The 117,718-nt window shown below is 45.7% G+C and overlaps 2 protein-coding genes and 1 pseudogene across 6 annotated transcripts in view; all 3 read left to right on the top strand.

The window, feature by feature from the left end:
• The first annotated feature begins 13,588 nt into the window (after nt 1–13,588).
• Nucleotides 13,589–90,556, top strand: CORO1C (coronin 1C). Of its 2 annotated transcripts, none has more exons than XM_040250943.1 (11): nt 13,589–13,732; nt 39,327–39,526; nt 62,303–62,425; nt 76,212–76,341; nt 79,959–80,140; nt 81,870–81,989; nt 82,865–82,969; nt 84,340–84,485; nt 86,672–86,729; nt 86,831–87,076; nt 88,158–90,556. In XM_040250943.1, exons 1-11 carry the CDS (start codon nt 13,630–13,632, stop codon nt 88,275–88,277), a joined length of 1,533 nt encoding a protein of 510 aa, XP_040106877.1. In that variant the 5' UTR covers nt 13,589–13,629; the 3' UTR covers nt 88,278–90,556. The 2 variants fall into 2 exon arrangements, with proteins under 2 accessions (XP_040106877.1, XP_040106878.1); XM_040250944.1 differs by lacking the exon at nt 13,589–13,732 and adding an exon at nt 14,009–14,152.
• On the top strand, nt 22,674–23,307 carry LOC120871621 (annotated as a pseudogene).
• Nucleotides 90,557–102,995: 12,439 nt separating the features above from the next.
• Nucleotides 102,996–117,718, top strand: part of SELPLG (selectin P ligand) — a 16,643-nt gene continuing 1,920 nt past the window's right edge. Inside the window, exons 1-3 of one of the 4 annotated variants that reach the window (XM_040250945.1) lie at nt 102,996–103,151; nt 104,662–104,739; nt 117,196–117,718. The exon at nt 117,196–117,718 is cut by the window's right edge and continues 1,920 nt beyond it. In XM_040250945.1, coding sequence (XP_040106879.1) covers nt 104,730–104,739; nt 117,196–117,718 — 533 coding nt within the window. In that variant the 5' untranslated portion in view covers nt 102,996–103,151; nt 104,662–104,729. The remainder of the gene's footprint in view (nt 103,152–104,661; nt 104,740–117,195) is intronic. The other 3 variants (XM_040250948.1, XM_040250946.1, XM_040250947.1) reach the window with 3 other exon arrangements.

Here is a 117,718-nt window from a genome sequence, read left to right on the forward strand (position 1 = left end):
CCCGAGTCCGGCACCGTTCCCGAGTCCGGCACCGTTCCCGAGTCCGGTGTCCCGTGGGTCTGAAAGTGAAAGTTGCTCAGTCATGCCTGACTCTTTGCGACCCCATGGACTGTCCATGGCATTCTCCAGGCCAGAATACTGGAGGGGGTAGCCTTTCCCTTCTCCAGGGGATCTTCCCAACCCAGGGATCGAACCCAGGTCTCCCACATTGCAGGCGGATTCTGTACCAGCTGAGCCACAAGGGAAGCCCTTCTTTCACTGGGACTGCCCCATTTTAATCCTGAGGACCACTCACTATGCTCACGTTTTGGGCCATACACTTTGCTAAGCCTTTAGATGTGATCTCGTTGCACCTCACAGCACCCGTGAGAGATAGACTCTCTTCAGCGTGTGTGCATGCGTGCTCAGTCGTGTGAAAATGCTGACACCCCACCAACTGTAGTCCGCCAGGCGCCTCTGTCCATGGGGATTCTCCAGGCAAGAATACTGAAGCGGGTTGCCATGCCCTCCTCCAGGGGATCTTCCTGACCCAGGGATCAAACCCACGTCTCCTGCATTGGCAGGCGGATTCTTTACCACTGATCCACCGGGAAAGCCCATGTAGACCCTCTTACTCTGCCCTTTTTAAGGAGAGGCAAGGGAGGCACAGAGAGACAAAGCAACCTGCCTGAGGCCACTCAGCATGTCTTTGGCAGAGACAGAAATCAAAATGAGGTCCATTTGCTGCCAAAACCTGTGCTCATGTGCCAAACCGCTTCATCTCTTTTCAGATTACAGCAGGAAGGCTTCTTCTTTTTCCCTCTCACCTGTGGTTTGCTGACTGAGGCAGAGGAAGAGTTGGCATCCAGCTCTCTCAGGCTCTCATTCTCTTCTCCCTTAGGGATGGAATTCTCCCAGGCTCTGGGGGTAGGACTCAGTTTTATCTGCAGGGAGACTGCAGCAGTCTGGCTGGACAAACCCATGTTTGCAACCACTAAAAGCTTTTTGAGATCTGGAAGCCGTAGGGAAATAGGGACAGATGGAGCCATAGATTTCTTCCAGAAATTGTCTCATTTTCTTTGCAACCTCTGATAATTACTGTGTTGAAGGTGGGGGTAGCGGGGAAGGTCAGGAAAATGCCTGATCATTTTCCACTGGACTCGTGGAGGGAGAGGGAGTAAGGGACAAACGTCTGTTGGTAATTAACAGGAGAAGGCATCTCCCGTGGCCCTTCCAGCCCTGGATACTGGAGAGAACCCTCAGTGTCTTAATCAGTGTAGGTGACAGAGAAGATTGGAGAAGTGGATGAGAGCTGACCCCTGACATTGAGCTGGGCAGTCCGCTTCTTGGGATCAAAGCCTATAGCAGGCTGCTAAGCCTCTGGAAAGATAGCCTGGTTAAGAGGGTGTTTCAGCCATACAGGTGCTCAGAAGCTGAAGTGCTCGGTTTCATTTCCCTGGGGGTGTTGAGGAGAAAGAACCTAGCAGGATGGATTTGTCAGTGAAGAGCTGTCCTCCTTCCTACTTCATTCAGTCCCACATCGGGACACTCTGAACCTCAGTTTCCTACCTATGCAACTCAGTCCCATGCCCACCTGCAGAAATAGCCATTGCTCAAAGTGAGATAACGTCCTCCCAGTTCCTGTCTGGGTATCTGTGCTGAAGCCAACTCAGCCTATCTTAATGTAGAAGGACACATAGATTGTTTACAATTGCTCACTATTGTAAACAATGCTGTGATAAACAACTCTGTGCCTAAAATCCTTTGTAGCACCTGCCGTCTTTCCTTACCTGGTTCTCAGAAATGGCAACCTACCTCCAAGGGGGCCCCCCCAGCCATCTATAGCTCCTAATAGTCCCAGCCTTTATGTCACCTTCCATACTGAATTATGCTGACCTGAGTGGACAGTGTGACTTTCTTTTTCACATTTTTATTTAATCTATTTGGCTGCACTGGGTCTTAGTTGCTGCACTGGGTCTTAGTTGCAACACGTGGGATCTTAGTTTTGGCTTGTGAGATCTAGTTCCCTGACCAGGAATCAAACCCAGGCCCCCTGCATTGGGAGGGAGGAGTCTTAGCCACTGGACCACCAGGGAAGTCCTGACATCATGTGACTTTCAAGGCTAAGTTATAAAAAGCACTGCAGCCTCTGTCTTGGTTTCTTGAATCTCTCAGTCTGGGGAAGCCAACCACCATGTCCTGAGGGCAACTCAGTCAGACCTGAGGAGGAACTGAGGCTTCACACCAACAGTCCCCCTGTTTGTCAGCCATGCATGTGGACCAATTTGGAAATGGAAGTGGGGTCTCAGGCAAGCCTTCCACTGACTGCAGCCCTGGCTTTCACCCGACTTCAAATTCATGAGAAGCCCTGAGCCAGAACCAGGCAGTGGAAGCTTCTTCCAGATCTCCAGTCCACCAGACATGATAAATGATATTTCAGTTTTAAGCCAAACTGTTTTGGGTGATTTGTTTCACAGCCATAGGTAAATAATATGCTGAACCGAAGACCAGAGCATTCTTTAGACACATGATGGAGAGTGCCATTTTTTTTTCTTTCCTTTTTATATTGCCAGATTGTCAGCACTGACTTTGACATGTAATTGACCTGATGATTGAAAGTGGCCTCTTGATAGGAGGTCCCATTAGCTCTGGAGAGGCAGAGTATATTGGAAAGCCCCATATGTGCCCAAAGCTTCCCAGGTGGCGCTAGTGGTAAAGAACCCGCCTGCCAATGCAGGAGAATCAAGAGAGGCTGGTTTGATCCCTGGGTCAGGAAGATTCCCTGGAGGAGAAAGTGGCAACCCACTCCAGTATTCTTGCCTGGAGAATCCCCATAGACAAAGGAGCCTGGTGGGCTTCAGTCCGTGGGGTCACAAAGAGTCAGACACGACTGAAATGACTGAACACGCACACACATATGCAGGTGATCAACAGCCCTTTCCAGGCTGTTCCCATATGCAGATTGGTTTTTGATTTGTGGCCTTGAGCCCTTCCAGGAAAAGATGTTCACAACTTGCTTCTGTGCCCAGCTAAACCTTCTAATAGCCTGAGTTGCACAGCAGAGAAAGCCCAGGCTGTTGTCAGTTAATTGCTCCTTGCTTTCTCTGGATTCTCAAAAGCTTTTGAAAGTGTCAAAGATAAAAACATCTGGCTCACGAGGACTGTTTTACCAGAGAACATACAACTCGAATAAGGGTTATCATGAGCAAAGCAGCTTCCATGTCTCTGACTCGTGCTCTGAAGATTCCCCACGTGATGTACAGACCTGGGGAACCTGTCTGAGCACTTGGAGAAATACCATGGGCTCCATTCATTCGATCATTAATATGCTCAGTAAATATTTATTCAGCATCTCAGACACTGTTGAGACGATTCAGAGGCATGTAAGTCATGGTTTTTGTGCTTGAAGTCATTCACAGAGGCAGCAAATGGTGTAAAAAGTCCATAGTTGTAACTGTGTATTGGGTTCAAATCCCAGCTAACCTGTCTAACAAACTGTGTGACCCTGGACTGGTTTCTGCCCTTCTCTGAGCTTCAGTTGCCTCTTCTAAAAGGAAAAGATGATAGTAGTATCTGTTTGCAATGGTTTGAGGTTTACATGAGATATGCCTATGAAACAATTGGTTCTGGACCTAGAACTTGGCATGAATTAACAAGTACTGAGTTTCTTACGGTTGGTAGTAAAAGGTCCCACAGGGCCTCGAATGAGCTCACATCAGGAAACACGACAGACTGATATACGTATATTTTTAATTTTATTGAAGTATAGTTGATTTGCAATGTTGTGTTAATTTTTGCAGTATAGTAGAGCCATTTGGTTATACATCTATATATAATAGGTATTCTTTTTCATATTCTTTTCCATTATGGCTTATCACAGGATATTGAATATAGTTCCCTGTGCTATACAGTAGGACCTTGTTGTTCATCCATCCTATATATAATAGTTTGCATCTCCTAATCCCAAACTCTTTATTCATCCCTCCCACTGCCCCGTGGCAACCACAAATCTGTTCCCCGGATCTGTGAGTCTGTTTCTAACGAGTACTGACTTCGTTACTGTTGGTAATACAGTAATACAATGCCTCAAATGAACCCACATCACAAAACAAGACAGATTCCTATTTGAATCCCAACTGTGTGACTGCACACATATGTCTGCAGCAGTCGGAGCCTCTATTCTTGATCTGTTGCTGCTGCTAAGTCGCTTCAGTCATGTCCGACTCTGCGCGACCCCATAGATGGCAGCCCACCAGGCTCCCTCGTCCCTGGGATTCTCCAGGCAAGAACACTGGAGTGGGTTGCCATTTCCTTCTCCAATGCACGAAAGGGAAAAGTGAAAGTGAAGTCGCTCAGTCGTGTCTGACCCTCAGCGACCCCATGGACTGCAGCCTTCCAGGCTCCTCTGTCCATGGGATTTTCCAGGCTACTGGAGTGGGGTGCCATTGCCTTCTCCAATTCTTGATCTGTAGACTAGGTCTAATCAATGTACCTTCCCAGCTTTTTGTGCAGATTAAATAAGACAGTGTCTACCTATGGACACTCAGCACACAGACCTGTATTGTACAGTAGCTATTTCTGTAGCTACTGTAGCTATGATCAGAAAAGCAAATTATTGCAATGCAGTTTTATAATTGCTGTAACCAGGTCTTTCCCATGGTTCTTGAGGACTGGGCGTGGATTTCTGAGGAACCATTCTGTAACTCATTTGTGTAGCTAGGAACTGACAGAGCAAGTCCTCACTTGACTCTGGGGCTGGAACTCTGGCTGCAGAGGCAGGACCCTGGGTGGCGGGCAGATGGTCCTGGAACTTCCAGGAATGATGGAGCTGTCACGAGTTTGTCAGACCATGGTCCACGATTCTGCTCACCATCAACTAGCTAAGTGAAATTAATCAATGCAGTCACGTCTTTGAGCCTCAGTGTCTTCATCTGTGAAGTCGTGTTAATGACGACCGTTGGCATGCACTGAGCGCCAGCTACGTGCTGGACCTTGTTTTCAGTGTTTATATTCATTAACTCACTTGATCTTCATAACAGCCCTACGAAGCAGCTGCTAGTATCACATTCCCATTTTACAGATGGGGAAGGCGTGGCACAGGGAGGTTGGCTCTTTCACTGGTAAGTGGCCTGGCCAGGATTTAAACCCAGGCAGCCTGAGTCCTCAGTCAGCGTTGTTTTAACTCTGTGTGTGCATGTGTGCTCAGTTGCCAAGTTGTGTCCAGCTCTTTGTGACCCCATTGACTGTAGCCCGCCAGGCTCCTCCATCCATGGCAAGAATAATGGAATGGGGTGCCATTCCCTTCTCCAGGGGATCTTCCCCACCCAGGGATTGAAACTGCATCTCTTGCGTCTCCTGCCTTGGCAGGCATATTCTTTACCACTGTGCTACCCTTTTAACTCTACAGCTTTATTTTTTTAAAATAATATTTAATATAATGTCTATATTCCAGCTACTTCTCACACTATCAGGCTTCCCTGTTAGCTCAGCTGGTAAAGAATCCACCTGCAATGCAGGAGACCCTGGTTTGATTCCTGGGTTGGGAAGATCCGCTGGAGAAGGGATAGGCTGCCCACTCCAGTATTCTTGGGCTTCCCTGGTGGCACAAACGGTAAAGAATCTGCCTGCAATGCAGGAGACCTGCACTGGAGAAGGGAAAGGCTACCCACTCCAGTATTCTGGCCTGCAGAATCCATGGGGTCTCGAAGAGTCAGACATGACTGAGCGACTTTCATTTCATGGGGTTTAGGGAAGGATAAACTGGAGAAGGGAATAGCTACCCACTCCAGTATTATTGCCTGAAGAATTCCATAGGCAGAGAAGCCTGGCCGGCTACCATCCATGGGGTCACAAAGAGTCGGACACGACTGAGCAACTAACCAAGTACTATTGCCAGGCACCGTTCTAGGCCCCGGGAATACATCAGCTGGAAGAATTTCTGCATCCTGCAGACACAGAGGAAGAACTCCCTGACCCCCACATCACACGGTTCCTTCCTGCTACTAGCAGTTTGGGAGGCAAAATTGTGTCTCAGAGGATTTGTTCTCCCATCTCAGCCTCCCTTTGGGAAAAGCCATTTTTCTTGCCTCTTCCTTGGGGAAGAGAGATGATCCTCCATCCAGCTCTTCTGCTGGGAAAGGTAGCTGCTGATGGGGACTAACATCAAAACCTGTACAGAAAAAGGGAACAAATCCAAACCACTTGCCAGGGGCTTCCATGGCATTGAGAACCACAGCCTGGTATGATGTCCCTCTGCGTGTTCAGGGAGTTCTGATTCTGTACGAGAGCACAGCACCCATTAAGTTCCAAATGCAGCCCTGAGACAACAGTGTTTGGGTACAGGGTGTGGGGAGAGAAGAGTGCAGGTGCTGAGTTAGGAAAATATTTTTATTTTAGCTGCACCATGTTGTATGGCACGTGGGATCTTAGTTCCCCGACCAGGGAGTGAATCTCATCCTTGCCAGTGAAAGCACTGGACCCAACCAGGTCCCAACCAGGACCCATGGTCCCTGGTCCCAATCATTGGACTGCCCACGAATTCCTGCAACATGATTCTTGTTTTGTTTCTGACTGCACCTCGCAGCATGTGGGATCTTAGTTCCCCGGCCAGGGATCGAACCTGCATATCCTGCATTGGAAGTGTGGAATCTTAACCACTGCACCACCCAGGGAAGTCCCCTTCCTTCAACACGATTCCTGATTCTGCAAGATAGAGTCATAATCTCAGGTTTCCTGCTGAGCAGAAGCCTCAGTTTCTTCTTCTGTAAAATGGGTGAATAATGGGCCCTATCTCCTAGGTAGGATTGCTATGAGGATTAAATGAGACCTTTCCTGTAAATCCCCTGGCCCAGACAGACTTAATAAGGTTCTGTGTTGGCTTCCCTGACAGTAAAGAATCCACCTGCAATATGGGAGATCTGGGTTTGATCCCTAGGTTGGGAAGATCCCCTGGAGGAGGGCATGGCAACCCTTTCCAGTATTCTTGCCTGGAGAATCCCCCTGGACAGAAGATCCTGGTGGGCTACAGTCCATGGGGTTGCCAAGAGTCAGACAACGCCTGAGCGACTAAGCACAGCACAGTACATGTTTGACTCAGGGTTTCTCAATCTCACCACTCCTGACTCCTGGGACCTGAGCCTTTTTTGTTGTGGGCTGGGATGGGGTCTGTCCTGTGCACTGCAGGATATCAAGCAGCATCTCTGATCTATACACACTAGATGCCAGTAGTGCCCTCCTAGCTGTGACGACCAAAAATGTCTCCAGACAATGCCAGATGTCCCTGGGGAGGAAGTGAGGAGCAAAACTGCCCCGAGCCTGGTTGAAAACCTCTGGTCTAAGCCTTTCTTGTTGCTATTATGAACCTTAGTTTCCTTCTCATGTGAGGCTGAGGCACCTGATTTGCAGGGGGAGCCAGGTTGAGCTTTGGAAGCTGCAGCTCTGGCTGTTGCAGACTGCCTGGGCAGTTTGCAAGGTTTGTAATAAACCTCAATCTCAGTAATGAGATTGCACGGATGAGTGATTTTTTTTTTTTTGACCAAAATTCATGTTTATATTTTGGAAACTCTTTACAGGAGCATTGTCTGGAGAAATTGTTCCAGCTGGGGTTCTGCTGAGGTTGTCAGAGGGTGACACTGGGCTTGGAGTCTGGAGAGAACACCTTGAATTTATAGAATTTCTCCTTTCCCTTTAAAAAGGTAATGTTTTTCAAAATTTATATCATTGAATGAACTTTGCAAAAGAAGTAGAAAACTCAAAACAGGAAGTGTAAAATGGAAACTAACCCATAACTGGGATCCTGTCACTCAGAGATAATTTCTATTGTAGTGTGTGTAAAGAAAATTACCAGCCAGTATCACTGATGAGCGTAGATGCAAAAATACTATTACAAACTGTGTGTTTTATAAAGACAGGACATACTGTTTTCTGACCTGCCTTTTTCATCTAACAGCGGCTGGAACATTTTTATGTATCATTAAACAACAAATATTCTTCCATAAAATTTTTTTATTTTTCCTGCTTAAAAACCTGTGGCTCCTGGCAGCCTGGAAATAGTCAGGATTCACAGGGGGAAAAGGATGAAGCCGCACTCCTTAACTCATGTTGTCCAGGTGTTACCTGGACACATGGAGGCAGAGACCATGGACCCCATGAAAGGAGAGGGCAGTGGTTGGGTTCTGGGAAGTCATTTTTGCCTCCAGGGTGAGGCGCAGACATTTCTGGCTGCTATGTATCGTCTCCAGTGCCTATCCCTGTCTGTCTGTCTGATCGTGTCCCTCATTCATAGCCTTCTGTCCAGTTCCTACCCTGGAGTGTATTGATATTAATCCATCTCGTCTCACTGTTACCCTGGAGGGCTGTTTCCCTAGCAGACAGTGGTGTGATAAGCATTCTTCCGCATAAACAGTTAATCCTCATTATTTGTGGACTCTATATTTTCAAATTCAGCTCCTCATTAAAATTGTGACCCCCCACAAAACCATACTCGCTGTCCTTTATTAGTCATTCGTGGGCATGTGCGCATACAGAGTGGAGAAAAATTTGAGTTACTCGATGCACAGGTTGCCAGCTGAGGTTGAAGGAGGTAAAGCTCTGTCTTCTTGTTTCAGTTCGTACTGTAAACAAGTATCCTTTCCCTATAAATCGAGTACCACATTTTTAGCATTTGTGTGTTTTGGCATGATTTTGCTACTTATAATGGCACCCAAGTATAGTGATAAAGTGCTGTTTAGAGTAACTAAGGACAAGAAGGCTGTACGGTGCCTTATAGAGAAAATACATGTGGTAGTTTCATTCAGGCATGAGCTGTGCTGTTACTGGCTGTCAGTTCAATGTTGGTGAATCAACTCCGTGTGTGTGTGTACGCTCAGTTGCTCAGTCGTGTCCAGCTCTTTGAGACTCCATGGACTGTAGCCCGCCAGGGACCTTTGTCCATGGAATTTCCCGGGCAAGGAGTGGGTTGTCATTTCCTTCTCCAGGGATTCTTTCCAACTTAGGGATCAAACCCGCATCTCCTGCATTGGCAGGCAGGTTCTTTACCACTGCACCACCTGGGAAGTCGAATCAACTACACACACGCACACGCACACACATGCACACACTCACATATATATTTCAACAATGTACATGTTAAATAAGTATCTTCAAACAGAAGCACACATAAAACCATGTTATATATTGATTGGTTGGCGAACATGTGACCAGAAGCCTGTAGGAACCTAATATTATATTTTTCCCAGAAGCAATGATTCAATATCCACTCATGTAGTGTGTGTGCTGACTTTATAGAATATATCTCTTGAGTAATGAGAGTTGATTGTGATTTTGCATGTCACCATGATTATTGCCTTAGGTTAAATTTCTGAGAGTGGAATTACTGAGCCCACATGGAATGCCTCTACTGAGGTCTTTTCAGTTTGTATCAGTTAGTTCTTACTGCGTAACAAACCTGTTTCCACCTCTGTAAAACATTGATTTTTAAAAAGCCGTTTTACTTCCTGTCAACTTATGAGGAGTCAAAGAGTTAGTGTCTGGTGAGTTGGTGAACTCTGGGCCTGGTGAGCAGTATATGCTTAATAAGTACAAGCTCCATCATAGCATTTACTTGTATTGAAGATCTGTAGCAGGTACACTCACAAACATAATCATAGGTTGTTATTTGTCCCCATTGAAGAGATAAGGAAGCTGAAGCCCAGGGAGGTAACACGACTTGTCCAAGATGTCAGAGCCAGGAAATGGCATGACCAGTCATTACATCAGAGTTTCTACCGTCAGCTCAGTCCAATAGGGCTGTTGTGCATGGACTCATTATGATGGTTTAAGACTGAACCCACAGTATCTCTGAGGTCTGCCTGTACCATATGACTGAGCAATTAAATTCCTGGACATTTTTCCAGGAGAAATGAGGACCTGTGTTCACACAAAAACCTGTACATGAATGTGTATAGTGTTCATAGCAGCTTTATTCATAACAAATGAGCCCAAACAGGAAATAGCCCAGATCTTCTTCAGTGGATAAAGGGTTAAGCAAATTCTGCTTTCTATGGAATATTACTTAGTCATAATAAGGGACAAAAGAAAAACGAAAAACTAACAACAAAAAGTAATAAGGAACAAACGTAACAGTCTCAGTGTATCTCCAGAGAGTTATACTGAGTGAAAAAAAGCCAGCCCCCTAGGGTTGCACAATATATTAATTCATTTGCCATTCTTTAAAAAAAATATATTTATGTACTTTTTCGCTGCACTGGGTCTTTCATTGCTGTGAGTGGGTTTTCTCTAATTGCAGCAAGGGGGGCTACTCTTCATTGTGGTGCACAGCTTTTTCATTGCAATGACATGTCTTGTTGCAGAGCATGGGCTCTAGGGCCCAGAGGCTCAGTAGCTGTGGGACATGGGCTTAGTTGCCCCTCAGCATATGGGATCTTCCTGGACCAAGGATCAAAGCTGGGTTCCTTGCATGGACAGGTGTGTTCTTAATCAGGGGAACACCAGGGAAGTCCCATTTGTCATTCTTAAAATCTTAAAATTCTTAAGATTATAGAAACTGAGAACAGATGAGCCGTTGCCTGAGGTTAGGAGGGAATGGGGGCAGGAGGGAAGTGGGGGTGGCCGTAAAGGGCAACGTCAGGGGTCTTCCTGGTGGTGGAAATATTCTGTATCTTGTATCAAGATATAAATATCCAGAGTGTGAGATTATACTCCAGTTTTGCAAGATGTTACCACCGGGGGAGGGCTTCCCAGGTGGTGCTAGTGGTTAAAGAACCTACCTGCCAGTGCAGGAGATGTAAGAGACACTGGTTTGATCCCTGGGTCAGAAAGATCCTCTGGAGGAGGAAATAGTAACCCCCTCCAGTAGTCTTGCCTGGAGAATCCCATGGACTCAGGACCCTGGCAGGGTAGAGTCCATGGGTTGCAAAGAATTGGACACAACTGAAGCAACTTAGCAAAGCACACACCATTGGGGTAAAAAGCACATGATCTCTTTGTATTATTTCTTATATTCACATGTGTACCTACAATTATCTCAAAATCAAACATTTAAATTAAGAAAGGCATTCCAGACTATTATATATAGAATGGATAAGCAATAAGATCTACTGTATAGCACAGGGAACTATATTCAATGTCCTGTTATAAACCCTAATGGAAAAGAGTATGAAAAAGAATGTATATGCATATATAACTGAATCACTATGCAGTAGAAATTAACACATTATAAATCAACTATACTTCAGTAAAATAAATTTTTGAAAAAGACATCCTATCCGTTGCCAATCAATGATTCCTAGTTCTATTTTGCAGAAGGAAGGACTCCAAGCAGTGAGAATCAAAACTGATCAATGGAGGGTGAATTTTAATATTCCCCAAGTTTTGTCCCCTTCTGTCACTCAAGCAGGGGTCTTGCCTACTGAGATTATTCCAGTAATCTGAGATTACTTCTAGTCTTTCATTTAATTAATAGTTTTATCATTTGTTAATGCTTCCATAGGGTTAATCCAGCTCAGCTTCCATGTTGCCCTGGCAACCTAAGACTAAGGTCCCCATTTGCTACTAAGAGAAACTAGAAAAAAAGATTTTCTTAGGAGCTTCTGAATGCAGGTCTCACAGTTCTTTCTTCCTCATACATGAGCTGGCATGTGTATCATGTAGCATATGGGACCATTCTTCTTTTTCCTGATCACTGAATTCATCTTCATCTAGCATCTATCTTTTCAGGCTACTTCAGAAATCGCCAGCTTTTGAGACCAGAAGACACAAATCAGGCATCTTACCTGCACCTAAATCTCTCCATCTGGGGCCAACCTGGGCAGACCCAAGGTTTCCTTTCGGACCCATGAAGAGGTTGCTATGGATTCAAGAACAATAGGATGATATTTTTTTTCCCTCAAAGAGTTATGCAATTTTCCAGCTGCTTCTGGAAGTAGCAGCTCTCCACTGAGCACATTTGGGTCAGGTGTGGGGTGAGGTGGGGATGTGGCATAGCTTCTGGCTTTGGTTGCTTTCTGTGCAAGAATCATCTTCTTCACCCTAAGGATAAAACTGGAAGACAAATGCCTTGGGATCCTTCTCAGTATATTTCATGGTTGTGGTATGGTGGTGTCATCTGTGGGGAATTGATGTCCTGGGAAATTTTGCTTTAATTTTATCATTTATAGAACTGGGAGATGGGAATCAACACATTTTAAATAACTTCTGCATGCCAGGCACTATGCCGGATGCTTTGCCATGCCTTAATTCATTGAATCTAAACACCTGAATCTTCAAAACCATTCCCTGAAGTAAGCACTTGGATGAATCCCCCTATATAAAGGAGGAGAGCTGGGTGCAGAGAGGGGAAGTGACTTGCCCGAGGTCACACAACTGGTAAGAAGTGGAGCCTGGATTTAGAGCCAAGTCTGTCAGCATCTAAAGTCCATGTTTCTCTATTCTGTTATGCTGCCAGAGAGGCATTTTAATGTTTAGCGTAATGACTAACTGAGGGCTTATGCCAAGTCAGTCTCTTTGATAAGTGTATTACTAACTGGGACCTCATGGAATCCTTCCTAAGGTGCGTCTATTATCTATCTCTATTTCACTGAGGCTTAGGTGGGCCAGTGGTTAAGGCTGTGGGTCCAATGTAGGGGGTGCTGGTTTGATCCCTGGGGAACTAAGATTCCATGTGTTGGATGGTGCAGCCCGGCCCCTCCCTTCCCCAAACCCTGAGGCTTAGAGAGGAAACATAATTTGCTTTGATAGCTGTTTTGGTTCAGGTGGACCCTGCTTTACATAACACACACTTCTGTGGCTGATGCTGAAAATGAAAAATTCCTCATTGTTAACTGCAAAGGTGTTTTGCTTTGGGAAGTAAATAGCCTACCCCATCAGAAGATCTGCTTTGTCAGTCCAGTTTACAAGGCCTGAAGATTAGCTTCCCCAAATCTTGACATTTCAGAGCTTGGTATTTGAGAAAGGGACTTTGGCTATCAAGAGGACAGCTTCACGCTACAGATCAGGAAATTCAGGTCCGGAGAGATGAAGGCAACTGCCCCAGGACACACAGTCTGACGGCAGCAGAGATGGACTCGAAGCTCCGCGCTCTGACTTTTTTAGGCCTGGGTCGCCCAGTTATTAAGTGAGGGACTTCGGCCAGGAAAAGAGAGGGAGGGACGCTGTAATCCTTCATTTCTCCACCTGCGAAATTGGGTCAAGATAGGCCCTCCTGTGTAGTGGTGGCGGATACGCGGGTGTGGGAGTCCAGGGGCCGCCAGCTTGTGCTAGCAAAGTGACAAGGTGTAGTGGAATGAAGATCTCAGCCTCAGGAGTTCCCAGAAGCGGTGGGAGGGTGTGCTGGCTGCAGAGGCGGAGCTTCGGGAGCCAGAGGCGGGGATTCGAGGGTTCTGGGCGGAGCTTGAGATTTAAAACAGTTAGATAGGCCCTGGGCGGGAATTCAGTCGCGTCCGACTCTTTGCGACCCGATGGGCCGCACCACGCCAGGCCTCCCTGTCCATCACCAACTCCCGGGCGGGAATTGCGATGCCACAAATGAGGGTTGTTCGCCCGTGGGCGGGGCTTCTAGAAGTTGGGACTGGGTTTGTGACGCAGAAGGGACAGTTCTGAAGGGATGGGAGGGGAGCTGGGCTTAAGGACCCAAGAAGCCGGCGAAGGGTTCGGATGGGGCAGTGGGCGGAGCTTAGAGGAGCTGATGTTCCGGTTTTAAGGGACTCTGGGGGGATTTTTGAGGAGCCAGGGAATGTGGCTCGGCCGAACCAAGCAGGTCAGTGGGCGGGCTCTAAGGTCGCCGCTCCCTGTTCTGAGGGGGCAGTGGGCGTGGCTCTCCGGTCACTTCGAGGGCTAGTGGGCGGTGCTTGCGCTTGGGCACCGCCTTCTTCCGAGGCCTACCTGCATCCCTCGGCACGACCAGAGGAGGCGCTAGGGAGAGTGAGGCGTGGAACGCGCGGTGGGAAGCGGGCTTCCCTTCCCGGAAGTGGGCGTGGCGTGCCGCAGCGCGGCGGCCCTGGTTGGGCGCGGCACGGCGAGGGGCGGGGCCTGCGTGCGGCGGCGGGGGCGGTGGCGGCTGTCCGCGCCCCTCCCCCGCGCAGCGCTCAGTGCCAGGCGGGAGGCGGTAGCGGTTGGAGGCTTTGCCGGGCTTTGCGGTGGGGACTTCGGCAGCGGCGCCTCAGGCACCTCGGCCCTGGTGAGCTGCGCGCGCCCGGCAGGGCCGCTTGGGAGCAAGCGAGGCGGGTGGACGGATCTGTCCTCTCAGCATGTGCGGGCGCCGGCTGACAGGAGCCGGCGGGGCGTAGGGCAGGGCCCGGTGGAGCAGACAGGGTTGGGTGGGCGCGCGCGGCGCGGGTCCCTGGGTCGGGGGCCCGCCCTGGCCGGTGTGCAAGGGGCAGGGGTCGGGGCTGCTTTGGGAGACTTGGGGTCCGGCGGGGCGGGGAGTTGAGGATCGAATCGCTCGGCCTGAGGAGAGTAAACCCAGGTCGCCTGTGGGGAAGAGGCTGCTCAGGGGAGACTTTTAGGGGTCCGGAACCCTCCTGGACGGGTGAGGAGCCGCGTGAGAATGGGGCTACCCCGGGAAGGATTGTAGGGGTCAGGGCTCCGCCGGGTTGGGTGGGGTCTTGGGTGGGGTGGGGCTGCGAGAGGCCAGGGCGCTGAGCCCGGGGGCGCCAGGCCTGGGGGCGGGGCTTGAGGCGCCCTGGGGAGCGAGGGGGGGGGCGGGTGCCAGGGTCCGGGCTCGCGTGGGGTCTGGGGGAGCTGGGTTCTGCTTGGGAGAGGTGAGGGTGGCGGTCTGGCCTCGGGGTGCCTGCTTTGGGGTGAGAGGCCGGCACTGGACCCTGAAGAGCTGGGTTAGGGGTCGGGAAGGGCGGGGCAGGGCTGGGGCTGGAGCGATGTGGGTGGGGGCGGTTTGAGAGGAGGCTGAGCCGGGCGGTGGGAGCCGAGATCTGGGACTGGCGGGGGAGGGGCGAGGGGGCAGGTTGGGAGAGGAAGAATGGGGCAGGAAGGCGGCAGGGTCGGGGGCCTGGAGCGTCCGTGTGCGCGGGGTGATTCAGAGCTAGGCTCGGGTGAGAGCGGAGCAGCTGGCGAGGGACGCAGTTAAGACGGAGCGCGGTGCAGGTGGGGCTCTGCTGCGCCTAAATGACTGAGGATGAGCTCAGATGTAGAGGCTGGAAATACGGGAACCGAGCCCTCCCGCCTGTCCACACAGGCGCGCACACTCTGCCCTCCGTCTCTCGAATGGTATGAATGTGTTGGGGGCAAGTGGCCGGCTGCGGGGAGAGCGGAGAAGAAAGGGGCTTCCTCTTGCAGGAGAGGCGCTGGCCCTCCCGTCCTTTTTTGGGAGTGTTCAAAGGGTTTTGATGGCTGGAAAAGGAAACGTAGGATTTACTGCATCGCGGTTTAGAATCACATCCTATATTTGGCTTTAATGTAGGCTGTCCTTGTTTTGTGGTGTCTGAAGTCCTTGCTCTACATGTTGCAAACGTGGGATTCAGGGTAAGAAGCAAATTGCAAGTCGCTCATCTTCCCCAGGGGAGCAAGATACAGAGGCCTTTCTTTCCTATAAGACATTTAAGCAGAATTGAATATAGTGCGCGTTTGTAAACTGGTTCTGGGGAACGAATATATTTACTTTTGGAAATGGTTACAACAAAATAGCAGGCCCTCTCACTTAAGCCTTCCTGCCCAGGGTTCCATCCTCAAGCAGCACTTAGGGCTGGTAGTCACTCTATAATAATACATTTCATTGTCCTTATCTGGCAGAACTCTCTCCTGACACCAGCCTGCTAGAATAGACAGAAACATGATTAAGTATAAGCAGTTGCTTTGTACCCTCTGCTGTTCAATTGTGAAGGCAAATAGATATCTGTTTATAGGACTGCACTTTCTGCACTGTCTGTAAAACTGAAGACATGGGAAGACTCTATTTTGGACTTGATCCTATGTATTTCAGAAAATTAATTTAAAGGAAACTTTTTTTTTTTTTTTCTTTTGTCTTGGAGGTACATTTCAGACTCACAGTACCATGTTTGGATATGAAGCCTAATAGTAACTCTTGGGTCTGGGAGTTTGCATAAATAAATAGGAGGAGAAAGTGAAATAAAACTGGGAATTGTGTTGTATATTAGGCCTCCAGGTGCCATGTTCTGTGGTAGATGTTTGTTGTGTGTGTTGGGGATTGAAGAAAGAATGGTATAAAGGTTGGGTACACACCTTTTTGACAAATCAGGAATGTGCCCTGTCTGTGTTTGTTTTCAGTTATTTATGGACGGTACATTAAAACCTGATGGATTCTGATGGACACATACTAATGAGAGATCACTGCACAAAGTATTACATTTTTCATGATCATTTGTTTCTTTGCATGCAGATTGTGCTAATCAAAAGTTATGTCTATTACTTTATATATAGTTTGGGATCAGATTCAGGGTTGACAGACAGGACTTTTGATGTGTATGCTGCTTCATTATTTTTTTTTAAAAATTAAGGTGTAATTGACATGTAACATTGTTTCATGTGTACAGCATAATGATTTGATATTTGTATACACTGAAATGATCACAATAAACCTAGTTACCATTTGTCACCATACAAAGTTACATTTCTTTTTTCTTTGTGATGAGAACTGTTAAGATTTAGTCTCTTGACAGCTTTCAAATATGCGCTAGGTTATTGACTGTAGTCACTGTGTTGACTGTAAAATCCCATGACTTACACATGTTTTTACTAGAAGTTTGTACTTCTTGACTCCATTCACCCCTGACATATAGCCTTTTTAAATACTTGGATTTTTTTATTTACGTTTTATGCTTACCACAGCTGTCCCTGCTGAGATTCACTCCACCCATGAAGAGAGTCACTCAGATACCTACGAAATGGAATGTACAAAAGGAGAAGCGATCAGTTCTTAGTTATGTCACTGGGGGTGTGGAAATTCATTTCTGTAAGATGGCAGATTATTTCTTAATACTTTGTTTTGTTGCAAACAGTGTTTTAAAAATATTATATTAACCAAGTTGTTTTACCTTTGATTTCTTTTTCAGAGGTGGAACAATAAAAAATTTTGGGTGCTATTTTCAGATGCAGGGTACAAATCCAGGTTTGTTTTCCTTTGGATTCATCCTGTTCCTGAGTTATAAGAACTCTTTTCTGACACGTGTATGTCTTTTTAAACATAAGATGCCTTTTCTCTATTAAAACATGGAAATACTCATGAATATTTTAATATGACCTAGTACCCAGAATGTTAAGTAATAGAATCTCTCTGGGTTTTCATTGCCCTAGTTCAGATCCTTTAAAATGAGTGAACAGGATTCTACACTCCTTTTGAGAGCTTATTTTGTATTTCAGTGGCACATAATGCAATCCTTTTTGTTTTATAACTACTTTATGGAGCTATAATTCACATATCATACAATTCACCCATTTAAAGTGTAGAATCCACTGATTTTTGGTATATCCACAGAGTTGGACAGTCATCATAACAATTTTAGAATATTTTCATCGACCCAAAAGAAACCCTGTACCCATTAACAGTCTTACCCCCATCCCTCAATTCTTCTCCCTCCCCTGCTCTAGACAAGTACATATCTACTTTTTGTCTCTATGGATTTCCCTTGTTTTGGACAGTTTCTATAAGTAGAATCACACAATATGTGGTCTTCTGTGGCTTTTATTAAGCATAGTGTGTGGAAGGTTTTTCTCTGCTGCAGCATGTGTAAGTACTTCATTCTTTTTCTAATAGTTGAAAAATACTCTGTTCCGTTGTTTATCCATTCATCAGTTGATGGACATTTGGGTGTTTCTCCTTTTTGACTATTATGAATAATGCTTCTGTGAACATTTGTGTCCAAGTTTCTGTATGGACATATGTTTTTCTTTCTCTTGGGAATTACTGGGTCATATTGGTGACTCTGTGTTAACTGTTAGAGGAACTGCCAAAGCAGTTGCACCATTTTACAGTCCCACCCACAGCGTATAAAGGTTTCGGTTTTTCTGCATCTTTGGCAACATTTGTTGTCCTCTGACTGTTTGATACTAGGCGTCCTAGTGGGTGTGAAGTGGTATCTCATTGTGGTTTTGATTTGCATTTCCCTCCTGTCCTTTGGGATCCGTGAAACCTTCCTTAGTCCTCGCAGGCAGACATTGTTCCTGTCCTCATACCTCGGACATTCATCACTCCCATCTGCTACAAGGAACTGTATCTGAACTTGAGCTCACAGTCTGAAAGGCGCCTTCCTATAGAAGGCAGAATGTGAGAGAGAAATGGACATGGAAGGCAGATCGAGATTCGCTTGCTCACAGCACGGTCTCTAGTGCTGAATGATTATTTTTATTGAAGTTAACTGGAAAGATCCTGAGGTCAGTGGGTTTGTTTCTCTGGTTATTATTTACACCTTTGTTGTCTATGTCAAAATAACAAAGTACAGAGGTAATTCCTCTCTGCCTTTCTGGCAGAGTCCAGCTCTTACCAAAAAATTGCTCAGATGTAAACTGAGTGTTTGAAACATTTTCCTGAGGGCAGAATATTCTCATCCAGGCTCTTTCCCCCTGATAAACAGTGATGACTGGCTCACAGCCTTCTCAGCAGGGCAGATGGCCAGGGAGCACATTTGGTTGGTATGATTTAGCCACACCAAGCACAGGCAGGCCTACCCTGATGGTGTTGAGTCAGTCAGTCAGGGCTGGAACTGCTCGTGTGCACCCCTGATGCTGGGTGAAAATTGACTTTTAAAGGCGCATACTGCCTTCCTTTTCACTTGCTCTTGCTTCTCTCAGAGCATCCGATTAACGCTTTAATTAAAAATACTCCAATTAGTATCTTCCTAAGAATTAGAAAAAAACCAGTTGGCCATTTGAGGTTATGTTTTCTTTTTTGTGTGGTCACTGAAGTGATTGGAGTGGAGTGAGGTAAATTTCTAGGACTTCCTTGGTGGTCCAGTGGTTAAGAATCTGCCTTGCAGTGCAGAGGTCATGGGTTTGATCCCTGGTTGGGAAACTATTAATAAGATCCCACACGCTGAGGGGCAGCTAAGCTGAGGTGCCTCGACTACTGAGCCTGTGCTCCACAACTAGAGAGTCTGGAGCGGATCCCTCATGACGCAACAAAGATCCCGTGTGCTACAACTAAGACCTGACGCAGCCAGATAGATAAACAAATGCTTTAAAAAAATAATAATAAATTTCAGATTTGTTCTTTGTCTCAACAGGCTCAATGAGCTGTCTGTTCTTACATTGTTTCTCGCTCTGGGAGTTTTGTCTTTAGAGAAATTGAAGTAACGAATAATGCAGACCTTCAGAGCCAGACTGAGGGGATTTCGCTCTCTACTCCTGTTTTTAATAGCTGCAATTTTGTCAATTACCTGACCTCCTTGAGCCTTAGTTTCCTCTTCTGTGATACGGAGATGCTAACAGTACCTTGCTAGGTTTTGAGTAGACTCTGAATAAATTTGTGTTCCCTCTGTCTTCACTCTTGAATGTCTATTAATGAATGGAATTGGGGAGAATCAATGAGGGGAAGTTTAATAACATTTTATTTTTGATGTTAAGCTATTAGTGTATGGAGTCTCACTCTTACCTCTGCATTTTAGACTTCATATCCAACTTGAATCACTGGAGAGGAAAAAAGTGTTTAATTTTAGGATAGGAAGGTAGTGTTAAAAATGAGACAGTTTTTGGCCATCCATCTGAATTGGAACTGTCTGTTCAGACGAGCTTCTCTTATGCAGGCCTTAGACTTGTATTCAGTCTGTGTATTTTAAGGAAAAAGGCTTAGCTACTGGCAAAAAGATTGGTCTTTTTAGGATTTGGAAGGAGATTGTGCTGCAGTGTGTGAGATGCTCACGGGATGGAGTACGATGTGAGTGGCAGTGTTGTGATCAAGTGTAGCGTTCTGTGTGGGAATAGAGCCTCCGTTGTCTCATGGGATGTTAAATTAGGCCTGTCATTTGAATCTTACATTAATGACAAAAATCATTCCTTCGGTTTGCCATAGTCAAGAGAAATCAAATTAATGCGGAGGTTGGGGGTGAAGGTGTACTCTAACTGGAAGTAGAAACGCTTGTGTTTTGCATGACTGAAGGTGGGAATTTCAAAATACATATTTTTCCCCCTTTGGTCATGCAATTATCTACATTTTAAAAAATTATGAATAATAGATCATAGTTTTAGCTCTGGTAGGTCACTGTCTTTTGACAAATGTATCATTTTAGTGGGTTTGGGAGATTATTTCTCAGGCCCAGAGGTCCTCAACTTGATGCCCGTGAGGTTCAGCTTGGTCCGCCCAGCTGCCTGGGCTCCAGCTCCCTGGTGACTCTGAATCACAGCTTGAGCGGAAAGTACCTCGCTGGCTTGTTCCTCATCTGACGACCAGGGGACTGTGGTCACAGGCGTTTGAGAGACTTGCCAAGATCAGGAACTTGACTGTCCCTCCCTTCTGCCTCCACCTCCTTTCATGGATGGCGTAAGTTCATTTTTGTAATTGGTGGTGTTGATTTATACTATAGTGTGGATTTTTTTTTTTTAACAGTGTGAACCCCGATGGGCTTTCCTTAATTTTTAGTCCTTGACACAATGCAGCAATTCCCTCTTAAGCTTCCACTATGGTCTTTTGCCAGACTTACACACTGAGCCCACTCACTGTCATTCACTTCACTTCATCATCCAGATTGGTAGTTAGCACCAATTTCTTTTTTCCGCTTCTCATCTTCAGATTGTACATGTATTAAACTAGGAAACTTGGTCCAGATTTTCAGGGTTTCTTTTTAGATGTAGTTTGGGGAAACTTGAAAATACTTGGACTCTCTCGGATAACCTTTGGTAGACGTCCTAGTTTTCATGTAAAGCTCCTTGACCATATTTTATTGACCCCTTTTTGTATCCTCAATCTTGTAATCTGACCATTATAGTATGTAGTTATGGTAAGGATTTATCTTGGGTGTTTCAAAGACCAATTAATATTGCAAAGGTCAGCCCCATTAGGCCATCCATACATGAAAAGGCTCATTTTGACAGGAACAAGATCTGACGGGTATTGGAACTACAGACAGGTGTAGTGAAAACCCCATAGGGCTGGCAGAAGTTGATCATTGCTTCCCGGTGTGGTCATTATGTTTCTGGGGAACCAAGGTAGCCTGGGAACCTGGGCAGGTGGCCATTTGGTGGAAGAGCCTTTTTTGCCCCATTGTGAACTCATAGCTGTCCCATGTTCTGACAATTGCTGAGGTCTTCATCCTGTATGAACAAAGCCACAGTTTTTTCAGTTTTGTAAATGGCCGTAAACACACGTGGGAAAGAAAGTGTTGGGAGAATGAAGCCTTTGGGGGTGTATTTTCCACTCTTGACATTATCAGGTTCTTGACAAAATTCACAGGCTCCCCTTCTGTAGGATGAATGTTTACTCACCATTATTTGCTTACTGCACATGAAAGATACTTAAATTCCTTTTCATAATGGTCAAGCATTCTTTTCTAGTTAAAGACTCTAATTCCTTTCATTCTTAGGAACTTAAAGAATTGAGGCCGATTTATTAATATAAGAACTCAAGCGCTGCCTGAGCGGTGACTGAGAAACCCATGTAAACTTGAGCTTTCATCTCCGTTAAGCAGAAGGATTTATTAGGAGACTAGTCACTTTACAAGCTAGATGGTAAATTAATTTTGCGGTTAGTAGTGTCTTTAGTTTAACATTTCCATCCTAGTTTTTCTTGGCAAGCAGGCGAGAGGCCAGAGCCAAGTGTTGGCCATAGCTCTTTGGGGTGATACTGAATAAGATGCGTGTTGTCCCCTTAGGCTCCCTGTCTTTTGTGTGAACCACTGTTGCTTTACAGTGTTACAGAGGAAAAGGGAAACTGGAAGTTTGTTTGTTTCTTTATTTTAACCCTGCGATGTCCTTGATCTTATGCGGTATAGAGCTATCTTGCATGCCCTGGGCTGAATTACAATGTCAAGTGGAACAAGTGATACGTCTTACCTGCAAAGGATAGTTGTGAGTCACGTGGTTCCCTGACCCTGAACGGTTCAGCTGCAGCTTCTGTTCTGGAGGCAGCGTGTCCATTCAGTCCCCAACCCAGGACTGGGTTGCATTCCCAGTCTAACTCAGTTATTTGGAAACGAGAAGACATTTTGGGAGTATAGATTCAGTGTTCTAGCAGTGGGTAAGTTCCCAGCCTAGACTGAAGAAATCTGTTTAAGTCACAGCACAACTTTTTAAAGTGTTAGTGATGATAGCTGAATTCCGGGCCTTGGGAGCTGGGACTCGAGTAAGGAAGGAACCCAGCTCTCCCCGGTGCCCAGCCCATGCCTGTCTGTGCAGGGACATCCTGCAGCCTCAGGCCACAGCAGCCCTCCAAGTTCAGCTTGCTTCTCTCTTGACTTGAAGCTTCCACTCCCCTGTTCAACTGATCTCCTTTAAATAGTAGTGGCAAAGCAGGTGGTTCAAATGTGTTTCTACTAACTAATGTGCTTGTGGAGGGCCACAGTTCTTACGAGACTACCACTGTTAGTCGGTGTGAGAACAACTGTGGCCTTAATTGTCTTAGCTTATTTCGTTCATGTCTCTTGCCCCTCTTAGAGATCCAGTATTACTATTTTTACAAAGGAGATTCCTTACTGATAAACATCATCTCTGTGAAATGTTGGCCTGTAGTCAGTGTAACAGAGTTTCAAGGGAAAGGTTGAGGGAATTTGAGCGGGCTCAGGCAGAGCCCATGTAGGAGGCAACCCTGGTTCCTGGAATTGGGAAGAAGCCTTGTCTGCTTTGGAAAGTTTCCTTCTGGAGAGCAGATGATGACATACTCTCCCACATCCACAAGACCTGGGAGGTGGTGGACCGGCTGTGTCTGGAGGTGGAGGGGAATATGGTCAGTAGGACAGAGAGTAACACCGCCGACTGGCTTGTTGGTGGCTATGCCTCTGCTGAAGTCCCCAAGGGCAAAGGTGCTGAAAGCACAGTAATCACTGGTGTTGATATTGTCTGAACCATCACTTGCAGGAAACCAGCTTCACAAAAGAAGCCTACAAAAAGTACATCAAAGATGATATAAAGTCAGTCAAAGGGAAACTTGAAGAACAGAGACCAGAAAGAGTAAAACCTTTGATGATAGGGGCTGCAGAACACATCAGGCACATCCTTGCTAATTTACTGTCAGTTCTTTTATTGAGGAAAGCATGAATCCAGATGGCAGGGCTGCTCTGCTGGCCTGCCGTGAGCACGGTGTGGCCCGCGCATGGTTACTTTAGGGACGGCTTAGAGATGGAGTACGTTACTGCACTCGGCAGTCACTTTGGGTCTGCCACCTGTCGTCATGACTGGCTGGCTGCTGCTTCTCACCCACACAGCACCAGGGCCTAGACACATGGGACTGATGGCAACTCAAGCTCTCCATTTGTTCTCAACGGTGGTTTGTTAGCGCAAAGGCATTGCTTTTAAGAAAACATGTCATGTATGTTGTCTAAAAATAAAATGCATTTAAACTCAAGAAAAAGAAAAATTCCTCATTTGAAAACAGTGAATCTGCTCAGCTTTTTTTCAAAACACTCATGATCCTTTTTTTTTTTCTCTCTCTTTTCATTTGGGAACCACAGCTTGAAAGGGTTTTAAGTTTTAGCAGTGACTTGGTTTCTGGAATCTTGGAGTAGTGGTAGATCAGGTCAGGGTAATAATGGCTTTAAGTTGGGGTGACTTGTGCTGGCCAGAGCTGTGTGCTAGTCTCCACCTGTATTTCTAATCCTTTATAAACTCTTATCACAAAGCCCCTTCTTTCCTCAAACAAAGGGAAATACTTGATCTTTCCTTTTTGTTATTACCTCTTTAAAGGGTTTGGATTGTCTGGTTTTTAAAAACATCTTCAACATTTTATGAAACTAAGTATAATAAGGATTAGGGACTTGATTTTCCTGGTGCAGGTAGAAAAGGCTTCACAAAGTGTTAATGGCAGGCTTAATGTTTTGATTTACTTTTAAAATGTGTAATAGTTGTAAAAATACATTACAAGCTTCCTCTAGCCCCCAAGTATACAATTCTTGATGCTGAATTCTCTGTGTGGGGCCTGAGCCCTTTGGGGGTTGAAAGGACAGGGCGGTGGAGAGTCAGTGTCTCTGGGACACTGGGTTGAGGCCCTGCCCTTGGGTTTACGAAATAGCACTGGGCTGACTCAGGGCAGGTGTAACAGGGGAAGAGTAATGTTGACGGATAAGGCAGATGACCCAGATTGTCCAAGGTCATGAGAACAGAATACACGTTTATACAGTGCATTTGAGTAAAATGGAAGTATGGTTTAGCTATGGAGTTATAAAGGTAGATGGAAATGTAAGTTATGGGTACTGATTTCTGTGCTAATAGTAATTACATTTTGAGCTAAACGAGTAGAAAGTTTAAAACAAGTAAGTGTGGAATTATTATTTTCCAGTTTGTGAAAGTGAACACTGGCACCACTATATGCCATGTTCCTCGAAGGCAGAGAAGTCTCACGTTTTTTGTGCCTTCATTGCCCAGTCCACTGCCGTGTGCCTGGCATACAGTAGATGTTCAGTAAATGCCAGTCAAATAATTGAACTTCAGTTTTGCATGTTATACTTGTGCTAGGGATTGTTAGTCTTCCTGTTTTGCTAGAAGATGAAAGGAATAGAGGAAGTTTTCTGTGGTGTAGAAGGACTGCTGATTGTAAACATTTGCTGGTTAAATTATCTTATGATAAGCTAGTCATCATTTTCATTTAAAGTCTGCTGTAGCATATATATACACATTTACTTACTGAAACATGTTTTATCTGTGAAGCAAATTTTGGAGTTCTAGTTATTTAAAGCATGAATTCTGATGAACTAATTTATTGAGTAAATTGAAAGTACTGGTAGCATGGAGTTCTTAGGGCTTTGATTTGTGGTTTGGTTAGCAACTTTGGGGCTTCCCAGGTGGCGCTAGTGGTAAAGAACCTGCCTGCGAGTGCAGGAGACACAAGAAGTACCGGTTCGATCCCTGGGTTGGGAAGATCTCCTGGAGTAGGAAATGGCACTCCACTCCAGTATTCTTGCAACTCTGACTTTAGAAAGAATCTGAAGAAACGTCCTAGTGGAAGTGTGCCTTTGGCTGGAGAGTTTTTGTCAAAACAGGTATGGAAAGAAACCTGATGTATACCAAGGTGAGGGTTTATAGTTCAGGTAGCCCTAGAAAAAATGGAGTTTCCTCTTCTTGTCTTTCTCCTTCTGTCCAGTTTCCTGTCCTTTAATATACTTGCTGTAAAGTGCCCATAGTGGGCACTGCAGGGCCCCCAGGCCAGCCCCAGGGAGTCACAGGGCAGGTCTCAGCTCATTTCAGTGGCTCCTAGATCTCCAAGAATTTAATGTGCTTGGGTTCATTTCACTTGAAAAATTGACAAGAACCAAGTACATTAAGGTAGGGTGAATTGGGCACCCTTCCAGCTGTTGAATCATTTAGGAGTTCATTTGTGCAGTTTTAAAATTTGAAAATCCGTAGGGTTTGGTTTATATCCTGTTATAACATGTGATCACAAAAAAAGAATCATTTTGTAGCTGCATTTTTGTGTGTGTTAGTTTGGCCATTTTTAGAGGTTCCTGCAAACTATACATGTAAGTTTGTTATAAATGTTGTTTTTTAGACAAGTACTGTTAGGGGGTGGGACACCTCTGATCTTTCTGCTGGCCTTCTACTCAAAATGCTTAAAGGATTCTTCCTGCTTTCATTTGAGGCATCTGAAAATTCTCTTTTAGTTACTATTATGTAGTCCAATTAATTTAACATAAAGGATTAAGGGCTATGATTTTCTTTTCAAATCGTTATCCAGTTTGGAGGGAAATTGGATTTGGAATGGATGAGGTTACAGTTTTACCAGCTAAGGCTGGTAAAAGCTTCTAGTAATAGAGAATTCACTCCCAAAATACTTAGCCCAAATGAAAGCTCATTTTGCTTCTGAAAGTGAGCTTTATTTGTCTCCACTTCCCTGAAGGTATTTCCATTTTATTAGTAAAAGAAGATGTGTGACATTTCCCACTTAAAGAACTGAGACCTTCTAAAGGTATTGAGTGGAGGCAATGGCACCCCACTCCAGTACTCTTGCCTGGAAAAGCCCATGGACGGAGGAGCCTGGTAGGCTGCAGTCCATGGGGTCGCTAAGAGTTGGACACGGATGAGCGACTTCACTTTCACTTTTCACTTTCATGCATTGGAGAAGGAAATGGCAAGCCACTCCAGTGTTCTTGCCTGGAGAATCCCAGGGACGGGGCAGCCTGGTGCGATGCTGTCTATGGGGTCGCACAGAGTCGGACACGACTGAAGCGACTTAGCAAAGTATTTATTTGATAGTAATTACATTTTCCCTAGTGATGTTGCATTTTACAGTTTCTTGATTGTACACACTGATATTCTGAGTTTTTTGTGTTTCCCCCCCTTTAGAAGAGAGGTGTGCTGATGAGGAAGTAGTTTGTAATTTTACCAAAAAGGATTAGACAAAATGATCTGTCCAAAGGTGCAGTAAGACTTCAAGAGGTACAGGCATGCTCACGCTCAGTTGCTCAGTTGTGTCCGATTCTCTGCGACTGCATGGGCCGTAGCCCACCAGGCTCCTCTGACTATGGAATTTTCCAGGCAGGGATACTAGAGTGGGTTGCCATTTCCTTATCACACTTCACAGATAGAGTCTTTTCACAAAGTGGAAGGTTTGTGGAAGCCTTGCATCCAGAGAGTCTGTCAGCACCGTTTCCCAGTAGCGTTTGCCCACTTCACGCGTGTGTTCACAGTCTGGTGATTCTTGCAGTGGTTCAGACTTCATTATTGTACTTGGTATGGCGCTCTGTGATCAGTGCTCTTTGATGGTCCACTGATGTTTTGGAGCACCATGAACCACGCCCATGTAAGTGGTGAACTTAATCAGGGGGTTTTCTAACTGCTCCACTACCTGGCTGCCCCCTTGTCCCTCTCTCCTTGAGCCTCCCTATTCCCTGAGACACAGCAGTGTTGAAAGTAGGCCAGTTCATGACCTTGCAGTGGCTTCTAAGTGTTCATGTGAAAGGAAGAGTGTTAGGTCTCTCACTTTAAATCAAAAGTTAGAAATAATAAGCTCAGTGAGGGAGGCTAACAGACTTCTTGGACCAGTTAAGTTGTGAATGCAAAGGAAAAGTTCTTGAAGGTCCCTGGTGAACCTGGAATGATAAAAGAAAGCAAAGCAGTCTTATTGCTGATATGCAGACAGTTTTGGTCGTCTGGAGAGAATACCAAACCAGCCACAGCATTCCCTTAAGCCAAAGCCTAATCTCGAGCAAGGCTCTAACTCTCTTCAGTTCTGTGAAGGCTTGAAGTGAAGAAACTGCAGAAGAAAAATGTGAAGCTAGCAGAGGTTTCTTCATGAAGTTTAAGGAAAGAAACTGTCACTGTAACATCAGAGTGCAAGGTGAGGCAGCAAGGGCTGATGTAGAAGCTGGAGCAAGTTATCCCGAAGATCTAGCTCAGATTATTAATGAAGGTGACCACACTAGACAACAGATTTTCAACACAGATGAAGTATTCTTCTAACGGAAGAAGATGCCACCTCGGACTTTCATAGCAAGAGAGGAGAAGTCAGTGCCTCGCTTCAAAGCTTCAAAGGACAGGCTGACTCCCAGTGGCTAATGCAGCTTGTGACCTAAGGTGAAGACAGTGCTCATTTACCATCCTGAATATCCTAGGGCCCTTAAGAATCACTCTAAATCTACTCTGCCTGTGCTCTATAAATGGAACAACAAAGCCTGGATGACAGCACAGCTGTTTACAACGTGGTTTCCTGAATATTTTAAGCCTACTGTTGAGACCAAGTGTGCAGAAAAACAATCCTTTCAAAATATTACTGCTTGTTGCCGACATACTTGGTCACTCCAGAGCTCTGGTGGAGAGGTAGAATAAGGTGAATGTTGTTTTCCTGCCTGCCAACACAGCTTCAGCTCTCTAGCCCATGGATCAAGGGGTAGTTTCGACTTTCAGATCCTACTATTGAAGACATAACGTTTTTGTAAGGCTATAGCTCTGATGGATTGTGGCAAAGTCAATTGAGAACTTTCTGGAAAGGACTCATCATTCTAGATACCACTTAGATCATTCATGATTCATGGGAAGAGGTCAGAATACCAACATTAACAAGAGTTTGGAAGAAGTTAATTCCAGTCGTCATGGATGACTTCAGTGGAGGAAGTAACTGCAGCTGCGATGGACATAGCAGGAGACCTAGGACTGGAGCCCCGAGGTGGGCGTGGATTCCCGCCGCCTCCTGGTCAGACTCAGGGGGACGAAGAGCGGCTTCTCACGGGGGAGCAAAGAAAGTGGTTTCTTGAGGTGGATTCTGTTCCTGGTAAAGATGTGAAGACTGTTGATATGACAACAAAGGTTTTATTTAGAATATTACATAAATTTAGATGATAAGGCAGCAGCCGAGTTTGAGAGGATTGAGCCCAGTTTTGAAAAAAGTTCTGTCGTGGGTAAGATGCTGTCAAACAGCTTTGCATGCTGCAGAGAAATCTTTTGTGAAAGGAAGAATCAATTGATGTGGCAGGCTGTTGTCTTAAGAAATTGCTATAGCCACCCAACCTTTCGCAGCTACCACCCTGATCTGTCAGCCCTCAACCAAAAAGGATTATCACTCACTGAAGGCTCAGATGATAGCTGGTTTTTCAAAAAAGCAATTAGGTATTTTTAAGTAAAGATGTATACATTGTTTTCAGACATTATGCTGTTGTGCGCTCAATAGACTATGTGCTCGCTAAGTCGCTTCAGTCATGTCTGACTCTGTGACCCTGTGGACTGTGGCCTGCCAGGCTCCTTTGTCCTATGGATAACGTGAATGGAACTTTTATATGGACTGGGAAACCCGAAAATTCTTGTGACTCACTTTACTTTGAGATGTGCTTTGTTGCAGTGGTTTGAACCTGAACCTGCATTATCTTTGAGCTGTGTACGCCTGTGCACTTGCCTGTCTCTATAAAATGGCTGAAAATTCTGGAAACAGGGAGATTTTTTTATTTTAAACAGTGTTAGTTTTGTTTTCAAATAGCTTGTTCAGTATGTTTACCTTCAAGCTCTGGGGCACCTCTGTGGGCAAACTACCTTAATTTTAAAGCCACAGATTGTTACTAATCTGAAAAGTCACGTAAGTAATTTAAATATTTTCCCTAGCTTTTGCTATTCTCAGATACCCTGCCTATAAAGAGAAGCCTCTTGGGAACTCCTCCTAAAAGGTGGTTCCTCACCCTGAATTGACTCCGCCCCATGTACTCTGCGTCCCAGCAGCACAGTGACTTTGGTGTGAATATTCGAGGGCAGTGTCTCCTCCTGGAGACTGTCAGCTCCATGAGAGCCTGGCCCGTCGTCTTCGCATCATGCCAGGCACATGGGCAGAGCTCAGTAAATAGTCGGTGAATAAATGCGTGATGAATGACTGGGATTAAAGGCCTCTTCAGCATTCACGGTCAAGCATGTGTGTTAGGAGGATAACCCTATGGGTGCTGGTACTCCATTCTCCTTGAATTGTGTGTGTTTTATGGGGGGATGTAGATTGCCTCCCAGTGAAAGAAATGTTCCGTATAGACTTGTAGGCTTTAGATTAATACATTTAATAGTGATTGTATTAATAATAGCACCATAGAAATTATTTTAGTTCTCCCACTTTTAGATGAAGAAACAACCAACCACAGAACTGAATTGATTTAGTGGTTAGGTGACTGTGTCAGGATAAGTTTATCTTGCATCCAGGCCAGAGTTATTCCTACTCTACCTCCCTTGAACCAGGGTCAGGAGTGTGTTTATTTGATCACTGCTTGCCCAGGGTATATGGTATTAAAAAGGGAAGACGGCAGTTCTTCAGTTGAAGGAGATTAGTGTGTTTTTTTGACATTGCTACTTTTTCCTATGGCTAGCCTTATGAGGGTCTTCATAAAAATGCCTTTAAAAACCCACAGAAAGATCTGGGAGTCCGATAATTTCATTTCCTGCTCTAAGTATATTGCTAAAGAATTATTAAAATTTTATTCCAAGAGAAACTCCATCTCAGTAGTGCATACAGACTTAGCAAGTTTGAACAGTCATACACAATGTGCTTTCCCCCAGCTGTTGATAAGGAAAGTAGGTCAACAGTATAGAAAGAGCATTTCAAAACACATTCGTCATTAATTTTTAAGTGAGATTGCTGGGCCAGTCATGTTGGTAAAGGTTCTGCAATTGGGATGAGCACTCTTGGGATTAATTTGGCTCTTTGAAGAGGGAGGCAGAACCAAGCTTCCGAGCCTGGTCTCCTGTGGGGCACTTTAGGGAGATGCTTCAGCTCAGAGGATTTTATTTGGTTCCATTGTGTTGTCTGGGCAGGCGGCGCCTGTCTCTTCGGTGGGGGATTCTTCAGCGATCCTTTCTTAAAACTCCAGGGAAGCATGGCGTGGTGTGTTTATGAAAATGCTAGTGATAGCGAAAACCTGGGAGATGCAGGGCCTGTAAACATGTCACCCTTATATGTGACCTGGGGGAGACCTGCCCTTCCTTTGATAAAGTAATAAAAAAAAATTCTGTCATCGAAGAGCTAGAGATGGCCCTCGCAACCTTTTTAAAGTTCTTGATTTAGTAACTAAAATTCATGGCATGTCATTCTTCTTCATTTTAAGGGAGTTCCAGCACAGACCTCTTTGGGTGATGAAGGGTCTTTCTTTAAGACAAGCATGCGAGAGCTGCAGTGGGATTTTGAGGTTTTGTATTTGGGATCTTTTTCTGTCGCTCTTTTGCTGTTCACGTCTTGCTTGTTTCTTTTTGAAAAGTTGCAGCCTTATGGAGTGTGTTGAGAGTGAATTGAGAGATGTCTGCAGCCTGCCTCGTGGTGATTTGGCGCAGGTCGATAGCTTGTTTGGGCTCTTGTCACTGCATCTTTTGCTGTCACTCTGCGCCGCACTTCCTACTCTGTGGCATCGGGGAGCGCCTGTACTGATTATCATCTTAGGAACTCTCTGTAACTCTTTCCTATGAGTACAAAGTTATAAACTGTAAAAGTAGGAGTTCTCTTCTTAGAAAGCTTTAAAAAGAGTAAACCTGTTCTGTTCTTGGTACCTCACCTTTTAGAAAGTATTCTTTTTTAAAGAATAATTTATCTTATTTTCAGCTGTGCTAGATCTTGGTTGCTGTGCAGGTTTTTCTCTAGTTGGGGCACGTGGGGGCTCTCTCTAGTTATGGAACATGGGCTTCTCACCGCGGTGGCTTCTCTTGTTGTGGATCACGGGCCCTAGGCTCGTGGCTTCAGTAGTTGAGGCGCTCGGGCTTAGCTGCCCCAAGGCATGTGGGATCCTCCAGGATCAGGGATTGAACCCATGTCTCCTGCAACAGAGCAGCTCCCAGGGAAGCCCAGAAATTATTCTTGACATGTAGATCTCCAGCTTTTTATACATGCCCGGCTCTTCTCTTGGACAGTTGAGCACAGAGTCCCTTGTCTTAAACCTAAGGGTTTTCAATCAGAAGCAAAGATGGGTTTCCTTCGGCATACCTAATGTGCTCTGTCGTTTGTCTCAGTGTATTTGAATGCAAACAGCCAGCTTCTGTAGTTTATAAAGTGTGAGCCAAGTGTCATTTCCTATTTAAAAATGGCACCAGCAGGCCAAGTGGAACTGTGAACTGTGGAGGCACCACATGAAGGAGTGCTGAGAGGCGTTGCTGGCTGACGTGGGAAACCCAAACTGTATGTGTGTGTGGAGTTTATCACTGAAAAAGTATGAAAGTTGAGAGGGTGAGAAGTTGAACTGCCCTGTACTTTGTGGTTTGAGGTCATCCTTTTTCTCTCTGAAGTCCTTTATCTTTAGGGAAGTCACGCAGTGTCTCTGGACTAAAAATGAAGGGCCTGGAGCTGATGACCCTTTTTACTCCAGGCTTCTTCTGTGGGGCCCGGTCTGGATACTTCTTGGTAAATCTTACTTGCATTTCTTTGTATTTTCTTTCCAAGAAGCATTTAAAAACCAAAATGTAGGATTCTTGGGTCAAAGCAAAGTGCACTTATTGTCGGTATGCCTCATTTCTGGCATTTTACCTAGAACCTGAGTGGATAAGGGGATATCAGTGTTTGGAAAGCTATAATGAGTGAATTTTCATCCATTACTTTTGCCATTTTTTTAAAGTCTTTTATTGAATTTGTTACGATATTGCCTGTTTTATGTTTTTTGGCAAAGAGGCCTGTGGGATCTTAGCTCTCAGACCAGAGATGGAACCCACAGCCCTTGCATTGGAAGGCAAAGTCCCAACCACTGGACCGCCAGGGAAGCCCTGTCACCATTCTTGGTGTCATGATGAATTGAACCAACATCAAGGCTGTTCCATAGTTGCAGTCAGTTGTCTTAAGTGGTCAGCAGTTTTTCTAAAAAAAAAAAAAAAATTTCCAACGTCTCTGGAGTGCAAACTTTCACCCTTAGCTGCTGTGTGTGAGGACTGTTGTATGTCTGTCTGACTTTCTGCTGTGCTTTATATAAAGCAGACTGTTGCATGTGGTCTTTTTTTTCTTCCTTTGTAAAACAGCTTCTATTAAAGTAAGTAAATTAGGCTTTTTTTTTTTTTTTTTGAGGATCTCATAAATGGATCTATTAAGGGATTGGATGCAATAAAAGTAATTTGTTAGGTGAACTCTTCAAGTATCACTGGTGGGTTTGGTTTAAGGAGATTCAAAAAAGCCAAGCCATCTCATATCCAAAGGTGATGAATCTTGAATTTTTGTATTTAATCAGAGTACCTCCTGTATTTGCTTTTGGTGTCTGCTGTCTTATGAATATACATCCTACATAGGCCTGCATAATACCTTTATAACTTCTCACAAAGACTTTTTAACTGTTGGCGCTGCCATTTAAATAGCGGATTTGGGGACCCTTGTTTCCTCCTCTGCTGTCCTGCTTGCCACTTTCTATTAAATAACATGTCTGATCTCTCCCCACATCTAAAAGGGCCAGAAAAACAGCAGCTCAGAGGGAACGTGTCCTTTCCCTGTTGGGACACTCTGGAGTCTTCCTGTGGTTGCTGCTGCTCAGCCTCCTGAGCCCTTGAGTGATCTGGACTCTGGAATGGTCTCAGCACATGTGCCGAGCAGGATTTTGCTGCTAGTAGGGGTTTTCCTGTATGTGTTCCTAGCAGGATGTGCTTCCTTTCATACACACCATAGAAGTGCATCTGCTGGAATCTTTAAAACAGATAACTTCTCAATAAACAGGAAAATGTCAAAATTGTGGTCCCTTTTTTATGAGATTGATGGAAGCAGAGAGAATGGAGAAAAAATGTAGTAACATTTACTCAGGTGTTTGAGTGTGTTTTATTTGGTGCCATTACAGTATTATAAACACCCTGTTTTGTCTACGTTTCCCCCTGTAAACACCCAACACATTTCTTTTATGGCCTTTGAAATAAATTTTCTCTGTTAACTTGACTAGGCATTACCGCAAGAAGCACGCCTTTACACTCTCGACGTGGTCGATGATGATCAGCTGATTGTGAGATGGAAGTTTTCTTCTGAGAATGATTTTTAGCAAACTTTGCTCTGATGCCTATAATATAGGTCCTTAAAACATGGACCTTATTTTTCACAGTTTGTTCTTGGTTAAAATGTTTATCCAACATGTAAAGAAAATTTTAATAATTTTTTGTTTCCTTAGCTGAACTGTTAAGTATTGTGGGCATTAATAGTCAGCTTGTAGATTTTCTTTCTTTTTTTAGGGTCTTTCTTTACAGACCAGCTTTCTTTCTTTCTGGCTGTGCTGGCCTTGGTTGCTGCGCTCCGGCTCTCTGGTTGCGGGCAGTGGGGGCGCTTTCGGTGGCAGCTCCTGTGCTTCTCTTTGTGGTGGCTTCTCCTGTTGCGGCTCCCAGGCTCTAGCACACTGGGCTTCAGCAGTTGAGGCGCATGGGCTTAGTTGCCCCCAGCATGTGGGGGTCTTACCAGAGCAGGAATCAAAAACCCGTGTCCCCAGCATTGGCAGGTGGATTCTTAACCACTGGACCATCAGGGAAGCCCTAGATTTTCTTCATGAAGCTGAAAACAAGAACATATTATCTACTGATTAGAAATTTGTGCGGGAATGTAAATTGGTGTAATCACTATGGAAGATGGTATGGAGGTTCCTCAAAAAGGTAAAAGTCGAACTACCATATGATCCAGCAATTCTGCTTCTGAGTATTTATCCAGAGGAAACTAAATCATTGTCTTGAAAAGGTATCTGTGCCCCTGTGTTCATTGCAATATTATTTACAATAGCCAAGATAATGGAAACAACGCAGATATCTGACAGATAAATGGATGAGAAAGTGTAGTATTGTGGAATATTATTCAGCCATTAAAAAGAAGGAAATTCTGCCATTTGTGACAAGATGGATGGATCTTGAGGGCATTATTCTAAGTGAAGTAAATCAGAGAAAGACAAATACTCTTTATCACTTACATGCTGAATCTTAAAAACCAAAGCCAACACAAAACCCAAACTCTCTAGGAAAATAGCACATTTGGTGGTTGCCAGAGGTGGTGGGTTAGATGGGTGGGTGAAATGGGTGAAGGGGTCTAAAGGTACAAACATCTGGTTATAATATAAATAAGTCCTAAAATATAGCCTGTCGACTATAAAAAGGATAAATGAATTAAAAAGAGGCTTGCCATGATGGCTGCTAAACAGTCAAAGACTTAACTTTTAATCTGCTTGCTTGGCTTTCAATACCATCTAGAAACTTGGGCAGAGGAGATGTGTCTGTGAGAGTGTTTTATAGTTGAACCTGTGCTCTCAGCCTGTTCTTACAGTCTTTGTCTTTCAGAGATTCATCAGTTTTTATTATAATGAAAATCATTCTAGAACAGTCCCAGTTGTACTGGAAATTTGGGCAGAATGATCAATTGCTTATTATAAGGCCTTGCATAAGGTTCATAATTCCCAACATTTTGTGGAAATTAAAAACCTCATTGCATTTTTTCTATCTAAAGTCAGTTTATTTTGAAATTTGTAAACATTGATTTGCTTAATGATTGCTACATTGTCTCCCTCTTTATTACCAGAGGCTCCTTAGTTACTGTGATCATTGGAAACAAAAGGCCCTATGCAGTTCAAAGAACTTGACTTGAAAGACTAATGGGCAGGCAACCTCTCCAAGATTGAACTCTGATAAGATATTTGAAACTGAGTGTATTCTATCCTTGGACTTTGTGTCTGTGTATTTGTTCAGGATTGTTTCATCTATTCTTTTTAATATAACTGAAAATTAAATTTACTTATAAAATGCCTTCATTTGAGGGATGCTTTAGTTGTGTAATTTGGGATATGATATTTAATAAAAAGAACACCTAAGTTTGATGGTATGACATTTTGGAAATTTATAGCTGAACATTTAAAAAATTGGTGAAACACTAATGTGATTTGATACTATTGGCTTCTTTCTCAAGAAGAGGTTTGTTTTTCTGTAGTAAACACCATGCTGACGTGGGAGAATATAAAATTTTGTAAAGATTCGTTGATAACTGATGCTAGCTCATTAATGTGAAATCATACTTTTGGCTCATAAATTGGCAGAAATTGACTTTGTTTTTTTCCCTTGGGATAGGGAAACCTATTAGCAGGCTCTGAAATAACAGTTGCAGACATTTATCGGACAGTGCTTACTATGCTTCAGATTCTATGCTAGGAACATTGCATATTTTAAAAAAACGTTTTTATTGAGAGATAATTCACATAGCAGACAGCTCACCCTACTTAAAGTATACAGTTCAATGGTTTTTAATATTCACAAATATGTACAATATGTACAGCTGTCACTACAAATCGTAGAATATTTTCATCACTTCAGAAAGAAAGGCTGTACTCTTTAGCTATAACCTCCTGTTCTGTGATACCCCTTCCTCCCCGACAGGCAATCACTAATTTGCTTTCTGTGTCCATGGGTTCGCCTATTCTGGGCCTTTGTGTGAATAGGAATCATAATATGTAAGCTTTTGTAATTGGCTTCTTAGCATAATAAGGTTTATTTAAGTTGTAGCATGTATTAGTATTTTTTTAAATTGCCAAATAGTATCCCTTTGTGTGGATATATGCCATTTTGTTTGTCCATTCATTGTCCAGTAGGTATATTGAGCATTTGGATTGTTTTCACCCTTTGGCTGTTGTGAATGTGCTGCTCTTAAAATTCTTGTACAAGTATTTGTCTGACTACCTGTTTTTAGTTCTTTGGGGTAAGTTCCTAGTTGTGGAATTTCAGGGTCATAGCATAACTCTTGAATCATTTCAGAACTGCCAGACTGCCCTCACAAGCAGCTGCGCTGTTTTACATTCCCACTGCCTGTGTCTGAGGGTTCAGATTTCTCTGCGTCCTCATTGACACTTATTCTCTGGCCTGATTCTAGCCATCCTGGTGGGCGTGAAGTGGTATTTCAATGTGATTTTGATTTACATTTCCCCAGTGACCAAAAATATCCAGCATCTTTTCTTGTGTTTATTGGACATTTCTTTTTTGGAAAGACCTATTCAAATCCTTTGCTCATTTTGAAATTAGATTATTTGTTTTTTTTATTAGTGAATTGTAAGAACTCTTTATACTAGAGACAAGTGCGTTATCAGATATATTATTTCCAAAAATTTTCTCCCATTCTATGAGTTGTCTTTTTACTTTCTTGATGATGACTTTGAAGCACAAAGGTTTTTAGTTTCAACGCAGTCCATTTTGTATACTTTTTATTTTTGTTGCTTGTGTTTTTGGTGTCATATCTAAGAATCCTTTGCCAGATCCAAGGTCATGAAGATTTACTCCTGTTTTCTTCTAAGGGTTTTAAAATTTTAGCTCTTAGAGTTATATCTTTGATCTATTTTGAGTTAATTATTTTATATTATGTGAGGTCAGGGTCCAGCCTTTTTTTTTAAATCATGCGTTTATTATGAAAATATAACACATTTACAGAAGACTTGGAAAATACAGAACAAAGTTACATATAGTTCCGCTTCCAGCTTCTTTTGTGTCTGTTCTGCGGTCTCAGCACCATTTGTTGAAAAAAAGAGGCTTATTCCCCACATTGAATCATGTTGAAATCAGTTGATCAAAGATGTAGGAAGAACTTTCAGTTCTATTCCATTAACTTATATGTCTGTCCTTGTTCTGATTTTGTCAGAGGAGCAGAGCTGGGTGTCTGGCTGCTCCTAACTAGGCTGTCGGTCAGTTTTCCCTGCAGGCCCCCCCCCCCCCCCCCCCCACCGGCCCCCAACATCAGTTTCCCTTCTGAGCGCTGGGCCTGGCATCCTTCTGTGAGCTGCTCCTCCGAGAGCTCTGCTGCGGGGAGAGCGCTCACTTCTGCCAGCTCCGCGGGCTCGACAGCATTCCTCTTGCACAGGCTCGTGGTCCCGTTTGCTCTCTGTAGGCTCCTTTCCAGTGTCTTTGCTTCTCTTTTGGCGTTTATACCTGTGTTTATTCCTTTACTGTCATTTTATTAGGATTTCAGGAAGGAGTAGAGAGAAATGCCATTCGTGAATTTCTTTTGTAAATTACCTTGTCCTGTAGTTCATGTGATTTCCCTTTGGGATTTTCATGTTTGAAATCTGTAAAATCGTTACTTAAGCGGGATCAACTCTTTGGCACACAGCGCAGGTCTCCCTTCCTCTGTGTTAACTGCACTTCTGAAATGCCTGCTGGACGGCTATGGCAGGGGTTCCGGCTTCTGCGGCTTGTGGAGGTGGTCAGGGAGGGAAGTGGACCCTGAGACCGGCTGACTGTACATCGGTTTTTGTATGGACGTGCTTTTCTTTAGGTTTCACCACCTTGTGGAAGCTGTCTAGTCTTCTCCAGCTTGAGATGAATTCATTCTGTTGCATGGATGGAGGGCCCTGGCCAAGTGGGAGGAAATAATTTACCGTCTCCTCACCGAGGGTTTTCGGCATCTGCTCTTCCTGGTCAGCTGGGAAGGTCTGGCAGCAGCTGCTGTGAGGAACACGGGTGCTCAGCAGCCTGCCAAGGCTTTGTTGCCTCAGCCCAGCCACATGCCCTGGGCTTCTGCACTTAGCAGTGGGCCCAGAGCCATGAGGAAGGGAATTCAAGGGTGGGGGCTGGTGGTAATTAGCGGCCGCCCCACATGTGTCCCATTTGGCATGCGTGGACAGGTATTATTTGCCCTCCTCTGTCCTTGGGGACAGGGGGACCAGCGTTCAGCTGAGTTGTGAAGGTTTGCCTGTGTTCCATCGTCACTTGCGTTTTCCGGGGGCTCCTTCCTCCCTGGCCAGCACGAATGGAATGTCCTGTGTTAGCGGACAGGAAAACGGCACTGCGGTGCAGCCCAGGAGGCCTCAGTCAGGCGGGGCCTGCTGCTCCTCCAGCCTGACCGCTTTCAGTGTTGGACAACCCAGTGGAATTTGGGGTCTGAAATGACCCCCGAGGAAGCCCGGGAACACTGGCTTGGTGTCCCTTCCTGTCCCCAGGTCCTCTGGGCTCCTTGGGAAGTGGCTGTGCTGAGTGGTCAGCTCTGACATACTGGTTTCCTTTCCCCTCCCTGAGTTTTTCTTTCCCTCTGCTCACGGCTGCTTACGCGATGACCCCAGGCCTTTCTCCATCAGCAGCTTCGTAGCCCGGCCCCTTTCTGCCTGATCAATCTGCTGTGCTAGCGGCACCCCTCTTGTCATCCAATTCATCTCCACTTTTCATGAAAACTTTTGCCTTGCTTTTTCTCTTCCTCAACCTGGTTTTGGTCCCATGATAGCAGAAGTAATCAGACTCCAGGTAACAGCGCCAGAGATGTGGTTCTCAGTTGCTCTGATTGTTCTGCTTGTGTTGGAAGCCTCTTGAAGGCAAGGGCGGTTTATTTGTGAATTCTCCATTGCTCGTAGCTGGTCTTGTGGAAACACTCGTGAGCAGACACTGCTCTCAGATGGCAGAGTGCTGATGTCTGGGGAAAATGCTTAAAAATGGAAAAATTACCTTGGCAGACTGAGGAAAAAGCCACAGTATCATAATTTGGGGGAGGAGGGGATTCCTCAGCTTCAAATCAACCAAATGACTTCACTTTGGAGTTTTTCTTATCTATAAAGGGGTGGGGATCATAGTGGATTGTCTTTCCAGTCCCACCCAGCCCTGAAAGGCTGATTTCCTTCATTCTTTACCTTGATCTTTCTCTTAAAACTAATGAGCTGTTTCTGGATCTCGAATTGGGAGTTTTTCATTTCTTTGTAATTTTTTCCCTGACGCATTTTGCAGTTTTCTCTGAGTACGTGCTGCTAAAGGAAATTTGGATTTGCCATTTGGCCACCATTTAGGAGAGCAGACAGAATGCTATACTGTTCTGTTCTGTTTTTTTTTTTTTCCCCTGACTTGGAGCTCTTCATTTGTAAAAGTAAATTTTCTCTCAGGGGCATGATTTTAACTTACTTTTTGTCCTCCCACAGACACGATGAGGCGAGTGGTACGACAGAGCAAGTTTCGGCATGTATTTGGACAAGCAGTGAAAAATGACCAGTGTTACGACGACATCCGGGTTTCTCGAGTGACCTGGGACAGTTCCTTTTGCGCTGTCAATCCCAGATTCGTTGCCATAATCATAGAAGCGAGTGGGGGAGGAGCGTTCCTTGTACTCCCTTTGCACAAGGTAAGTCATCTGACTTTCCATCCTGTGAGATGACACCCTCCAGTAATCTCTGTTTAGCCTGTAATGGATTGATTTTGGAGATGGATAGTTCACTGAGCATTGTGTGATTTCTGGGACCATTAGACTCTGATGTAATTGAGGTTAAGTTCCACACGCTTTACTAACCACATCAGTTTTTCTCTGACAGAGAATCATTAAACAGAATGGTGAACTCTGTTCTGGACGTGCTCTCTATGGATAGGAAAGATTCTTACAGTGATGCCGTGAGCGTCGAGAGGCACAGGGACTTAATGATTTGGTTAGTAATCATCCGCTTGCCTTAAAAGATTCCCAAAGTGCAACTTTAAAAGCAGTAATGTTTTTAAATGGGCAGAAATTGTAAAAGATATATAAGAAACTCGTGTGTATGTGTGAGTGATCATGAGGACTGAGACTTCTTGGTTTTGTTTTGTTTTTGAATGGTAAGTGCGATGAGAGCCCGAGAAAATGTCCCCAGACAATGCAAATTCCAAGTCTGTGCAGTAGTAAGTTTCAGCATAGGATCTAAACAGCGTTCACAAGTGGTGGAAATAAAGGCTCTCCTCAAAGTGGTTCCACGTGATTTTCAGCCTTGCTGGGCTTCCTGGTTCTCCCTTCTCCTGACTTTATCCTTCCAGAGAACCCTCTCCAATATGCGGGAGCAGATAGGCGGTTTGTAACTTTCTGACCGTTCTTGAAAATTGTAGATGAGGTCTGTGCGAGCTTTAACAGGAAATCCCAGAATTGCAAATAATGGGGGGGTGCACAGGCGGGAAACACTGAAGGGAGAGCCTGGAAAGAGTCATTTTCTGATTAGCTTTTGGGAGGAAAATAGGTTTGGTGAGTCCTGAGCCCTCGTGATAAGGACGCAGAGGCTGGGTCACGTCACAGCTGTTTCCACTCTGCTGGGAACAGTGGGTCTCCCTGAGCCCAAGCCATGCCCGTTAGGGGCGTGTCTCCTCATGATGGGCCGTGTGATTCTGAAATGGTTATGGTCCGTAAATTTCTGTCAAAGTTTCTTTCCCATTGTATTTTGCTGTTTTTTTCTTAGGAAGACTTTTGCTGGGAAAGCTTCCAGTTTTTTTTGACTTTTCATTCTCTCAAATGCTCGTGACTAAACTTGTTTTATTTTAGCATCTGATCTGCACCTCGGTGACTGGATTGATGTGGTATTATACAACAGAATCATCTCACTACAGAAACAGGACATGGATGCCTTTGGGGAACAAATCTGATATATGTCTCCAAATGTACTTTCTTGTTGGCAAAGTTGTCTATCATTTTTTAAAGAAGACTCTTTTCGTTAAATTGAGATTAAATTTTGTACTCAGATACTTTCACTTTTGTGGAGAAAATGTCTGCTTTGGTGGTGAATAATTCATTCATTTCAGTTCAGCCGCTCAGTCGTGTCTTCCTCTTTGCGACCCCATCGACTGCAGCACATCAGGCTTCCCAGTCCATCACCAACTCCCGGAGCTTGCTCAAACTTGTGTCCATTGAAGTTGGTGATGCCATCCGACCATCTCATCCTCTGTCATCCCCTTCTCCTTCTGCCTTCAGTCTTTCCCAGCAGAATAATACATTACACTGTTACAACTGTACTTATCTGATTTTGGAATGGGATTTGGAATCTGATGCCAATAGTGCATTTGATTGCCACGACTTTTTAGTTGATTTGTCTACCAAGAGCAAGGAGCACTTGAAAACTTGACTTTCAGTGGTGTCTTAATGGTGGCTAGCTGAGAAGACACCTCAGCTTGTTAACCAAGATCAGGCTCTGAGGCACCGCGATCTCTTTTGAGTTCAAGAGGATAAATTTAAGACTTTTGGGTTTTTTTTTTTTTTTTTTTTTTGCTTCAAAGAAATGGAACAAGCCAATTAAGAAACCCAAAATCAACTTCCAAGTGGCTAATCTTCCCCTGAGTTCAGACAGTTCTCTTCAAGTCCCACATCCACAGAAGGCTTTGTGAGTCCACTTTAGCTTTCACCAACCATGGGAAGCTTAGGGTTCTGCTTATGCCGTGTAAGGGAGACTCGTGTGCAGGTCCAAAGCCAGCTGGATCCGGTGCTTTGGTTTTTAACATGAAGTGGTCAATAAGTAGATTTTAGCATTTTGTTCTTTAAGCAACTGTGTAGGAATTAGGATAGAATAAGTTGCTTCAGAAATTATCATGTTTGAGCAAAGTGGTGGTTTTGGAGGCGCCTCCAGGGCCGGTCTTTCCCAGGCTTGTAATAGCATTCTGTATGGCTTTGCTCCTTAAATATTAATTTGTGTTGCAGGAGGTGACATTGGCATGAACTAATAAGCCCAGTGACACCCGTTGGAAATAAAGCCAGTACTTGGGGCTATCCCATTTTATGATCAGTGGGTTCACACATACTCTGGGGTCTTTGTGTATTAAAGCATGTGTGTTGCGCCCTTAGGATCATTGTGGTGTTGAGGAAGGAACATGGGCCCAGGAGGCAGGAGCCAGGCGCTCAGTGCTGGCTCGGTCACTGGCTTCTGGTGGGGCCTGGATTCCTCACTCTGTCCTTCTCTCCCATTTCTCTGTCTGGAACATGAAAGGCTCTGTATTATATGAAAGCGCTTTTCTGCTTTGGCAGTTCCAGATGATCTCGGAAGTATTTCCTGTCTCCCGTGGCACTCAATGTTAATATGCTTTCTCATTTTGCTTCCCAGAAGTCAGCAAGGGAAATGCTGTTGTTCCTTTTTTCCCTCCTTAGTGCCAACACGTAACTTTGCGAAGTAGATGCCTGTTTACTCCTGGTTGCTTTTCCACCAAAGACAAGGCTGAGCCAAGCAAAGAAAAGTAATCCTTGGCCCCTGTAGACAGTCCTGTGTCTCAGGAGCTCTTGAAAGGCTCTGCTAGGATGGCAGGGCCTAGCCCAAAGCCCTGGAGTGTCAGGTAACACTCCCCTTTCTTTTCTTCCTAAGACCCTGTCCCTTAACTACTTACTACCTGTGCTTTTAGAAAATAGAACTCTGTTCCACATTGTCAGGAAACCTACATTTCTGCAGGCTTTGTAGGGCCAACTGCCCCCGGATATCTGTTTCCTTTTAATTTTGGGTTAATAGTGTATATTTGAATGAGGATCATAAGTTTCACGGGTTCACAGTGATAGTCCATTGTTAGATGTGCACAGTTGGTTAGATGTGCATGTGATCAGTTGGTCTGATCGGCTGTAATCTCTGTCCTCCAGGAGTGCTGTGTCTACCTTTTGTTGTGGTCAGTTTCCTGCCACCCTCCCCCCAACCCCGTAGATTGCTGGTACTGAGATGTTTGTCTCCCCTTTAGAAGTGCAGCCTTGAAGGAGGAAAACACTCAGGACCCTGAGTGCATGTTGAACCCTTGATCCTGAACAGGATTCTGCCCTGGAAAAGAGATCCTGCGACTTCAGTGTCTTGGCAACTTTGAAACAGTTTTATAATGAGGTGCTGCTTTTGTTTAAAGGGAAGGGAAAACCAAATTCCCACATGTAATATGAAGTGATGCCTGAAATGAAGATTGCAGGAAACGATGCTCTGGGTGTGTGTTGGACTCCTGTGTGTGCGGATGGCAGTCTAGGATTTCTCCAAACACGAACCTAAGGAGATGCGTATGCTTTTAAATAACTATCTCAGAGATTTCTGGTAATGTGTGTCGCCCCCTGCTCCCCACCCGCCACGTCCTCCCCCCATGACCTCTGCCGCTGCAGTTTTTACCCCTGGTTATAGTCAGCCAGGCTGGTTTTGGTGGTGCTTTGGGGGTTTTCTGTCCATATTAATATTGAATATGTGTGTATTGATCTTAAGATGTATTGTGACTCTTTCTGAAAGGCTCCCCATTTTAAAACATGGTCCCTGTGAGTTTCTCTTCAAAGTTAGTGTCAACAGTAAATAGGACTTATTGTAGCCTCATGAGGCTTGTGGTTAGAGTCTAGGAGAATCATGGTCTCTGTCGTCCAGGACTTTAAAAATGGAAAGAGTATTAGAGACAAATACATTGATGTGTACACAGCAAGAGGTAAGCTTAGGAATGAATATGTTTATTTAAGTGTATTGGTTTATTAGGTTTTTATCCAGAAGATTTTATAGGATTTTAAGGGGTCACTGCCGGGGAAATGTGGAAAGTGCTGAGCCCCAAGGTGGGGCAGTTTAGATCAGCACGCATGATTCAGGGTTTCTTCCATAATGGTTCCGTCAAGCTGCGGCATGCTGTCCTCTCATGACTTCTCAAGGTGTGGCCTAGTACGTTTTCTTGTTCTTTGGTCTTTCAGAGGATGAATAATAGCATTCTTGCCGAACAGAAGTTGGCTCTGTGGTTTTGGCCGTGGGGGTTTTTTCCCCACAACTGCACAAGCTGCCATGTCAGAAGCATAAAAGTTTTGGCCCCCTGTGCGCTCTACCACGTGGGCCTGAGCAAGCCTTCCTAGGAGCCACACTCATGCCGTGGGACTGAGGTATTCCCTTCCCTGTTGTGAGCTGCTGTGTCTTACATGAGCACAGCAGTGTTTGTGGGTAGGTGTGTGCATGCACGTGTGTACACACATACGCTAAAGCTGCCGATCACAGAGAACCTGGAAACCCTAACCTAGATAGGGGTTGAGGAAGTTGGTCAGACTTCTTTGCTCACGATCTCTTATCCACTTGGGTGTAGGATGCAGAGTGGAGGGCTCTTGTCTTCCTTCCTTCCTTGACGGTTCTTACTTGGGAGGATTGGTGGGGTTGCTGGTTTCTTCTTCCCAGCAATTGCCTTGGAGAGCAGGTGTGCTCTTGGCCATGCCAGGCTGGACGTGGCTCAGTCTTTGCTAACCTTCTGGGCCTCTGTCTCCTCTCTCCTCTTGCTCCTCTGGTGTAGCTGTGTGCTGCCTTCTTATACATCGTTATGTTTCTCCCATATATTTTATGGGAATCTTTGGGATATTGCTTTATTTATGTCCGTGAACTATCTTTCCAACTCATTTGTAGCCCTTTACAACTAAAGTTTTGTGAAAGAATTCGGCCCTACAGAAATCATCTCAGTGAATATATTCTTAGTTCTCTCAAGGAATGGACATTGCTAAGCCTTGTAGATGCATAGGAAAGAAATTAATCCACTACATAAGTAGCTGCCTTAGGGCGTTAGGACTTAATTCTTCCATGAACTCAGGTTGGCAAGGGCTGCCTTAGAGTACTTTTCTGTCATGTTTATTGAAGAAGAAATTTATTGAGGAAGAGATCTTGATTCATTGTAGTCAGTATTCTAAGTGCTGTTGCTTGATATTTAGTATCCAGCTCAGAGTTTACCTCTGATTCACTGAGAGTGGAAATCACACTTTGGATTTCCTTAGCTGCTGTCTCAGGCTGCATCCTCACATTGTCAGGTAATTATACTTTTAGCCAGCTAACAGATAAAGGGAGGGTGATGGGGATGGTGTGTAAGCTGAATGGCTGTCTGTGCGGCAGGGCTCTCCATCGTCTCACCTTACCCACTGTGGCAGCAGCCTCCAGAGTGGCCGCCAGTGGTCCTCACCTCCTCGTGTCACGCCGTCAGGCGGTTTCCTCCCACATTAAATGGAAGTGACCTTTGTCGCCGCTAGGATTTGGAGGGATCGGAGTGTGGCTTCCGAGACTAGGTCTTAAAAGCATATTGACTTCCACTTTGTTTCTTTTGGAGCTGCCATGTTGTAAAGACCCTCAGTTAGCTTTATGGAGAGGTCCTTGGGACCGCCTGCCAGTGGCCAGCACTGACTTACCAACCTCGTGAATGTGCCATCTTGAAGGTGGATCCCTGTAGCCCTGGCTGACACCTTGACTTATGAAAACCCTTATGAAAACCAGCTGGAACCACCCAGATAAGCTGCTTTTGCACTCCTGACCCCACAGAAACTTTGTGAGATGAGAAATATTTATTGTTTTAAGTAGCTAAATTTTAGGATGACTCATTAAGCAGTCCAAGACACTTGGCCAGCAAGATCAAACCAGACAGTTCTAAAGGAAATCAACCCAGAATATTCATTGGAAGGACAGATGCTGAAACTGAAGCTCCAATACCTTGGCCACTTAATATGAAGAGCCAACTCATTGGAAAAGACCTAATGCTTGGAAAGATTGAGGGCAGGAGGAGAAGGGAGCTGCAGAGGATGAGATGGTTGGATGGCATTGTCGACTCAATGGACATGAGTTTGAGCAAACTCTGGGAGGTAGTGAAGGACAGGGAAGCCTGACATGCTGCAGTCCATGGGGTCGCAAAGACTTGGACACAACCGAGTGACTGAGCAACAACAATTGAGCAGTAGTGATAACTAAAACACTGTACAGTTGACACTTGAACAACTAGGGTTACAGACACAGACCCCAAGGCAGTTGAAAGTACACATTTAAGGTTACAGCTGGTCCTCTGTATTCATGGTTCTGCATCTGTGGATTCAACCAACTGTGGATCTTGTAGTGCATATTCATTGAAAAAAATTTTCATCCTAAGTGGACCTGCCTAGTTTAAACCCATGTTGTTCAAGGATCAGCTGTATTCTCAGAATATGATGCTTACTTGACTCATAATGTTAGATCACACAATGGGTAAATAAATAACTCAAGATAGTCCTTTGCGTGCATGCTCAGTCACTTTAGTTGTGTCTGATCCTTTGTGACTCTATGGCCTGTAGCCTGCCAGGCTTCTCTGTCCATGGGGTTTCTCCAAGCAGGAATAGTGGTGGGGGTTGCCATGCTCTCCTCCGGGGATCTTCCCAACCCAGCCATCGAACCCATGTCTCTTACGAGGCTCAAAGGCCTTTTGGGTAATTTTAGATACTCTTCCCACCTCTCCTTTAAAAAAAAATCTATGTAGATAAAAACATATAGATAGATAGGAGTCTTTAATAAATCTTAAGTAAATATTGAGGGATTGTGTACAGTAGCAAGAGAAGTTTATGTTAGATGGCAAGATACTTTTATCCTATGTTCTGTGATTTTGTCACAACCTAAAAATGTGTTATAAGGTTATAGTCTGCCTTAGGTGTAGCTTCAGATTATGTTATTAATTTGGGGGGAAAACTGTAATGTTAACATAGATGGTGGGACTAAAGGTGATTTTTATTTTCTTCTTTATAATTATCTGTACTTCTTTCAAAATGTTTTATAATGAATTTATTATATGTAAATATTATTTTTAAAAAGCATTATCATTAATATTACCAAAGTGTATACGAAGAGCTAATTGTTGTTTAAACTTTAATGAAAGCTAAATCAGTACTTTAGAAAAATTACATTAATTCATTCACATGCTTATTTATGAGACATTTGAGCACCTGCTCTGCCAGAACATGTGTTGGATTCTTGCTCTTAAAAAGGTTTTGCCAACAGTTGACACTGATCCCTGCAATGGGGAGATATGTTTGTGCCTAAAGGGCTCCTGACACAGCTATGGGAAATGAGTTCTCACCGAGCCTCAGAAGTCAAGGAAGATGTCACAGAGAATATGTATAGTCTGTGAAAATAAAGTCTTCCAGGATAGAATACTGAAGTTGGGTTTCTCCTGAGCGTGGGAGCCAGAGGTAAAACAGAAGAGGAGCCCAGCCAACTCACTAAACTCATGAGTGAGAAGAGGGGCCTGTCCCCAGGAGGGCAGAGAATCAGGGAGAGCCCTGTCCCTCCTCCCTGCATTGGGAGGACCTTTTCTAATGTTGGAGAAATGGAATGTTTGATTAGGGGAGAATTAGGAGGAGCTGTAGAACAGCCTTTTGGTAGAAAAGTCTCACACTTTTGGGCCATTTTTTCCTTCACTTCCAGTGTAAATAGTGCAGAAGTGGTATTTTCCTTCACTGTTATATGGAGGAAAACCAGAGTAAGCATTGCTCTGCATTTTAGGATTATTGTCAAAACTGGATCCATATAGCATCTTTGCACTGTTTCAGCTTCAGAAAGTGGTGGTGACTTCATGTCATATTCACGACATCAAGAATGTGCTTGGCAGGTCCCATTCATACATCATGTCTTAGTTTTTGCGTACAGCAGGGTTGCTGTCATACACCTGTTCTAGAGTTGCAAAAATTGAAACTCAGACCAAGTGACTGCCCAGAGCTCTGAGTTCTTCCATGGATTAGAACTTTGAGTCTCTATTTGATTTGTACATGTATATTTTTGATTAACATTTATTTTTTCCACTGAGGGTGAAAGATTAAAAAAAAATAGAAACCATGGCCTAATTGACACTTAATCCTTTGCATTCTTTCTCTGGGGTTGGAAGGCTTAATAACAAAAAACACTAGCCTGTCAGGGCTCCGATTCTGGCAGCTTGAGAATTGTCTTGAGGTTTGGAAAGTGCTTGTTCTCCACCGTGCTTTGCGCGCAGACAGCGGCTGTGATGGAGTCGCAGCAGCTCACATCATTGAAGGCTTCCTTTAAGTGCCAGGCGTCGTGCTGATAAGTGCCTTCTTTCATGGACTAGTTCAAAAGGAACGGCAGTCTCCCGATGGCGCTTTTCTGTGTGACCCTCAGTCACTGCCAGCACCTGCTGGATTTGCATTGGCTCCGACTCCCCCTGACTGTACGCCGCTGACAGGCAATTTCCATTCCCACAAATAGCGGTGCCCCGTTTTGGAGAGGGCTGGCGATGCCGGTAGCCCTTTGTACAGATGTGGACGTTTGGCACAGGGTAGCTTTGGTATGACGGGCCAGAGCATTTACGCAGGGCCAGTGTCCTGATGTGTCCTGGGATGCCCGTTCACTGCCTCCTGAAGTAGATGCTGCCTGCTGCCCTGAGCACCTTAACTGTCGATGGTATGGACAACTGTGAAGGGCCAGGGGGTGGGGGCCGGCGGTGGCGGTGGTGGCAGCGGCAGCGGGCACCAGGTGCAGAACAATGACTTCCAAACTGTGTCCCGAGCTGCCGGCCCCAGGAGCGCCGCATGGCCTCATTACCACATGAAGCGCCGCAGAAGGACGTTTGCATTTTCTCCCAGTGACTGTTGGGGGGCCAGGGGGGACACCCTCCTCACCCCCAGTTATTAACAATGGAGCACAAAGTCCTGGCAAAAGGAACCTCACCGTGTACCCGGGGGCTATTTTTGATTACAGCGAGTGGCTGTGTCTCAGAGTATGCCCCTACCCCGCCCCTCATCCTCCGCCCTCCCCTGGAGATGAGCAGGCAGCCTGTCCTTTGTGCGTTTCCTTGGCTGGCCTCTGGCGCTGCTGCAGTTCACTGATATGTCCACAGCAGCCGGCCCGCAGGCCTGACAGGCTCTGACAGTGGTTTTTACCATATATGGCCATCAGAGCTCTGGGGCTGTCAGCCGGCCAGCATCGTTTCCTTCCTTTGCTTTGATTGGCTGCGCAGCGGGCTTGGAGAATGGTGGGATCTGGGAGTCTGTGGTGAGGGGAAGCCACTGAGTCAAGTGCAAAGAACGTTTAACTCTTTCCTGGTTTTCTGGAACATGTGAGCCCGGGCTGAGCACACAGGCAGTGCTGCTGGCAGAAGACTCTGTGTATAAACGTGACGATGACCCCATGTCGGGCAGGCAGCGAGGAGCAGGTTTCTACATACCAATTACGCTACTGAAATAGACTTCAGGTGCCGTAGACACATTCCTGCCATCCCCGCTTATCCAGAAGCCTCTTTGTAACCATATGTAGTAGACGTTCTGCTCTCGCCAAGTTGAATTCCGCGCTAACTGGGGGTGGGACCTGAGCTGAGTGCAGGCTGAGCCGGAGGGCAGTGATGAGCACGTGTTGGCCTTCTCAGAGGAGCAGGGACTTGGGTTTCCTTTCTGGCTGAGCTATAAGTCGGGAGTAAATGATACAGGCTACTGAATTGGGTCTCTGCTCTGGTGCTCTTTCTTGTTTACAACCACTGCAAGATGTCAGCTGCCTTGGCCACGCAGCCCAAAGCATTTGCCGAAAGAAAGAAAAAAAAAAAGACTGTGATATTTTTCTGGTTTTCATCCCCACTTCAAGGAAGGGTGGGTTTCTGCTCTAAGGTCTGTGGGTAAACCAGTGCAGAGCTGGGATTGGAAGGGGTGGTTCTGGGGCTTTTCCTCATTCATGGAGGGTCCTGTGGGAGGAACCCCCAGACCGGGAGATGACACTCAGGACAGGGGTTCGGCAACCAGTTCTTCTCCTTTCTGAGTGGGTGTTGAATACTTTGTTTTAGTTTCCTGTAGTTGCTCTTACATTGATAGTTCTTTTGCTCTCCAGCTTTTCCTTTCAAGCTGAACTGTGTTTTGACTCATTTCTACCTCGTCATGGGTTCCTAGTTTTTCTTTGTTCTCAGACCAGAGGTGGTATATGGAATTATTTGTCTGCAGTGATGAGGTTTTTGCTTTATAAATTTTCTGTTAAGTCAAGAAGTTAAGAGCTAGAGCCTCTCCATTTGCTGTTGTATAGGCGTAGCTGAGCCAGGAAATGCCAACTCTTCCACCTTTCTGCTTTCTGATAATAAAATATCCATAGTTTTACAGTAACTGCCCCCAGATTCTTCATGGACTTTTAAAATGGTCTCCTCTCTCTTCAACCCAGTTTTTAAAGAGGACCTGCAGTGCCAGAATGGTTTGCTTGGCATTTTCACTTGTGCCCATAGAGACTGTTCCTTTTTGCTCACAGGCAAGGTGAGGGCTCCTACACCATGCCTGGCGGCTGTGATGGCCGGCTTACTTTCCAGTGCCTGGTAACCCAATCTGTGTGTGCTCTTCCTGAGCCCCTCCTCTCAGCTCCACTTAAGGTTAGCGTTTCTGGTTCCCTTAAGGTAAAACCTCCTCAGAATGTTCCATTCCTGGGCCATGAAGGAGCTGTCCCTCTTGGTGACTGCCTGTCTGCCGGCCCTGTGTCGTGTGCATTGGTCTTCCCAGTCAGCTGCTGGGCGCCCAGCCTTGCCCTGTGGACCACTCTCCCCTGCACCACGCCCTGCCCCCACACCAGTCACTGTAGCTCCTTCCTGTGGAGGAGCAGGGCCTGAAGAGATTTCAATAGAACGCATATCCACATAAATAATACTGCTCGAAGAAAAAGGAAGTTGAAAAAAAAAAGAAAAACCCACTTCAATAGTTACCCTTTTTGGACTCCTTTGAACTCTGCACAGTGTGAATGGAGGCCTTATGCCCAGGCTCTGCAAACTTTTCATTTGCGTCCGAGCACATGTTTGACTTACCATTCTCCTTGCAGAGAATGAGTTTTGAGGGAATTATTCCAAGGCTGGTGGTGAGAGATGATCCGTGCCTCTGAAAAGATCTTCTGATGTATCAACAGTATGATAGTTACTGAACTTTGGACACGTCAAGTGATTTTGATCAGCATTTTTCCCTAAAATGAAAACCTGTATGAATATAAAGTAGGGATGAACAGTTTGGAAAAATCTTTGTTCCTTGAGCCAGAATATGGGGGGAAGCTGTTTGGGCCTTACATCTGAGAATGGTGTAACCAGTCTGGATAATAAACTCAGATTATCATAATGGATTATAAAATGGTTGAATTATAAGAGGACTGCAGATGAGAAGTTTGGAGGGAAGTCGTGGGAGCTGCCTGTACTGGACTGACTGAGGGAGACTGCCGAGGAAGCAGGAAGAACCCACCGCCCCGGAACAGCTTGCATGTCTGACTGAATCCAGAGTGTAGACTAGGACATAGTGTGTGGAATACCCTCAGCATCTTAAAAGGGAATATCTGATTTGAATGATGGAACTAACATGTGTCACTTTTTGACACCATGGGAGTTTTGTTCTGTTTTTTTTTTAAACTTTACAGAAACATGTTGGTTGTTAGGAAGAATAAGCCTGCCAGGTAAAGTGTTGTCTGGCTTTTACCAAAAGTCGCTTTTAGAAGTAACCAGTGATTATTAGATTGAGCCTCCTTGGCACCAGTTTGGTAGCATCTTCAATTTAACATTGAGCAAGCTAATGTGTGGATTGAAAGCAGTTACCATGTCAGGCGGTCCGTCTTAAATGTAGAAACAGTCATCCTAAATGATTAATGCAAGTTCTTATGGAAGCGTTCCAAAGTTGTATTTTGAGACTTTGGGAGGGTGAAATGTCTGCACCTGTAAAATACACTATTAGCTTCCTTGAAAAGACATCCCAGAGTGAAACTCCTTCGTAGAAACATCTGTGACAAGATTTTTGTATGTGTATGTTTTGTATGTATCAAAAGTGCTTTGATTGCATGGTAGTGTCTTCAGTGAAGGTGATGCGTGCACTTCCTAAACATGGATTCTTTTTTGAAAGGAGATATGACAGGTAAGGTCGGGAAGATTCTCTGGAGAAGGGAATGGCAGTCCATTCCAGTATTCTTGCCTGGGGAATCCCACGAACGGAGGAGCCTGGCAGGCTACAGACCGTGGGGTTGCAAAGAGTTGGACATGACTGAGCAACTAACACTCCACTCTATGACACATAAGTAAGACACACTGTTAGATGTAAGTGGAAGCAGTTGTGGTTTCCTATTCAAGCTAATGGGAAGTACCTTGGCAATTAGAAATATTTTGAAGTTATGTTGAACTTTCTATGCCTAAGGAGGAATGTTTTTGCCAGCTTATTTAAAATTGCAAGCATTCCTTCCTAGAGCAGTTTAACAAAGATATATTTACTAATGCTTAAATTTTGATTTTTCACCACCCCGCCAAAAGAGACAAGAAAGCGTATGGGAGGAAAGTGTTCCCAAACTCCGTGGGTTTAGTGAAGCATCAGTCTCTAGGAGCTGTGCTGAGGCTTGTAGCCACTTTGAAATATTTGAGGACTTTTCCCAAACCCAGAGTAAAAGACAGCGCCAGTGTCCTGGTGGTTCTCAGCTACCAGGAGTGCTGGCTGGAACCTGTCGGAACCGTCAGCCTCAGCCTGGGCCGCCACGTGGAAACTGCTGTCCCAGCTGTCCCTGGTGCCAGCCGCACACGCACTTGGGAGCGACATTTTACCCGGGGCTCATGTTCCTGGGTCTCTGGCAGGCCACTGAGTCCTTTAGGTAAGAATAGTCTGTAAGCCAGTGGTCTGACCTGTTTCACTGATACGTCCCACAAGTGTAGGCGTGGGGTCTGAGCCAGAGCCTTTGGGAACCTTGGTGTTGGTCATTTTCTCCACTTGAGTTGACTTGCTAGTGATTCTCATCACTTGGAGTTTTAGCTGGAGAGGTACAATAGAAGTTGTTCTATGGCATGTGATGGGGATAACTAGTAAATAATCAGTATATTTAAACAATTATTCAAAGCAGGAAATTTATATCTGACTGGCTAGTCTCAGCTAAGCTCTGAATTCCATGCTAGCAAAGTAGTAATATTCTAGATGATGTAAGTGAGGTGACGCATCCTTAAACAGTGGACTGATTTGTTAGGAAATGAAATTATTCTATTTATAAGCCTTGGGAAATTGATGAGTAGTTCTTAAATCACTGTTTAGCCAGAGACGATACTTTAAAAGCAGTTATTAAGTTCTTGTCAGTCTTCCTTCCATCCTCTGCATTCATTTAAATTTGCTGCTTAGATGTGCAGGTAAGCCATGTTGTCACCATGACTTGTAGTCATATCTTTCTGAATGGCCCTTCACAATCTAGAATTAGACATGGATTCCTCAGTTTATTCACTGGATGATAAATGAGGATGTATCATGATTATGAATGAGAAGTGCATTCTCATTAGGTCCCGGCGCAGAAGGACTTTCTTAAATGATATACCCTCATCTTTACCATATAAGGCCATTATTGTATGGTTTCCTTCGGTTTCCAGGGACTTGAGCTCTCAGCAGTTTGTAATTGCCCAGCTCCGCCCTTTTAAAGATACATACTCATGGTTGAAATATGTTGTTGTGCTTTGGGTTTGATTTTTTTGCGGGTAAGAAACTATTTGGATGTGCAAGCCCTTGGAATCAAGGGCTGATGCTTGACTGTGTGTGGAGAGCATCCTGCGTGTGAAACCATCAGTGCACATTGAAAACAGCAGTGTTTCTCTCACGTTCAGCCTTGTGTTCCTTTATCGCTACCAGACATTGAGTCGATTCCCTTCCTGCCGTGCTGCAGAAGGATGTGACTTTCCCTGCTTTATTTGTTATAAGGATTTAGGGCGATGTATAACCAGAGGAAGCAGCTGTTTGCAGGGTATCATTTTTGATTAACTTTGGGTTTCTGATGACCAGCTCCCAATAATTTCCACTTTACTCTCATGCCTTTTTCACAACCTCATGGCATAGTGGAAATTGTCTTTCCCTGTAGAAACCTTGTAGGATTGTCAGTGATATTTTCGATCTGTGCTTCTTGGCTTTCTCTGTTGCTATTTCTTTATCTAGAAAATGGGAATAATAGAGTTGCTATATCATGCAGGTAGTTGTGATAATGCAGATAAAAGACCTTCATACAGTTCTTAGCATGTAATGTAAGTCTTCTGAAAGCACTAGTGATTTTTATTACTGATTTTTTTAATAGAAAGGAGGGAAATAAGTGGCACTTGTCCTTTAAATGACATCCAAGTCCCTGTGAAAATGTTGGGTCCTTTAGTACTTCTATGCTGTAGACTTGGAGCTGAGTTGAGAATGCAGAAATGCTTCTTACTATTCTCAGGTACCTTACTTAACTGAAGAATACTGGTAAGTAGCTATTAGCTTTTGGCCAGGGTTGTGTAATTTTAACCTAAAAAAGAAAAGTCATTTAGTAAGCTTCTGGGTATATAAGAACAGTTAGTTCCCTGGTGGCTCAGCCAGTAAAGAGTTAGCCTGCAATGCAGGAGATCTGGGTTCAGTCCCTGGGTCAGGAAGATCCCCTGGAGGAGGGCATGGCAACCCACTCTAGTATTCTTGCCTGGAGAATCCCCATGGACAGAGGAGCCTGGTGGGCTACAGTTCATGGGATTGCAAAGAGTTGGATAGGACTGAGCAGTTGAGCACGCACAGCACAGCGTTAATGTACTTCCAGATTCCCCTCAAGATTGCTGTATACCTAAGCAAAAGCTCTTCATAGCCCAGATTGAAAAAAATTATTTGGTGTCCTTAGCTTTTGAGAGCTTAGTGACTGTCCTCTACCATTAAGAATGCCACAAGTGGTTTGCTAGGGAGAGCCCCCGAATGCAGAGACCCTGAGATCAAATAAAACAATTCAGGTAGAAAAATTTTCTAAAGTTAAACATTTTTAAAAAATGTAAATTAGTAGCAATGCATTAGTGTTTCTCAACTTTATTATATTTTAATTATTTTTAAAACTAGGAAACAAGTCATACATAATAGAACACTCCTGTGCTCACCCACAAGATTAAACAGATGTTAAAATTTTGCCATGTTTGTTTCATCTCTGTTTTTGAAAAACAGTAAAGCATAACAGATGTAGCTAAAACACCATTCCCCTTTTCATCTTTTTTTCTTCCCCAGAGGAATCATCTTCTCGAAGTTGCTGTGTATCATATGTTTGTACTTTTATTACATGTGCTGCTGCTGCATCGCTTCAGTCGTGTCCGACTCTGTACGACCCCATAGACGGCAGCCCACCAGGCTCCCCCGTCCCTGGGATTCTCCAGGAAAGAACACTGGAGTGGGTTGCCATGTACATATACCTATAACACAGACTATTATTTTCTATATGTTAAACTTTTATGTAAGTGATGCTTACTTATTCTTATACCAAAAGACAGTTAAATCGCTTCTGCTTTTTTCACTATTTCCAACAGTGCTGCCATGAATACCCTTCTTGTGCGAAATATGGGACAGACCATGTAGAAGTGGTATTGCTGAGGGGTGGGCATCTTCCACTCCAGTTGTTTCCAGGCTGCTCTCAAAGGAATTGTAGCAGGATACTCTCCTGGGTGCAGTTTTTATGAGTTCCCCTTTCCCAACATCTTTGCTAGCACTTGTATTTAGATTTCTAAATTCTTGCCAGTTTTAATAGGGGTCAAATATTATTACCTTATTTTATTTTATTTTAATATTATCAATTTTATTTAATGGTGATTCACTACATATCAATCACTCTACTAGGTGACAAACTTTTTTTTTTTTTTTTTTTACTTTACAATACTGTATTGGTTTTGCCATACATTGACATGAATCCGCCACGGGTGTACATTGAGTTCCCAATCCTGAACCCCCCTTCCACCACCCTCCCCATGTCACCTCTCTGGGTCATCCCAGTGAACCAGCCCCAAGCATCCTGTTTCCTGTATCGAACCTAGACTGGTGATTAATTTCTTACATGATAGTATACATGTTTCAATGCCATTCTCCCAAATCATCCCACCCTCTCCCTCTTCTACAGAGTCCAAAAGTCTGTTCTATACATCTGTGTCTCTTTTGGCTGTCTCACATACAGGGTTATCATTACCATCTTTCTAAATTCCATATATATGTGTTAGTATACTGTATTGGTGTTTTTCTTTCTGGCTTACTTCACTCTGTATAATCGGCTCCAGTTTCATCCACCTCATTAGAACTGATTCAAATGTATTCTTTTTAATGGCTGAGTAATACTCCATTGTGTATATGTACCACAGCTTTCTTATCCATTCGTCTGCTGATGGACATCTAGGTTGCTTCCATGTCCTGGCTATTATAAACAGTGCTGCGATGAACATTGGGGTACATGTGTCTCTTTTAATTCTGGTTTCCTCAGTGTGTATGCCCAGCAGTGGGATTGCTGGGTCATAAGGCAGTTCTATTTCCAGTTTTTTAAGGAATCTCCACACTGTTCTCCATAGTGGCTGTACTAGTTTGCATTCCCACCAACAGTGTAAGAGGGTTCCCTTTTCTCCACACCCTCTCCAGCATTTATTGCTTGTAGACTTTTGGATCACAGCCATTCTGACTGGTGTGAAATGGTACCTCATTGTGGTCTTGATTTGCATTTCTCTGATAATGAGTGATGTTGAGCATCTTTTCATGTGTTTGTTAGCCATCCGTATGTCTTCTTTGGAGAGATGTCTATTTAGTTCTTTGGCCCATTTTTTGATTGGGTCATTTATTTTTCTGGAATTGAGCTGCATAAGTTGTTTGTATATTTTTGAGATTAGTTGTTTGTCAGTTGCTTCATTTGCTATTATTTTCTCCCATTCCGAAGGCTGTCTTTTCACCTTGCTTATAGTTTCCTTTGTTGTGCAGAAGCTTTTAATTTTAATTAAATCCCATTTGTTTATTTTTGCTTTTATTTCCAGTGTTCTGGGAGGTGGATCATAGAGGATCCTGCTGTGATTTATGTCGGAGAGTATTTTGCCTATGTTCTCCTCTAGGAGTTTTACAGTTTCTGGTCTTACGTTTAGATCTTTAATCCATTTTGAGTTTATTTTTTGTGAATGGTGTTAGAAAGTGTTCTAGTTTCATTCTTTTACAAGTGGTTGACCAGTTTTCCCAGCACCACTTGTTAAAGAGGTTGTCTTTAATCCATTGTATATTCTTGCCTCCTTTGTCGAAGATAAGGTGTCCATAGGTGTGTGGATTTATCTCTGAGCTTTCTATTTTGTTCCATTGATCTATATTTCTGTCTTTGTGCCAGTACCATACTGTCTTGATGACTGTGGCTTTGTAGTAGAGCCTGAAGTCAGGCAGGTTGATTCCTCCAGTTCCATTCTTCTTTCTCAAGATTGCTTTGGCTCTTCGATGTTTTCTGTATTTCCATACAAATTGTGAAATTATTTGTTCTAGCTCTGTGAAAAATATCGCTGGTAGCTTGATAGGGATTGCATTGAATCTGTAGATTGCTTTGGGTAGTATACTCATTTTCACTATATTGATTCTTTTGATCCATGAACATGGTATATTTCTCCATCTATTAGTGTCCTCCTTGATTTCTTTCATCAGTGTTTTATAGTTTTCTATATATAGATCTTTAGTTTCTTTAGGTAGATATATTCCTAAGTATTTTATTCTTTTCGTTGCAATGGTGAATGGAATTGTTTCCTTAATTTCTTTTTCTACTTTCTCATTATTAGTGTATAGGAATGCAAGTGATTTCTATGTGTTGATTTTATATCCTGCAACTTTACTATATTCATTGATTAGCCCTAGTAATTTTCTGGTGGAGTCTTTAGGGTTTTCTATGTAGATGATCATGTCGTCTGCAAACAGTGAGAGTTTTACTTCTTCTTTTCCAGTTTGGATTCCTTTTATTTCTTTTTCTACTCTGATTGCTGTGGCCAAAACTTCCAGAACCATGTTGAATAGTAGCGGTGAAACTGGGCACTCTTGTCTTGTTCCTGACTTTAGGGGAAGTACTTTCAATTTCTCACCATTGAGGATAATGTTTGCTGTGGGTTTGTCATATATAGCTTTTATTATGTTGAGGTATGTTCCTTCTATTCCTGCTTTCTGGAGAGTTTTTATCATAAATGGATGTTGAATTTTGTCAAAGGCTTTCCCTGCATCTATTGAGATAATCATATGGCTTTTATTTTTCAGTTTGTTAATGTGGTGAATTACATTGACTGATTTGCGGATATTGAAGAATCCTTGCATCCCTGGGATAAAGCCCACTTGGTCATGGTGTATGATCTTTTTAATGTGTTGTTGGATTCTGATTGCTAGAATTTTGTTAAGGATTTTTGCATCTATGTTCATCAGTGATATTGGCCTGTGGTTTTCTTTTTTTGTGGCATCTTTGTCTGGTTTTGGTATTAGGGTGATGGTGGCCTCATAAAATGAGTTTGGAAGTTTACCTTCCTCTGCAATTTTCTGGAAGAGTTTGAGTAGGATAGGTGTTAGCTCTTCTCTAAATTTTTGGTAGAATTCAGCTGTGAAGCCGTCTGGGCCTGGGCTTTATTACCTTATTTTAATTTGTAGTCCCCTGATTACCAGTGAGATGGAGTGCTTTCCATACATCTGTTGGCTTTTCAGGCTTCTTTCCCTGTGGATCCTTGTTCCTGTCATTTGCCCCTTATTCTATTAAAGTGTTGTTGATTTTGTCAGATACACATTTTATGTATACATGCATATAATAGTGTACAAATACAGATGTAAATATTAATCTCCCATTCTGCAACATATCTTTTTACTTATGTTTTTTGTGAACAACCCACACTGCTGAATTTAGTTTACATTTCTCCCCCATTATGAGGGATATTTGCATCAATATTTATGTCCTGTAGGTTTCCTTCATGTCAGGTGGTACATTCCGTAGGTTATGGGTTCAGCAGTGTGCCTTGATTTTCCGTTCTCTGGGAATGTTGGTTGGATAAAACTCATCTGTACAGCCATCCAGGTCTGTTACATTTGGAGTTTACTGACTGGTTTTGAGTGGGCAGTGATATGTGGAGTTTACAGAGCTGGTTCTTTTAGGGTTCTGGGTCTGTCTAGGTTTCCTGTTTATGGAAAAACTTTTGATACATCACATATTTTCTAGGAGATGGCTTATTTTGTCTGGAATTTTAAGATTTGTTTTAGCTATATTCCACAAGTTTTGATATGGCATGTATTTACTGACCAGTTTTAACCTTTTTCTTACACTTTCACTTTTCTTTTTTTAACCTATTTCTATTGGCTATTGGCCAGTTTTGATTTTCTATGTGAATTATTGAGTAATTCAGATGCATTGGAGATTTTTGGTTTATATTTTTCTGTTAATTTTTAATTCTATTGCATTGTACTCAGAACATGCACTTTAGGATATTGAAGATTATTGGATGTTGAGATTTACTTTGTGGTATCCTAATTGGTTATGTTAAAAATAAATATTTAATGTGTGTTTGGAAACGATGTTAATATGTGCCTTGTCTTACCTCTGTTGCAGATACTCATAATTACTACTGTTCTCTACAGTCAGTGCTCATTTACACTGATCACATTTACCAGTTTTTTTGCTCACTGCTTGATTTGGGATCCCAGCTTTTTCTTTTGGTTAACTTTTATTTCCTGAAATAAGCCCTTGAACTTAATTCTTTGAAATTATCTTTGAAATAAGTCCAAGAACTTAATTCTTTGCATAAGAATCTTTAAATGCTAAGTTTTCGGTATCTTTTTGTTTAAAATGTCCTGTTTTTTTGGCCATCCATCACTTTTGAATGACAGTTTATCTGGGTACAGAATGCACAGGTGGTTGTTTTTCTTAGCATTTCCAAGATATTTTCCCCACATCTTTGTTTCTGTACTTGCTTTTGAGAAGTCTGCCCACAGTTGACCTAGTCACGCTCTCTCCAAGTAATTTGTCTTTTCTCTCTGGCTGCTTTTGTTTGAGATTTTGTCTTTGTTTTCGGTGTTTTGGAATTGCACTAGGATGTGAATAAATGTGGATTTGTTTTTAGTTGTTCTCCTTGGGACTTGTGCCTCTTCAATCTGAAGACTTCACCTTCAGTTAAACCGGAAAAATCCTCAGCTTTCATCTCTTCAGTTTTTGCCTTTCCTGCATCCCCTCCTTCTGCAGCGGGTGTTGCAATGTGTATCAGATCCCACCTTGGGGTTCATGTCTCAGAATGTTTTAAATTACAAAATATCACACATTCAAGAGAGTAACTACTATATAGTTTAAATAATGATAATAATGCATAATATGATGATAATAATATTAGAAAACAAACACGAGTGAGTTCACCGCCAGCACCTTGAGCAGTAGACTGTTACCTGGGGCAGGAGCTCCGGGGAGGAGTACTCACAGGGAGAGTCAGGTTGAAAACTCCTGGCTGAGGTGCTTGGTGACAGTTCCTTCTTTATGGAAGGGTGTGGTCAGGGATGTTGATAGAGTGGGTTCCAGCGGTTGAATTCTGGCAACATTGCTGGGACAGTACCACGTGCTTTCCCTTGATTTTGTCAGTCAGTTTTCACATCAGTTCTGGAAGATAGAACTCTCGGGTTCTCGTTTTACAGGTGAGGAACTGAGGCTTGGCCAGGGCCCCCAGCCCAGGCACCTGTTCCCTGACTTTTGCTGCTCTGTGGCCCGTCAGTGACCCACATGGCTTCTCATATATGACCCAGGTTCTCTATGATACTGATTCAGGAGACCCACACTCTGGGCTGAATTAGTTTTGCAAGAGAAAGGGGCAGTGTGTGGAAAAAACCCAGGCTTCAGGTCTGTAGGCTGGTCCATCTTCACCCCTCAGCTGAGAACTCAGCTTTCTCAGCAGAAAACCCTCCCAGAGACTAAGCCAATGCCTCTGGTTGAGCGTCCTCCTGCATCCGTGCCGCTGGGCCTCCTGCTGCCGCACATCTTGTGCTGTGCTGTAACTGGAGCTCCAGATGGACTCCACGCTCGGCCAGGCCAGGCCTCCCTGCTCACCTCTGTCTCCAACACTCAGCTCAGTGTCTGGCCCAAAGTGCACAGATAACAATTTGTAACTCATAATGATGGAGTAAGTTAATATGTTATGCAGGAAAAACTAGTAATAAGTACCAGTTTTTCATTGAATGTTTACTGTATTCCAGTACTGTAATTTTTTATAGATGTTATATAGATCATTGTAATGCTGGGCTATGATTTACCTCATTTCTCATTTCCTCTTCATGGTACTCCTCCTAGGTAAGTATTATTACTACTCATTTCACAGGTGATGAGCTGAAGCTTAGAGAAATTATTTGTCTGAGATCATATGCTATTTAACCAAGAGAGCCTGGGTTTGAACCCATATCTCTCTGACTCTGAGCCTGTGATCTCTGCTTTAGCACACTGCTTCCCTGGAGATTTCCGTAGTCAGTGAAGAAATCCAAATTTACTGATCTTAAACATTTTCCAAAAAGCCTGCTCCTGTGTTGTGACACTTGGCCGTAACAGGAGAGGTTGGTTTTACACTGTGGTGATCCCTTTCTGTCCACCTGTGTTTAGCACATGTAGAAGGACCTCAGAAAGGACTGGCACTAACCTTTTAAAAAGGAGCTAGCTTTTATACACCTGTTGTTGTAAGAGCATTTGTCTTGGTTAACACAGAATTGGTCCAATAAGCCACACTGGCTTGTTAGGTTCAGGTGTGTAACATGAGCACCTTGCGATGGTAGCATGACCAATCTTAGAAGTTGTGTTCTTAATGAGATGTGGGTCGGGGTAGTGCCTGGGTGCTGAAGTGGCAAATTAGAAGGCCCAGTGGCGTTTCTTCTGTTGATTGAAGACAGCAGAGACCTTGGCACATCCTATGTCCTTCAGCCCCTGAGCACTGGTGAAAGCTTTTCTTTGTATTACCTTCACTTGCTTGCTCACAGTGCCATCTACTTCCAGAGCTGTTAATTTGTATATATTCAAGGGTATTAGCTTATTATATTAAAGGTTATATTTTACACTTTGAGTAATACTAGGTTTTTTTTTTTCTAAACAGTAGAAACACCTATAATTTACAATTCAGCTATTTGTTAGAATTGTGTTTTGGTAAAAAGAGTTTTTCTTTTTTGCTGTGTCTCTTTATGCCATTGATTAATTAAATCTCTGGTTCTGGAAATGTAGCTCCTTTGTTTGATAGAGCGTCCTCAGTAGTAACTCGGAGAAGGCAATGGCACCCCGCTCCAGTACTCTTGCTGGAAAATCCCATGGATGGAGGAGCCTGGAAGGCTGCAGTTCATGGGGTCTCGAAGAGTCAGACACGACTGAGCGACTTCACTTTCACTTTTCACTTTCATGCATTGGAGAAGGAAATGGCAACCCACTCCAGTGTTCTTGCCTGGAGAATCCCAGGGACGGGGCGGGGGAGCCTAGTGGGCTGCCGTCTATGGGGTCGCACAGTCAGACACGACTGAAGTGACTTAGTAGCAGCAGCAGCAGCAGTAACTATTTCTAGAAATGCAAGTTGACAGTTCTTATTGGTTGACGTTGGCTGATCTGAATGAACATGGTCATTGGTGGAGTGCTGAGTTAAGGGTAGAGGTAATAAAGGAAAAATGGATCTGAGAAAACATACAGACTCTGTGGCCTTGATGATACCTGATAGGTATGTTTCTCTCTCCTTTCAGACTGGTCGAATTGACAAATCCTACCCCACAGTATGTGGCCACACAGGACCAGTGCTGGACATAGACTGGTGCCCACACAACGACCAGGTCATTGCCAGCGGCTCGGAGGACTGCACTGTTATGGTAAGTCCCCGTGGCAGGGTGGGCACGCAGGCCAATGAGGAGGTTTGAAATGCAGAAAATCGTGGTAGCTTTGATTGTCCATTGTGTTATGTAAGAATTTAGCAACATCAAAGTTTACCTTTGATAAACCATTTTACAAGCCCTTATATCAAGGAGTTGTACTCTGTTGTCTTTTTTTTCTTCTTTTGCATAAGAGAGAGAGAGAGAGAGTGTGTGTGTGTGTGTGTGTGTTCTTCCTTGTTAACAGTTGACACATCTGCATGGTTGGGAAGATTTTAGAAAAGATAAAGTGACTTTCAAATATTTCCATGAATGCCATTGGACAGCATAACCTTCCTCCCCACCAAAAAGGCAGAGAAAATTGTTAGCATGAATTGCATATTCCAGTGAAATATGATGCCAGAGGTTATACAGATAAAGGGGACATGAAACAGATACTGAGAGATAGTAATGAGTTTTTTGCAAGTGCTTATTTCCAAGCTAATGTTTGTGGACCCTGATTAAGAAAGTCCTTTCTCTGCAAACATCCAACTTGAAAGATTTTTAAAGTAAGTTCTTTATGTGCCCTAGGTTCTGAAAGTAGGTTATGTGTGAAACCAGGCTTTGGTGGAAGGAAGGAGTACTTTTGAAAGTGAAGCTTCTTGTTCTTGATTATGTTCTTCTTAGCCTTCAAATGTAATTTTGGGTTTGGATGCATTTTTAACCCTATCCCAACATCTACTGGAAAGGTTGAGCCTGAGTGCGGAAGGGGAGTCCTGAAGTCAGGTCTGGATGGGAGCAGGTCTTTCCTAAGGCAGCCTCTCACTTGGCAATGGAGAGCTGCAAGAACCGTGCTCGGGTAGCTCCCTCTTGGGTTTCTGTGCACTGAACCAGACCTAGAAACATTGTTTGGAAGGCTTTGTTAATTATAATTATTTTACATAAACACAAACTAATTCCTGAACTGTGCCATTTAAACATTTACCAGTTTTTCTCATGGACTTTTGGCTGAGGATAATTCCTCCTGTGATCTCATGATTTTGGCAGCCAAAGCATATTAAAGAAATATGCTGCTATTAAAAGGAATTGTTCCATTTAACATGCCTTGCTAAACTGATCATTTGAATGGCTGCAGATACATTTTGCTAAGGTAGAGGAACAGTGTTCCGACCCAATGCCAAATCTTAATCTAAGAAACCTTAACCTTTCTTAGAGAAGGGTGTTTGACCCATCTCTCCTCATCTCCAGCATTATTGGTCATGTTACCCTTTAAAAAACAAACAAACAAACCACCTTTGTGTTATAAAACACGCTAAACAGTTAAGTGAAAAAGTGAATTGAGAGATTTATGACAGAGTGAACATCCTGTGGCCACCACCCAGGTCAAGAAGTGGGGTTCTCCCAGCCCTCTCAGACTCTTCCTGTGCCCACCCCCATCCTGAGCCACCCCTCCCTCCACACGTAACCAGTAAATTCACCTCCTTGCCTCTCTTTGTGGTTTTAATCATGTAAACATGCATCTCTGGATGATGCTGGAGCTCAGTCTTCCAAGTTTTAAGAGCTTGATAGGTCTTTTAAGTCTTTCCTAGTCTACAGGAGGAGATCCTCCTCCATCCTTTCCTTGTTGGAGACGCCTGACCTTCGACCTGAAGCTTCCAGCAGTCTAGATTCTGCTGATTGCACCCTCATGGTCCAGTTCAACCTGCTTCTCTGTCCTTCAGATTCTCTGCAAGTTGGCAGCTGCATCCTGGAGTGTGATTAGATTTAGATTCCAGCCCTTTGACAAGCCTAGAGCTCCAGCTCTGGTTTCCCTCAAGGCATGAGGTCTCAAGATGCCTGTTTTTTGTTTTTTCTCTTTTTTAAAATTTGCATAGTTACTGGATATCAGTTGTTTTCAGTTTTCAGCTGGTAAAAGTTGTAAGCTAGTCCTCCCTCTTATCTATTTAGTTACTCAGGAGTACACTTCATACAGGAAAGCAGGGTAAACATTTGATTCTTTCCTTTTATTTACCAAGTTTTCAAGATAATGAATTGGTTCTCAGTCTTCCTCAGAAGGTGACCAACTAGTTTTTCCTTTGGAGGTTTTCTTCCCCTTTCATTTCATATGGAACTTATGGATTTGAACTTATTTCACAGGTTTTGATCCATTACAGTTCTTCTTTCAAGCTCAGCTCATTCAGTCTTTGCTAATGGGAACCTGTCTGCAGTTCCCGAGTCCTTTTGACATGACCCTGCTTGTTTCTATTGCTTCCTTACTCTTTGGTATGTCGAAGTGTCCAAGGCCCATCCTGGACATCTCTAGCCCCACACCTCGAATCGGCCTTTCTCTCAGAAGCTCTGGTTTCTTTGAATGGAAAATGGAATTTCTCGGTCACCGTCTGGGTGCTTAGGGATGCTCATTGTTACTGTGTTGATCATTGTTCATAAGACCGTGTGGTAAATTTGTTCAGAATATACATATATATTTAAAGATATGATACCTTGTGACTTAGTTTTAATCTTTCTAGTTCAAAGTCAGGACTATAGAGTTTTTATCTGACTTCTTTAATAATACATCTCTGTCTCCTTTCTTTCACACCCAGAATCCTGGTTTTCAGGGAGTCAAGATGAATTAAAATATTCTAATTTATCTCATTTGCTGTTTCACGGTATACATACAGTAGTCTAACACTAAAAATACCAATAGTGTCACCACTGTCCTGATTGCTGAAAGCAGTTTAAAGAAAAGTCATTTAGATCATCTGACACTCCTCCTCTGGTAGATTGTGGACCCCAGTTCTCTGGAAACCAACCTGAAGGGCTCCCTGCTGGGATGGGCTGGATCCATACTGAGGAGCAGTTCCACGGGACGGAGTCAACTAGAAAAGGCTCGTGGGAACACGTGCTCTAAGCTCTTCTATATTGACAGCAGCTTGTTGTGACCTTTATCAGTTCAGTTCAGTCACTCAGTCGTGTCCGACTCTTTGCGACCCCATGAATCGCAGCACAGCAGGCCTCCCTGTCCACCAATTCCCGGAGGTCACTCAAACTCATGTCCATCCAGTCAGTGATGCCATCCAGCCATCTCATCCTCGGTCATCCCCTTCTCCTGCCCCCAGTCCCTCCCAGCATCAGGGTCTTTTCTAGCGAGTCAACTCTTCGCATGAGGTGGCCAAAATATTGGAGTTTCAGCTTTAGCATCAGTCTTTCCAATGAACACCCAAGACTGATCTCCTTTAGGATGGACTGGTTGGATCTCCTTGCAGTCCAAGGGACTCTCAAAAGTCTTCTCTAACACCACAGTTCAAAAGCATCAATTCTTTGGCACTCAGCTTTCTTCACAGTCCAACTCTCACATCCATACATGACCACTGAAAAAAACCATAGCCTTGACTAGACGGACCTTAGTAGGCAAAGTAATGTCTCTGCTTTTAAATGTACTATCTAGGTTGGTCATAACCTTCCTTCCAAGGAGTAAGCGTCTTTTAATTTCATGGCTGCAGTCACCATCTGCAGTGATTTTGGAGCCCCCAAAATAAAGTCTGACACTGTTTCCACTGTTTCACCATCTATTTCCCATGAAGTGATGGGACCAGGTGCCATGATCTTCGTTTTCTGACCTTTATACTTGAAGGTAAATTTTTCTGGATATAAAATCCTTGGCTCGCAGCATTTCCTTGAGTATTTAAATATCTTATTTTGGCATAAAGTGTTGCTATAAAAAACCAGATGATGGTGTAATTTTCTTTTCCTTATAGAGTATGTTCTTTTTGCCTAGATGTTCATAAGATTTTTGTTTTTTTCTTAAAATGTAGTAAATTTTGCTAGACTAGTTTCGGTTATTCTGAGTTGGTGTTTCTGAGTATGTGATGTGCTCTCTCAGTGTAGCTTCAGGTCTTCTGTTTTTTTTTTTTCTTCCCTCCAGGAAAGTTTTCTTGACTTAGAAGTCTTCAAAGTTTGTTCTTTTGCTTTGGTTTTTTCCTTCAGGGACTCCTGTTATCCAAGTGCTTTATCGTCTTTCTTTGATGTTTGATATTATCTATCTAGCTTTGATATTTATCGGTTTATCTCCAAACCTTTCTTCTTCTTCTTTTTTTAGCATTTACAAAGATGTTTAATAGCACTCCTGTCTATTAAAGAAAACACAAAGTTCAAATGCCCAACAGTAATTATGTTTAACACTTGGTATATACATTTGGATAAAGAGAAACGCTGCTGAGTAGACATTGGATTTAAATAAAGGTGTTGTAGGTATAATTCATTACAATTTATATTCTGAATAAATTAGAAAAAAAAGGCTGAAAAAGACAGTAGAGGTTTATTTTTCATTATTCTTTCATTTGGACCCAAACACACCACGCCCCTGCCCCACCAAGAGCTTATTACTTGCTGCCATTAAAACATAATGATGACTCTCCACCAGGCAGTTACAGCACAGAACCAGCCCCTGGTTCAGTGGAAGCAGTGTTTGGGTCTACAGTTTATATCCTAACTTCGCCCCAGCTTGAGGAGCACAGACTCGTGCCTTTGGTCACTTGAGACTTTTTTAAAAAGCACCAACTGATGGTGTTAGCTGATTTGGACCTGAAATGCCACTGTCCACCAGAGAAGAGGCTCTCATTAGATTCCAAATCTGTTATTTATTTTTCAGAAATCAAAACAAGAAGAAACTTATGAGAACAAGGCCATCCTAGGAATGTTCATAAAACTTCTCTTCAGCTTGTGACTGATATATGAAATTACAGATAAATAAATATCCCCTCCCCAACCAGGTGTGAGGCTTAACCAGCAGCTTCAGAGGCCTGGTCTATCTATCGTGTTCAGAAAGAAACTTTGCCTTAAAAGGTCAGACCAATAACACTGCAGCCTCAGCAGCCTCTGCAAAGAGCCCTTGCCAGCCACCAGCAGTCGGACACAACAGTGTCCAGCAGCAGTCCCCAGACCTCCGTCCCCAGAGTTTCACAGGCAGGATCCATGTGAGGGGAGCAGCCCATACTGCTGGAGGATGGCCCAATACTCCCCAGGGCACAACCGGGCAAAGGATGCCAGACTTTCCGGGCACAGGCAAGTCGACCACAGTTGAGCCTAGTCAACCTCAGGGCTCTGGTTGTCCCCAGTTGGTCTCCAGTCAATCACCAGGGACAGACAAGGCCAGAGGCCTTGAAATTCCTCGACATTCAGAGAGCTGGCCTGAGGGCTGACGTTGGCGCTGGTGAAAGCAAGTGGTCCCCCAAATGCCTGGGCTGAGTCGGGCCTGAAAGGTGTGGTCAGGAACCCGGATGCCTACAAGAGGAGTGGAGAGATTCAGATCCTCCGAGGGTTCCATCCCAGGGTCACTGGACCTGGTGGCAGCGGGTGGCTCAGGAGCCCCTCAGGTGCACGCACACGGCAAGCCCTGCACACGTCAGCCACACTGGGGTCTGCGGGCTTTGGCCCCCTGCATGGGCATACCAGAGACATCCCTCTTACTCATTTCTTGTAGGCTAAAATTTTTCTGCTTTTTACCTTTTATTTCTTTGGGGTTGTTATTTGTGTCTGTTTGCTCTTAGTTTCTTTGTTAGCCTTTGTTTCTAAAGTACTTTTACTTTGAGATCTAATTTTTTCTTGATTTCCACCACCTTGTTCTTGAATTTTTCAAGTTCAGACTTATAACGTTTCCTGTCTTGTTCTCTTAATAATGTCTTTTGAAGCGTGTGTGATAGTATTTAAATCGTTTTTTGGCGCGGATCTTGTTAGTGTTCTGTATTGTCTGTCGGGGTACTATTCTGTACCTTATTCTCTTTTTTCTTGTAGTAGTTTTGGAGACTTTATTTATTTATTTATTTTTGCTCTCTCTTATTTTTATGTGAATTTAGTTTTTCCAAAGCTTTTGAAAGCTGGCTTGCTTTATAAAGCTATTCAAACTTTGCAGAGCGCCCTCTTCTGTCGCTTTCAGGTAGTGCTGAGAAACACCGTGGCTTGCTGTGTATTTCCTGACCTGCTTTTAATTTGACCTTTCTGATTCCTTTGTCCATCTTACTTCGGTCCTGCCCAGCTTTGCTTCCATTTCTTGGAATTGCCTCTCAGTGTGGGCCTGTCTCAGAAGGGAGTCCTCTCTGTCTGGCTTCTAGAATATTGGGGTCTACCTTTCTCAGCTCCTTCAGACCTTTGCTGTTTCAGGCCCCTGTTCTCGTCCACTGTTGGGGAAGGCAGAGCCCCTCCTGTTTCCTTTGTGGTCTCGTAATGGCCTGCTCTGCTCAGGTCTGCGGGGGCCCCGTTGCTGCCCCATGTGTTTTTCACACAGAGGCCGACAGCACACGGGTCGTGTGGCTGTTGGTGATTTTCCTCCACCCGCTTGAATCTGGGTTGTCGCCTTGTTTTCTGTAAATGTGGTCCCTGTGTTTTGTTTTGTCATCTGAGTGCTCTGTGTTTTTCTGCAGGGACTTGGGGAGATCTGCCGCTGACACCACCGTCTTCCCAGAATCCTCCTGTGTTGCCCTTTTATTTGTTTTGCCAGAGTGAGCATTCTGTAAATTTGGGATAAATCTTCCTCCAGCTTTTTTTTAGTCCCTTAAGTATGGGGCTGGTATTTTAATCGCTTAATTTGCTTCAAATCATTTGATATTATTGGGCTAATTACAAAATGCTTTAATAATTCAGCAGTTGAAAAAAAAGTTTTTAAGAAGTATTTGATCTTCTACCCCACCTGCTTCTTAATACCTCATTTTCCACTTGTTCTGAAGATAACACCATACACTAGATCAAATAATTTCAAACAGCAGCTTTTATTAATTAAAAAAAGAAGAAGAGAAGTTGGCTCTAGTTTCCTCCTGGTGATAGCCCAGGAGCTGCAAATACTATCAGGGCCCAGCTCTTGTAGAGAAAAGATGCTGAGAAAGTCCCAGGCCACGTATATATATTTACCTATGCTCTCAGCCTTAGCTACCTTACTTGTTTCAAAAACTAAATTAAATAAATAAACACACAAATACGCCAATTGAGAGGGTCAAGGAAAGTATAAATATGTAATGAGTTATTTTTCTTATAGTGAGTTTTGATGTATACTTACAGTGGATTCATGGCAGTAAGACTATCTTCAGCAGATAATTCAGTAGAAAAAAATACAACAAAACCAGTTTACCAAGTGAACAGTAAATGATTAAATTAGTTTTAAAAACTCCTTTTTTGTATTTATGGTATAATTCTATGATGTCCTCTGCATTTAAGTGGTGGTTAATTCTTTGTGTGAGCATTGATTCTGTGACAGTGATGCTAGTGTTGATTGCAGTTTTAGAGAAGGAATGCCAGCCCTATGGTACATCCCTTCATCATTTAGAGATGGCTTCCTGAAGCCACCTGAAGGTAAATTTCACAGGCCTAGTTTGCCCTTGATGTGCTGCTCGTTCTTGTCTTCTCATGTTTTGGCCACTCCACTTGGCATGTGGTGTGGGGTCTTAGCTCTCTGACCAGGGATCGACGCCGTGTTCCCTGCAGTGGCAGCGGGCAGTCTTAACCACTGGACCTCCAGGTGTACACCTCCTGGTGTGCTGCTTCTTGAAGTGATGTTTTGTACAAGCAAATAGCAATGATATAAACCCTGCTCCGGGAAACTATACTCTGCTCCTAGGTTTTCCAGATGTTTTGATACTGTGAGTTCTTTTCTCTAACAAAATCTCCTCACAGAGAGTTGGAAAGATTGCAGTTGTTGAGTATTTTATTTGGGAAAATTTTAGCTCCAAGAAAATAACAACACCTTATATAATACAAATAGCAACCAAGGTAGGTTTAGTGAATGGTGTCGATTCAACACTGTCCCTTATCTGCAAACACAGATGCAAAAGACCAGCTCTCCAGACAGTGGGGCCACCTGGTTGGCTCTTCCAGAGTCTGGGAGAAGGGATGTTCCTGCAGGAGGAGCACTCTTACTTGGCCTCACCTGGAGGTTCTGATGGTCCCAGATAAGGCTTGAATGGCCCCTGTTCCCTTTTCCCGAATCAGTCTTAACGCTCCTGTGGACATCAACAGTGATCAGCTCCCTAGTTTAGCCAGTTTTGCGTCCGTTGTAAATTTTCCTATTGTGGGCTTTGCCTTGAAATAAAGACGGAAGTGACGTGGTTGGTGATGAGAGCACATTCCCCAGGGTCCAACCCCTCTCAGTCATTCAGCAGGACTTGTTATTTCTATTCTGCCCAGATTGCATCTGGGCCGTTGGCCAAGTGGCTATTCCTTGGCACATTGGAACCCCACTCTCAGTTCTTGATTTTCTCAAGACCAGCGTTGTTCTCAGTGTCATGGTTTGTGAGGGGTGTCCTGCCCACGGGGGTGGTTGGACGACGGCTTCTGCGGCTGCGGGGGGGGGGTTGCTGCTCTGCAGCGGCTGCAGTCTCAGCCTCTCCCTGTCCCTTCAGATCAGCGCTTTCCTTCATTCTGCCTTCGGAGTTGATTTCTTCTGCGTTTAAAAAACGCGGCCTTTGTGGGGAATCCTCCTTTTTGTGGCCATAACTGCAGTAGCTGGCCCGGTAGCAAGTTCACGACGGGTAATTAAAGCAGGGAAGTGGGGTCTGGAAACATTTTCTGTTTGCTTTAAATTTGCACTGTGTTTGAGAGATAAAACCGTCAAACAGATACACTTTAAAATGACTGCTTTGAGAGAAATCCACTTTTCTTAATTTTCCTCACTTTTTTCCTGTTAGAACTGTTCTCTGGACCTCTCTTTTTTCATATTCAGAAATTCACGTGGGAAAAGGAGCCCAGAGATACAGTCATTCCTGAACAGGGGCTTAAAGTTGTTTTTTTCCAGAACCATGTTGGCTTTTCACCCACTGATTCACTTTTTCATCTGGAAGCCCTAAAGACTGATGGCATTTTTTTCCCCCTTTCTTTCAAAACGAAACAAGATAAAACATTGCCTTAGTAATGTATCATCCACACAGAAAATGCCAGGAATACACAGTATTATTTTAAAAAATAAGAAAAAAGCCAAGAGGTGAGGGGATAGCTTGTAGTGGTTGCCAGGCTGCAGAGGGTTCAGCAGAGGGTGTCTGAGGCCTCTCTTCCTCGCTGCTCCCCGAGTATGTGTCTGGAAGAGCGAGTGGTATCAGAGTCCTTGCCGAGGCCACAGAGCACAGAGCAGCTAGCGGACCAGCCTGGGGGTGAGAGCTGATCTTCTTTGTGCTGATTGGCCTGGCATGAACTAGAGCTTTCACACATGTGATAGCTTGGACATAAATTAGGCAGTTAGGTACAGGGCTGAATTAATTTGAAGACAAATTAATTTCATTGCCAAGAATCCTGCTGTTCAGACTTAAAATTACGTATTGGGGTCATAGGGGTCACAGCTCCAACAAGAAAAATAATCATGAACATAGATCCTTTTTCTTTGCCAGGCACTGTTTTAAGCCTTCATGTGGTGATTATATTTAATCACTGTTAACAGCACAGTGAGGCAGGAGTGTGTCCCATTTTACCACTCAGGAAACCCAGGCCCAAGAGAGGTGACAGTTTAGTCAAAGGTCACTCCGTTTGCAGTAGTTCACCTTTGGGTGGTGCTTAGGGGTGCAGAATGTTTCGACGTGTTGACCTTTCCAGTTACCCTGAGAGGGCAGAGCTGCTGCTGTCCCTTGAATCGAACAAGGAAATTGAGGCTCCCGGAAGTGAAGCCCCTTTTTCATGCTGATGTGGCCAGTTAGCGTCCCAGCTCTGGCGGAGACCTGGTCTCTGACATCTTGGCCAGCATCCACACCAGGCTGCATCCCAGGTCGTGCGCAGGAAAACTAAACGTAGACTGAATGGGACTCCTGCGACCTCTCCAGTCCAAACTGCAGGGAGCCCAGCAAAGGGCAGAGAGCCACGTGCCAGCGGGCCTGTGAACCAGCTCAGCGGGCACCACGCAGGGCTGTGTCCACTTCGTGTGGAAGGACCTGTAGGTGTGCCAGGCCTTTCCCGAGTCCACCTTCCTCCCTGCAGATGCTGGAGGGCTGCTGCCTGCGTCTACTCACACCGGAGCTTCCCCGCACAGTCACTGTCCCCTCCTGCTGGACTCTCCTGCCAGGGTTGTCTGCTTACTCTGCTGTCTCCCAGCCCCTCAGCCAGCCTCTTTGGAGCATCTACTCTTTAGAAAATTGCTCTCTACAGCTGTTTTCTTTTAAAACTAGATCCTTGATTTCCTTCCTTCCGTCTCCCCTTCCTTCTTTCCTGCTTCCGCCTGTCACCTAACTCCTATTCATCCTTAGAGGTGTCTCCTCAGGGAACCTTCCTGGATGTACCAGACTCAGGTGGCAGGAAGGCAACCTCATGACACTTAATTTCACTCCACGTAGCTTACACCTGTGTCGCGTTGGTAATGTAGACTCTGGTTTCCTAGTGAAAAAGAGAAGTAATAACTACAGCTAACACCCAGAGCCTTAGGCCAGGCATTGTTCTGAGGGCTTTAGATTCATGTTGTTGCATTGGTCTCCGGACAACCCCAGTGAGAGCAAATTCCTTATTATTCCCATTTTATAGGCGAGGAAGCTTGAGGTCCAAATAGGTTAGGTGGATGTCCCTAAGGTCATACAGCTGATATGTAGAAGAATTAGGATATTCCTCACCCCTGCACTGTACTGGGGGCACTGACTGTGTGTCAGGCACTGTTCCAGGACTTTCTCACGGCACTAAATGAAGTCTGACTCTTCCCTGTGCGGAGCCCTTTGACCATCAGCGTAAGAGGCCTGGGCTGGAGTGGAAGCAAGATCTGTTTGGCTCCTGAGCCCATGCTCCAGCTTTCTGCTTGACTTTGCTGTCTTTGACTTTCGGTCTCATAGGCTGACCACTCTGCTTTGTCAAGACTATAAACCTCTTGAGAGCAAGATCTAAGTTTCGTTGTCCTCCTCCTCGTTGCCTGGTAATGGGCCTGTGTTATGGTGGCTGTTCAAGGAAAGTGCTCTTGAGTGAGAGACTGAGGTAGTGTGATGGGTTAGGTGTCTGCGTGAAATGCATAAGCCTTGTTGATGGAACCATGGGTCTGCCAAAAGTTAGATAAAGAAGGGACAAAGAATTTCCTCATTTTAAAAAGTATATAATATTATGCTCCATCACTAAAATCTCCTTGCCATCCAAAGAAAAAATGGAGGAAGAAATTTGAGAAAGAAGAGATGAAGTCCCGTTATGAGCTCTCATGTTTAAGACAGGAAATGCTGATTATATCCAAAGCCACCCATCACTCCACGCCTCATTAGGGATTTAGAAAATGCACTATTTAATCGGGGTCAGTCAGGCACTGAAGGTTTTACGATCCTTGTGGGAAAACCCGGCAGCCCGTGGTCACAGTGCCACCTGGAGACAGCATGTGGAATTACATGCTTTCTGTCCCAAGCCTGGTCAGAATTCATTTTGCAAAATGCATTTCCTGTTGAGTCATTGAAGTCACACTTCCTAATTGTTTCTCTGCCGACTTCGTGCTTTGATTAAATCAGTACTTGTTTTCTGTTCAAAATTTCTGTCCTGCTTTACTTTCAAATAGCCAAGTTCAATGTGGAGCTATTTTACTGATCATAAACCCTTGAATAAAAACAGGGGAAAGCAAACAGGTAAAAGTAGAGGGTAGCAGACACCCACACTCCAAGAGAGGGGGCCACAGGCCAGAGTCTGTTCTGCTCGGAGGAGAGAAGCCTGGTCTGGGTGATGGGTGGGAAGGAGCAAGGTCGGTCCTCCTTGCCTTCCCATGCTGGTTCACATCTGCCTTAAAACCCGCTGAATGGTGGAGCATTCAGGGGAAATTAGGTGGTTTTCTTAAGCCCTCAGAAGTCAGGTTTATGAATAATCCCATAATTCACGACTTTCCTACAGTCCTTAGACTGGCACCCTTTTTGTTCTGATTCTTTGCAGGACAACAGAACTGAGCTGAACCTTAACCACTCCTAATCCAGACTCTGCCTCCACTAAGCAATTGAAAACAGACAGTTGTTTGTCTCCTCCTTAAAAATCCCCAACAAAGGAAAATTCTGTTTCTCACTTGTTCCACTGTTGAGCATGATTTTTTCCACTGGCAAGTTCTAAATTTGTTACGAACTAGTTGCATAAACTCTTTTATGGTAGAAGATTTACTTAATCTGCATACAGAAGAAAATAATTGTTTTAATCTTTAATCTTTTCAAAAGTTTAAATGTTATTTAATATCTGGTTTTAACAGCTTTATTGAGATTTAATTTACATATAGCTCACCCATTTAAAGCGTACAATTCAGTGGTCTTTAGTATATTCACAGATATGTGCCACTTATCACCACAGACAATTTTAGAATGTTTTCACCACCTCAGAAAGAAACCCCATGTTCTGAGCTGTTGCACACGCACACACACCCCCCCAGCACTAAGCAACCACTAGTGTACTTTCTGCCTCTGCAGATTTTCCTTTCTGGACGTCTCATATGCATGAATCCTACGATATGTGGGCTGTCATCACTGGCGTCTTTTACTTAACCTAACACTGGCAAGCTTCCTCCACACTGTAGCCTCTGTCAGTGCAGGCATGCTCAGCTGTGTCCGACTCTGCAGTCCCATGGACTGAATCCTGGCAGGTTCCTCTGTCCAGGGACTCTTCCCCACCCAGGGACCAAACCTGCATTGACAGGCGAATTCTTTACCACTGAACTCACAGGGAAGCTCAGTGTGTCAGAACTTCATCCTTTCTTTGGTCATATATTCCTTTTTGTTTCACATTTCTTGTATTCATTTGTCAGTTGCTGGACATTTGGGTTGTTTCCGCCGTTTGGCTGTGATGAATAATAATAGGTGTATGGTGCAAAACATGTATTTTCCTTTCTCTTGGGTAGATACCTAGAAGTGGAATTGCTGGATCATAGAGTGACTTTGTGCTTGATCTTTTGATGAATTTCTAAACTGTTGCCCAAAGCGGCTACACTATTTTTCATTCTAGCCAGCAGTGTATCAGGGCTCTGAATTCTCTACATCCTCCCCAATACTTGTTGGTATCTGTCTTTTTAATCACAAACTTCTAGTGGGTATGAAGTGATATGTTATTGTGGTTTTGATTTGTGTTTCCCTGGTGGCTGATAATGTTGAACAGCTCTTCATGTGCTTTTTTGCCATTTGTGTATTTTCCTTGAAGAAATATCTAGATTTCTTGCTTGTTTAAAAAAATGGGATTATTTTTCTTTTCTTATTGCGTTCTTTATATGGTCTAGAAAAAGTCGTTTTTCAGATATATGACACAAATTATTTTCTCTCATTCTGTGGGTTGTCTTGTCCCTTTCTTGACAGTATCCTTTGAAACACAAAAGTTTTTAATTTTGATGAAGTCCAATTAAGGTTTTTCTTTTGTAAGAACATTTCTTCAGTATGTGTTACAAAACTATTAGGTATCTTTTTATTTTCCCAATGTAAAATTATAGAAAATATGATGCTTGAAAAACTATGCTGCTGCCCAAGAACCTCTGGTGGATAGAGTTTGCTCTCCCCTCAAGACCATGGGCTTACCTAGGGGTTTTCACCCCAGTGCTTCTTTTTGTGGGTGCTTGCTTCAGTCATTTTTTATTTTTCTTTCAATTTTTTGGTATGGTTCTAACTGGAGAGTTTTTAACTTAACAGTGAATATAAAATAAAATCTCCACTAATAGTAAGTAAAAGCCAGAGAGGTCTAACATTTTTAGAGCTTATGGATATTTTGTTCTTTGTTATCCTACTCCATTTGAAAAACAGCTATTCATGTTTCACCGCATTCTACCTTTCACCCGGAGACCACCGTGCGTTCTGTTTACGCACAGTGAGGCTTCCCACAGGATGGTCACAGTAAATGTGATGACAAAAGCCAACCACTTTCATGTGGATCACCTTTCTTCCTCTTCCAACAGGTATGGCAGATTCCAGAAAACGGACTCACCCTTTCCCTGACCGAGCCCGTGGTCATCTTAGAAGGCCACTCAAAGAGGGTTGGCATCGTAGCCTGGCACCCGACGGCCCGCAACGTGCTTCTCAGCGCAGGTAGGAGCTGAGCGGCCTCTGCTTTCCTCTCCCCCTCACTCCCCACAGCCCCGTGTCGGGGGAGCAACAGACACGCTCCAACTGTGCTGGCAGCTGTGAAATCAGAAGAACCCAGGGTGGGGTTCAGGTGTCCCCCAACCCACGTGCGCCCGTGTGTGTGTGTGTGTGTGTGTGTGTGTGTGTGTGTGTCTGTTAAGGCCACTTGGGCAGATCCAGTGGAAGCTGTGGACTTCTTGTCTAGAAGCAGGAACGGACACGTACTTACTTAGTGGGTCTAGCACTTTGTGATGCTAGCGAATCTCAGCAGTCACCGTTCCCGCTGGGGCTCCCACCGCCCTCTGTTGTAGTTACTCCTGATGTGGTAGAAGGAGCCCAAGTAGGAGTCAGGAGCTCTGGTACTGCTGCCAATGTTGGGGTGATCTTGTTAGCTTAATATGTTCTTTCCTTTTAAAAATACTTCCATGTTTCTCCTTGTAGTCCATGTATATTATAGAGAAGATATATAAACAAAAAGGAGAAAATAAAAATCACTTATAACCCCATCACCCAGAGGAAACATCATTATTACCCCATTTTGATGTTTCCAGAAGATATTTCTGTGTGCATAAATGATTTTACGCACAAAGAAGGGTTCAGACTCTTTCACATGACCTGCTGCACTTGCTGGTACACTGTGGTCCTTTTCATACATACTGTGTAATATTTTTAATGACTCCATTAATAGTCCATTGTCTGGATACCTCTGTTTATTTAGTTAGTCCTCTGTTTTTAGACATGAGGTTGTTTCTGCCTTTTCACTGTTAAACAGCACTGCCGTGAATCTTGGGACCGAGTCCTAGTTGTTCCCTACTGCTTTCCCACTTGTATAGTTTCCAAGTTTCATCTTAAAGAAATCTTTTTCTTTGTTCAGAAATATGATCGTTTATCTACTATCATAGAAGCAACACAAAGGACAGGAAGGAGCTTTGTTGGGTGATGGAAATGTTCTAGATCTCGACTGTGATAGTGGCTAGATGAGTATATATGTCTGTCAAAAATTAACCAATGTATACTTAAAATGAGTGCCTTGTATGCAAACTATACCTTAAAAAAATTGGCTTATTAAAAATGCAGTGCTAATGTTAGTGGTAGAACTTTAAAGTCTTTCACTTTACCAGTAAAAAGGAGGGGAGAAGTCCAGTTTTTAACTAGGAATGAAAGGTATTTGTAATATAGTATGTTAATTTAAAAATCTAATGCCTGGTGCCTACTGAAACCAAGAACTACTTAAAAAAAAAAAAAACATTCTGTTTTTTTAAGTCACAATTGACTATAACTGGGAACCCTTCCAGTGTTTTACTCAGAACCTCAGTCTGATAAGGAGAAAGAACAATTCCAAAGGTGGAATTCCATCATGGAAAATACCCTACTGCCTGCCTCATCGAGGTCAGACCTAGGGTATCATCGGCAGACCAAGCCCAATCTCCCTTGTACAGCTGAGGAGAATAGTTGATTGCAGCGCTGTGTATATTTTAAGACTATATGATCCATCCACAGTGGCTGGAGTTACTTATTTGCCTGTGATGAAGGAGGAAGAGGATGGGTCAAGTCTCCATCCCAGAATTTAGTTCCAACTCTTCATACTGTTGTGCAGCTTTTTCACCCATTTCCTGCTTCTAAAGAGATGGGAATAGCAGACCACCTGACCTGCCTCTTGAGAAATCTGTATGCAGGTCAGGAAGCAACAGTTAGAACTGGACATGGAGCAACAGACTGGTTCCAAATAGGAAAAGGAGTGCGTCAAGGCTGTATATTGTCACCCTGCTTATTTAACTTATATGCAGAGTACATCATGAGAAACACTGGGCTGGAGGAAGCACCAGCTGGAATCAAGATTGCCGGGAGAAATATCAATAACCTCAGATATGCAGATGACACCACTGTTATGGCAGAAAGTGAAGAGGAGGTAAAAAGCCTCTTGATGAAAGTGAAAGAGGAGAGTGAAAAGTTGGCTTAAAGCTCAACATTCAGAAAACGAAGATCATGGCATCCGCTCCCATCACTTCATGGCAAATAGATGGGGAAACAGTGAAAACAGTGGCTGACTTTATTTTGGGGGGCTCCAAAATCACCGCAGATGGTGATTACAGCCATGAAATTAAAAGACGCTTACTCCTTGGAAGGAAAATTATGACCAACCTAGACAGCATATTAAAAAGCAGAGACATTACTTTGTCAAAAAGGTCCATCTAATCAAGGCTATGGTTTTTCCAGTAGTCATGTATGGATGTGAGAGTTGGACTATAAAGAAAGCTGAGCATCAAAGAATTGATGCTTTCGAACTGTGGTGTTGGAGAAGACTCTTTTTTTTTTTTTTGAGAAGACTCTTGAGAGTCCCTTGGACTGCAAGGAGATCCAGCCAGTCCATCCTAAAGGAGATCAGTCCTGGATGTTCATTGGAAGGACTGATGTTGAAGCTGAAACTCCAGTATTATGGCCACCTGATGAGAAGAGCTGACTCATTTGAAAAGACCCTGATGCTGGGAAAGATTGAGGGCAGGGGGAGAAGGGAACGACAGAGGATGAGATGGTTGGATGGCATCACCGACTCAATGGACATGAGTTTGGGTAGACTCTGGGAGTTGGTGATGGACAGGGAGGCCTGGCGTGCTGTGATTCATGGGGTCTCCAAGAGTCGGACACGACTGAGTGACTGAACTGACTGAACCCTTAGGTAACTTAGCTGTCCTGGTTATCAGTAGCTAATTTTTCTAAGTGTTTGCAGAATTGGCTTATTGACAAGAGTTTTGCCTTCAGGATGTCCATCCTTTATGTTGCTTCCTCCTTGTGCTAATGTCCTGGAAGCAGCAAGTGGTGCTCCTTTTTAAAGGGGCTTCGAGGACTGGGGGCTGACCATGGAGGGAAGATGGGTTGATGAGCTGGGGGGCTGTGGCTCAGTTGACCTGTGGCCTCTTCGGGGATCACGTTCTGAATTTATGTGCCTATTTAATGGCAGTTTGTGCTTCTCAAACCAGGCCAGTCTTGGCCTATTTTTCTTTCCTTTTTGAAGATAAAAATCTGCCATGAGCAGATGGCTGGGCATTTCCGTTCACTTACTGTAATTTACATGCGTTGGTCCAAGACCGTGTCTTACAGCACCATTGATTGCAGTAACCTCCTACCCAGTCTTTGTCTTGAGCCTCCTAAACCGTCATTTAAACCCTTTATTTTTAGTTTCTCCGGAAAAGAAAGAAGCTATATTCGTTCTGATGCATGTTTTACTAGAAAAGGAAACTTACAGTCACTCAGGGTCCACCAGCCCAGTTAACTCTGTTTTGAAAAAAATAGGATTTTATTTTCTTGCAGTTCTTTGTTTTTGTTTGCTTGGTGTTCTTGTTTGTTTCACATGAACCCAGACTTAACAAGCTGTATTTTTCCTTTACCATGTTTCTTTTACACAAATCTCTTTTTTCTATGGTCATTTCAGGTTTTGACTCCCGGCAAGTGGGGCTTCTTATAATTAGCATCTTCATTTCAGTGCATATGTGTATTTTTCCTCCCTGTGCTTATGGTTTTCACAGATGTGTTGTTGTGCAGGCGTTTCTCATCCCTGAGGGTGTGGTTCTGCTTGCTTGCAGGCTGTGATAATGCCATCATCATCTGGAACGTGGGGACGGGGGAAGCCCTGATAAACTTGGACGACATGCATTCAGACATGATTTACAATGTCAGCTGGAACCGGAACGGTAGTCTGATCTGCACAGCCTCCAAAGACAAGAAAGTGAGAGTAATCGATCCGAGGAAACAGGAGATTGTTGCTGTAAGTATTCTTAGGGCAACAGCTACTGTATTTATAGTGCTCCAGTGGGTGAGAGCTTTTTGCTTTTTAACACAGACCAGAGAGGCTGGGCTGCCAGTCCGTGGACCCTTGCTGTGTACAGAGACCCAGCTGTGAATCAGAAAAGGCTTGTCCGGGCTTCTGTCTCCCAGTCGCCCTTCTCTTCAGAGCTGTGCATATGCAGCTTTTACCCAAGCCTTCCTGGTAAGACTTCCTTGGTGGCTCAGAGGGTAAAGCGTCTGCCTGCAGTGTGGGAGACCTGGGTTCAATCCCTGGGTCGGGAAGATCTCCTGGAGAAGGAAATGGCAACCCACTCCAGTATTCTTGCCTGGAAAGTTCCATGGACGGAGGAGCCTGGTAGGCTACAGTCCATGGGGTCGCAAAGAGTAGGACACAACTGAGCAACTTCAATTTCTTTTTTTCACTTTCTCCCTCTCAGTTGGCAACCTTTTCTCACAGAGAGACAATTTTTTTAAATCAGTTTGCTTAAGAATTTGCAAGTCTGGGGCTTCCCTGGTGGCTCAGTGGTGAAGAATCCACCTGCCAGTGCAGGAGACATGGGCTCAATCCTGGATCTGGGAAGAGCCACATGCTGTGCGTCAGCTAAGCCCATACACGACAACTGTGGAGCCCGTACTCTAGAGCCTGAGACCGCAGTGTTGAAGCCCGAGCACCCAGGAGCCCGGGCTCCTCAACAAGAGAAGCGCTGCAGTGAGAAGCCTGCACAGCACAACTAGAGTAGCCTCCCCTCACCACAAGCAGGGAAAGCCCACACGCAACAAAAGAGACCCAGCACGACCAAAAATAATAAGTAAGAAAAATTAAGTTGATGATACAATATCACCCTTAAAAAAAAGACTTGGCAAGTCTAGATCAGCTAACCCACAGAGTTTTAACCGCATGCTGGCCTAGGGCCACAGGTAGCTCAGTGGATTCCCTCCGCTGCTCCTCAGCTGGTTGTTAAAGGGCCTGATAACACTGAGCGTTCTTCCCTCAGCAGAGCCTCCTTTGTCCTGCCCTCTGAGCTGGGCCTCCGCAAAGTCACACATTATGACAAAGATGGACAGGCAGGCCTTCAGTCACTTCTCCCCTACGCTGTGCCCGGTCACAGCCCTTCTCTGAGAAGGTAGCTCTTGCCCAGCATTGCTTTTTATGAGTCAGGCGACAGGCGTGGCCAGTGCTTATCAAGGCCCTGTGCGTGTGGTTTCTCTACTAGAACCTTGCATAGGGCAGAGCTGGTGGGCTCCCACTGAACAGATGAGGCCAAGAAAGGGGTTAACCAGACTCGACTTTCTGTCCCATGAAACTGCTGGACGCCATAGCGTATATCCACCTTTAGGTTATTACCGTACTTTTGAGAAACAAATGTTTGGCAGAGCCCTTTCACGTGTTTTTGCGGAGGCTGGACTGGAGTTGGTGGCAGGGGCTGGTGGAGGGCTGAGGCCTTTCAGTCCAGGCCTGGCGTGCTTGCTCGCTCTCCAGCCGAGGGGCCTCGGCCAGATCCCTCGGTGTCTCTGCTTCCTCCTCCTTCAGGGAGGGGAGGTGGTCAGCACTGACGTGGGCATGTCACACACAGGTGCGCACACACAGTCACACATTTGATGTGAGTGGCATGTGGGGTGTAGCTGGGTTCACTGAGGCCCCACTCTCCCTCACTTTTCCTTCCTGCAGTCTGCCTGTGTATAAAGTGCCTCTTTGCTTTCTCACCCAGGAGAAGGAGAAAGCACATGAAGGAGCCCGACCCATGAGAGCCATCTTCCTGGCTGACGGCAATGTCTTCACCACTGGCTTCAGTCGCATGAGCGAGCGGCAGCTGGCTCTCTGGAACCCGGTACGTGCCGTCGCGGCCCTGCCACCCCTTCACAGCCTCGAGCCTTTCCTTTTCTGAGCGCGCCTCGAGGTAGGTCAGTAGATGGTAGGGTTCTTGATGTCATGCTGAACTCCCGCTCATCTTAATTTGGATGTGACGTTCTCATCCTCACTGGAGACTTACTGCTGAGTGTGTTTTAAAAATGCATTCTTGATGCTCCCAAGGAGTCCATGTTTACTGTTGTTTTTCGAAAGAATGCGTGAAGAGTCCACTGTCTCAGACTTGGGAAGTAAGTTCTAAACTTAGTTAAGATGTTTTCTAAAGAGCGTGATCAAATGTCTAAATCAAAGTAGTCCTGCTTGGGAAAATGTTCCTGACAGCACAAGTGGGGAAAGTACTGGACTGCATGTAGGGTGTGCCCCTACTCTGTGTGTGCTCGTGTGCTGCAGGAAGTAGGCCAAAGCAGTCGTTGCCCCGCGCTGGACCGTGGGGTTATGGCGTATGCAATGAGTTTGTATTTTTCTTGTACCTTTTAACTTTCTAAAGAACATGAGCTTTTTTTTTAATAAGAAAAAAGTACTTTAAAAAGAAAGTAGTCACAGAAGAGGAGGACTCTCTTGTCTCTCATGGGATCACACTGATGGGTGCATTAATTATGCAGTCAGAGTCAACATACTTTAGTGAGCTGGACCTCATATAGTATTCTTACTGGTAATTACACATATGAATATTACATGTGTGTTGTTTAAACTTTCATTATTTTAGGGAAATGGCTAACTTAGAGATGAAAGAATGTACCATCTTATGAAAATTCATCTTTTTAAATGTGTGTGTATGTACGTGTGTTTGTGTGTGTATACATATATGTGTGTGTATATATATACTTTTTCTTCCAGAAAAATATGGAGGAACCAATTGCCCTTCATGAAATGGACACTAGCAATGGGGTTTTGCTACCTTTCTACGACCCCGACACTAGTATCATTTACTTATGTGGCAAGGTAAGCAGTAATTTTCCTGTTTAATCTTAATTTTAATCCTGTAAGAAGAAAAGTTTATCCTTCAGAGCTTTAGTAGATGGGCAATTGTATAGAGCACTTTGTAGATACGAGCTTTTGACGGCCTCCGAGACTCTCCAGAGGGTTCTCACTGCTGGAGTTCTGTTAAGAGCCAGATCTTGGATTATGTGGCCCAACTCAAGTGTCAGAAGGTGACAGTCATTACAGGAAGACCCCACATGAAACTCGGAACCCCTTTCTGCTGCCTGATGATCTCTGCCTAACTAAGTGTTGGTAGCTTTATCTTCATTACTGTTACATCATTTTAGAAAGTGGTGACCTCAGCATCCCTTTTTTTTTTTTTTGTAGGTTCAGTAATCATAAAGAACTTTTGTAGTTGAACTAATTGAATTAATAAAAATAAATCTGTTGATGTGTTCCCTTCCCCAAACCTGTCAGATAGTCCCTCGCTGGGTGAAGCTGGGGGTGTCTTATTATTACTTCTGGTTCACAACTGATGGAGTGAGCTGCAGACCTGCTTGACATTTTTATAGGTCAGTTACTTAGAAACTGAGATCTTGTCTGTTTCCTTGAAAGTCCTACTTGCGATGTTAACAGCATCCATAGACCACATCGTCAGCCAGATGTTACTAGCACTGGGTGGAAAGTTATTGTGAGTATGTAGAAAGCAGTGTGTGATTAGCTTGTCTTCATTGCTTTAGATAGTTACGTCATTGAAACAGATGGAGATCACGGGAAAGGAGAGGAGGGTGGAGCACTGCCCAGCTCTTTATCACTTCTTCCACAGACCTCTTCTCTCCTCTCTGCCAGGCAGGACTGCCTTCATTCTCAGTTTCATGTAACTGCATGATAGTTATTTATACTCAGGCTAGTGTACTCAGGTCTTCAAAAAACTCTGGACCATCTACGCAAAATGATCACAGAACCTGACAGATTGCAGTGAGATAGCATTCCAATCTGAAGTTAAAGGGTGCTCGCTGAAACTAATGTTTCTTCACTAGGGAAATCTTACTTCTTCTCCTGTTGTCTAGTGTTAGTGCCCTCAGACCCTGTGCCATGAAGGAATGTTAAAATCATTCCTTTGGGCGATGAACCTTTCCTCCCCGACTGCCTTGGTCTCAGATGCAGCGCAGGACAGTCAGAGCCCTCAAGAAGAGGCCGTTTGGAGGGCATGCAAGCCTTGCATGAGCGAGGGCTTGTCCTGCCAGAAAGCGAAACCATCTGAGGCCAAGCCTCGTAAGGGGAGGAAAAGGTCAGCACTGTAGCGGAGTCCCAGTCAGCGCTGAGTTCAGGGAGGAGTCAGACCCCCACCTAAACCAAGTGTTTTGGCTCACGTCTCCTGTTTCTCGTAGGGCGACAGCAGTATCCGCTACTTCGAGATCACGGACGAGTCCCCTTATGTCCACTACCTCAATACGTTCAGCAGCAAGGAGCCGCAGAGGGGGATGGGCTACATGCCTAAGAGGGGACTTGATGTCAACAAATGTGAGATTGCCAGGTAAAAGAACTGGTCTTGGAGAGCATTTAGAAGGCTTACGCCGTCCGTGTTGTGTGAGAGCTACTGATTCTGCTGTGCCCAGTCTTTCTACCTGTGTGTGTGCGCAGTAGAATCGTAGAACTAGTGTCTCATTTCCTTCTTAGAAACATGGGATTTGAGAGCAAGAAGGAACCATTCAAAATCATTTACTCCAACTGTGCCCTCCCCATCCTCCAGATTATAAACTTGAAACACAGCAGTCAGTGGCTTCGCTGGGGTGACCCACACCCTGATTCAGTGACATCTTTGTCTCCTGTCTGCAGGCTGCAGCTCGGCCAGTGCCCCTGGCAGGCAACCAGGGAGCCTGTCCCCAGGGTGGAACTGAGGGGTGACCTGCCAGGTTCCTAACCGGCTCATGGACCCCATGGATCTGAAACTAGAGAAGCAGAGATCCATAGCGGGCGTTAGGTTAGTTGGCTTAGGAAGCTCATCTGTGTTGTGTAACATCTGCCTCTCTCTACTACTCTGTGGAGTTTTTAAAAATGCATATCCCATGATGCTAGTGACTTTCCTAAGGGGCAGGCTTTTTCCTCAGTACTAACCGACTGCTGGCCATTTTAAACAACAAAATAACTAGTACAACATTATCAAGCATATGATCATGCCACACATCTTTATAACACTGCGTTTACATGGACATTTTTCTAAGTGTGCTAAGCTGGCCACACAGATAACTGATACATCTGTAAAAATAAAAGAAATTTTTATGAGCCCATTTTTATATAATCACTGCAGGGTTTTGTTTTTTTTAATACTTCAACTCTATAGCTAGAATAATGAAGCTGTCACAAATACTTCTAAATTGCGGTTTAAAGTAATCGAAATGTGGTTCAAGGACTTCCCCGGTGGCCCAGGGGTTAAAACTCTGTGCTTCCACTGCAGGAGCCACGAGTTCAGTCCCTGGCCAGGGAGGCAGGCATGCTGTACAGGGCAGCCAGAGGCAAAACATGGTTCAAAACAGGCTGAATCTGGACTTTAAAATTACAGTCAGGATTTGGGAACGGGTTTACGCTACTGTCATCTAAAAGGTTGAAGATACCATAGTCAGCCCTTGGAATTTGCATGTTCTGAATCTGTGGGTTGAAAATACTGAGGGGAAAAAGTTCCAGAGTTTCAGAAAGCAAAACTTGAATCTGCGGCATGTGGGACACGATTTACTTAGCATTTGCGCCGTGTTCACAACTGTTTACCTAGCATTTACATCATCCTAGGTGTCATAAGTCCTCTAGGATGATTTAGACTGTAAAGCACTGCACCATTTTGTGTAAAGGACTTGAGAGCAATGGATTCCCGTGTTTTGGGGCGTCCTGGACCCGTCCCCCGCGGATACTGAGGAGCGACCGTTTAAGTGGGTCAGTCAGGACACCTCTTGTTTACTGTTGCTGGGGTGTTGGCTGCGTGTGGGGCACTGTGTTAGCCACATGGCCCAGGTCTCCTTTCCACACTGTGAGGTGGGTGCGAGTGTACCCCCTTCATGAATGAGGAGCTCAAGCCGGCTGAGATGGCCACAAGCCCCGGGCTGGGGGTGGAGCTGGCCATCCAGCTCAGGCCCGTCTTCCCACCACTGAGCTGACTGCACGGGTTTGGGGCTTGGTGTTCCTACTCTTCTCACGCTCTGAATAATTCCAGATTTTTCTTGAGTGTTACCCCTGATGTGGTTTGCTCAGATGCCAACATTTAATTCCTAGGATTATTTTCATTTCCTTTTTAAAAACCCTGTTTATACTTAATGAATGTTCAGCCACCTCATGTTGGCGGAAGACCTGGCATCCAGGTCACAGAGACCCTCAGAGTGGTGGGTGTCCATTGTCTCCTGGCTGTTGCCTCGGTGGTTTCCTCACAGGCGGTTCCTCATTGGTGATGTTGACCGTTTCCCCACAGCTCGTCGGCCCCCTATAAGTGGCACTTGACTGTCACCGTAGCTGTATGGCCTCTGCCCCTGGTTCACGGCCCTGTCCGCCGTTCCCCGGCGTAGCTCCTCCCACTTCCCCTAACTCCTCTGTGGTTGGGAACGCTGAATTCTCCCTGCTCACCAGGATTCGTCAGATGAGGCGATGGGCAAATGCAGCATGTACAAGAAAGCTTACTAAGCCTGTTACTTGGCCTGTTTCACTTAATACAACTTTGCCTTTATCTCTCTTTTGAAGATTCTTCAAACTTCACGAGAGAAAGTGTGAGCCTATCATCATGACTGTCCCCAGAAAGGTAAGTGCCCAGTTGTCTGGGTGACCTGTGTTTAAAAAGAGCTTTAAGCATCCCACAGCTTTCTTCCTCACCTGTGAGTCTCTCGTCTGTGCCTCCTGTAGTCTGACCTTTTCCAAGATGACTTGTACCCTGACACGGCAGGGCCCGAGGCGGCCCTGGAGGCGGAAGAGTGGTTCGAGGGGAGGAACGCCGATCCGCTCCTCATCTCCCTGAAGCACGGGTACATCCCTGGGAAGAACAGGGACCTCAAGGTGGTCAAGAAGAACATTCTGGACAGCAAGCCCACGGCGAACAAGAAGTGCGACCTGATCAGCATCCCCAAGAAGACCGCAGATGCAGCCAGTGGGGTAAGGCCCGCCGGGCCTGGGGGGTGGGCTGGCCCGGCCTGGTCCTCCCAGAAGCTCCTGCCAGCCCTGGGCATCTGTGGGTACTGTCCCCACCGGACAGGCAGGGCTCAGCTGTGATAACAGGCACTGTCTGTGGGAACTGCCTTGACCACATGGCATTTGTGGGTTTGATTCTTTTAGTTCTTTTTTTTCATGATGACTGGGATAGAGGTCAGCCTGCTGCTGATGCTGGGGAGAGGAGGTCCCGGAAGGAAGGAGGTCCCGGACGGAAGGAGTGGTCAGAGTGTAGCAGTTGCTGGGTGTTCGAGTGATGGAAGGATCTGGAGTGAGTGGGACTTAGAGGCTGAGATGACCCTGGGTGTCTTAGCAAGAGTCATGTCAGGGAGCAGAGGCTGGCAGTGAAGACCCGTGTGGCCCTGGGGAGGGCAGAGGCGAGCCAGGGAGGGGTGGGGGTGGGGCGTCGGAAGGCTGTGGAAGGGAGTTCTGGGGGCCAGGAGGGCCGGGTGTTGTTGATGACGAGAGGAGTGGTAAGCAGAGGACAGGTGCCCTCAGGCTGTGGCCGGGGAGGCTGCTTGAGGCACCATGACTTTGGAGACAGCAGGGTTTCCTCCTGAAGAATCAGCTCCACGAAGGTGAAGCTCAGGCTCTTAGAGGAGCCACAGGGCAGGAGATGCAGTTCCCAGGAAGGACCTTCCGCAGGGGCTGATGGGTGCTCCGCAGCCTCTGGAAGGCCACCCTCGCCCTGGCCACAGAGAGGGGGTTCCTGCTTGAGGAGGGCGACGGGTGTCTAGAATGTGGGGCAGCCTTTCAGGCTTGCCCTGTCAGTTTCTTCCGACAGCTTAACTGTATCCCAAGAGTCCATCCAGGCAGGTGCACAGGTGAGGGGCCAGGAGTCGTGTTGCACAGTTGCTCTTTTGTGGGGTCAGGGGAATAAGCCGGCGCTCATTGCGTTCCTATGAGGCCCAGCCTGCGACCTGCTACTTCCAAGTAGAACGTCCTGTTTGCGCCCCGTACGTGCTACCTGTGCTGAACTTCGCTGCCTTAGTCACCCTCTTCTCTCCCCCCTTTTTTGTTTCCTTAGCAAAATGAAGCCAAGTTGGATGAGATTTTAAAAGAGATCAAATCTATAAAAGACACAATCTGCAATCAAGACGAGCGTATTTCCAAGTTAGAACAGCAGATGGCGAAGATAGCAGCTTGAAGGTCCACCCCACCCCCCGAGATGGGAGCAGGAAGGCGTGGTCCCTGGGAGGGCGAAGGGAGGCACTGCCTTTGGAGACATTCCATTTCAGATCTGTCGACCAGCGACAGGCCACGTTCCAGTAAGAACTCAATTCGTCTCCCAAATTTGCTGAAACAAAATGTGATTTAAAAGCTGAGCTTTTTACCAGAAAACTTTTTTTGATGTTTTAAGTGTTATGTGACTTGTGAACTTCTAAAAGACAAAAGCGCTACTTTGAAAATCCCAGATATTCTGAATTTTAGAAACCCAACCAATTCTGATTCAGTGTCCTGCCCAAGTACCTTTTCTTTCCTTTCTTTCTTTTTTTTTTTTTTACAAATAGGGACCAATGCCACATTGCTTTTTGTATTTCCTTTTTTTTTTTAATGTTGCCAAAACCAAAAGTAGCTTTTTATTTCTTTATATTTTGCTACTTTACAGTATTTGTGTGTGGGTTTTTTTTTTTCTTTAATTTGAAAGGGACAGCACTGTGTATGTTTATAAACTAAATGAAGATAAGATATTATTTTGTATAAACATTCATCTGAGAACAGAGCCGTAGCCACACGGTGCTGACTTCTCTGCAGCACAAACCTGGTCATCTTAATGACTGTACAAAAGGAAGACTTGAAAAATCACGTGGATTTGTATTCCCACCCTTCCCCTCCCATTGAGTCTTCTGATCAAAAAAAAAAAAAAAGGCTCATATTGAATCATTTTCTTTCTCTTTTCTAAAAATTGGGTGGTTGTACCAGAATGGAATTTTGCTTCTTGGTTATCCTGTGCTTCAGATGATTATAATCTAACCTAAACTAGCATGTGTTTCTGCGGTTTTGTTACACACCTAGAATCTATTGCCTTCATCCCTTTTGATGTCATATTTCAGGTTTTGGTCAATACTTGACAAGGGTGTCCAGGACAAGGAGCCACACATGCTGTGGAGTGTTTCTTCTTGTCAATTTCAGCAGCTTACCCAAGGTTAGACAGGACACAGACCAGGGAACCCGGGGAGAGTGTTCGCCCCACGTGTCGCCCTGCGTGATCCTCTGCCTTCCCGCCTGTCCTGCGCTGGGCAGCTTCCCACCTCCACCCCCAGCCAGCATCCCTGCAGCTGCTGCCCGTCCTTTCTCCCTTCTTCTGCAAGTAGCTCTCCCTCTCAGGGCTCCCCTCCTCTTGCGTTTCGGTCCTAACTGCATTCTGATAAGCTGCGGCCAGAGGGTGCTGTTGAATACCGAGACTGAGAAGGGCCAAGAAGGAAGCAGACATCTGCTGTAGCTTTGATGGTGTCGTTTGTCCCTGTGCGCCCTCTACACAAACTCACCGCGCCCCCTGCAGCGGCTCCACAGCTGGGTCCAAACCCAGAGGCTGCCTAGTCCCGGGCCAGAAATTGAGCTTCCAGGCCTGCCCCGCTCCTGGGTTAGCAGAACCCCTCTCCATTTCCATTTTCTCAGAGCACATGCCTGAGAAAAAAAAAGGTGTAAGGAGCCCTTTTAGAAGAGCTGAGTGATGGAATAGGAATCGTGCCATGCCTTTGGGACCACGGTGGGGACGCTTGGGTGTGTGCCTGCCGGTGTGGGGCCGGGCCGAGACTGGCTGGAATAGTTTGTGAGCAGGGGACCAGGCTGAAGCAGAGTGTGGCGTCGGTGGGGTGGGACACGTGTCCAAGCTGTCCATGTGTTCACGTAGAAAAGGTACCATGTTCTTAGCCAACCCTGGGATTGCTGTCTCCACAGTTTCAGGGTATTTGAATGTTTGGTGTGGTTTTGTGTGTACGTGTGTGCTTTAAATACTCAAGTGGATAATGAGACATAAAGAAAACAATAATTACAGTGGTTTATATTCAAGCTTGTATGTGTTTCTTTATCAACACAATTGCTGAAGACCTTCATTATTAAGATTCAGAAATGTTCTAAGGTTCTGATACCCAATTAATTAAGTGAGCAAAATTGTTGTTGGTGGTGAAACACCGTCGGGAATATGGTTTGGAGAGACAAGGAGGCAGGAGCCGGTTATTCTGACCTGAGTGTGTAGCTTATGGCTTATTTAATGAACGGATTCCCCACCAGGCTCAGAGTTGGTGTTTGATGCTCTGTGGGTTATTTTTCTTGTTTTGTCTTTTTTCTTTTTTTAAATCCGAGCTATCCGAGAGAAGACCCAGTGAATTACTCCTAGATCGGCTCTTATAGAGCAGCCATCGTATTCTGTTGAAACACTTGCTTCCATTTTAAAAGATAAAAGAAAAAAAATTGATTACAAAATAGTGTCCGTGTTTATTTCACATGTCCGCTGTCTTTGAGGCAGCGAGTGCCTTGCTGCCTGACACAGTGTCTCTGGCTCAGTGGAACCTCCCTGCCTTTCTCAGAGGGTAAGTATGGGGCATGTATGAGTGGGCCCCCTGGCTCTGGAGGTGGAGTGATGTTCAGAACCCATCTCCAGCCTTCCCCAGGGGTGGATCTGGGGCAGACTGCCTAGTCTTGCTGAGCCCCTTATTGTGAAGGAGGGACGAGAGTTCAGGGGAAATATAAGCTGTGTCTGGTCACCCAAGGAGCCCTCTGCACAGCCACCACAGTTCCTGTGACAAGCTGATTCCCTGGGAATCAGGGCTTAGAAAAGCATCTCTTTATTGTAGAAGCCCAGTACCCTTGGTTTGACTGTGATTTTTATTCCAACAAAAGGTTTTCAAGGTCATTTGAATTTCGTGGCCCTCTCTTAGCACCCCTTTCTACACTGAAAGCATTATCTCATGACGTTTCAGCGATCATAGCAAAGAATTCTCACTGTTTGGTTTCTCTAAATGTCTGTGACTACGATGACCCATTGGCACGAAGCCTCCCCTCCTCAAATTCCCTCTCCCAAAGTTGCTGTAGTCTGTGGGGAGAACAGAGGCTAGGGCCGTGGTCTGCACGTCCGTCTGTATCTGCAGGAAGTGGAAGTCGGCCGCGTCCGTCTGCAGCGCCTCAGCGCCCCCGGTCAGGGTGCAGACTCGTGGTGCATGGTGTTTACGACTGACTGGTTTTCTCCCCTTGGCTGCCTCGCTTCATTGCCAGAAGACCAGGCTGTTAGCCCCAGACAGTCAGCCAGGCCCCGTCAGGGAGAGCTTCTGGTTTCGAAAGGCTACTTCCCTTGCCGCTGTTCTCGGCGTTCTGTGTCCAGAGGAACTTCTGTTGGTGCTTCAGACTCTCTTAACCCTCAGTGGCCCTTTTCTTTCCTCCAGCACATCCCCAGGTCCTCAAGCCATCATGGAGTCACAGACAGGAGTCATGGTCAAGGATGCCCACCTTTCCTTCTGTGGATGGGCTGAAAAGTTTTTCCTCCACTCCTGGAGAGAGTGTATGTAAATTGGTACCATTGCCGAGCATCGGTGGATAGGGTATATCAGAAGCTTTAAATGTTTTCACCTCTGGAAATTCTATCCCAAGGAGGCTAGCGGGAGGCATGTTTGGGAATTAGAGGAGTAGGAATTAGTTGAGCAGCTTGGGTTCATTATTAACCACCCCAGAAGAGGTTGTTTTTGACAAACCCTCTTAAGGATATGGGGGCTTCCCTGGTAGCTCAGCTGGTAGAGAATCTGCCTGCAATGTAGGAGACCCCAGTTTGATTCCTGGGACGGAAGGTCCTGGAGAAGGGTATGGCTACTCACTCCAATATTCTTGCCTAGAGAATCCAATGGACAGAGAGCCTGGTGGGCTACAATCCATGGGGTCACAAAGAGTTGGACACGACTGAGTGACTAAGCACACAGCTTCGGGATACGTGTATATGTAACGAATATCTATATGTAGGATAAAGACCACAAATGTTGCTATGTAGGGTAGCAGTTGTGGGTAATTTTTCATTAACTGGATTTTTTTCCCTGAATTTCTCAATTTCCTATAAATGTCTTAATTCCCAGGAAGAAGTTAATAATGTATGAGTGATAAATTAATACTCATTAGGGCAGGAGGCATTGTCACTCAGTGATGGGACATTAAAGTCGCACTGGGCAGGGACTCCTTAGGGCCTCCCAGCAACACCAGTGTCCATGCTTCACGGGGTCAGTAGTTAAAAGGAAACTTTTTTGAAAATTGGATGATTGCTTTACAATGTTATGTTGGTTTCTGCTGTTTAACCATGCAAACCAGTCATAACTATAGATACAGATGTAAATATACTGGAGTGGGTAGCCATTTCCTTCTCCAGGGCATGTTCGTGACCCAGGGATCGAACCTGGGTCTCCTGCATTGAGAATACAGACAGACTGTTTTCTGTCTGAGCCAACAGGGAAGCCCAGATAGAGGTCTATATATATTCCTTCCCTCGTGAGCCTCCCTCCGCACATCCCACCCTCCAGGTCATCACAGAGCACCAGGCTGCTCTGCCAGGGCAGTGCAGCGATTTCCCACCGGCTGTCTATCACGCACGGTAAGTATGTGTATGCCAGTATCACTCTCAACTCCTCCTCCCCCTCTCCTCCCCCCACCATGTCCGTGAGATCCTTCTCTATGTCTGGGTCTCAGGAAACTTTTCTCTTTTCAAATTTAGAAGGAAAAATAAGTCCCTTCTTATCTAGACTTAAGAATGGGTAAAAGATTTTAAATCTTAAAGCAATAGAATGAATCACAGAGGAAAAGGCAGATTGGCTGCATAAAAAGCAAATTATATATTCAATACTTGGCATAAAAAATGAAGGCCATGGAAAGTGGGAAATATGTTTTCAACCAACACGATATGGGGTGACATATTTTAATGTGCTTAATCTCAGTCCCAGCTGCCACCTCTGTCTGAACAGGGATGGTTCCACCTCCCTGGTGGGGCATGTCGAATTTTATTAATAAGTCCAAGAGGGTTTTGATGTGCAGGTAAGCAACAGTCTTCGTCCCATCCCCTGGAATTTTGTCCACCACCTACTGGTTTAACACAGACCTAGAAGTGGAAGGGGTTTGTTAGGAGACGCTAGTCAGAGAACACTTGATTGAAGTTTCTGAAAGAGAAAAGTAGAAAGAGAAATTACTCCGGATATAAAGACCTTTGGGGGTCAGGTTGCTGCCAAGTTTGGTAGCTGGGTTGCAACGCTGAGGAAGCTGAGTTGAGAGAAGCTGGTGGGCTCTGTGAGATTCAGTGTAGTTTCATGTTACTGCATGGAAATGAAAATGAGAAAGCTGATTTTCAGAGCCTGAGTTCATGAATGGAGGGTGGCAAGTGCTAGGGGGAAGAACCCAGCTCCCCTGAGTGGAGAGCAGTGCTTGGAGCTGGGGTCAGACCAGATGTTAATCCATTGAAGCAGTCAGCTCAGGAGATAGAAAAGCAAGTGGACAGATTGTTACCAAAACCACTAGGTGCTGAGGGTTGGTTTTTTTTTTTTTTTAATGGAGGCTTCCTCATGGTGATCTGAAAGACTCAATATTTTTGGAAAATATGACATGGTGGGTTTGGAGCAGCACTGGGGAGAAATGATTCAGACAAAGGCCTGCAGACAGTTTCGGGTGTAGGAAAAGCTTTGGGTTGAAAGAGGCGAGGGGGGTCATCTGTGTCTGAAAGGGGAAGAGCAAGTAACTGGTCTGGTGTCGAGTGCTGTGTGCGAGAGCTTTAAACACCAAGTACCATCCCAAATTCATGGCCGCCTAGTCTGGGGGGTACAGACAGATCACAGTGTGAAGGGGTCACACACAGGGTCCTGGGGGGCCCTTAGGTGCTGCAGCAGCTCAGGGTGGGGCGGGGAGCAGGGCAGTCTTCACCTTCTTTACAGCCCTGCTGTCTTCTCATTACTCATTTCTAAACCACCCCTCCCCACCATGGTTCCATTCATCTTGGCATTCACTGAGGAAATACTTATTTTTATAGTGAGAGATTTTTAAAGGGCCTCTAGAAAAATTGGAGTAGAGCTAGTAACCAAGCGGCCCAGCCAGGAAAGGTTGCTTAGTGCCCTGTGGGTCAAGAAGTCAATCTTCAGAGTTTTAGCAACAAAATCCCAGCTCTGGGGCTCTAGTGATGAGGCCTGAGAGCTGGGAAGTTGCCCCATAGATAACAGGAAGTTGCTGCAGATTCATTTCTGTGCCAAGATGCTATTTGGATTCTAAAAGGTAAGACAAAGCACTTCCTGGTCAACACATTGCCATCCTCAACTGCAGTTTTCCAAAGTGATAAGCCAGTTCTTACAGCCTGGCCAGCTTCTACCAGGGCAGTAGATTAAAATGTCCCAAAAGACCGCAAGGTAGATATCCTCATGTAGGCCCTGAGCACCTGATTTCTTACCCCTCTTACAGGGCGACCAGCCATTTGAACAGCGTTGTAACTGGTTCCTCTACCTCTAACCCTACCCGCCTCTTCCCTTTTTTGCTTCCAGAGTGACATTTCTCAGAATAGAGTCTGTCAAGGTCTCTGGGGGAGACACAAATGGTTCCCCTCTTGCCTCCAGCTCTTCAGCCCCCCTGTATGAGAGCCCCTTTGACTCACCCCCGCCTCCCTCCCACCCACCCCACCTGGCTCCTGTCTCCTCTCTCACAGCCCATAAATCACTCATGTCAGCTCCAGCTTGAAAATAACGTCCATTTTCCAGCTACTTCTCACACCGCCACTGTAACCCTGGTAAATCATGCCCCCTTCCTCTCTGAAATGAACTGACCTGTATTATGTTTTCCCAAGAAACAGAACTAACGAGACGTGTTCATATATGTATATAGTGAGAGGTTTATCAACAATGGGCTCACATGATTGCAGAGGCCAAAATCCCCATATCTCCAGTCAGCTGACTGGAGACCCAGTGTTTCAGTTTTGAGTCCAAAGGCAGCAAAACAGTGCTCAAAGTCAGGCAAGGAGTTCGGTCTTACTCAGCCTTTTCTATTCTAGTCTGATCTTCAACTGATTGGATGAGGCCCACCCACACTGGGGAGGGCAATCTGCTTTCCTCAGTCCACCGATTGAAATGTGCGTCTTACCCGGAAACACCTGCACAGACACACCCAGGATAACACCTGACCAAATATCTAGGTACCCTGTGACCCAGTCAAGCTGACACACAAAAATTAACCATCATGTCTTCCTCACCAAGCTTCCTGTTGTCCCCCACTTTAGTCTGTTCTTGGCACTGCAGCCAGAGTAACCTTTTAAGATATTAAGGCAGGGTTGGGTAAACAAAAGCCCACAGGCCATATCCTGCCTGTTGGAAGTTTCTGTGTAATCCACAAACTAAGAAGTGGTTGTGGTTTTTTGTTGTTGTCTTTGTTTTTTGCATTTTTAAATGGCTGTAAGAAAACAGCAAACACACAGAAAAGAACAGTGAAAAGTAAAAATTGTATCAAATTCAAGTTTTAGTGTCCCTAAATTTTATTGGAACATGACCACACCCATTTGAGCAGTATCTGTGGCTGTTTTCACTGTACAGCCTCAGAGTTGAGTAGGTACTAGGAGACCCCTTGGCCACAAAGCCTGAAATTTGCAATCCGGCCCTTTTAGGAAAAGTAGCCTGACTCCTGTTTGTAGGCTCCAAACCTTCCACGGCTTTTCATCCCACTCAGAATAAAAGGCTGGAAGATCCTCAAGGCTGGCCCTTGGCTTCCTGACCTCCTCTCTCCTAAAGTTCTGTTTGTCAGAGGCCTCCTACCTCTGAGTTTCCACCTGTGCTATGCTCTCAGGACCACCCATCCTTCCCCCACCCCCAGTATTTGCAGAGCTCCTAACACCACCAGCTCTATCAACTCTTTAAGTTTCTGTCTCTCCCAAATGGAATGAGGACAGGACCGGTACTTGACGCCGGTATCTCTAGAATCTGGCCATATGCTGTTAATAAACATTTGTTGAATAAGTGAATTGAAAATACAGACATTACGGAGATGAAGGTGCCTAGTGGAATATCTGGGCAACAGTACTTTGCTTCCAGAATATGACCTTCCCCTGACCACAGTCCACCCCAGGCTGGACCAATGAACCCGCCACCTTCAGTGGCAGCAAGTCCTTTATGAAGGAGGTAGATTTGGGGTTCGGGGAGCAAGCAGGTGGGGCAGAGGTGCAGTGATGGAGAAAGCATCCTGGTTCCCTTCTGCTCCCTGAGTCCATGCCTGAGATCCAGCTTTTTGAAACACCCTAGGAATCCTACTGCTGCCTAAGCCAGTTTGAGGTAAGTTTGTCTGCAACCAAGACTGCTTCTTCATATGGCTCTGTCTCCCCCATTAGAGCCCCTTGAGTTCTGAGGTCCAGAGTTCATCTTCGTACCTTTAGTGCCAAGGAAGGCCCAGGGCTTGGGGTGGCTTGTTGGAGGCACTGATTTCTTCAACTGCTATGTTCCTTGGAAAAATCACTGAGTCTGGAGCACCTTTTTAAGATTTGATTGCCATCTGGCCTTCCAGTCTGGGACCAGCCCCTGTGCCAGCCACTGTCCACCCTAAGCTGATCCAGTGAGCCCTAGAGAGTCCCTCTTCACTCTGAAGGACTGGCTTACTCTGTAGGCTTCCATCGAAAGTAGCCAGCTCCTGGGGCTGCCCGGAGATGGAGCCAGAATCAGGCTGAAGGTCAACTCCCCAAAGTTCTGTTCTCATTGAGAAGGGGAATTGTTGCAGGAAGAGACCCCTTCCAGGGCCCAAGGGTCAGCTCTTGTCTAGCACTCGGTAGTGAATTGTCCTAGGAGACACAGGTGCTGATGAAGAGACTTTATTGGGAAGGGGTTCCGGCTCCCCGGGTGGAGAGCAGCAGGGTAAGGGAACATGGGAGAACGGCTCTACTAGGTAGCTGACAGTCTCAGGTTTTATGGTGATGGGGTTAGTTTCTGGGTTGTCTCTGGCCAATCATTCTGACTCAGGGTCCTTCTTGGTGGCAAAAGGACCACGGAGATGTGGTCCTTCTTGGTGTGGACCTAGAAGCCAAGGTGGATTCCAGCAAGGATGCTGGGAGGTTCATAGGAAATATAGACTGGCATCTCCTCTCTCCTCTTCACCCTTCCCGAATTCTCACTGGTGGTGGCTTGGTAGTTCTCTGTTCATTACCGGAACCTCCTGTTGTAAGATAACTCATGCAAGTGGTTACTATCAGGCCAGGCCAGGGTGGGCAGTTTCCGTCAGTGTTTCCCCTAACAATGATGCCCTGGCTCTGGTGGGCCTTAAATTGGCCATTTTCCCCTTCAGACATTCAAATCAGCAAATGGCATTCTGTGAACCCTCCTTTGTGTCCACGAGGGTGTTGGGGAAAGGGGAAGGGAAGGACAGGCATTTGGGTGTAGTCCCCTCTGCCTCTCCAGGGCAGGACCTTTTATTACAATATCTCTGTTCTCTATTTTAGGAGACCTTTGTTTTCACTTGAACCAAGGGTCCCATGGCAGGTAAATTTGAAAACTGCTGCGTCTCCAGCTGTGCCATGCTCAGTCCCTCAGCCGTGTCTGACTCTGCGACCCCGTGGACAGTAGCCTGCCAGAGCTCCTCTGTCCATGGGATTCTCCAGGCAAGAATACTGGAGTGGGTTGCCATTTCCTATTCCAGGGGATCTTCCCGACCCAGGGATTGAACCTGCATCTCTTAATATCTCCTGCACTGGCAGGCAGGTTCTTTACCACTAGTGCCACCTGGGAAGCCAGACTCCTCTTTGTCTGAGAGGAAGCCAGAGGCTTTGCTATCTGGCCTACCTGGGCTCCGATCCCCTGGGCCCTTCCCTGGGCCCCAGTTTCCTCAGTGGCACAATGGCCACTTAGGAAGGCAGGCATGATTCTATGAGACGCCACCCCCATTTTCCTGCAGTTTCCTCCATTTTTAGGGAAATGGACGCAGGGTCACGCAGGAAGTGGACATCATCTGGGGGAGGGGCCCCAGCGAGTTCCCAGCAAATTGCGAAGATGATCAGATCTCAGCTACTCCTGGCCTTTCAGATACAGTCCCTGCTTCTCCACATATTTCCAGAATTCCACAAGTTTTGTCTGTTTTTCTTTTCTCATTTTCCTCAATAAGTGACCAGCTTATGTCTGGTAAATACCAGGTTGAGGCTAAATTCTGCTGACTTTGGCCACCTAATGCTTCCTCTCTGTCTCTGTGGTGTTGCTTCATAAGAACGGTGTTCCCCACCCCAGTCCCCACCCAGAAAAAACTAAGGGACCAAATGCAACCGTACGATAGTCCTTGCCACAAGCAGAGCCGTACAGGTGGCGGTGAGGCTGCTGGGACTGGGCGCCGAGCGTGTGACTGGGCCATCACCATGTGGTGGCTGCAGCACCCTCACCCATCACCAGCGGCAGCACGACCGCATTTAGCCCCCAGATGAGTATTTAGGAATGTCCCAGTGTAAGAAGGTTGCGGGCTGTTTGGATAGCAAATCCTTAGTTGTTCAGCTGGGGACCCAAGGAGCCATACCATTCACTTTAAGACAAGGCTGCTCCAAGCTTTTCTTAATGTTCAGGGACACATTTTCCCCAGAAGACCCCTAAATGGGCCTTGGTTCCCAGTCTAGCTCACCACTCTGACAGAGGAAATTAATGCTCAGTGGCTTTCCTGGTTGCAATTCCCGCCCCACACCCCCGCCGCTCATGTCTTGGTGAGGAGTGATGGGAAGTCCTGCATACCCTCTGCCCACGTTGGTGGCCCCGCCTGCTGTCACTGTTAGGCCTTGATGGAGTCTTTCCATTGCTTGGCACTAAGCATTCAAATCTCTGTTTTGCAGATGAGCCAGCCTCAGAAAGCTCACGTGAATTCCTTAACGCCACACAGCTAATGTGAAGCAAAGACCCGGTTCTCCTGATCCTTAGGCCTGTGTTTTCTACCAGGCCATGTTTAGTGCCCCTGCCTTAGGCTTTTGGCCTGACCACTAACCTGAAGGCCCCAAGAGGACAAGGACAAGTATGTTCCCTGCTTGTGGCTCATCCCAGTGCCTGGCGCTTGTCAGGGCTCAGTAAATGTGTCCAGTACTGAGAGAGCCAGAAGCATAGACTTAAGTAGACCAATGTTTCATTCTGCCCATGGGTGGGGACCAAGTGGGGCCCTTCTCCAATCTGGTTCTCCTTATAGCCAGTGACTTCTATTTTCCTAGATCAGGGATCAGCAAACTGCAGCCTGTACGACAAATCTGGCCCTGCATCTGTTTTTGTAAATAAAGTTTTATTGACACACAGCCATGCTCATTTGTTTGCATATGGACCATAGCTGTTTGACAGATCCACAAAGCTGAAAAGCTTTGCTTTCTGAAATTTTACAGAGAAAGCTCCCTGATCCTATTCTAGGGAATGAATTGTTCTCTGAGAGTTTAGTCTGTGATGTGAGCAGGTCCCTAAATCCTCTCCAGAGAATCTTCTGTGGAGATCTTCCATAGTCAGGCTGAGGAACATTTCGAGAATTCATTGGCCCCATTGCTGCAGCCAGGGGGACATTGGGGAACCTGACAAGGTTGGGGGGTAGGAGGAACTGACCCCCCAAAACCCCATAAGGATATAAACAGTCAAAAACTGCAGCTTGTCTAGCCATCCTGAAATACAGGGTGTCTGTAAAGTCCTTGTACCATTTAGAGCCCATTTCCTGATAATAAAGCTGATATATACATCATTATATACGCTTTTCTATTTAAAAATACAGAAAAAGAAAATATTCAGAAAGAAAGGGCCACTGTTATGCTTACAGGGCGCTGTAAGCTTCTCTTTCAGTCCATCCACTAAGCAACCACATCCAGTTGAAAGTATGCTATTTGTACACTTTTTACACCCCGTCCTTTTCACCTAACAAGGTACAAGTGCTTTTACACACATTTAGCGTAAATGTGTCAGACTCTTTGAGACCCCATGGACTGTAGCCTACCAGGCTCCTCCCTCCATGGGGTTCTCCAGGCAAGAGTACTGGAGTGGGTTGCCATTTCCTTCTCCAGGGGATCTTCCCGACCGAGGGATTGAACCCGGGTCTCCTGCATTCCAGGCAGACACTGAGCCACCGTGACTTTAACCCCTGCATCTTTATCCCATCAAAGGACAGGTTTCCATCTTTATCCCATCAAAGGACAGGTTTCCATACTGTGGGACTTGTGTGTTTCTTACCGATACTTCTCTTAGGTGAAATGTCATTGCTTCGATCTCTGAAGACGTTTGGAGTACTTTTCTGGGTTCCATCTGTAGAAGTGGAAACCCACTCACTTTGCATGCTTGCATCTTACTGGTGTTTAGGGGGTGTGCTTTTATGGTTTTCGCACAGACGCCGAGAACCGGCATCCTCTTACCAGGCAGACTTTGCTCCTCTACCAGGCAGACTTAGCAGCACAAGTCTTACCTTGACGTAGCTTACCTGCTGCTGAGTTACTACCTTCCTCCTTACATAGAGCACTTTCTGAGTATAGAGAAGATTCACCAGCACTCTTAATACTCAGCCGGCATGAACACAAGCCAGACTGGGGGCTTTTTTCTGGCTGCCTGGACTCTGCCACTGACTCTGTGTGACCTTGAACAAGGCACAGCTTTGCTTTGAGCCTCAGCATCCTAACCTCCAAAGGCTGCTATGAGCCTACAAGCAGATAGATGCACAGAGTCTGGTGCTTAGCAGAAGCCAAGGTAATGTTAAACTTATGTATTTTAAGGCTTTGCAGGAGAGGAAACCGAGGCTCCAGAGAAGTGACTTGCCTGGGTCACTCAGCTTGTAAAAGGCCAGTTGCCAGGCCCCTGGTCTTGTGAGTGGTCCCCTCTGGGTCACTGCCCCTGGATGGTTTTTCAAAGCTCACAGGGGCGTAAGGGCCCAGGGCCAGCCTGTGGAAGAATTAACTTTTCTTTCAGCTGTGCCAGAATCTTCTGAGAAGCAGCCTGAAGCTGCACAGGGGCCAGGGAGGAAAGGAGGTGTCTGGGGGATGTGGGGTCCTGCCTCTGCTTGCTCTGGACCCCCTGGCCAGTACTCCCACCCCAATTCCGCAGGTGGGGCTAACAGCCTCCGGCACCCCATTCACAGTTAAACAAATGACCAGGTCCCCTGGCCCTGTGGCTTGAGAGGGCTGCTCCCTGCTCTAGGATGATCAACTTATCCCGGTTTAGCCTGGGACTGACCCAGTTTTAACACTAAAAGTCCCACATCCCAGGAGCTCCTTCAGTTCCAGCAGGCCTGCCGTTGGATCACCCTCTGTGTAGAGTGTCATCTCTGAGCCAGACTCTCACGGGGTCTTTCCTGCTGCAAAGTCAGGGCTGCTCCCCTCTCCACCCCGGCAGGTGGGCGATTGCCCCATTGTTTGTTCCCATCAGAGCCTTCCTCCTGTCTCTCTGACTCGGCCATTAGCATCCGCCCCTAGTTCTTGGACAAACTTCCATCTTTGGAGGGCTTCCTGTTTTACGGATCAAGCACTGGGACCTGGATGGGGGAAGGCACCCTCGGGTCACACAGGTCTCTGACTCCTGGGCAGCGCTGTTCCCTTGACCTCTGCTTCTTGAGCACCTCATCATTGACTTCACATCTGTGGGCCAGGTGATGGGCTCTGGTTTGGGATGACCTGGGGTTTGAGGTGGACATCTGGGGCTGAGCCTAGCAGAGGGACTGCCCCGCCTCCAATGGGCTTGTGAACCCCGGCCGGAAGAGATGTATTAATATCTGGAATGCTTATGATCGGGGCATGGCCTTCCTCCCCTGGGTGAGGCGTTCAGAGTTTCTCAGCCCCTGCCTGTGAGGGCTGGCTGTTCCCACACCTGCTGGGGAGGAGCAAGAATCTGAGTGTCTCCCTTCTTCTTTGGGGGCTTCAGGTTCCCTTCCTGTACAGACTGATTGTGTTTGGGTCCCCTTCTGGCTGTAGCTTCCCAAAGTGATCAAGATTCTGTCCTGTGAACACCCACTGGGGCTCTGATTTTCAGTTTAAGACAAGCCAGGATGTGGTCTTCTCTGTGCATGTGTCCTGAGCACCACCTTGTATTAATACAAAGGCACTGGGCAGACCCTGGAAGGCAGCCCTCCCTGTTCCTTGCCCTCCTTGAGAGTCTGTGCATTCTCAGGCCTCCCAGCCTGGGCTCTCAGCTCTGCGCTCTCCTTGGGATGTTGCCTTCTCCCTGGGCTACTTGTCCTTGGAAGAGTCTCATGTCAACTCCCTCTCCTGCCCAAGGTAGGTTTGAGGCCCCTCCCTGGCTCATCCAGGGGTGACATGACCATACCACTCTGTCCTAATGATATGTTTACTTGTTTACTTGCTGGCTTCCTCATCAGATGAACAGCCACAAGAAGGCCAGAGCCCAGAATTACTTGCCTTAGGGTCTCAGAGCAAAGATGGTGGGGGTGTCAGAGTTGGCTAAAGAACCAAAACAGGAAAGAGAAAACACAGAACCTGCCCTCGTGGATTTTGCAGTCTGTCTCCCCAGAGAGGTTCTTGATTACAGCTAAAAGGGCACCTTCGAGAGATTCTTGGATCTCCAAAGAATGGTTACATTTGATTTGCAAAGCTCAGGAAGATTTGTGATTTGAATCTCCCCCACCCCCAATTCTTTTCTTGGCCAAGAATCGAGAACCATCCTCCTTTGCATCTGGTCAATCCCTCCCTTCCAGGGTGGGGTGCCTTCTCATCCCCACCCTCCATCCCCGTGGTAATACTGTGGCCTTTCTCAACTTGAGCCTCCTCCCAACTACTCCCCCACAAGTTCCCATGTGGTTCTAGGTGCTTTCACGGTTACAGGAACCTGAGAGTGACCTCAGGTTCCGCAGGGCCCTGTCTCCCACTCCCCACCAGGCTTGATCAACGTCTCTGGAGCTGTCACAAACAAGGGGGTGTGGGCTGTCACGTGGCTTTGAGTAACCACACTCTCGCTTCCTTCTTTTACACACGGCCGTTGGGGGTTGGTGCGATTCAAGGCCACGGCAGGGGTGCCACAGCTGTGCTTGGCAGCACAGGCTGGGTCCTTGTCGCTAAAGCAGAGGAACCACTTCTCCTGGGCCCACGAGGTGGCTATCCCATGCTCTGCTGAGCACGGTAAGTGGCAGCTTGCAAAACCACAGGGAGTGGCTGGGTGGTAGAGTCCCCAGGGGCCGGCAGGCCTGCCTGACAGACAAGGGCAGGCTGGGGGCCAGTCCCGGGCAGGGCCTGAGCTGCAGCCGCTGGAAAGGGCATCCCAGCACTCTGGGCACTCGGGATTGAGGTGTGCATAGAGTTCATAGCTTAATTCTGCTGTCTCTTCTGGGTCCTACCCCCCTCAACTTTCATCTGTCCCTTCCCACGAGTTTTGCCAGCAACTGCTGGTTTGGGGGTTACTGTGAATTTTTTTTTAAATGGAGAAATCAGGAATGTTTCCCTAAAAATCATCCTACCCCTTCATGGGTGGGAAACCAAGGCCCAGAGAAGAGATTTGCTCAGGCTGTGGATCCATTTAAACTAGTATTTTTCAGACCTGTGTTCTTCACATTTTTATAGGACTGAGGAAGGGATGCGTGTGCACAGCAAATTATTAAAATATTAGAATTAAGAAACTACTGCTAGCGAAAGAGAAAGTCAGAATAATGATGAGAATATTTCTGTTTTGTGTCTGGAGTGCTTTAGGGGCATATAAGGGCATGGTTGGGGGCTGGTGGCTCAAGCAGTGTCCCCCTATACACACACATACACAGAGACAAGGAAGGGATCCGGGCCCGTAGGCTCTGGTTGCCTGGAATTCTTTTTTTCTTGGATTGTGGCTCCGCTTGCCTCAGGCAGGCCACACCCTGGATGGTAGACGTCTTCCTCACCGGGCTTGGCCAGCAGACCCGGGAGACTGAAACTGAATGGGCTGGGCTGCAGGGTGAGCACCGCCTGGGAACCTCAGCCTTCAGAGGGGTCAGGGAGTCATCTGAGAACTCTGTGCCCCCTTTCAACAGATGAAGAAACCAAGGCTTAGAGGGGTGAAGCAGCTGCCCATGGCGGCACGGCTGGGAGGTAGCCAGGCTTGCACTTGTGGTGGCCCCATCTGGGGCCCACAGAGATCCCAGGTTTTGGTCTCTCGGTCTCCTTTTGCTGAGCTGGAGCAGGCAGAGGGTGGGGGTGGCCTCCGGCTAGAAGGAAATAGGATTGTTACTGGTTGCACTGCTCACTGCAGGACAGGACAGTCAATCGAGAGACAAGGTGTTGGTACAAGGAAGAGCAACTTTATCCGGAAAGCCAGTTGGCTGAGAAGATGGCCCACTAGTGTCGCAAAGAACCATCTTACCTGAGTTAGGATCCAGGCTTCTTTTATACTAAAAGGGGAGGGGTAGGGTGGCTGGTTGATGCAAACTTCTTGGAGTTGGAATCCTTTGTTCTTGCAGCTGTGCACAGTGGTTCTGGTCATGGTGTTCCTATAGACCTCTATCAAGACAATTGTTATTTTTTGTTCGGCAACTTTTTAATCTCTATATGAATGGAAAACTGTTATACCTTTAAAGGTCAAGTCTGGGAGGCAGAGCCTTGAAAAACAGTATGTGTATTTCTGGCTATAGGTGACACTTTTTTTTTTTTTTTTTCTTTACAAAAGTGCAGAGCCAGAAGGCCTAACCAGAGGCAACTGAATACGAAGGTTAGAGCTAAAGGAATAGATCTAACATGGAGTCAGGTCTGTTCTCCCCTGTTACAGTTCCCTACTGTCCAAGTCCATTCCACAGTGTTGGCAGCGGTGGGGGTGGGGAGGGTGGGGGAAGGGTGGGGGTTGGGGGAGGGGAGGGGGATGGAGGGTGGGGATGAGAAGGCACCCCACCCTGGAAGGGAGGGATTGACCCTGGCTACTTCCTGCTGAACAAGGGCAAGGAAGGGGTGATGGTGGAATGGAATGTATCAACTTGTAACTGGAAGTGTTCCCAAGTCCTAGGCCTGGCATAAGCCTTTTGCATTATGAGGACACTGCCCCGCCTTTTTACAGTTCTGCCACACTTAGACAAGCAGACTTCCCAGGTGGCTCAGCCTGCCAGTGCAGAACCTTAAAGAGACGTGGGTTTGATTTCTGGGTTGGGAAGATCCCTTGGAGGAGGAAATGGCAACCTACTCCAATTCTCTCACCTGGAGAATCCCATGGACAGAGGAACCTGGCAGGTTACAGTCCATAGCGTCACAAAGAGTTGGACCCCACTGAGTGAGCGTGTATGCACACTTAGACAAGCACTTGAACACACACACGTGTGTGTATATAGATATAATTCCACTTTACCTATATATAAACTCTAGCACTTGAGGGCCCCGAGGCTGCTCTGCCACGTGCTATCTTTGTATATTTCCCCTGTTGGCCACACTTGGACAGAGCTTGATTAAAGCATTTCCTTTCCAGCAAGTACCAGTGAAATGAGAGAGTGAAGTCCTCATTACTTATATGGTAGGAGGCTGACTTGAAACAGCAACTTAAGATCTAATGGATTGCAAGGCCGAGTCTGTGGACCTATTGGCTACAGGTTCTCTTGGTCAGGAGAATACCAGGAATCCAATATTTCAAAAGGGCTTAATTTAAGCTTGCTTCTGGGAACCACTCTAATCCATTGCAGGGCAACTGGCAAGGCCTTATCAATAGGTACATGAGTAGTTTCCAGTCAATATGATACTTGGCTTACATTTGTAGATACAAGCAAGCGCTCTGTCACTGATGTTAGGCAATACAGATCGGGGGATAATTTGCCTTTCTGGGGATGCCATTGGCCCATACTTCTGGTCTTACCTTTCTGTAGACCTCAGGAAGATTACCTATGTTTTGTCCATTTTTCTGAGTTTTCTAGGAGAGTCCTCTGTAGGTTTCAAAGCAGGTTTTGGTGGGACTCTGATATCTAGTGGTCCTGTTGGAAAACGTCACTTGCGCATTTAGTTTACAGAGGTGATCTTGGCCTAGGATGAGGATAGGGAATTCAGGCATGTACAAGAAACTGTATTTTAATATCAGATTTCCTAGTTGGCCTTCCAGTGGTTGTGAAAATGATCATCTCTGTACTTCCCCTGACACCCGAGTGACTCAGGTAGACTGGGAGGTTCTCTGTGCTAACTGAGGGTTTCAGTTCAGTTCAGTTGCTCAGTCACGTCCAGCTCTTTGTGATCCCATGGACCGTAGCACGCCAGGCCTCCCTGTCCATCACCAGCTCCCAGAGTTTACTCAAACTCATGTCCATTGAGTCGGTGATGCCATCCAACCATCTCATCCTCTGTCGTCCCCTTCTCCTCCCGCCCTCAATCTTTCCCAGCATCAAGGTCTTTTCAACAACTAAACTGAGGGTTTACTATGGAGTTTGTTTCCCCCGTGTCTACAGAAAATCAACCAGTTTGCTACTCATCGTCAGTTTTACCCAGGGCTCCTGTGGGGATATTTGAATTGAGTGTCGTAAATCCAGAGGAGCCTCAGGCGTCTTCATTCATCATCTGAACATTCTTCCCTCTCTACCGTCTGTCTGATAGGCCCCACTCCTATCCTTTCCTATCCATTTCTGCTGCTGCTGCTGCTAAGTCACTTCAGTTGTGTCCACTTCTAGCCCTCCTTTAAAAACCTTTTTTTTATTGAAGTATATTTGGTTTACAACGTTGTGCTGTTTTCAAGTATATAATACAGTGATTCAGTTATACATATATTTGTCTATATCCTTTTTCAGATTCTTTTCTGTGTATAGGTTATTACAAAACACCCAGGATAGCTCTCTGTACTATACAGCAGGTTCTTGCTGTTGATTTTATATATAGCAGTATATATAAATGTTAATTGCATATTCTTATTCCTTCCCAACCCCCTTTCCCTTTAGTAACCATAGATTTGTTTTCTATATCTGTAGGTCTATTTCTGTTTTATAAAAAGGTTATTTTGAATCTTTTTTTTGAGATTCCACAAATAAATGATATATTTTTCTTTCTCTATATAGCTTACTTCACTTAGTAGGATAATCTCTAGGTCCATGCATATTGTTACAACTGGCATTATTTTGTTCTTTTTTAATGGCTGAGTAGTATTCCATTGTGTACGTGTGTACACACGTACACACCACATCTTTTTTTTAAGTAATTTATTTTTTACTGAAGGATAATTGCTTTACAGAACTTTGCTGTTTTCTGTCAAACCTCAACATGAATCAGCCATAGGTATACATATATCCCCCTCCCTTTTGAAACTCACTCCCATCTCCCTCCCCATCCCACCCCTCTAGGTTGATACAGAGCCCCTGTTTGAGTTTCCTGAGCCAGACAGTAAATTCCCGTTGGCTATCAATTTTACATATGGTAATGTAAGTTTCCATGTTACTCTTTCCATACATCTCACCCTCTCCTCCCCTCTCCCCATGTTCCTAAGTCTATTCTCCATGTCTGTTTCTCCATTGTTGCCCTGTAAATAAATTCTTCAGTACCATTTTTATAGATTCTGTAATATGTCTTGCTGCTGCGGCTGCTGCTAAGTCGCTTCAGTCATGTCCGACTCTGTGCAACCCCATAGACGGCAGCCCACCAGGCTCCCCCGTCCCTGGGATTCTCCAGGCAAGAATACTGGAGTGGGTTGCCATTTCCTTCTCCAATGCATGAAAGTGAAAAGTGAAAGTGAAGTCGCTGAGTCGTGTCCGACCCTCAGCGACCCCATGGACTGCAGCCCACCAGGCTCCTCCGCCCATGGGATTGTCCAGACAAGAGTACTGGAGTGGGGTGCCACTGCCTTCTCCGGTATATATGTCTTAGAATATGGTACTTATCTTTCTCTTTCTGACTCACTTCACTCTGTATAATAGGTTCTAGGTTCATCCACCTCATTAGAACTGACTCGAATGCATTCCTTTGTGTGTGTGTGTGTATATATACACGTGCACGCACCACGTCTTTATCCATTCATTTGTCACTGAACATTTAGCTTGCTTCCATGTCTTTAGCCCTCTTTTTCTTTAATTTCAGGCCTTCTCTTTCCCAGTGTCCTTTCTCTTTACAATAAGTCCATTGTTTTGTACCTAGTGCTAGCTTACCTTTCTTAGAGCCTCCTGTCTTCCAGGAATCCAACACAGCCATTAGAAAAAGAGCATTTCACCTTGGTCTTCTTTTGTCTGTGTCTGTTCTCTACTGTTGAATACCTCAAAAGCAACGTCTACCAACTGAGGGTTCATTCTAAAGGCACCATCTAATTTTTACAACTTTCTCCTGGTATCTGGGGCACGTTGCCCCATAAAGTTTGCCTTTTCCTTTCTAGTGTTTTCGGGGCCCTCAGGATCTGCATCTTTATAAAGTCTGATAAATTCTTCCACCAGATTTAGAGAGGCCTTCATTTGATTTGTGCTGAATTTCTTGAACTTTTTCAAACTCTTATTTTGGGACCCCTTTTTGAAGCCCTGCCAAGATGCACTTAATGGTAGTGCTCTAATAAGGGCATTGGGAATTCCTGGGGGCTCAGTGGTTAGGACTCAGCGTTTCACTTCTGTGGCTCTGGGTTTGATCTCTGGTTGGGGAACTAAGATCCGTATGCTGTGTGGCATGGCCAAAAACAAGCAAAAATGGACATTGCTCCCCAACTAAGGCTCCCAGTTTGGTTCAGCTGTGGGTGCTGCCAAGTGGGCTTTGGGTGCTTGGGTCCATCAGGTGGAGCTGGTATGCTTCTTCCCTGGCCTGATCAGTGACCTTTCTCCTTTCATCTCCTATGAAGATCATATTGAAAAGACTGTGTATGTCTGTTCAAGTAGGGTGGTTAATGGGTAGCAAAAGAATTCTGTCCTTTGGAAAGAATCCCCCTATAAAGAGGGTTGTCCAATTAAATAAATCCAAGGTTGAGAAGGGTCTGTGCATCCATAGAAACCCAGCCAGCTGGCCTTTTTCATTTATGCCCTCTATGGGGTAATTGCCCTGCTCTGGGAGTGGCTCCTGGTCCAAACAGGGTGCCATGTTGGGTCTTGGAAAGTGACACCAGACCAGGTTCCAGTGCCCAGGAAGATAACTGATCCCTTTAAGGAGAGGGAACCAGTCCAACCACTTCCCGAGCCCCAGTGTTGGGAAGTGGGGCTGGAGCAAGAAGAATGGGAGGCAGTGGGAGTGGATATGTTGGCATAGTGGCTGGAGTGGCTGGGACAGCCAGCTCCACCAGAGGAACACTTCAGGTCTGGAGCAACGTGGCTTCAATCTCCTTCCTTTCCTTTTCTTCCTGTGTGACAGGTTTTCCCTTGGGCTTCTTTTCAAGCCTTTGAAAAGCCTGTATAAGGCAACAACTGTAGGACTTTTCTCATCCTGATATAATTGTTTGCACAGAGGGGATTTTATCATTCTTCCCCAGTTCTTCACAGAATGGCTCTAATATCACAATTGTATTGTAATTTAGAGAGCCATTCAAAGGCCAGTGTTTCTCAGATCCTAATAGGTACAGTGGCCTCACATCATTATGGTAAAATGTCCTCTTTCTCTTAGTCATGGGTTCATAGCTGTAATCCAGAGAAGGCAATGCACCCCACTCCAGTACTCTTGCCTGGAAAATCCCATGGACAGAGGAGCCTGGTAGGCTGCAGTCCATGGGGTCACTAAGAGTTGGACACGACTGAGCGACTTCACTTTCACTTTTCACTTGGAGAAGGAAATGGCAAGCCACTCCAGTGTTCTTGCCTGGAGAATCCCATGGACGGAGGAGCCTGGTAGGCTGCAGTCCATGGGGTCACTAAGAGTCGGACACGACTGAGCGACTGAGCGACTTCACTTTCACTTTTCACTTGGAGAAGGAAATGGCAAGCCACTCCAGTGTTCTTGCCTGGAGAATCCCAGGGATGGGGGAGCCTGGTGGGCTGCCGTCTTTGGGGTCACACAGAGTCGGACACGACTGACGCAACTTAGCAGCAGCAGCAGCGTAGCTGTAATCAGACCACTCACTTACCCAAAATGCACCCCCAGAAGACTCTTTTTGGAGATATTTGAAACATCCTCCATCTTTTAAAGGCAGACAAGGTGGAGTCAGGCTTGTTCTTCTGTTACAGGATGGCTGGTGTGTGTGTGTGTTCGTGTGTTGGTCCATCTGTCTATCTACAGATAGCCTCTGAAAATTGTCAGTTCTTAAGCTAAAACCAAGTGTAGGTCTCAGTGAATTCATTTGTGGAAGGACCTCACCTCCTCTGTTACCAGACCAGCAAATCTGGGTATGACAGTCGAGACCTGAGGTTTTTTTTTTTTTTTTTCCCATTTTTTTGTCCACACTGGAGGGGCATGTGGGATCTTAGTTGCCCAACCAGGATTGAACCCATGCTGCTTGCACTGGGTTGGAGTCTTCACCACTAAAACCACTGGGGAAGTTCCAAGAGTTGGGTTTTTTGGAGGATGAGAGGAAGGCAAAAAAAAAAAATCTTAGATGTCACCATGGTTTGTGTCCCTGTAAAGGTCCACATAACATTCACCAGGTATGAAAAAAAATGAAAATGTTAGTCACTCAGCCGCCTCGGACTCTTTGTGACCCCATGGATTGTAGCCAGCCAAGCTCCTCTGTCCATGGAATTCTCCAGGGGATCTCCTTGACCCAGGGATCGAATTGGGGTCTCCTGCATTGCAGGCAGATTCCTGACTGTCTGAGCCACCAGGGAAGCCTGCTACCCACTCCGGTATTCTCACCTGGAGAATTCCATGGACAGAGGAGCCTAGTGGACTACAGTCCGTGGGGCTGCAAAGAGTCGTACACAGCTGAAGCAACTGAGCACACATGCATAATATCTTGATAGCACTGGGGTATTTGATAAGAAAAGGTTGGGAAGCGCAGGATGGCACATGTGAGGAAAAAAGCCTGCAGAATGCACGTTCTATGCAGCTGCGAGCCTGTTCCCGGGTCTCACTTTGGTGTCCACTCCTGCAGCACACCTTTGATGAGCCCCCAGGATGCCAGGCCTGTGGTGACTGGGCATCCACTGGAGACTTGCGGTCTGAAGGAGGTGGCCGGCCATGCTGCCTGCGCTCCAAGGGACCAGTACCACAGCACCTACCAAGCACCTGTCTGTCTGCTAAGCCCTGGGCATGTAGCATGAGTCATAAGAGTCTCTGGTTCCTATTTAGCATTTATGGACTGATGGGAATGAATGTTTTGAAAGTAAGCATGTTTTTAAAAAGGTTTAAACACCCAGACTAATCATGCCTGGGCAATCTGGGAGGGCTTCTTGGAGGAAGCAGTATTTATTCTGGCTCCAGAGAATGTCCAGGCCTGGTTCACAGGTGGAGCGGAACTGTGACTATGAGGTGGGCTCTGGAGCAAGACCACCCAGGTTCAAATTCCTGCTCCTTCTCTTACTGGCCATGTGGTTCTAAGCACCAGGTGAGCCTCAGTTTCCCCACATTTCACATGGGGTTAATATGAGGAGGCTGTGGAACCTGAGTGAGCTAATAATTCATGCATAGCTCTTAGAACAGTGCTCCGGGCATTGTCTACACTAGGTACATGTGATTCACAAACCACAGGAGACTGACGCTGTGTAGGGTACCCAGGCTTCAGGGGCTTCTGGCCCTGGCTCTTTCTGACTAACAAGGTCAGAAGTGTGTCACAGCTATCCCAGGCTTGCAGATTTTTCAGGGATATGACCTTCCGTGCAGAATGATGATGACAGCAGCTGGCCTTTAGTGAGCGCCTACCAGGTACTAAATGTTCAACCTGGACCAGCTCACTTCAACCCGTAACAACCCCACAAAGCATAGGCGCTACTGGAATCTTGTATTCCAGATAAGGAACTCACGGCTCAGAGAGGTGGGTTCAGTTGCTCAAGGTCACACAGCTTGTATGTGACAGAGGTGGGACTGGATCTGGTTTGATACTGGATTTGATCCTGAGCAGGGCCAGGGCCTGCCTGTTACCAAAACTGGGGTCCGCTCTCTTGTGTGCAGTCAAGCCAGTCTACTGACACCATGTTGTTGGGGAGGAAAAGGCAGTGTTTACTGCAGGATAACAGACAAGGAGTCTAGGACAACTAGGGCTCAAAAAGCCAGAACTCCCCTACGAGCCTTTGCAAAGCACGTTTATTTTTTTAGAGATCTTTTTCAATGTGGACCATGTTTACAGTCTTTATTGAATGAGTTACAATGTATGCTTCTGTTTCTATTTTTTAATTTTTTCAGCTGTAAGGCATGTAGGATCTTAGCTCTCCAAGGATCGAACCCATAGCCTCTGTTTTGAAAGGAGAAGTCTTAACCGCTGGACCACCAGGGAAGTCCTGCAAAGCATTTATCAAGGCCAGATGAGGGAAGAAGGAGAGTTGCACAGTTCTGATTGGTTGATGGTTAGGTTACAGGGCAGCATCACAGAGGTTAACATCATCAAGCCTCAGGTGCCAGGTCTGGGGGCTACGTGTTCATCCACTGGTGGGAGAAGGGCTAGCATCTGTAAAACAACTCAGGAAATGTGCGTCAGGTACTGTTATCTAGGTGCTTCAGGGAAGAGCTAAAGCAGAGAATATCCGGGGGGGAGGAGGGGTGCGGTGTATGTCCTAAGAAGGTCCCACAGGGTCCTCCTTGGTCACATGTCCAGTCCAGCAGGACTCAGACCTGAGCTGGGATATCGGGGTGTGTGGGGGGGTGTGCCTGGGCCTCCACTGGATCCCGTCTTGAGGCTGCTCAACCCACACCCTGAGATGTTCCATCCTTCAGATCCTCAGATTTCAAGCTTTTGAATGCTGGTATTCAGGATTCCAGCTGGGAGGTCCCAAACTTCTTGAGTCCCATGAGCATCTTTCCTGAGTGGTCCAGGGCAGCTGTGCAGAGCTTGAGGATGGGGTGGGGGTGGCCCCCGGCAGCTCGCTAGTCTGCACTGCCTGAGTGCTGCTCAGGCAGAAGTACCCCAGTTTAGGGTGGAAGGAAACGGGCAGTGTCTGACCGCCTCTGTCGGGCAAGCCACAAGACAAATAGGATGTGGCATCTCTCTGCCCCTCTCTCTGTGCCCCACCCACCCCTCTCCGGTGGTAAGGGACTATTTTCCTGCCATCAGAGGAGAGAAGAGGCAAAAGGTGGGGGCTGAAGGAAATGGCTTCACTGCCCTCAGCCTTCCCTTATCTGTGTAACAGGAACCAGAGCGGCCAGCGCTGTGGGGGTAGACGAACGGGCCCCCAGGTGATGAGGTAGTGAAACGATCCGTCCACAGTGGGGGTTTATACCACGTTGCTTCGTTAGGGTACACGTGTCCAGGCAGGGATGAAAGTCATTATTCTACCTGCCACAGATGGTGCTTGCACTCTGCTCCTCTCCTTGTTACCTACGAGGCTCTTTGGAGTCCCAGAGCCCCGGGAACCGTGTGGGTTTCAGTCATATGGGTGAGGCCTGCCCAGCTGCAGCCTGGCTCCAGGCTGCTGTGTTACCGGTAACCTTCCCCTTGAAGCCAACAGTATGGCAGGTCCCAGGGTCCTGGATTGTCTGAGACTGATGGGGATGAGGGATGGTCATTGCTAACACAGGGAACATTTGGGATGAGCCGGTTGGCTTAGGCCCAGGCAGGGAGATACTGGATTTTCCCAGTGCTCCCTCTTGCATCCTGAACAGGCAGGGAAGTCTCTGCTCTCACATAGATCTTTGCAGCTTCCGTAACGTAGGGAGGTAGGGAGGTCGCCACCTCCATACCCTCCCTGAGTCAAAAGGCCCTCCCCCACCACTTCTCTGCTCCTCTGTCTGTAGCCCCCTGCTGGATGCCAGCATCAGGGGACCTTCCTGCAGCATCTCGTTCTGTTCTCATCTTTGAGACAATACTACCCATCTTACAGATAAGGAAACTGAGGCTCAGACTTGGTAAAACGATCTGCTTAGGTTATACAGCAGCTCAGTGGTCTCTCTTCCACCCCAGGCTGCCTCCGTGTGAAGGGATGGGTGCAGGGGGAGAGCCCACCTTGGGGACCACAACCTGGCCCCTTCCACGGCACCCTCCCAACCTCCCCGACTCACCCAGGTCCCTCCCTGACCCAGGAGCCAGTGGGTTGGGTCTTCTGCTTTTGTTTCTCCCTTTCTGCTTCCAGGAAGTAGCTGAGAGCTCTGCCTTCCAGGAACCGAGCACTGCCCAAGTGGGGAGAGTGGGGGCAGTGCCCAAGCTCATAGTTACAAAATATGTCCTAAACATGGCTTCTTCTTAAAATTCCCTGCCGTCAGGAAAGTGGGGCCAAGATTAGGTCATATACTCTTTCCTGAGGTGCAAAGAATGTCTGCCTCCCAAAGGCAAATTCAGAGGCAAAGAATGTGTGTGTGCACGCACGTGTATGACACACTTATTAAGCACGAGCTGCAAGGTGGCATTTTTGAATTCATTATCTCATTGCATTCTCCCCAAAACCCAATGAGATGGGTAGCGTTTGTTGTTCCCATTTTACAGATGATGAAACCGAGGCTCAGAAAGGCAAAGATCTGAGTCAAGGTGATTTCACTTGTAAGGGACAGAGCTGAGACTTGAACATCCTTTTGTTGGACCTCAAAATCTGTGCTCTCAACCTTGTGCCCTGCATAGTACCCAGTACAGAGAGCACCAACCTTTCTGGCTGTTACGGCCTTCAAGGTCCTCCTGATTCCTTCTTTGCCCTCCCTCTCCTAACTAACTGGGCCCCCAGTGGCAGGCATAAACCCATCAAGCTACGCTGTGTTCCAAGCCTTTGCTCCTTCTGCCCTCTCAGCTAGGTCTCTCCACAAAGCCTTCCTGAGTTCTCGCTAGCTTCGAATCTTGTCTCCGCGACTTGGCAGCTGTTTGAGCAAGTCGCTCTACCTCTCTGAGCTTCATCCCTCCTCAGTAAAATGAGGAAATCTGTGAGAGCCACATGTGTCTGGTGCAAATATCACTGTTCAGCTTAAGAAATTATTTTAAAGTAAGATCAGACTGGTATTTTAGAAACCATCATAGTTTTAACGAACATGTGAGAGGATGAATCGAGTCTAGAAGCAGAGGGTCTATGAGTGAGTTACAGACGTTCAACAAATGATGAACAACTGCTCTCTGCTCTGAATTACATGAAGTACAAGGAAAGTACAATGAGAAAATGCTTTGAAAAAACAGATATATGTATCGACAAATGTATACTGGAATCACCTTGTTGTACACCTGAAACTAACCCGACATTGTAAAATCAATTACACTCCAACTGAAAAAAAAAAAAGGAAAACTTTTGGAAAGTATCCAGGCTCTGCTCCACTCTGGGATGAGCTGGTGGGCTTAGTTCCAGGAAGGGAGATATGGGCTTTTCCCAGTGCTCCCTGTTGCATCCTGAACAGGCAGGGAGGTCTCTGCTCTCACACAGGTCTTTGCAGCTGCCCTAACATGGGGAGGTAGGGAGGTCGCCACCTCCATACCCTCCCGAGTCAGAGGCACCCCTCATCTCCTCTGCTCCTCTGTCCGTAGCCCCCTGCTGGATGCCAGCATCAAGGGACCTTCCTGCAGCATCTCGTTCTGTTCTCATCTTTGAGACAATACTGCCCATCTTACAGATCAGGAAACTGAGGCTCAGACTTGGTGAAGCAGTCTGCTCAGTTTACACAGCAGCTCAGTATTCCCTCTTCTGCCCTGGGCTATCTCTGTGTGCTGGGGTGGGTTGGGGGGAAAGTCCATCTTGGGGGCCACAACCTGGCCCCTTCCGTAGTACCTTGGATTGCATATTGCTGAAGGGTACTATGTCAGGGAATCGAGGAATCTCACCCCAAAACACAGCTGTTGGTCACCACAGGATTCTCAGCTGCAAGATTTTGAATCCCACAAATACCAGCCACTGCCAGGGGCAGAATAAGTAGGGAGAGAGAAACCCAGGAAGCATGAGTGTTCACAAGGCCAGGAAGAAAGACCAATTAGACGGCCAAAGGGAGAGGCACTGCCCTTTCTGGCTCCCTAGTCGGGAGGGAGGCTGAGGGGTGATATGAAGACAGACAGTCACTTTTGCTACCCACAGGCAGACGAGACGACTGTCAGCTCCCTGAGGACAGGCTGTTCACAACAGATTTGAGTTTTTCTGGCCCCAGATAGAGCAGTTGATGGCTCTGAGCCCTTGAGGACTTACAGCATAGATTTACCGAAAGAACCAAAGTAGCTGCTATTTGCAGGAGCTGGAGATGGGAGCAAAATGCTAAGGGCTTTGTAGGTATCACCTCATTTTATCCTCACAGTAGTCTACAGGTAGGTGCTGTCATCCCCGTCATGTAAGCGAGGACCTACCCAAAGGGAACTGGATCAAGCCAACACATTGAGAAAGGATGAGAAGACTGAGAGTCTGAGGGATGGGCCAGGGTTGTGTGGGATGGGAGCCAAGATAAGGGAAACTGGAACAGAGAGATGCAGAGAGAGGAGTCAGCGTCACACTCCAAGAGGCCTCAGAGGGCCAAACGAGCATCTTTATGCTGTAGTCCCGTGGTCACCAAACTCTTGCCCCATTGATGGACACGATAGGTACATTGCTATATTTACAAATTGTATACAGGTACCACTGTGCTCATGAGACACTGTAAATGTGTACAGAAATAGAAGTTAAGTGACACAGAAGTTCATGTAAGTAGAAGATCTAATGTTATCTTTCCACACCTCAGTAGACTGTCTTATCCACACTGCACGGGGTCTTCGCTGCCGCACGTGGACTTTCTCTAGTTTTGAGAAATGGGGTGGGGGTGCTGCTCTCCAGTCGCTATGTGCAGGCTTCTCGTTGTGGTGGCTTCTTCTGTCGCAGAGCACAGGCTCTCCGGCACGCAGGCTTCTGCAGACGTGGAGTGTGGGCTCCGTAGCGGTTGCTCAGGGGCTCTGGAGCACAGGTTCAGTAGACGTGGTGCGCAGGCTTAGTTGCCCAGTGGCGACATGGAATCTTCCCAGACCAGGGATTGAACCTGTGTCTCCTGCACTGGTGGGTGAATTCTTAACCACTGGACCACCAGGGAGGTCTGAGGCAAATATTAATACATTTGTGTGCACTGGGTCAAGGGAGTTGAAGAGCGCCCCCAGATGGATTCACTGATGCTGGTAAGTAGTAATAGCTGCTATTTGTGGAGGGGCTTCTGTGCACCAGGCGTGTGCTGGGGGGTGGGGATGCCCCAGAGCAGATGTGTTACCAGCTGTGGCTGTTCAGGGTCACGGTCAAGGGCGCTTGGTGGGCCCAGGGGTGTAGCTCTCCTGACGTCCACTGTCCATGTCCCTCTCCAGGTGCCATGCTTCTGCAACTACTGCTGCTTCTGGCCCTGCTGGGCCCTCGCAGCAGCCTCCAGCTGGGGGAGACCAGCAAGAATGAAGCCGTGAAGTCCCCAGGCCCCCTATACCCAGGTGATGACGGGGGACACCCGGAAGACTATGAATCAGACTATGACTATGTAGCACAAACAGACCCTCCAGAGATGCTTGACAGTAGCACCGAGGTCCCCAACTTTCTGCCTATGGTGGCAACACTGGGGCAGAGAGAGTCTGCAGGGCCTATGACACCCGAGTCATTCATTCTAGAGATGGCCACAAGGGACTCTGCTGTCCTGAATGCCACAGAGGCAACCACTGAGAAACTGAGCCCAGAACTGGTCACACTGGTCCCTCTGACCAGAGAACTGGTCACTGAAATCCCTCCCAAAATGAAGGATCCATCCACAGAGCTGGCTGCAGCCACAGAGGCCCTGTCCACAGAACCCATGCCCACAGAGGCCCTGTCCACGGAACCCAGGCTTACAGAGGCCCTGTCCAC

This window comes from Oryx dammah, unplaced genomic scaffold (assembly GCF_014754425.2).
Source record: "Oryx dammah isolate SB20612 unplaced genomic scaffold, SCBI_Odam_1.1 HiC_scaffold_12, whole genome shotgun sequence".
Lineage (NCBI taxonomy): Eukaryota > Metazoa > Chordata > Mammalia > Artiodactyla > Bovidae > Oryx > Oryx dammah.

Excerpts from the sequence above, each read along its gene's own strand:
- CORO1C (XM_040250943.1), top strand. The coding sequence starts at position 13,630 with ATGGGGCAGTGGGCGGAGCTTAGAGGAGCTGATGTTCCGGTTTTAAGG. Across the intron at positions 82,970-84,339 it reads TCATTTACTTATGTGGCAAG|GGCGACAGCAGTATCCGCTA; the intron begins GTAAGCAGTAAT and ends TGTTTCTCGTAG. Across the intron at positions 86,730-86,830 it reads TCATGACTGTCCCCAGAAAG|TCTGACCTTTTCCAAGATGA; the intron begins GTAAGTGCCCAG and ends TGCCTCCTGTAG.